Source organism: Curcuma longa, chromosome 7 (assembly GCF_044706935.1).
Source record: "Curcuma longa cultivar G26 ecotype Majalengka, Jawa Barat chromosome 7, ITB_CL_G26_1.1, whole genome shotgun sequence".
NCBI lineage: Eukaryota > Viridiplantae > Streptophyta > Magnoliopsida > Zingiberales > Zingiberaceae > Curcuma > Curcuma longa.
This window is the reverse complement of record NC_133867.1, coordinates 4,003,637-4,124,948: the sequence shown is the minus strand read 5'-3', so window position 1 is coordinate 4,124,948 and position 121,312 is coordinate 4,003,637. Positions and strand designations below refer to the sequence as shown.

General features: G+C 39.4%; 15 protein-coding genes and 2 pseudogenes across 28 annotated transcripts; 7 read left to right on the top strand and 10 right to left on the bottom strand.

Annotated features, from left to right (window-relative positions):
• Window positions 1-1,311: 1,311 nt before the first annotated feature.
• LOC141831841 (uncharacterized) lies at window positions 1,312-9,234 on the bottom strand. 2 transcript variants are annotated; one of them, XM_074719246.1, is made up of 12 exons: window positions 9,071-9,233; window positions 8,894-8,996; window positions 8,707-8,794; window positions 6,408-6,557; window positions 6,093-6,224; window positions 5,287-5,437; window positions 5,160-5,198; window positions 5,011-5,085; window positions 3,915-3,974; window positions 3,745-3,809; window positions 1,709-1,799; window positions 1,312-1,628 (listed from the first exon to the last, which is right to left on the bottom strand). In XM_074719246.1, the coding sequence occupies exons 1-12, from the start codon at window positions 9,164-9,166 to the stop codon at window positions 1,587-1,589; spliced, it is 1,092 nt and encodes a 363-aa protein (XP_074575347.1). In that variant the 5' UTR covers window positions 9,167-9,233; the 3' UTR covers window positions 1,312-1,586. The 2 variants fall into 2 exon arrangements, with proteins under 2 accessions (XP_074575347.1, XP_074575348.1); XM_074719247.1 differs by lacking the exons at window positions 1,312-1,628; window positions 1,709-1,799 and adding an exon at window positions 1,971-2,304 and having other exon boundaries at window positions 9,071-9,234.
• A 15,416-nt stretch (window positions 9,235-24,650) lies between these two features.
• LOC141831883 (heavy metal-associated isoprenylated plant protein 39-like) lies at window positions 24,651-25,660 on the top strand. Its single transcript, XM_074719298.1, is given in 4 exon segments — window positions 24,651-24,757; window positions 24,854-24,929; window positions 25,015-25,197; window positions 25,200-25,660. Coding segments are annotated over 4 exon segments (423 nt in total). The 5' UTR covers window positions 24,651-24,742; the 3' UTR covers window positions 25,349-25,660.
• Window positions 25,661-27,157: 1,497 nt separating this feature from the next.
• Window positions 27,158-30,781, top strand: LOC141831568 (glutamate decarboxylase 1-like). Of its 3 annotated transcripts, none has more exons than XM_074718950.1 (7): window positions 27,158-27,243; window positions 27,551-27,755; window positions 29,045-29,245; window positions 29,331-29,545; window positions 29,686-29,939; window positions 30,055-30,107; window positions 30,183-30,781. In XM_074718950.1, exons 1-7 carry the CDS (start codon window positions 27,158-27,160, stop codon window positions 30,651-30,653), a joined length of 1,485 nt encoding a protein of 494 aa, XP_074575051.1. In that variant the 3' UTR covers window positions 30,654-30,781. The 3 variants fall into 3 exon arrangements, with proteins under 3 accessions (XP_074575051.1, XP_074575052.1, XP_074575053.1); XM_074718951.1 differs by lacking the exon at window positions 27,158-27,243 and adding an exon at window positions 27,374-27,443; XM_074718952.1 differs by lacking the exon at window positions 27,158-27,243 and adding an exon at window positions 27,405-27,482.
• Window positions 30,782-35,701: 4,920 nt separating this feature from the next.
• LOC141831368 (uncharacterized) lies at window positions 35,702-36,565 on the bottom strand. The gene has a single exon (XM_074718725.1). The coding sequence runs from the start codon at window positions 36,563-36,565 to the stop codon at window positions 35,702-35,704; it is 864 nt and encodes a 287-aa protein (XP_074574826.1).
• Window positions 36,566-37,991: 1,426 nt separating this feature from the next.
• LOC141831837 (uncharacterized) lies at window positions 37,992-42,267 on the bottom strand. 2 transcript variants are annotated; one of them, XM_074719239.1, is made up of 2 exons: window positions 40,930-42,267; window positions 37,992-39,109 (listed from the first exon to the last, which is right to left on the bottom strand). In XM_074719239.1, the coding sequence occupies exon 1, from the start codon at window positions 41,982-41,984 to the stop codon at window positions 40,944-40,946; it is 1,041 nt and encodes a 346-aa protein (XP_074575340.1). In that variant the 5' UTR covers window positions 41,985-42,267; the 3' UTR covers window positions 37,992-39,109; window positions 40,930-40,943. The 2 variants fall into 2 exon arrangements, with proteins under 2 accessions (XP_074575340.1, XP_074575341.1); XM_074719240.1 differs by having other exon boundaries at window positions 37,992-39,051.
• Window positions 42,268-44,766: 2,499 nt separating this feature from the next.
• LOC141831628 (putative lipoxygenase 5) lies at window positions 44,767-48,352 on the bottom strand. Its single transcript, XM_074719022.1, has 9 exons — window positions 47,904-48,352; window positions 47,540-47,820; window positions 47,229-47,466; window positions 46,799-47,122; window positions 46,612-46,697; window positions 46,421-46,528; window positions 46,035-46,339; window positions 45,686-45,952; window positions 44,767-45,614 (listed from the first exon to the last, which is right to left on the bottom strand). The coding sequence occupies exons 1-9, from the start codon at window positions 48,274-48,276 to the stop codon at window positions 44,858-44,860; spliced, it is 2,739 nt and encodes a 912-aa protein (XP_074575123.1). The 5' UTR covers window positions 48,277-48,352; the 3' UTR covers window positions 44,767-44,857.
• A 7,092-nt stretch (window positions 48,353-55,444) lies between these two features.
• LOC141831935 (MOB kinase activator-like 1A) lies at window positions 55,445-56,862 on the top strand. 4 transcript variants are annotated; one of them, XM_074719366.1, is made up of 7 exons: window positions 55,445-55,551; window positions 55,647-55,695; window positions 55,828-55,936; window positions 55,999-56,092; window positions 56,173-56,306; window positions 56,388-56,551; window positions 56,631-56,862. In XM_074719366.1, exons 1-7 carry the CDS (start codon window positions 55,526-55,528, stop codon window positions 56,703-56,705), a joined length of 651 nt encoding a protein of 216 aa, XP_074575467.1. In that variant the 5' UTR covers window positions 55,445-55,525; the 3' UTR covers window positions 56,706-56,862. The 4 variants fall into 4 exon arrangements, with proteins under 4 accessions (XP_074575467.1, XP_074575465.1, XP_074575464.1 ...); XM_074719364.1 differs by having other exon boundaries at window positions 56,388-56,862; XM_074719363.1 differs by having other exon boundaries at window positions 55,647-55,936.
• Window positions 56,863-57,160: 298 nt separating this feature from the next.
• LOC141831750 (protein FIP1-like) lies at window positions 57,161-65,666 on the top strand. 2 transcript variants are annotated; one of them, XM_074719155.1, is made up of 14 exons: window positions 57,161-57,344; window positions 58,491-58,552; window positions 58,803-58,911; window positions 59,438-59,487; window positions 59,955-60,021; window positions 61,285-61,357; window positions 61,669-61,724; window positions 62,627-62,723; window positions 63,224-63,308; window positions 64,372-64,434; window positions 64,772-64,831; window positions 65,009-65,101; window positions 65,184-65,246; window positions 65,325-65,666. In XM_074719155.1, the coding sequence occupies exons 1-14, from the start codon at window positions 57,332-57,334 to the stop codon at window positions 65,409-65,411; spliced, it is 978 nt and encodes a 325-aa protein (XP_074575256.1). In that variant the 5' UTR covers window positions 57,161-57,331; the 3' UTR covers window positions 65,412-65,666. The 2 variants fall into 2 exon arrangements, with proteins under 2 accessions (XP_074575256.1, XP_074575255.1); XM_074719154.1 differs by having other exon boundaries at window positions 58,491-58,582; window positions 58,807-58,911.
• Window positions 65,667-66,493: 827 nt separating this feature from the next.
• Window positions 66,494-69,187, top strand: LOC141832275 (uncharacterized; annotated as a pseudogene).
• Window positions 69,188-70,321: 1,134 nt separating this feature from the next.
• LOC141831915 (putative GTP diphosphokinase RSH2, chloroplastic) lies at window positions 70,322-73,443 on the bottom strand. Its single transcript, XM_074719338.1, has 6 exons — window positions 72,704-73,443; window positions 72,437-72,622; window positions 71,529-71,989; window positions 71,298-71,456; window positions 70,873-71,230; window positions 70,322-70,792 (listed from the first exon to the last, which is right to left on the bottom strand). Exons 1-6 carry the CDS (start codon window positions 73,352-73,354, stop codon window positions 70,544-70,546), a joined length of 2,064 nt encoding a protein of 687 aa, XP_074575439.1. The 5' UTR covers window positions 73,355-73,443; the 3' UTR covers window positions 70,322-70,543.
• A 1,777-nt stretch (window positions 73,444-75,220) lies between these two features.
• Window positions 75,221-77,665, top strand: LOC141831483 (serine/threonine-protein kinase RIPK-like). 2 transcript variants are annotated; one of them, XM_074718842.1, is made up of 5 exons: window positions 75,221-75,647; window positions 75,741-75,876; window positions 75,956-76,092; window positions 76,854-76,977; window positions 77,050-77,665. In XM_074718842.1, the coding sequence occupies exons 1-5, from the start codon at window positions 75,276-75,278 to the stop codon at window positions 77,577-77,579; spliced, it is 1,299 nt and encodes a 432-aa protein (XP_074574943.1). In that variant the 5' UTR covers window positions 75,221-75,275; the 3' UTR covers window positions 77,580-77,665. The 2 variants fall into 2 exon arrangements, with proteins under 2 accessions (XP_074574943.1, XP_074574944.1); XM_074718843.1 differs by lacking the exon at window positions 75,221-75,647 and having other exon boundaries at window positions 75,723-75,876.
• Window positions 77,666-77,809: 144 nt separating this feature from the next.
• Window positions 77,810-82,099, bottom strand: LOC141832083 (chromatin remodeling protein EBS-like). Of its 2 annotated transcripts, XM_074719563.1 has the most exons (5): window positions 81,765-82,099; window positions 81,326-81,668; window positions 81,183-81,251; window positions 78,720-78,858; window positions 77,810-78,096 (listed from the first exon to the last, which is right to left on the bottom strand). In XM_074719563.1, the coding sequence occupies exons 1-5, from the start codon at window positions 81,835-81,837 to the stop codon at window positions 78,070-78,072; spliced, it is 651 nt and encodes a 216-aa protein (XP_074575664.1). In that variant the 5' UTR covers window positions 81,838-82,099; the 3' UTR covers window positions 77,810-78,069. The 2 variants fall into 2 exon arrangements, with proteins under 2 accessions (XP_074575664.1, XP_074575665.1); XM_074719564.1 differs by lacking the exons at window positions 77,810-78,096; window positions 78,720-78,858 and adding an exon at window positions 78,877-79,501.
• On the bottom strand, window positions 82,027-88,008 carry LOC141832479 (uncharacterized; annotated as a pseudogene).
• On the bottom strand, window positions 87,995-91,100 carry LOC141831959 (formin-like protein 8). Its single transcript, XM_074719404.1, is given in 3 exon segments — window positions 87,995-89,424; window positions 89,928-90,404; window positions 90,406-91,100. Coding segments are annotated over 3 exon segments (2,484 nt in total). The 5' UTR covers window positions 91,098-91,100; the 3' UTR covers window positions 87,995-88,109.
• Window positions 91,101-92,796: 1,696 nt separating this feature from the next.
• On the bottom strand, window positions 92,797-104,043 carry LOC141832220 (pyrophosphate--fructose 6-phosphate 1-phosphotransferase subunit beta-like). The gene is given in 17 exon segments (XM_074719710.1): window positions 92,797-93,147; window positions 93,257-93,325; window positions 93,393-93,437; window positions 94,394-94,478; window positions 95,083-95,194; window positions 95,486-95,601; window positions 95,710-95,880; window positions 96,010-96,141; window positions 96,715-96,803; window positions 101,963-102,028; window positions 102,473-102,576; window positions 102,672-102,778; window positions 102,859-102,912; window positions 103,306-103,427; window positions 103,530-103,599; window positions 103,601-103,692; window positions 103,803-104,043. Coding segments are annotated over 17 exon segments (1,698 nt in total). The 5' UTR covers window positions 103,990-104,043; the 3' UTR covers window positions 92,797-93,070.
• A 6,393-nt stretch (window positions 104,044-110,436) lies between these two features.
• LOC141831596 (endoglucanase 7-like) lies at window positions 110,437-112,727 on the top strand. Its single transcript, XM_074718989.1, has 6 exons — window positions 110,437-110,643; window positions 110,729-110,941; window positions 111,021-111,221; window positions 111,331-111,585; window positions 111,873-112,310; window positions 112,494-112,727. Exons 1-6 carry the CDS (start codon window positions 110,437-110,439, stop codon window positions 112,725-112,727), a joined length of 1,548 nt encoding a protein of 515 aa, XP_074575090.1.
• A 272-nt stretch (window positions 112,728-112,999) lies between these two features.
• Window positions 113,000-120,758, bottom strand: LOC141831595 (uncharacterized). 4 transcript variants are annotated; one of them, XM_074718987.1, is made up of 12 exons: window positions 120,568-120,758; window positions 120,283-120,345; window positions 118,663-118,804; window positions 118,282-118,578; window positions 118,022-118,175; window positions 116,976-117,947; window positions 116,631-116,869; window positions 116,488-116,561; window positions 114,088-114,196; window positions 113,388-113,416; window positions 113,202-113,305; window positions 113,000-113,127 (listed from the first exon to the last, which is right to left on the bottom strand). In XM_074718987.1, exons 2-11 carry the CDS (start codon window positions 120,333-120,335, stop codon window positions 113,224-113,226), a joined length of 2,151 nt encoding a protein of 716 aa, XP_074575088.1. In that variant the 5' UTR covers window positions 120,336-120,345; window positions 120,568-120,758; the 3' UTR covers window positions 113,000-113,127; window positions 113,202-113,223. The 4 variants fall into 4 exon arrangements, with proteins under 4 accessions (XP_074575088.1, XP_074575086.1, XP_074575089.1 ...); XM_074718985.1 differs by having other exon boundaries at window positions 113,000-113,305; XM_074718988.1 differs by having other exon boundaries at window positions 113,000-113,305; window positions 120,576-120,758.
• Window positions 120,759-121,312: the final 554 nt, after the last annotated feature.

Sequence of the window (121,312 nt, the reverse complement as noted above, 5' to 3'; positions counted from 1 at the left end):
TGCACAACCTCGTTACATTACGAATCCAGCCGAAAAGCAAGACGAAGATCAGCATCCCAGTTGATCCGAAACACAAGCCAGACCCTGCATCAGCCTAACAATCTCTGCTGTGTCATCGAGGTAGTACTTGGCCTTGCTTGGTGTTACGGTTAAGCCATCAATCAAGAATATATCATCTCAATCTACGTCGATTCCATCGGCAAAAACATTTGAGGAGAAAAAACTTAGTGAAGGGGTTAACGAGGCACCGGGATTCCTGACAGACTACTTCAACGCTCAAGTTAACAAAGAGAAATAAAAAAGCAGAAGTAATATATGAAGTTAAATGAAATTGAGAGAGACCATCATACCTCCAGGGAGCTTATATAGTCGCCGAAGAGAACATTCCTACTGTCATAAATGCAAATCGTTGTAGTGTCCGAAAGAGGTAAGTTCTGTAAATTGCTGACAAATGAGTTAGTAATATATCATCAAGGGGAACAATCTCTAATGATCTTTAACTACCTTACAGCTTAGCAGAACTGATTATTCTCATCTTTCGGCTGTAGGTACAAATGCGAGAAGATCTAGGGGACTAGACTTGAAAACCTAATAATCGATCTAGAGCTCGCACACTTTGTTGTCTTATAGTACGGAAGAGGATTGAGAAAGACCGAGACGGAGCTAAGTAGAGGGGTCGGGCTTGAGACCAAGATGGGACGACCAAGCTGATCGAGACCGAAAACGAGACTGAGAGATCGAGTCGATCGAGGTTGAGCACGAGATTGAGTGGCCGAGATGATCAAGCATGTGGCAGAGTGGTTGAGCTGATTGAGCATATGGGCGAGTGGATGAGTGACCGAGTCGTAGGGTCAAGTGGTCGAGTCGTATGACCAAGTGGCCGAAATGATCGAGCATATGGCCAAGTGGCCGAGCCGTATGGTCGAGTGTCTGGGAAAGGTAAGTGTGTAGTCACAGAGTTGAGCCGATCGAGGACTTTTTGGGGCCAAACCGAGTGAAACTGAGTTGGGCCAAATGTTATTATGATTGGACCAATCAAATGTGATTTGATCGTCGACGTATTGACTCGCCGATCGATTATTGACTCAATTTGCCACCTCATACTAATAAAGACCCGCCGTATCACTTGGTTTCCGACCAACTGTGTAGGCAAATACTTCTGCCGCCGGTGGCAATAAGGCACTAGGCACGGCCATAGCTGCTGCTTGCAAAAGCCATGGTAGAACCGAGAGCGTAAAATTAGAAACATAAACATTTTAAATTTTACATCATATTTCTATTCGACGATGTAAAATTATGATTCGTGGCAAGAAAAAACATTTCTATTTCTATTTCTATTTGATCAGTGAATCAGCTATCCATCGGAGAACTCGTCGAAGTTGACAAAATACAGTGGCCAACTATAGATTTTTGTCTAGGAGAAGAGCAAAACAGATTCCTGAGACTGCAGCTAATAACAATTGTGATATATATGAATTGTCCAATCGTAAATGCTGCTCAGAATTCCTTAATACAATATGATTCCATCCATTGCCGACTTTGTTGTCTAACAAATCCATGAACAATTGCCACGAAAAAGTTTACAATTACTCGTTCGACCTCCAGCCGTTTGTTCGAGTGAGCCGGATCTGCCAGGAGAACAAAGAAAAGATAATTGCACTGTTGGAAAGGCATTTTCATGCACAACGTAAGAACAACTTTTCATTACCTGAGCAAATGCATAGATTGCTCGAAGAATTCGAGCATAATCAGTGCCCAGCATTTGGATGGCAACGTCCGCCAGAAATGTCCCCCACATTCTGCAGAAGGAATCCAGTATTTCAATTATGTGTGATCAGGACAATAAAAACAGGAAGGGAGAAAATGTGCAAATACTCGAAGATGATGAAAGTGGCAGCATCTTTGATCCATAGTTCTCAGCTAGGGAAAATATTTACGAGAACTAAAAATAAAGCAATCAGAAAATCAATCTGCAAAAGGCAACTAGATTGAAAGAGATTTGGTTGCTCATGAACACAAATGTAACACTTTGCAAAGTGTTTGTGTTTGCCTAGTTCGCAATGATTGCAGCACCCAGCACAATCCAGGTTCTGCCACTTACTCTTTATCTCACCACAAGCTTTCAGTATTCTCTCAATTGCTCCACTCAGCCTGTTTCATCCTTCCATACTGCAGTGTTCCTTTGCGTTATCCTCATCTCTCTAGAATGAAGGAAAATAGTGTTCTTTTTGTCCACATCTCACTGCTGTTAGATCAAAAGTATCTACTATCTGGCCCTGAATCTCTCCATTTTTATGTTGCCAGCTATAGAATGGTACAGACAGTTGATGACAATGAGTTAATAGCTGCTTTAGTTTTCATGTTTTCGGTAATGTATGAAGAACATAAATCATGATAAATTTGGGTTGCAATTAACTACTACCAATGCATATAAAGATGGAACTTAATTTTGATATGCTGTTTGGTGCAATGAGATCAGATATTTAGCAGGCACCAAAAAACTGAGATAGAGGTATGTTCGCTAATATCTAGGAATCCAACCATATCTCTCTCTTTTAGTCATTCTTTTGTCTGGTTAATTTCCTCTCCCGCTCAAGATGGATAAGGGTGCAATATCGAACACTTTTCACCACATAACTGTCTGGATAATTGTCACAGACTGTTTCTCTATGTTATGGTAATCTCCTCATGCACCAAAAGAGCTTGAAAGTCTTGAATTCAAAGTTGACACAATTTACTTATTACATTCTGGTCGTACAGAAGTTATAGCACTGGCTATAGCATCAACCTCCAGACAAAGTTATATACAAGTAGCAACTTCTTCAAAATCACTTGGATACATAATGGCAAGCAAGGTAGAGAACAAAATACAAGAAAAATTCATTCTGAAACTTCTCCATATGTTTAAAAGTTCTGTGTCTAAGGAGAGGAAGAACCTGCAAATTTCACTTCATTGAGTTGGTCATGTAGATCATTCTAAAAGCATTAAGCTTTAAGTTAGGTCATATCTTTAGCCACTCAGATAGTTATGAACTGCATAGAGGCCATGTCAAATTGGTTGCAAGTCAAAGTGTCATTTCATCCTAAATAACGGCCTCAGCTATCAGCTCCAACCTAATGTAAATTTAGGAAAACATTGGTTCATAGAAACCATGTTCATGGCACCAAAAAAAAAAAAAAAAAAGACCATGCTCACAAGCTTAGTTCAATTCTTTATGTTGTACCATCTAGTACTTGAGGCTGCAACAAGAAACACACTTTTTTTTGGGATAATAACACTATCAAGCTAACTCAGAACTTTGCTGCAATCTAGACACAATAGGCATTGTGTTAATAAACTATATGAAGAAGCGTACAATAACAGTAACACATACATCTCAACAACTACATAGGCAGGATAGATAGGAGTTTTACCATTGACTATGTACCATGCACCCTACTGAAGCAATTGCTTTTATGATCTAAACCTACTGAGAGTAGTGAGTCACTTAATCCTAAAAATCCAATGCCTATGTTTGGAATCAATTTTTTTTTTTTAAACATAAACCTACTGAGCATGACACATGAAGAAAGTTTTAATTAAAATTATTACATTGAGAATGAGTTCATGTATTTAGTGTTTCTAAAGCTCAATGGAATGACACCTAGCAAACGTGATAGTTGCAAAATTAGGATGTCTCTGCAAAGAAAAGCATTGATCTTGAGTTTGTATTGCAAAAAATAAAAATAAAAATAAAAATTTACATTGGTCCTAGGAGCAACATTGCACTTCTAAGTCCAGCATATCTAGTTGCAGCACGAGCCAAACCCTGCCAAATAGGGGTAGAGCAACTCATTTTTTTATGGCTTCTAATTAACTAAAGGATCAATATATTCTAGCTTTCAAGTAGCCTGACAAGAAACTATGAGCTGACCTGTCTTGCAATTAGCTCAGCTGTTTTTGCCTCCAGCTTGATAGCTGCCAATTGTCCACCCTGACAATCTCAAAGAGAAAATATGTTTTGGAGGATAGAAGAATTAGCAATAATACAACTAAAAAGGTATATGTTAGTTATAATAAATCTGAAACTCATCTCCAATTTATATTTTCGGTAAAAATAAATAATAGTTCAAGACCCTCTTGTCATACATATTCCAGATCCAGACTTCTATATGCTAAGAGATACATGCACAAACTGTCAACCCATTTTTTGACGATTATGCATTTGAGATTCCGTGCTTCATCGGAAATGGTCAACTTCATACTAACAAATATGCTTTTGTTTTCCTTCATTCCTTGATAACAACAGGTTAAATGTTATTGATAGATTTCTATATTGTTTTGCCATCTTTAACATTAGCTTGTATAGCAGACTGGCATGGCCAACCTCTTTCTTTACTCAACATTTAATATTCTGACAAATAAATATACATGTGTGAATGTTTCAAAATTCTTCCACAACACTTTCCTACCACCTATACCTTTCACAGTGACCTTGGGTGCAAACAATGTATTTGTTTCAAGTGTCTTCCAGCTTGCCTTCTTCTCATGTATGAAACCATTTCTTCTCTCCCTGGTCATATGCACTCTCCTTTTTATGTGTCATTTTATAAACCAAAAATAATTTTCTCCATTCATGTAGAGCACAAAGGTACAGGTGTCCCTGTGAGAATCGCCCTTCTTTGCATTCATGCATAAGAAGAATTTTCTCCCCAGACTTGAATAAAATTTTGAGTTTGAATAGTTCAGGATTCAGCTGCCCTTGGACAAGAGAAAATGAACTCAATCTGCACAGATGAGGCTCATACTGAAACTGAACTATCTAATGACGTGATCTGCATTTGCACTCACTTGAAAAAAATGGAATCCACGACTGATGTACCACACTGACCAACATGTACCACCTTCCATGCAGTAATCCAATAGAAGAAATGCAAGCATAATGAAAATTTATCAATCATCAAATATTCAGTATGAAGTAATGACTAAAGAATATAAAGACAACTACAAGCTCCTGAGAAAGTGTGCACCTTCATAATTATTTCATGCTTTATCTCGTAGTTAGCAGCTTCCAATAGCAGCTTACCAGAAAATTTCCTAGCCAACTACGCCAAAATTGAAAAAAGAGACTCACAAATTGAGAGAGAAATGGAAATTATCATAAAGACTGAAAGCATACCAACTGAAATATCCTTGCCATAGTAAACATTCCACATCCCTAACAGAATATGAGAGATCCAACCATGTCAGGACATAACACAACATAAATCATGTAATAAAAAAGAAAGTTTTTGACAAAAATTAACCTTCACAAAAACATTCTGAAGCTCTTTTGCTCCACCTTTTAATGCTCCAAGAGCAAGAACCTTCCATTTACTTATTCCAACTTCAAGACTTCCATGATTACTTGGGAGTTTTCTGTCGAGTGATGGAAATGAAACAGGATCCATCTCTTCACTGAAATCGGCAAGAAAACCAACAGAAGGCCCATGTTACAACTAGCTTTTGCATATAACCACTATGCTGAACAGTAAGAAAGGCACTGTAAAATAGATACTTGCATATCACAATTCACAAGGAATTTAATTCCATATAGGATATGATAGACTTAAAACTAATTGTAACATATCCTGACATGAGTCAAGTCTTAACATTTAATATAAGAATATAAGAGAATTAAAATATGTTGAATGATAAAGATTAAGTTGACAACACAAATCTCTGTTAGTCACAAAAGTAACAAGCATTTAAAATGGGAATAGGCAAGATAACGGTGAAAATTTGTGGTAAAACAGCTTTATAAAATAGTTGAATTGGTCTTACTTTAATCCACCATAGGCATAATTGACATGAGGGTCAACTGCTTGAATCAACAACCACAGAATCACCTAACACAGTTTTCATACCTCAAGCACTCCGATCTAGGGTCAAAGTTTGGAGACATTTATCTGTAACATCTTAAGAGGCCCATGGCACTTTTAAGCCAAATAAGGCTCTTAGTATAATCTAGATATATGACATAAATGGTTTCATAGGAGTTGTTCATTTTACAAAAATAAGCATACAAATTTAAGATGTTATGAGAACTCCAAGAAGATATTATAAGAAGTACCTTGAGTATTCACTTAGTAAATGGAGAAAAATTTCTACTTCAAGGTCTTCTGTTGACAATTTACTTGAGCAACGAACTCCAAGTTTTCTTTTCACATTAAGCAAGATATTCTTGTAGGAAGGTCTCCAACCTCTTGCAAGATAGCAACACAAACAATAATGAATGAACAAAATTTCTATGTTGCAGACAGTAACAAATCCAGGCTTCTATGAATTAGACTAGATCGGATTAATCATAGAATATATACCCATACCATAAACTGTTTCAACATGCAAAATAACAGGAGTATGACATAGATTCTTACACATTTCTAACCTTAAAGTTGAGCGTGCATCTGCTGCAAGGTACAAGAACCGTGACTCTAGGTGCTCTATAAAATCTTCACGTTCTTCAATATATTCATCATCCATAGTAAAACTAAATTCTTGTTTTCTTGTTATAGATTTTAATAGGGGACTAAAGAAGCTGCAACAAATAAATCATGATGTCAGTCAAAGTATAATACCTGATCAGAGATAGATTAAACAAACTGTAACTAAAACATCTGAAACAGTACATATTGTAACCCTTCATACAATGCTAAGATGGATGCGTGGGGTTACTTGAAGAATAAAATTTAGAGAAAAAATAAAAATAAATACTATTATCTAGTATTTGGTAACAATTAAATGTAACTCCAATACATGATATAATGGACAGCATAAGATAAAAAAGAGAGAGACAATCAATATTACTTCTTCATTTCTTTGATTCCAAAGCTTGATGGAGCACCAAACCAAGGGGTTTTTCAGCCAATCGCCCTCAAATAGCTGCTGGTTAAACTAACCTCTGTTGGCCCTTAGGCTTCATTCTTGATTTTGTGGGTAGTTGATTGTTTATGTGTGTTTCTGGGGCTAGTCAGCTAGTGGGCTGGATTAGTGGGTAGCTTGTGAATGGTATTCGTTGATGAGATGATACTTTTTCCAAGGTTGAGCCTGAAGAGGTTACTTTTTTGAGCATCTTCCTTGTCATATTCTCTGTCTTCAACTATTTGAGGATCAAATGCAACATATACTCATTTTCCTACTTCGGTCACAGTTTAGTAAAGGTGAAGAGAGCAAGTCTGATCAATTGCCAAATCACTTAAGTCCTTTTTTCTCTCCCTCATGGAATTTGACCACCTACTATTTGGTTTGTCCACCTAGGATAGTCAGAGTGCTATTGATTTCAGTAGAAATTCCATATATCATTTGAGGACAATGCATATTGATATGAGGTACTACTAGACCAGACAAGTGATTAGAGAACAAAAGTTGATGAGAGCAGTGTTGATATGTTGATGAAGCCGCTCAAAGAGATATGGGATCTCATCAGGATGGCAAGGAGACGCTGATGGTATGACGACCCCTGTCTCCCTTAGCCGGACAGGCAGATTTGTAATGGCCATGCCCCCATGTCTTGGCACATGAGGGAGGTTGATGCTCAATCATGTGAAGTCCACATATTGTCATTTGAGCTTTTTGCGAGCAGTACAAACTTGCATATTGGGGTTGCTATTGGAGGTAGAAGACACACAAAAGACTAGGGTTTTTGTGTCGAGGATTTTTGACTGAAAATTTTTAAGAAGGTGAACAATAATTTAAAGGATTTTTCAGGGTTTTTGACATTGTTTTCTCCAACGAACGTACCAGAGTTCTCAGTGATTCAGTGGTCTGTGAGGAGATCACTGAGAGCATGTACAGTAGTCAGAGATTAGGAAGAATGGTCCTAAGATTTAGTTTCATGTCCAAAATTGAAGGCAATAAGTGGGGCACTAGATTGATGTATTCTTGTTTGATTCCAATCTTATAGCCTAGCTTGTATTTTACATCTTATGAAGAAAATCTATTTGTGTGTTCTCCTATTTTTACTAGTGGATTTTTTCTCTTTCTATGATTATCTGTCCTCTTCAAGGGATTTTTCCAAACATTTCTGCTTTTAGTTCTATTTTAGTGCTGTGATATTTTTGCCACTAACTGCACAGAGCATCATTAGTTCCATCAAGACTAGTAGAGGCATTCCACAATCGACAAAATCTGTATCAAGGGTCTCACAGGCTAGTTAGTGATTCTCTAAGCATAAAAATATATCTAAGAATACCAAAGTTCAGAGTGAATTAAATATATATTAAAAATCCAAGGCTTATTGAATTTAACTAGACATAGTATAATAAATGCCCTGTTTCTCAAATCTTCATAAGTATGTGCTAGCATTATGCTATTGATTACTAGTTTGGCAAAAGAAACAAGAAAGCAGGAACAGGGAAGGATGTACTTAGGACAACTCAATGAACAATCTCAATTTCAGACAGCAAATCAAGAAAGTAAAACACTAACTTGAGAAGCATTGCTATAGTTTAATTTAGATGTTTGCATTAAAATTAAAAAGCTGAAACAATACGTTAGATCAAATAGATCCTAATTCTTTCCTGTCAAGCTAAACACTAAACACATGGTTAGGATTTCAGACAAATTTGTAAATTTTCACACGTAAAATTTAGTGTAATAGGAAGTAAGATGACAAATTTCAAGCATTATGAATAAGCTCCAATTTACATTTAAAATCTAGCGGGAGAAAGAACTAGCAAGAACCTAACCTCGGACCAAATAGAATATGTTCCAGCTCAACTAGTTCAGCATCCGTAGCGAGTTCAAACACCAATCTCAGTTCCGGGTCAAACGTCTCTGCCAAATTCAAAAATGCAAAAGTCTAAGTTCCCGCAAGATCAATTGCACGCCGAAAAAGATAAAAACACAAAATATTTAGGAAAAAACGAAACCTACCTGCTCCTCGAGCGGGGGCCAAGGCGTTGGCAGGAGGCAGAAGGAGACGGACTCTTGGATCACGAGGGGGTGGAAAGAGACCAATTTTCCTGCTACTCCCGAGCTGGTGGTAATGATTTCATTCCCATAAGACCAAGAGTGGGGTGAAGATATGAAAGAGGAGATGAAACAACGAACCCAGAGAGAAGCAAGATCTCCTCTGTGAATCGAGGCCATCCTGGGTGCTGCAGTGAGAGAGGAGGAGCAGAGAAGTTGAGCGGCGACGGCCGCCATGGGTCTCCGGCGGCTTCGGCCCTTTTGCCTCAGCGAGGAAGCGACGAGGCAGCGAGCCAAGCGATGCGAGGGCGAGACGGGCCACAAACCCACCAGGCGATGTGGCCACGTGTCAGTGTGTTTTTTTTTCTTTTCATTTTTTAATCTGGATAATTTCCTAAAAGGTTCGTTATTTTTAATTTCATGAATATTAAAAGAATGATAATAATTTTTAAAATTTGAACATAAGATTATAATTAGTGATGAGATATTACAAAATTAAAAATACTTATTGTTCCGGTCAAATACCATTGATTGTCAAGTCACCAGTCAATGAATTATCTAACACGAATGATCTCTGGGTTGAGCCAAAGGATCGGACCTGAGTCCAACCTAAAGTGCGCTTAAAAGAAGAGGTTAGACTGGGGTCTCGGAGTCTCTACAGGCCACTCCGACACTTAAATTAGGGTTCCGGTGAGAATGGTGTAAAATGAGAGAGAGAAAACAAGTAATAGTAGCAAGGTTTCAGGGATTGAACCTCGAATATGATGATAAGCTGGTCCTTTTATAACCTGCACTGGGTTTCCCCCACACATGGTAGGGTGACACCCTCCTTCTTGCCCGCAGCCACTTGCTAAGGGAAGAAATTCCTTCTGATCCTCCTCCCATTTTGACTGTATATGTAGGAAAAGGATGCCTCAAGGGAACCAAGTCTGACACCTATGCATTTCCCTTGGCTCTATGCGTAGAAGAGGAGATATTGGAGGAGACCATGTCTAACAATCTGATACATTCTCTGTCCGGACGTGTAAAATAAAGGGTATCAGAGGGGATCAAATTTACAGTACCTACGAATACATTCTTCTTTGAGCAATTGTGTGTCATGCTAGCGCTCCAGGGGCCTAAGGTGAGGGCCCGCGATAAAATGGATCGAGGTAGAGTGACTGAGAACATATATTTGAGATGACCAAGAAGAGGCGGGCTGAGACAAAGTTTGCCGAGACAAGGTTGGTCGAACAAAGCTGGTCGAACGGAGTTGACGGAGATGAGGTCTGCCGAAATGAGGAGTTGACCAAGACGAGGTTGGCTGAGATAAGGTCGACTGAGAGGTTGACCAATACGGAAGATTGGGCCCATGCAACGCTCCTACTATGGTTTGAGCTTGAGGTGCATGTTATTCCAACATGATAGAGTTGGGATCATGTTGACTGATCTTACCACCTCAACCTATATTTTGACCACTATAGGACTCTTTACTTCTCTTCTAACGAGAGCCACATCATCTATATTCCCTGCATATTATAATTTATATCTCTTACCTTTATTAAATTTAATGTGATTTTTCAACTACAAATAATATTTTTAAAGTAATATTAAATTTATATTTTATACTACCATTCACCACTTCTAGATTCAGTAAACTCTTGAAATTAGACTAAATTCATTATTTGCATGAAAATTATCTATGCCCATTTTGTGGAGGAGGAGAAACCGAGAAGTCAACATTTCACAAAGTCAACTACCACTCAAACAATCTTCCTCAGTGTGAACGCACATGGTGGACTTATTTCTACAGAGCCGAGAAAAACTTTTATTTCGATCCCTGTAAATAATTGTTTTTATTTCAAAATTCCCCTTAGACATTTTGGAATCGTCAATTTACTATGCAAATCGGTCTTTGAAATTTGCCAACAAGTCGATGTAAATATCAGCTTGCGACCATTTTGTAAAATCAATTTATGCTCGTGAAGCTAAGAACATGATTATCGATCGAATAGGTTTGTAAAATTTGATCACGATATGGTTTTAAAATCAAGTTACGACCATTTTATCCACCATCATGCCAAATTTCAACAGGATAAGCTAAGCTAATTTTAATAGTAATAATAAAGAGACATTTTGACAAAAAAAATGAAAATTTGATAATTTTAAAACTCTAGAGGGGCATTTAAAAAAAAACCATTCGTGAAAGGGGCGTTTTTCTTTGCAAAATTTATAATTTTTTTATTTAATTTATCGTTAAAACCTTCGGTCTAATTTAATTAAATGGGAAAAATGGATATATATTTAAACTTTAGGTAAAGTATTTTAATAATAAAACGAAAAGCTTAAATATAATTTAATATTAATAAGAATTTAAAAGCATTTTAATAATCAGAGTCATTTTGAAAATCTCCAATATTTTAACAACGTTATTAATTTTTCTTTTTTTTTCCTCCAAATTTTCTCAATCCATCATACAACTTCTTCCCCATGGCAATGAGCTGATGCTGATAGATGGATAACCCTAACCCACAAGGAAGAAGAAAACGCCTACTTCATGTCTAAAAAAAAATATATTGATGTTTAAATAATAATATTTTCTATTATACCTCAAAAAAAAAAGCCACTAATAATCCAAACTATGGAACGCGTATTGCTTCCTAGAAATTATCCACAAACGCGCTATTTACCTACTTCTGGAAGATCACTGCCACTTTTAAATTGCCCATTAATCTTGAGCAAAATCTGAATCTCTGCAGAGGCACGAGAGAGAAATTCAAGACATGAGCAACAGAAGCAACAAGGTTCAAAGGCGGGGCCAGATCAAGAAGAGAGTGTTCAGAGACGCCATCTCCTTCCTCAGTCTGCTGCTGCAACTTATCAAAAACCTCTGGTACAGCAACAGCAGCAGCAGTAGCATGCAGCAGCAGTACCAGTGACCAGTACTGATGGATGATGGAGGATTAAAAAGATCATCTGGAGATTCATTGAAGGTGAACTTAAATGAGTGCTAGCTATACATGGCACTCAGTGTCTTCTTTTATTCTTTTGTTGGATACGGTTAGCTATCGTTTACTGTAAAACTGTACAATTATGTCAAGTTCTATATATTGATCTTAAGTGGTTTGCTCAAAGCTTTTTTTATGCATGGCTGTGATGTGAAAACTTGCAGGTAGCAGCTAGAGGTCCTTGTAAGAGTTTTAAGAGATCTAAGAGCTAGCTTTAAGGCCAAAAGAGAATCAGAAAAAAGACGATTTTAATTTCGATGTTTCAGTTTTCGATATTTCGAATTTAATAAGTTTCTCGATAAACTACACAGTTCAGCAAAAACGACGTGTGGGTCCATTTTTTTAAATTTTTTTTCAGAAAAATAAACATCTCCTTATATATAAACTACACAGTCAGGGAACTGATGTTTGAATTATAAAAAAAAAAATTCTTAAAGATATTTTTTAAAAAAACGAAAGTATATGTTAAGGTCTTCTCTCGAAAAAAAAAAAAAAAAACCCAACTGTTCTCTTGGTCATTGGACAAATTTTTTTAAGTTTTTTGAGGTATATATTCATTGAAATAAATCGAAGCATTAAAAAACTAGGATCGATTATGAACGAAGATACCTGACGTTGACCCTAACTGTCACTTCTATTTATTATATTGTTAAATTAATCAGTTTTTTTTTAAGGTTTTCTATTTCTTTTTCTTCTCCATGGAAAACTTTGATTGGACTTCATGCACTTAACACCATAAGAAAATCGGACTTCATAGATAAAAAAAAAAAAATCGATCTCCGAAAACGTCTGACTCTAGAGAATATTCGAGATGAAATATTCCGTCTCCCAAAATTAATTTTGAGATAGAAATATTCATCTTTAATTTTAAAAATAAATTAAAAAGTAATTTATATTTTTTAAATTTAATAAAATAAAATTAATTTTAATACATATTCTATCTCTAATCTCTAATTACATAACAAATATAATTTTAATCTATCTATAAATTCGTTTACAATTCTATAAATCCATATAATACGGTTATAATACGATAAGAAGAGGAAATACATAGCAGAGTCAAATCAACAGTCAAACTGGTGTAAATCAACAACTTTAGTACTTGCTATTTTAGCCTATGGTCGTAATACTTGGCTATCTCACGTCAAATACATACCTTTGCATATCCTACCTATCGACTTGGCATCTTCGATGAATGGGCATCTTCAGGTTGGCGTCTTCAGGTGGGCGAAGATAGGAAAGGCTAAGATAGCTAGTGCTAAGATAGACGAATATAGGCTAAGATCAGATTCTATATAGGGTACGTATATATATATGTTAATGTCAATGAAAACTGCGAATAATAATTAAACTGTAGGTGACTAATATAGCGTATGTCAACGAGATCTGCGTATAATAATACAATAGATGATAATATAGCATATGTAAGTCGACGAAATCTATGGATAATAATTAAACTATAGATGACCAATATAGCGTATGTCAACAAGATCTGTGTATAATAATACAACAGATGATAATATAGTGTATGTAAGTCGATGAAATTTACGGATAATAATTAAACTGTAGATGACCAATATACGTATGTAAAGTCGACGATGGCAGTAAATCGCAGAAGTTAAAATAGCGTATGTAAAATCAACGGTTGCAGAAATTTAAAATAGCGTATGTAATATCAACGGTGGCAGTAAATTGCAAAAGTTAAAATAGCGAATGCAAAGTCAAAGTTGGCACTTAGCCTCCTTATGTTGAGACTCAATGAAGGTCCAATAGTCAATCTCGATCTCATCAACTCGTTTGGAGATATTTTGGTCACTTCTTCATCAACTCGGCCACCCCAACTCCAGAGAACAGAGCCTCCTCGACTCCTTCATCGATTCAATCGTCCCGACTCCAGAGGACACAGCCTCTTCGACTCTTTCAACGATTCAACCACCTCGACTCCAGAGGACACAATCTCCTTGACTCCTTCGTCGACTCGGCCACCATATCACTCTAGAGGACAAAGCCTCCTCCACTCTTTTATCGACTCGGCTACAACGATTTCAAAGGACATAGTCTCCTCAACTTCTTCATCGACTCAATCATCACAACTCCAAAGGACACATCTTCTGTTGGGTTGCAAGGGTGCAAACATAGTCTCACATCTAAAACACATGAAAAAAATTATGGGTTAAAAAGGATGAAAGATATCTCCATTGGAATGAGGCTTTTGGATTGAGCCCAAGAACAAAATCATGAGGGCTTAGGTCCAAAGTAGATAATATCATGCCATTGTGGAGATATTTTGATTCCATCAGTTTTAACAATTGGTCTCAGAGTGAAGCCGCTCTTCACCAGACTAACCGCCAGAAGAGTTATGATCCAGATCTAACCATGTGGGTTGAACCTTAAACAAAGGAAGTGGGTGCTCCCGTGTCTGAATCAAGAAGACCAGACACCAGGCAGAAAGTCCTAGTTACAACTAGGCAGGAAGTCCTAGTAGGTCGGATGAACCGAGGGGCAGGAAGTCCTAGTAGGTCAGGTGGATCGAGGGTAGAAAGTCCTAGTTGCGACTATGAATGATCGAACACTTGACATACGGATGAAGTCTTGGCAAGTTAAAAGTGATCGAATATTATGTAATAACGAAGTCTCGATAGATCAAGGTTGATCGGATGTTGGATAACAAAAAATTCTAGTAGCTTGAGATCAATTGAATACTAGGCTAGATAAGAATTTAGCCTTAAAAAGACTAAAATAGATGTAGCAATTGATTGTCAAGAAGTAGTAATCGATTGGCAGGTACAGTAATCAACTACCAACTCAATTGGTTAATGTTTACTAATCGATTGTTAAGGTAAAATTGAGTAGTTAAACTGTAGGTTAACAGTAACAGTCGAATTCACAAAGCATTAATTGATTGTTGAAGTCAACTACAATCGATTGTTAGTGTTTACTAATCGATTGTTAAGGTAAAATTGAGTAGTTAAACTGTAGGTCAGAGTAACAGTCGAATTCACAAAGCATTAATTGATTGTTGAAGTCTAGCAATTGATTGCGATTTTCAACCCGAAAGTAACTCTATAAGAGGCAATCCAAAGCGACAAAGAAACTGATACAGAAAAATAGAGGAGAAAAGGAACGATTAAGGGAAAAACCAGCTTATGATTGATACCAAAAATAAGCCTATAAATAGGCTTTTACAATAGACCATCTCAACGTGAACAATTAAAATAAAAGACTCGGTTACCTAAAAACCCGGACAAACCAAAAAACAAGAATACAAATTATCTAAATCTTTAATACCCTCCCTTAAACTGAAGTCGACAGAAATCAATTTAAGAGAAAACAACAGCAACACGTGAATAAACTCCAAGTAGACCACGTAACCTCACAAATGTAGCTAACTTGAGAGGCTTGGTCTGTATATCTGCAACTTGATCTTCACTTCGGCAATAAACCAGTCTGATTGTTCCATCATTGCTGAGATCTCTTAAAAAATAATACTTCACATCGATATGTTTGCTTCTGCCGTGTAGCACAGGATTTTTAGAGAGTTTGATTGCTGAACTGTTATCACAAAAAATTGTAGTTGCTTCAACTTGTTTGAACTGAAGCTCTTCAAGAATTTTTCTCAACCAGATAGCTTGACAAGCACAAGCAGTTGCAGCAATAAATTCAGCTTCTGTAGTTGACAAGGAGACAATTGGTTGCTTCTTGGAAGACCATGATACAGCCCCTGTGCCCAACATAAATACATAGCCTGAAGTGCTCTTTCTATCATCTTGATCTCCTGCATAATCACTATCAGTAAACCCAAACAACTCTGATTTTTCACCCTTCTTGTAGAATAATCCAAAATCTTTAGTTCCTTGTAAGTAGCGAAGGATTCTCTTAGCAGCTAACAAATGTATTTCTGTTAGATTTTCCATGTATCTACTTATTAAACTCACAGGATACATTATTTCTGGCCTTGTTGCAGTTAAATACATCAAGCTGCCAACAATTTGCTTATAAATTGTACTGTCCACCTTCTTCCCTTCATGATCCTTGTTTAGCTTCAAGCCGAACTCAGTTGGAGTGCTTACAGGATTGCAATCCTTCATTTGAAACCTGTTCAAAATTTCTTGCACATACTTCTTTTGAGAAATAAAGATTCCATTAGTTGATTGCACTACTTCCATGCCAAGGAAGTAATGCATCATTCCAAGATCAGACATTTCAAATTCAACCATCATAGATTTCTTGAATTCCTGAAACAAGATATCATCAGTTCCAGTAAATATGAGATCGTCTACATATAAGCAGACAATGAGCAATTTTCCCTTATCTCCAACTTTAATAAAGAGTGTATGTTCATATGGACATTTGTGAAAGCCTTCTTTGAAGAAATATGACTCAATGCGACTATACCAAGCTCGTGGGGCTTGTTTTAATCCATAGAGAGCTTTCTTTAATTTATATACTTTATGCTCATTTCCGATCTTAATATAACCAAGAGGTTGTTCTACAAATACATATTTCTCCAAGTTTCCATGCAAGAATGTTGATTTGACATCTAGTTGGTAAATAGGCCACGAGTTCTGTGCCGCCAATGCAACCACCAATCTGATTGTGTCATGTCTTGCAACAGGAACAAAAACTTCTGTATAATCAATTCCATACTCTTGCTTATATCCCTTAGCTACTAGACGCGCCTTATACTTGTCAACTTCACTATTTTCTTTTATCTTTGTTTTGAAGACCCACTTTACACCAATGGTTTTGTGTCCTTTCGGAAGATCAATCAGCTCCCAAGTATCATTTCTTTCAATGGCTTCAATTTCATCATCCATCGCCTTACGCCATTTTGCATCTTTGACGGCACTTTCAAAGATTGTAGGATCACAATATGAAAATAAAGCAAAATGTGTAAGAGGATCATCACCTTGATCAATTTCAGTCACCTCATAATTAGACATCCATGATGGTCTTCTTCGAACACGTTGTGGCCTTTGCGATTCTACTTCCATTGAACTTTGATCTGTTATAGGAGTATTTTGAGAGACTTCCTCATGTTGCTTATCCTCCATAGGTTGTTGTACTTTCTCATCATCATCAAGATCTACTGGGATTTGTTACTTATCCTTCATAGATTGTTGTACTTTCTCATCATCATCAAGATCTGCTGGGATAATTCTTTTAACACCATTTTAATTCCATGGCCAATTGTCTTTTTCATCAAAAATAATATCACGACTTATAATGATTTTTTTAGTGCAATGATTATATAATCTATAAGCTTTTGATGTATTACTTATACCAAGAAAAATACATTTTTCACCTTTGTTGTCTAACTTCTTTATCCTTTCATCTGGAATATGAGCATAAGCAATACATCTGAAAATCCGAAAATGATCAACCATTGGTTTTCTTCCACTCCAAGCTTCCTCTGGTGTCATATTTTGAACAGATAATGTGGGACTTCTATTCAATATATGGATACTCCAATTAAGTGCTTCTGGCCAAAAATTTTTAGGAATACCACTTGTCGTCAGAAGGCTTCGCACCATATTCATAATAGCGCGGTTCTTCCTTTCACATATACCATTCTGTTGGGGTGTGTAAGCAGCTGTAAGTTGTCTTCTGATTCCATGATTCTCATAAAAATTTACAAATTCATGTGAGTTATATTCTCCACCACGATCTGTACGCAGAACTTTAATCGAATTGCTAATTTCTTTCTCGACAAGTACTTTATAATTTTTGAAAGCAGTAAAGGCTTTGATGTAACGCCCGCCCTTACGTGGGCCCTTGACGGACGCTACAGTTCTACTATTCATTTCATTACATTCATTCAACTATCATATACGAACAACTAAAACTAAACTTTGCAGCGGAAACATTAACACTAATTACAACAGAGTTCATATATGATAACAGAATAATAAAACTAAAACTAACCTAGGTTGCATGGCAATTCTAGATTACAAAGTTCTAAACATGATAATTAAATTACTAACATAATATTTAAGACATTTAACATGCATATATAAAATAAAGTGCATGGCCGAGGCTTGGTCAAGTCACCACCACACACATCTTCACCGCCCTGTCCTGCTGCCTCCCATTTGTTCAGTACCTGTTAACTGGATCTGCAATATAAGGAAGGTATCTATAAGCATAAAGCTTAGTAAGTTCCTTTCCTACTCACAAAATCCATCGTACATAAAACATAACCTTAAAGCATACAAGCATGTCAACATTTCCTAAACAGGCATAAATCAGTCATTTGACATTTACATCATATACATGAACATAGAAATCATTTTGCCTTTTTGAAAAATATTATCTTAATAGATAAACATAATCATCATCATCTTTGGGGATCCCTGGCTTGTACCCATTCATTTCTTTTGCGCGCATACATACCAAGTAGTACGAGGTAGCTAATCCCGACTACACGGTTACTAGGTCTTCTCAGATGTCCTTCAACCTAGGGGCAACTTTTGGAGCCCATCCCTTGGATCCCTTTCGGGTTCCGGTACAAGCCATTCATTTAAAGTAAAATACTTTTTATACTTTTCCTTTTTCCATCATAACATGAATGTTCCATAACATCTTTCTTTCATTCATAGTGAACATTCATGTCATACATTACATGAATTCGTCATAAGGTGATTCATAAATCATATGCTTAATCACATTTAAACCTTAATTTAGGTTTGGTTGCACTTTCTTCATAAGATTTAGCTTTATTAACCTTAAACTGACCAAACCAGAGGACCTATGTCCCTATCATCGATCAGAAGATCAATTGATAGTTTTAAATCGATCCAAGGGTCGATTCTGTTAAAATCTTTTCATCACAGTGGCCTCTGTAATCGATCAACCGATCGATTACAGGGGCCTAATCGATCAGAAGATCGATTTCCTCATTAACGCGTCCACAGTAGGCTTGGTAATCGATCAACCGATCGATTACAGCCTCGTAATCGATCAGCCGATCGATTACGGCCTCTTAATCGATCGGGTGATCGATTAAGAGTCGCGATTTCATTCCTCGTTAAAGCGTGTAATCGATCGGGCGATCGATTACACCCTCTGGTAATCGACCAACGAGTCGATTACCAGGGTTTCTGCTCTCGGTTTCTCGGTTTCTAAGTTCTGTTCAACCATTTATTTTCTCTAACCCTAGAACATGGTTATTTCTAACAACGAGTCATCATGAATACAGATCATTGGTAACTAGTGTTTACACTCTAAACATGCTTTAACCCTTTTAACGAAGAATCTATAAACCAAGCATAATTTATCTACAGCAGTAACATTTTTAAACGAAGAACAGCATGATTTGTCTACAGCAGTAACCTTTTAAACCGAAAAACATCTTAACATGGCATGATTTCCAGGAAAACTATCATCGTAACCATAAACATAGCATGATTTACCTATAGAAAACTATCAGCGTAACCATTATATTGCAGGCGAGGGGATACTTACCTAGTTCTCGAGTTCCTACGGTTTATACCAATCGACAAGGCCTCTCCTTTCTTCCTTCCTTGCAACGGGGACCTTCGGCACCTTCGGACAGGGAAGAGAACAGAATGCCTTCGGCGGCCAAAGAAGAAGAGAACAGAGACGAAGGAAAAGCTATTCTGGGCGAGGGGAAGGGTTTATAAAGAGAAAAGAGTCGGCAGTTACGAACCCATCTTCCCACGTCCTAGACCCACTACTGCCTCTCCGTTTGTTTCAAATGAAAATCCATAACCCTTTAGCTTTAACAAGCATTGCCCTCATTCCTTTAACAAGAATACACTACTATCTCATATGGTTAACTTGGCTTGCTACATATTGGAGGTCCAAGGGTCAATCCCTGGCACCTCCACATTTCTTTTCTTTTTCTCTTTTCTTTTTATAGCAAAGCCTTCATAATTTAACCCATTAAAGAAACATTTTAGGCCATTCCTTTTTGCCTAAATATTTATTCCTTCTTATCATAAATAATTCTATCATATACATAAATATCCAGAAATTATCGAAGGAAATTTCGGGTATTACAAGATATCTTTTGCAGTATCCTTGCAGAGAATGGTTTCCAAGATTGAGCGATCTATAGCTTGGAAGAGATAATTCTTTGCTTTAAGATCTTTCAATTGCTTTTCTGTTAGCGCAGCATCTTCTTTTGATTTTGCTGCTCCAGAAATCACGACCGTTCAATATTCTTTGGACCTTAAGAAATTTTCCATGAGCATGCTCCAATGGTCATAGTGACCATCAAAGCGTGGAATTGCAGGTTGCACAAAATTACTTTCGGATGCCATTGAAGGAGATAATTCTGATACCTGGCACCGGCGTTGCGATTCCTTGCGTCTACTTGCTGGCGATCGCCTCCGAGCTCTGATTCGCGATGCTGAAGGAAAAAAAACAACCCGGATGTTTCCGCAGGGGAGCAAGAATCTGCAGTGTTAGCACTCTCGTTCTGAGATGCCTGGTAGAACTGCACCCCGTCGCAGCAGGGGAGCAGTACGTCGGTGGTGAAAAAAAATGTTTTTGATTCCGCACAAGGGGATGCTGAAGAGATTGCTTCTCAGATCAGCAAATCAATTCTGTAATGTTAGCAATGCTTGTAGTTGGAACAAGAGGAAGTAGGTGTTGTGCCTCTTTGCCGACGCGTGATAGTTTGCTTCGATCCGATCGGTCTGCAGATCCTGCAGTGGCGGCAGCGGCAAATAGGAGTCGGACACCGAGTCGTGCGTGTTGATGGCGGAGACCTGCGACTGCTGGACGAGAGAAGCGGCGCCGCCTGGCCAAGGCAGAGCCAACCGCGAGGAGGTCTGGGGCAAACCCTAGTGCGATGGTCACCGGTGCTCGGTTGCGAGATGGAGAACTCGAGAAGGCTGTGTGGGAGGAGAAATCCGGGGCTGGTGCAGGAGCTGTCGAAGGATCTCGTAACTCTTTGATACCACTGATACAAAAAAACAGAGGAGAAAAGGAACGATTAAGGGAAAAATCAGCTTATGATTGATACCAAAAATAAGTCTATAAATAGGCTTTTACAATAGACCATCTCAACGTGAACAATTAAAATAAAAGACTCGGTTACCTAAAAACCCGGACAAACCAAAAAATAAGACAAATTATCTAAATCTTTAACAGAAACATTCAAAATAAATATTTATTTAAAATTGTTACTTTTATTTGTATTTATATTTTTGCTTTGTTTTTGTGTTGTTTCGTAAGAAATAAGTTGTAAGAGGTTTATCTGCATGCCTCCGGAAGATATATATCTGAGGATAAATATAGTGGTGATAAACCGTTAGAATTAGGTCTTGGAGTAGCCACCTTAAAAGGCGATGAATCAAATAAAATATTGGTATTATACAGTGGCGCCGATTTATATTGTGCTTGTATATTTCTGTTATTATGTAATTTATTTCTGCTATGTGTTAATCTTTTGTAAACAAGCAAACAATTAAAATGAAACGATCAAATTTATTCATCTTTCCCTAACTCGCACGGGTCTTAATAATTTTCTCAATCCATTATACTACTTCTTCCACCTAGCAATGAGCATGCTGATAGATGGATAAACCACAAGGAAGAAGTAAACGCCTTATTTTAGATTAAATGAGCTATCTTAAAGGTATTGATTTATAATAATACAGATTAAATTTAATTACTAAAATTTAAAAATCATGAGTAATATAAGATGCACCAAGCAAATGATTAACAATATATATATATATATATACCAATTTTCTCTGCTGCGCGACGGTTTCCTACGCCACCCGTACGTGACATCCCGACCCCCAGTCACTGTTCCCACCGCCGCGTCGCCGTCCGGCCACTGCCAGCCACCGGATCGGACCCGATCGACGGCCAACTCACCGGCGCACCGGCCGGCACCGGATTCCGACCGAATTGTAGTCGGAATCCGGCCGAATTCGGCCGGAAACCGTCGCCAGTGGCACGCGACCACTGTTGGTCAAATCACGGCCGATTTTCGACCAAATCGCGGCCGAAAACCGATCAAGAAAGGACCGCCGGCCGCCGGCCGAGGATATATATATATATATATATCCTTTTCAAACATTAAAAAGAAGGGGGGAAAATTCTATTATAGCTCATAAAAAGCCCTAATCGATTTATTCCATACTATGTAACGCGTATTGCTTCCAAGCAATATCCACAAACGCGCTATTTTACCTGCTTCTGGAGGGTCGCTGCCACTTTTAAATTGCCTATTAACCTTGAGCAAAACCAAACAACACGATCCACAATCTCTGCAGAGGCACAAGAGAGAAATTGAAGACATGAGCAACAGAAGCAACAAGGTTCAAAGGCGTGGCCAGATCAAGAAGAGAGTGTTCAGAGACGCCATCTCCTTCCTCAGTCTGCTTCTGCAACTTGTCAAAAACCTCTGGTACAGCAACAGCACAAGTAGCAGTAGCAGTACCAGCGACCAGTGATTCATTGAAGGTGAAAATTAAATGAGTGCTAGCAAACTATACATGCCACTCACTGTCTTCTTTGATTCTTTTGTTGGATACGGTTAGCTATCGTTTACTGTAAATCTGTACAATTATGTCAAGTTCTATATATTGATCTTAAGTGGTTTGCATAAAGCTTTTTTTTATGCATGGCTGTGATGTGAAGTTGCAGGTAGCAGCTAGAGGTCCTTGTAAGAGTTTTAAGAGATCTAAGAGCTAGCTTTAAGGCCAAAAGAGAATCAGGAAAAAAGAGGATTTTAATTTCGATGTTTCAGTTTTCGATATTTCGAATTTAATAAGTTTCTTGATAAACTACACAGTTCAGCAAAAACGACGTGTGGGTCCATTTCTTTTTATTTTTTTTTCTTCAGAAAAATAGACATCTCCATCAAACTTATATATAATCAAGAACAATTGGTCTATCGAAAAAACTGAATATTTATATTATATAAAAACAACAACTCTTACAGATGTTTTTGTTAAAAAAGGAAAGTATATGTTAAGATCTTCTCTCTCTCTCTGAGAAAAAAAAACTTAACTGTTCTAGTATTTTGAGCTATATATATATATATATATTCATTGAAATAAATGGAAGGATTAAAATAACTAGGATCGATTATGAGTTAAGATAGCTGACGTTGACCCTTCACTGACAGCTACGTTAGCAGGAGCTCGTCATCCAATATGTCACTTATAGTTTTCATTTCTCTAGTAGAAATTGGACTGAAACGTGAAAACTTTGATTTCCAAGCAATGCATTTTGTCAACTGACGAGGTCTAATTTAATTAATCAAACTTTAACTCTACGTTAAAGCTGTGTTCCTTGCTGCGTGTGTAGTAACTAATATTAATTCTTATTAATAATATTTAATTTATCAGAGCTTTCATGTGATGAGAATAGAATATATAAGCTAAGCTATTAATTAATAAAAGTATACATATATATACCTAAGTCCACTGCGTGTGGATCCTACTGTCTGATTAATTAATCCACTAAAAAGCATTAGGTAGCTAAATCTCAGTACGTATCTTCAGTGCCTGGCCTCTCTCTTTGTCTTTCGGACGACGAGGGCCACGCAGTATAAAATTGAGACACAATTAATACGAATCCAGCATATCCTTAGACGTGCACACAAAATATATTCTTTTTAGTTTTATATAACCCCTTCAACAATGGCATCTACATCACTGACTCATCGATCATAGATCGAATTGAACACACAATTAATACGAAATCAAAGACTCAATTGATAGGTAGGTAACAGCTAGCAAGACGTAGTATCTCACATGGACTTCAATTACAAACACTGTAACCGGCCTGCAGCCGATGGTTTAGTTCGTCGTTTGGCATGAAGCAGGCGAAGATGGCCTTGAGGGAGCCGATTAGGACCCTCGATCTCCTCGGACCGTTGCGGCGAGAAGGCGGCGGAGGAGCGATCGCTCCATCACCGCCTGTGCCGGCCATGGCAGAAGCAACCAGCTGCTGAGCATGATCTGCTAATTATACTTCCAAAATATGTACTGTTTCTGCAGCAATTTCATGAGCATTTCGAAGCATGTAAGGTTGAGGAAATTTCTTTTGCCATATAGAAGGTTTATTTACCTGGAACTTGTAAATAACTAGTCAAGCAACACTAGTTAATTATTCATCGATTTTTTCTTCATTTTTTTGTCTCAAAATTTAGTTTAAATAAAAATGTGTAGTCTTGTGGCAATTTGCTGGGCATGATTGAAGTAATGTACTCAGACAAACACCCCAGCTGTGGCCTCCCCCCCCGACTGATGACGTGGACGTTCCTAATTGGGTACAGCGGCATCCATCAGGGCCCCATTCATGAAACGACGACGTCACACAAAAGATCCCAGAACCGTCCATTTGGATTATTTTCGTTAGATTATTTTATCAATTTATTTTAAAATAGATCTAAATAGATTGATCTGTCTAGCTTAAAATAAAAATAAAAATTTTAATAACAGTGTAATTATGATTAGTAGTAATTAGACTAATATAAACATAGGCAAATTGATTACGTCTTCCACTAGCTGTTGCTCGGGCTCATTATTAGATTTACACTTTATGATACTTTATAACGTGCGATGCTAACGGTGTCCACCGGGGCCCGGTGAATCGACGGCCAGAGACAGATCATCGCCCGCAGGAGCCCGTCGGTCGACGGCTAGATTTGGTCTTCGCCACTAGATTAGTCCAACGCTTAACTCAGCCATCAGGCAGCTTCGTCGCTGCAAGGAAGTCAAGCAAAGCCGCCACAACTTGACAAAGACTTTGACTCCCTGTAGCTCTGAGGCTTCGATTATATAATCTAGGCAGAAGATCTAATGAGCTCATCGTCTTATTCTCATCCAAGTTCGATATGGCAGATTCAAAGGTAATTAAGCTCTTTAATTCTACACGCCTCGCTCCTAATCCTTTGTGTGTGTGTGTGTGTATGTGTTGTCTTAGATCTTCTCTTGATATCTTGCAGAAATTAGTGCTGAAGGTGGAGGTCCGTGATGAGAAGGATAAGAAGAAGGCCATGAAAGCAGTTTCCGGCCTTCCTGGTAAACAATAATTGATTTGTTGGCGATTCAGTACGCAGAGATCTAGCTAGCAAACAAAGCATATATATCTATATTTCAATTGCAGGGATAGATTCGATATCGATGGACATGAAAGACCACAAGTTGACTATCACGGGCACGATCGACCCAATCAAGGTGGTGGCCAAGTTGAGGAAGTCCTGGCACGCCGAGTTACTCTCGGTCGGGCCGGCGAAAGAGGAGAAGAAGAAGGAGGAACCCAAGAAGGAGGAAAAGAAGGAAGGCGAAAAGACAAGGACAAGGACAAGGAAAAGGAAAAGGAAAAGGAGAAGGAACAGATTGCCGAGATGATAAAGTTTTACCAGACTTACAACCCTCATATGACCCACTACTATGTGCAGAGTGCTGAGGAGAACCCCAATGCCTGTGTTGTCATGTGATTAGGTTAATTATCAGAGGAGTATTTGAGATGAGTTTCTATTAAAATATATCCTTAATCTTTGTTTATTTTTTGGAGTTTAATTACATGTAAGTTCTTCTTTATCTATAGGATTGAGATTTGCTGCTGGTATAGATAGAATTATGAAGTCGATGTGTTTGATCTATTAGGAAAAGAAGACAAGTCTGGAAGTGGTATTAGACAAATGGGCCTAGCATGGCTAGGCCCAAGCCCAATATAAGGCTAGCTAAGGTTGTGCAATCATTACACAGTGTTCTATTGTTTAATGAAACTGTTATTTTGATAGTGTTTATATATAGCGAGAAATGCTATGTTGCGCGTTGAGAAATCCGCGACCCATGCGTAACACCCGTGATCCACTGCCGCTGCCGCCGCCGCCGTCGCGCCGTCCGGCCATCGCCGGTCGCCGCCTCGGGCGCGATCAACGCACCGCTCGTCGACGCTCAGTCCAACGTCGAATTTCGGTCGGATAGTGGTCGAAATTCGATCGGAAACAGGGTCGATAGTGGCAGTGTCAGTGTCATTTTCGGCCAAATCGCGGTCAAACATTGACCAAATCGCAGTCGGAGACCGGCCGAGGAAGGACCGGCGTCTGACCGCGATTCAGCCGAAATCTTGCCCGATCGTCATCGATAGTGGCCACGCAGTGGAGGGCGACTGTTTCTAGCCAAATTCGTCAAATTTCGACCACTATCCGGTGTCGGTCGAAGCGCCGACGAGTGTCGTGTCGATCACGGTCTAGGTGGCGATCGGCGGTGGCTGGACATCGCGGTGAGGGTGATGGCAGCAACGGTGGGTCACGGGTGTCGTGCACCGGTCGCATATACTTCATCGCGCAGCGTAGCAATTATATATACATATATATATATATATATATATAGGAATTTGCTCTGCCGCGCGACAAACCCCTGCGCGCCCGTCCGCGACGCCGGTTTCTCCTCCGACGTTCGCCGCTTCTCCGCCACTGTTCACCGTCGTCCGGCCACCAACGGCCACCGGACCGGATGCGTTGGAAGGCCAACTCGCCGGCGCTCCGGCCGGGCCCGGATTCCAGCCGGATTGTGGCCGGAATCCGGCCGAAATCCGGCCAGAAACGCGACAGAGCGTCTGTTTTCCGGCCACAATCCGGCCGGAATATATAGTTGCGCTTCCATCCATTGTGGCCAACGGTATACGGCGACGAACGGCGACGATATACGGCGTATATATATATATATATATATATATATATATATATATATATATATATATATATATATATATATATATATATATATATATATATATATATATATATATAGCTTTTAAAGTTCCTATTTTTCTAATTTAAAAAATAATTAAATATTCAAATAATAAAAAACAATTAGACTCGACAAGTTTAGACTGGTAGGCGTTAATGATTGAGGTGCCCATTAAGTAAGGAATTAAATTAGTATACAAATTTGGATTTACAAAATCTTTCTAAAATTTATTTATATTTTACGAAATAAAATTCATATTTTTTTGAATTGTTTTTGAGAATTTACAGAATGCTATTTTAAATTTTGATTTTAAAAATTATTAATAACTTAAACGGATGACGTGATTTTAAAAAATAATAATATAAAATGGCAAGCAGATCCGACGCGATTCTGTCACGCGTCGGGCGTGCCACAACCGTCGCGGTGCAATTACCTCCCCGACGTCCACCTCCAGCCCTCGCCTCCCTTTAAAACGGCAGGGAAATGGACGATGAACCCGGCGGGCCCCCCAGGACCACGACGCAGTTACCGACACCGGTGAGAGTACGATGGCGGTGAGCACAGCCAAGTTGCAGACCGACGAGTCGCTTCACTCGACCTTCGCCTCGCGTTACGTCCGTGCGTCGCTTCCCAGGTACTCCAACGGCTTTCTGTCTCTCTCGTTTCTTCTCCTTTCTTTGGAATCTCCTTTTTTCCGATTTATTCGATCGCTCCCACGATCTGAGCTGGTAACCAAGCGGAGGCCATGGCGATCTCGGAGGTTGGGGCGGTTAAACTGGATGAGTCGATCCAGTGCACGTTCGCGTCGCGATGCGTTCGCCAGGATGTTTAACGGTGGGGTTCGGTGGCGCGGGGATCGCGGACTGAGATTTTGTAGTATTTCTTTCTTTTTTTTTTTTTTTTTTTTTTTGTTTTGATGATTTGTGTTGGTTTGGGCGCAGGTTTAGGATGCCGCCGCAGTCGATCCCGAAGGAGGCGGCTTATCAGATCATCAACGATGAGTTGATGCTGGACGGAAACCCGAGGCTGAACCTGGCGTCGTTTGTGACGACGTGGATGGAGCCGGAGTGCGACAAGCTGATCATGGACGCCGTGAATAAGAACTATGTCGACATGGATGAGTACCCAGTCACCACTGAGCTCCAGGTGTGTCATCTTCTGCTATTTTTGTTGTCTTAAAAGACTTTTGATGCTTTGCCTAGTTTTAAATCCTTGGCTAGTTATCACTTAATTGCAATTTGTTCAGCAGATATGAATTACTTAAGGTTGTTTTCCTCCCTGTTAAAAAGGCTCTTTCTTGTTTCTCAGAAAGAAAAGCGAGACTGTACTCACAAATTTTAAAATTGATTCTGTTAGAAACTTAATTTAAGAAAATACTATAACAATTAATAAATTTCTGAGTTCTAGATTATACTATGCCTATTTTATAAGTAGTCATAGATTAGTTTTATAATTGTATTACCTAATGTAGATCACATATGATATTATCTATTGTTAAATACAAAACTATAGTTTCTTGCGGAAAAATAATATATAGTTTTAATGAGAAAACAATATTATTATTCAACAGTCTTTGTAAAATTTATTTGTGTTTTAGTATAGCTCCTAGTAAATTCTTAAATCATCAGATTTAGAATAAACAATTATTTTGATTTTCATATCATCACTGAAATGCAATTTTTTTTTTAAAAAAAAAGTGACTTCAACAGGATCTTAAAATCATCAGTTTTGTTCTGTTACCAATGTTTGGGGACTACTTAACCATTACTACCTGCATACTATTACTTTGCCCTGTTACAAACTGGTTTTGACCTTCTTCCAAGACTCGTTATTAGTGAAGTTGTGACGACATGCCTCACAAAATTTAGGATGTTTTCTTTTACTCTTTTTGCAAAGATAACAGCTGACAAAATACTTTTAGTTGAGAGTTGAGGCATCTTTTTGTATGATATGTTGCTATAGAGTTGATGAGCTATCTTAGTGAATGGTACCTTTCATCTGATTATTGTATTCAAAAAAATATTTTGTTCTCTGACCAAAAAAAGAAAGAGGCGCATTTTGATCAGAAGTTCTTATGGCAAGTTTGTAGAACCAAATACTGTTGTGGTTCAATGTCGTTTGAGCACTATGTGAACCAAAATAAATGGTTTGATCATCTTTCTTCCTAGTTGGATTCTGTATGTGCCACAAATTTAAGTAAATAAAAGGTCACTATTAGTTCTTTTTTCTCTATGGATCTATATTTCAACCATAATCATTTGACTAGCTCAATAATAGCTTACTATCCAGTGCTAACAATATATTGCTTTCTGCAAGTGGTACAGTTAAGTGGGGTTTTATGTCATTAAGGATGCTGTTAGTGCTTGTATGTGGTGTGTAACACTGATCTGTTTAACTCTGATTCGGCAATTAATGGGTGTCTAAATCTCCTCCAGAACCGCTGTGTCAACATGATAGCCCATCTTTTTAATGCCCCGATTGGGGATGATGAAACAGCTATTGGAGTTGGGACAGTGGGTTCCTCAGAAGCTATCATGCTTGCAGGGCTTGCATTCAAGAGGAAGTGGCAGAACAAAAGGAAGGCTGAGGGGAAGCCTACAGACAAACCCAACATTGTTACTGGAGCAAATGTTCAGGTAACTTGATTAGCTCATTCTGAGTGTCCATAAACCATCTTCAAACCTCTATTGATGATTTAATTGATTTATATGCTATATCTAGGTTTGTTGGGAGAAATTTGCCAGGTACTTTGAAGTAGAGTTAAAAGAAGTGAAATTGAGAGAGGGTTATTATGTGATGGACCCTGCCAAGGCAGTGGAGATGGTTGATGAGAATACAATTTGTGTTGCTGCCATTTTGGGTTCAACTCTCACTGGAGAGTTTGAAGATGTTAAGACTCTTAACGATCTCCTAACAGTTAAAAACCAAGAAACTGGGTAAGTAAATTCAATTTCAATAATTGATATAGGATCCCAAGAAAACTATCACCTTGCTGTTCATATGGAATTCTTACTGTGGAAATGAATGAATGCTTACTTGATTATTTGCTGAGGACCAATTTATCCATCCTTCTCAGGTGGGATGTACCGATACATGTCGATGCTGCTAGTGGTGGATTCATAGCGCCTTTCCTCTACCCTGAGTTGGAATGGGATTTCCGGCTACCTCTGGTTAAGAGCATAAATGTCAGTGGCCACAAATATGGTTTGGTTTATGCGGGAGTAGGATGGGTTGTGTGGAGGAACAAGGAGGATTTGCCTGAAGAGCTTATCTTCCATATAAATTATCTTGGGGCTGACCAACCTACTTTCACTCTCAACTTCTCTAAAGGTACAACATCATAATAGATCAAGCCTAGTTCTTCCTTGTTTCCTTTTTCGCCAATTTGACAACTGAGATAGAGATGATGTAATCAAGACACAACTTTGTCATCTTGTTCTTGCAGGATCCAGTCAAATAATTGCCCAATACTACCAGTTAATCCGTTTGGGCTTTGAGGTATCTCTAATATGCTTTACTTCAATCATTTATGTTCCCATCAGTTGTTTGAGGTACTCAAACCTCCTTTGGCAGGGTTACAGGAACATCATGGAAAACTGCACAGAGAATATGAAGGTACTGAAGGCCGGGATCGAGGCGACAGGACGGTTCGATATCGTCTCCAAGGATGTCGGCGTGCCCCTCGTTGCCTTCTCGCTCAAGGACTCGAGCAAGTTCACAGTTTTCGACGTCTCAGAGAGCTTAAGGAGGTTTGGGTGGATTCTTCCGGCCTACACCATGCCGGCTGACGCTCAGCATGTTGCGGTCCTTCGCGTTGTGATCAGGGAGGACTTCAGCCGGAGCCTCGCTGAGCGCCTGGTGATCGACATCCAGAAGGTCTTGTTGGACTTGGACCACCGGTGGACTCGAACGTCGGCGATCGCCCACGTCCAGGTCCAGGAGAAACCTGAGCAACCGAAGCTCTTGAACATGAGCATCAGAGAGATTACTACGTATTGGAAGGCATTGGCGCAGCGTAACAAGAAAACCAGTGGAGTTTGTTAAGCGAGGCACGCAGTGGATGTGGATCTCCATTAGAGCTCCTGAAGTTGAATAATTGCCTCTTTTGGTAGGTTTTATGGTTCAAGAGTTTGTTTAAGCAACATAATTACTGTCATTCTATGCACTTGTTGACGTCCTTTCTTCCTAATTTGCTCTCATCCCTCTAATCCCCTCCCAAAGAAAGAAAAAGAAATGATATAAAAATTGGTTGAGCATAAAAAGTAAAAAAAAAAAATCTCTTAGGACTTTTAATATATATACTTTTTAATTATAATATATTTTAACACTCAATTAATTTTAATTAAAATTTTATCCATGAAAAAGAGAAAAATAATATATTTTAGCATTAATTAAATTTATTTTTAAGATTTAGAGTTTTAAATATCTATGTTTATTTTTGCAAAAGAAAGGAGTAGATAGAAATATTTTACATAAAATATAAATAGATAGTTAAAATAGAAGAGTGTCTTATTTATTTATTTTTTACAATATTATGATACTTTTCAAATTAAAAAAAAACATTTTATAAGATGATATGTTATATATGAATTTATATGAATTTGATGAAAGATTATAAAGATAAGAATATTAAAATAGATATGTGGATATATCAAAGATGAATATAATTTAAAAAATAAAAATATTAGAGAAAAAATTTAGATTGTATTTGTTAAGAGAAAATTTTATGAGATATATTTAAAATGGCATAAATAAATACATAAATACATAGATAATAAATATCTTAATTAGGTAGAATATATAAATATTTAAAATAATTAATAAATATTATATGATGATATATTAGAGAATACGTGGATAAAAGTATTTATATACTTTATCCATAAGTTATTGATTATTATTGTTTATTTAAAAAAATAATTTATATATTTTGACAATAATTTTTCTATATATTGAAAGTCGATTCTTCTTAGAGGTGTTTGGTGTTTCCCTTTGGGCTCCACATCTCCGTCTTCATTCCCTCCTCTCCTGCACCAACGTTGCCGGTGGCGGCCAGTCACCTAGTTCTACTCATCCGCGCAACCAGTTCACCGGCGCCTCATCTCCCAACTGGCATTCCAATCTCCGTATATGCTTCCGCTCGATCTCTTCTCCAGTCCTCCTTCCTAAAGGCGCCACCTTTCCCCCTCACGATCCGGCCCTTTTGCCCTAAAGATGGTGGCTTTGGCCTGGCCCCGAGTTCCTGCCTCATCTGCCGAGAGATGTGCCACCGTGAAACAGGAACCTTCCCTTTCAGCGGCGGCGGAGGTTCTCCTCGGTGAACATCTGGGCGGCGTCAATCCCTCGCGGCCGGGACGCGGGAGACGGGCGTGGTCGAGAGGCGGGGTAAAGGCGGGAGCTTTTTGGCAAAGCGCGTCGCGGCCGACGTCGATCGAGATGGAAGCCGTCGCGACGATGGAGGATCTCGACCGGATCCTTGCGACTTCGCAGGCGCTTTCTCAGATCGTCGCCATTGATTGGTTTAGTAGCTATCTCAATCTGAATAACCTAGTTCCTCTGTTCTTGATGCAAATCATCTTTTTTTTTGGGTGTTTTGCTACCATCCAAGGTACTTAAAATACCCTATTTTATTATTTTATATACAATAGATATGGTTTCTGGATTGAACAATTGCAGTATTTTCTAGCTACAGCAGTGTGATTCCATCAGCCAAGAGGAACCCTAGAAAATTGAGTTGAAACTTACACATCAAGTGATATTTAAAACTTCACAAGTTGCAACTTTTAATAATTTGGGCTACACCTGGGATTGAGGAAACCTTAATTTACATGATCCATTGAACATTATGTATCGAATAAAAAAGAAGATGGTCAATTCCAACTTGAATTTTGACATTTGCAGAGTTAAATTCTACTTCGTGGATGTTAGCAAAGTTCCTCAAGCACTGGTTAGGCGCGGAAACATCTCAGTGAGTAGATTTAAAACCTGTTTTTTAGTTCGTAACCGAAGCTTCATTCTCGCTGTAGACTTGATATAACTAAGTCAGTTTGTGCTTCTATGTGTCTACTTATGCAAGTGCCGTAGATAATAGGGCTCCCTCTAGGGTAAAGGTCAAGAGTCAAGCGAAGGTCAAGATTCGTGAACCCGACAAAATATGAACCCGAAAGAAACGATTCCACTAGATAGTTGTCACCTCCGGCTTGGACTCATAATTCGGACTCAACATGAGCTCAGTCCTGGACCTCACTTGGGCCTCCAAAGCCGTACTCAGTCTCGGTCGTCTCGGCCATCTCCGTCTCCGTTTCGAGCGTCTCAGTCTTGAGCCGTCTCGATCTCGGCCATCTCGTCTCGATCATCTCAATCTCGACTGTCTCAATTTCGGCTATCTCGGCTCCGAATCCTATCTCAGCCATCTTACCTCAGCTACTTTGTCTCGGTCACTTCAGCCTCGGACTCTGTCTCAGCCATCTTGGCTTCAGGAATCCTCTCAACTACTTTGTCTCGACCGTCTCGGTCTTGAGTCTCGGGAATCCTCGCGGTTACATCGGTCTCAGTCGATCTTGGTCTTGGCCATCTCATCTTGGCCATGCCACCTCAGTTGGTTCTCATCCTGTAAACCACTGTCTTATATGGACCTATTAAAGAGGGAATGTGAATATTCTCACAGACATACGGTGATCCAAGAATAACAGGAGGTTATGAAGTTGTCAGACTTGGTCCCCTCAGATATCTCTTTTTCTACACATAAGGTCAAAAGGAAACGATTATCGGATCTGGTCCCCTTGTAGGTTTCTATAATGCATCATCCCGTCCGACGGAGAGATGCCTTGAGCGGGCTATAAAAAATCTAATACGCAGCTTTATTTTAGGTTCAACTTTGAAAACTCATCTAGCATTATCTTCTTTTCTGTTTACATTCCATCTATTCCGAAGAATTTTAACTTGAGCGTCAAAGTGGCTTGTCGGGACTCACCGGCACCAGTCTAACATCTTCCTAAAGTGTATTTTAGGTTCTCATCATCTTTCTCGTCGAGCTCGTCTAGGAGGTCGCACACGCCAGATTATTCATTGACTTGTTGGCTTGACCATCCGTAGTATTTGATCAGAACATCTACATTGCTTCCACTGATGCTTCTCGCACTGATTGTCTTTAGAAAATGCCTATAATTCAGGTGAACATGCACATTTCTCATTCATTCGTAGCTCAGTTGTGTTTCCTTCTAATGTTCAGAATATGATTCTGATCATCGATAAGTTCTTCCAACTCGATTCCATAATTTCTCATTCACAAGTAATAGCTCAAACAAGCAGTTTATTGCACTGTTTGTATCTTAAACTAGTGGAAACGCTTACTCTGTGCAAAATGATACATTTTGTTTCATGATATGTGCATCACTAGCCGCTCATTCTTCTTCCCCGGATGGCAAATTTTCTGAGAATGGGGCGAAAAGCCCGCGAATGCTGGCCGATCGGATTCGCCTAAAGCCGAGGGATCTGACCGGCGAGGAGGAAAACATGCTGGATGATTTTGTGAGGATGAGATATACCAGGAACTGGACCAGAATGAACACTGCTGCCTGGTTATGGCATCAAGACTTGGCTCGATCAGAGGAGACATCCATGGCTTCTTCCATCGAAGTGGATGATTCGACAAGAATATATAGGTCTCGAAAGAGATCGATTGATGGATATCGTTGAGGATTAGGTGTTGACGCATTCCCTTTGGTTTTACTTTGAAGAAGGCACCAAAAAGAGTTGGATTAATATAATTCTACACGCTTTGGCAACCTTGTGCAAGGCTTACAAAAGTTTCCTTCTTGAAACATAAACAAATAAATAAATGATAAATTTTCAAAATGAAATTTAAATTTTGATAAAACTATATAAATATTCAGAATTATATATTGTTAGTTTTAAAAGATTAAAAATGAAAAATTGGAATCTTGTTGAGATGCACAAACTATGCTTCTCTCTACTTCTCCTTCTAATAGTTGTCTACATTTTTCATCAATTGTATGGATATTTCGTTTCGTAAATTATATAACAAGACGCCAATATATTCGCAACCTTGCTTCGATCGCTTTACTTATAAGTAGATTATAGCTTCCAACATCGACAACAATCTCTAAAATTTTCTTATATATGGATGATGCTACATATTCTTGTCATCCCATTAGAAGCCAAACTCCTATTGTACCATTATAATTTTCCATGCTTTAGTTTAATTATCTTATTAGATATAAAGCAATTACTAATGAATTAAATGCTTTGAGAGAAAAAAATTGTACATGGAACATTGTTGAGCTAGCTCTACAAAAAGGTTGGTATCGGCTATAAATCGATATCCAAAATCAAAACTAGTCGACTCTCCATCAATTATGTGAAAAATGTATTTCTCAATCATAAGTATATATGTGCAACAACTTATAGTTTCTCATTAATCTCTCGCCAAGCTTCTTCTCACCATTTAACTCTTTATAAACTCAAACAAGCTTTTCGCGACAACTTATTTGTTGATAATTAATATTAATTGGCTATCACATAAGATGACTTAGCAAGTATAGTGAAGAACTCAAGAAGCTAGTCCCTAAACAATATTCAAATGAAGAACATGAGAGATAAACATATGATTTTGTTTATAATAATCAGAATAAGATATAGTTTTAAAATATTATATTGTAGTAAAAAATACTGATTAACACATTAGTACTGTTAATTAAGTACTATATATATTCAGTTGATTATCATGCATAGATTAGATTAAACGAATTATATAAACTCATATATATCTTTATATAACTAAATTAGATTTGGGTGTTAGATTAGATTTTGTGTGATGAAAACATACGGGACCACTGTATCTGAACTTCTGCAGTTGTTAATTTAAGTGATAGATTTTTTTGATGTTTAAAAATAACTCTATTTTTTTAATTATTGAAGATTGTAATGTGAATTTTTTCTTAATTAATTATACTATGAGAATAATTTGTTAGCTAATAATTAATATATGTGAAGGAAAGGGAAATTGCAGATTAAGAAGTAATTAAGTCTATGTTATGATCCAATTCATGTTAATTAATTAATGAAATGACTTACAAATGCAAATCCAAACTCAAGCTGTTCTTGGAATTACTCAAATCGAAGTCGCTCGGCGAAGCTAAGGAAGAAGACGAGGAGGATGAAGAGCCGATACGGCCGCCGCCGCCTCCACGGCCAGCGCCGGCGATGGTGCCTCCTTCAGCGGCAGCGAAGAGAGGCTGCAGGGGCGGCTGCTGGGGGTAGTCGTGCAACGGGACTCTCCAAAGCCCCGGAAGTGGCGCCGTCGTCGCCGCCGTGCCGTAGAGGAGGCGAGAGCTGTCTGTCCACGGAGGAGACGGGTAGTGCGTGGTGGGCAGCGGCGGAGGTGGCGGCGAAGGCGGGTGGTGGAAGCGGGCGGCGCAGGGGTTGCCGCGGGCGGCCGGCGGGAAGTTGAGGTACGCCAGCTGGGAGCCGTAGCCGCTGGGGAAGAAGGCGGCCGAGGCGGCGGTGTGTTGGCGGAAATGGTGCGCGGCGGCGGCCGCCATGGCGGCCGAGTGGAGGTGCGCGCGCTTCGCGTGCTGTCGCTCGCGCTTGTGCGCGTTCTGGTGGCCGCCGAGCGCCTGCGACGTCGGGAACTTGCGGCAGCAGTAGTGGCACTCGAACCTGCGCGCGCTCTCCGCCCCTCCGCCGGCGTCCCCGGCAGACGACGGCGGCGCGGGCTGTTCCGCGCTGTCCTCCTGCGACGACGCCTCGTCGCCGGCCGGGAAGTCTATCCCGAACAGCCGCACGCCGGCTCCCCCCGGGCTCGACGAACCGTCATGCCCCGGGACCGCCGCCGCCGCCGCGCGGAGAAACGGAAGCTCCGAGAAGGCGTCGACGGTGCCCGCCTTCATGAAGTTGAGCGTCGTCGTCGGCTGTGAGCTTTCTCTGTCCGCCATGGAGATGGAAGAAGAGCTAGCAAGAACAAGAGCAGGAGCAGGAGCAGAGCAAGCACTGACTATTGCGCTCTTTATTTCTCTTCTCTCCTCGATCAAAGCCACTGAATGGAGCAAAAGTGTGCTTGTGGTGGGGCTCAAGCGAGCTTGCTAGGGCTGACAGCTGATGCTGCTCAACTAATTACTAAAGAAGCTTTTGGCAAACTCACTCTAACTCGACTCAAACACCTCGCAAGTACCACCTCATTACCTCCTGCTCCTTACTGTTGCATTGCAGTGTTCCCTAAAAACAGATTAAATTATGATTTTCATCGTGGATAGGCAGGCACACAATATCATTATCATTATCATTATTATTGTTTTTCTTACTTTGAAGAGGAGGAGGAGTTCCTAGAAGTATGAGGAGGTCTGGAGGCTCTTTATGGCTGTTAGCTTACTTTCCTTGGGCCAGTGCTGTAAGTGGTCCTCTGCAATTGCTTTGCTACCTCCATGATTGATCACGACGATGCGTACTCCGGAGCCAGTGAGTTTAATCTGGAGCTTTTCCTAGTTTTTACCATGAAATCGTATATGAACGTCGAATAGGATCTCTCTGCCACCCATATGCATGCTTTAAGCGTTTCCTCATTTCCCAAGGAAGGAAAATCACTGTCTTTAGATAAAGGATAGGTTGATGATAAATGAATAATGTTTTCTGACTATATTTAGAGAGACACAGATCGCAGAGAGTAACACGAGTGTTTGTGTATGTTTTATCAAATAGCTTCAGGTTCAAGCCTTAGGAAAGAATTTAATTCATTCATTGCAGGCATTCTGTCAGACCTCTCTCATTAGTTGCCCAACTAGATTTCCTATGGTGTAATAAAAGAGGGGGAAAGAAAGAATCCGGAGGCATTTGATTATATTGTTGTTGACTCTCATTACTTCTTCTCCAAATTTAGGTCGAGGATGGATTGGACGTCACATTCCTCTGCTGTTCTTGTTGTTCTTTCAGGCAAAAGTAACTCCTGGTTTGAAACAAATTAAGGAAGAGGAGGAAGTAGAAAAGAGATAGATACTGAGATTAGTGGACTGTGATGCTGCAAAACCACTGCGACGACAGAGTCGACACATCGCGATCTGATCCCATGATTTGGACCGATGCTACAGAGGCAAAGAGCCACAAGTTGCACTTGATCAGCGCCATGACAATTGGGAAAAAAACACGCATGTGTTTCCACCTCATGAAATGGAAAGGAGGAAAGGGCTCTTTGTCCTTGCAGGACTATTCTCTCGCTCCAGGGCCCATTTTTGGCCATGGCATTTTACAAGGAAAGCACAACTTCAACCAGAGGACCACCACCACCGCCACGCGTAAGATACTTATTCACTAAAGGAGAGTCTTGACGCAATGATAAAATTACTGATATGCGACTTAAAAGTCGTGAATTTGAGTCTTAAAAAATAACTTCTTACTTTCTCAGGATTTAGAAAAAGACACAGAAACATATGTGAAGACCATAAGGATCCATTAACACTAGCAGTTTGGTAGGTGAAGGTTAGGGATGTTCACATGAACCATAACTACTCGACTTAAATTGAATCCCCCACAGAAATATGGTCCCCTTGTTTTTCACTAGAGAGGGCACATCGAAAAGGAACCTCCATTGTGGTGTTGGCACGAAGGCTAGCTTTTGAGCGAAAGGGAAGAGAGAGCCAGGCCGAGTACTTCCAATAATACATTCTCCAACAAGCGAGCAAGCCTGGGCCAGAGCCACTGTGCAAAATCTTAGGAGAGGCATCCTTATCTTTCACTGATGAGTGGTGCCGAGGAGAAAGGGAAAGTCCATGGCCATGGTAGGCCATGCTGCCAATTGCCTGCTCAAAATTTACCCCTCGCCATTATTAAAAATGGTGGTCCTCAGCAGGAGCAAAGCCCTATGTTTGGCTCTTTAGAGGATTGTGTTCCTCAAACTTAGTTTTCGACTCTTTCGGCGTGGGGCCGAGGATGGATGACCAGTGATGGGGAAGAACTGCAGCTCCAAAAGCAATGGGACTGAGGGAATTAAGGGGTTCAAGTACCAAGTGTGGTGGTTCCCTTTGCTCTCTAATCTTGTTGACCTCTAACAGGATGGATGGTTCATTCAGTTAGCTTGACTCATCACCTTAGCCATATACTAGCAACCATGTCGATCATCTGCCCGCCCAACACCTGCATCCGCGACGACTACATATGGATGATGACCAGACTCGACCATGTTTACACTCGCACACAGCCATGAGAAGGATAAATCAAAGCTATTGGGGTTGGTTTAGAGTGCCAAATTTTCCAAGTAAACAAATCTCCTCCCCTCCCTCCTCCTTTCTCTCCTGTTGCAGCCCTTTGAATTACAGTGGGAAATGTTTTCAATTGCTTCTCCACAAGGAATGACTTTAATTCAAACCACTAGTAATGTTGGGATGTCATGTTAGTATCCATCTGCACTTGTCGAATTTATTTGATGGTTGATCTGTGAGACCGGACCGTGCACTTTGAATTAGTCGGATCACAAGAGCTGAGCTGAATACCTGGATTAATAAAAAGAAATTACAGAAGAAAGCTACATTTATCATCAGCTTGAAGTTAGTCAATTTCATTTCCATTACAAATAGTGAACACCACCACAAATATCATCGTCACTAGTATGTGGCATATCAGACTCATTCCCTGTTGAATCACTCCATGTGTAACTAGGTTAATTCTAATACCAAGTATCGAGAAAATTGATTGTTAATTTGGTCTAAGTGTTTTGAGAAGGGTTAATTTCCCTTTATATCTCTCTCGTAAACCTTTTGCAACCTGATTGTGAATGACTGAACCTAACAAAAACTCGAACAATTAAGCACCAAATGTAAGTCTAATCAGTATTTAAGTTTCTTAAGGTCTATCAGAATGCAATGCTCAATTAGTAAGTGAAAAGACCAAAAAAAATAACAGTATACAAAATGGTAGGAGAAGACCAGTAAAAGCTGATGCTTTATTATACTGATAATGCTCCCTATGTATCACCTTCAACATAATTAACATAATGATCTGCTTGTAAGTTTATGCCAATATAAATCAAAAGCATTGCTACAAATCTACACTGTAGCATTCTTGTAATCTCAACGAAACGTTGATGCACAATGAAAAACCAGACTGCTTGTATTTATGAGCAAACAGATATGTTGAAAGAACTTAAGAAATGAAACTGGATGCGCAGTGAAATTAACAATAGCACTATCCTTCACTGCAGAAAATAATTCATTATTTCTACAACAAAAGCTGATGCTTTATTATACTGATAATGCTTCCTATGTATCACCTTCAACATAATTAACATAATGATCTGCTTGTAAGTTTATGCCAATATAAATCAAAAGCATTGCTACAAATCTACACTATAGCATTCTTGTAATCTCAACGAAACGTTGATGCACGATGAACAACCAGATTGCTTGTATTTATGAGCAAACAGATATGTTGAAAGAACTTAAGAAATGAAACTGGATGCGCAGTGAGATTAACAATAGCACTATCCTTCACTGCAGAAAATAATTCATTTTTTCTACAACAAAAGCTGATGCTTTATTATACTGATAATGCTTCCTATGTATCACCTTCAACATAATTAATATAATGATCTGCTTGTAAGTTTATGCCAATATAAATCAAAAGCATTGCTACAAATCTACACTATAGCATTCTTGTAATCTCAACGAAACGTTGATGCACAATGAAAAACCAGATTGCTTGTATTTATGAGCAAACAGATATGTTGAAAGAACTTAAGAAATGAAACTGGATGCGCAGTGAGATTAACAATAGCCTTATCCTTCACTGCAGAAAATAATTCATTATTTCTACAACAGCTTAAAGAGAGATTTTGTTACCATCTGACAAGCAATTTCACACTTAGACCTTAAAAATGATCAATTTGCATTAGGTATAATAATTTACAGCAGATAACTAATCAACAAAAGCAGAGGTTTTCTAAGGTTAAATACAGGTAACTAACATAGTGTACTATATTTTGCAAAGAGTAGAGATGCATTATCAACCTGAAACAAGAAACACTAGCAGAGTTCAGTTCGACACATCTCAATCACAAAGCACTATTTATTCAATCCTACAAACATCCATGCACCCAAATTTCTTCATGATAACTAGCCAAAGAGAACCCATGGATCTTAATCCATTCGAGCAAAGCACAACTAGATGATTCCAACCAAGCTCTCTGCACAAATTGTGCGTATCTTTTTCTTCCTTTTTTTTTGTTTTTTTTTTCTCCCTTTGAGCATCAAAGAAAACTGAAGATACAAAAGAAAACAACTAAAACTAGAAGAAAAAAACAATTATTTGTATATACCTATCATCATGTGGTTAATCCTCCTGCTTCTTTGCAGATAGCCGCTTCAGGAACTCATACGTAGTGATCATGGTGGTCGCCGACATAGACATGGAAGCCCATCTTGGTCCTAATCCTCGATAACATGCGCTCCACCCTCCCTCTTTTATCAGGTTCCTTACCGTTTGCCCTATGGTGATCGGTCCTTCACCAGCTTCCATTACCTGTAGCCTTGTCTTAATCGTATCCAGAGGCATTGTCAACAGAGCAGCTGCTCCACCTGCCAATGCAGCGCTTAATCCCTGCACCACCACCACCGTCCTGGATTCAGGCTTGAAGGCACCGCTACTGCTACTTCCAAATTCTTGCTCCTCGACCCCTAGCCGTAGACGGCACAGGTAGTAACCGATTCCGCTCCAGATTAGCTTCTGAGACACAGAGTAGGACGCCCACCAAACAGCATTTGAAGGTGCATAGGTTAATATGGACATGCCGAAACCCCTGTAAAGTCCCCGAATCCCCTCGCCAGCTACGATCTTTCGGAAGGCGTCAATCCCGCCGAGGTACTTAGACGTAGACAAATGGCGGCCTTGCACCATCAGCCGCTGGCTGACGACGTCAATCGGGGTCCAGACCACCTGCGCCGCAACGGCAGCACTCAGGCCGGCCGCCGCGCTGGCCACGGCGGAAGCAGTAGGCTCGGAGACGCCGAGGCGGACTGTGACGGTACCGACGGCGCTCTTGGTGATCTCGAGCGCGCCCATGTAAAGGGTGCGGGCGGGAACGGTTCCAGCGAGGGAGGTACAGAAGCCGCGGTAGAAGCTGGCGGCGCCTTCGCGGCGGAGGATGTCGACAGCGGCGGAGCAAGCGGAAGGCGGCGCGGGGTGGCAGACCTGGAGACGGGTCTTGAGGACGACTGCCGGGTAGAGCGCGGCAGAGACGGCGGAGAAGAGCGCGGCGCCGAGGACGAAGAACCGCGACTTGTCCAGCATATGCCAATCAATCTCGGCCGGAAGGTGGAGCTCCGCCAGCCCGGCCTCTTCTTTTTCACCAACCTCACTCTCCGCCGCCGTCATCTCCGCCTCACCGGGCGGTGCCGGCTCGAGCTCGTGCCCAGAACCTATAGCTACGGCCTTTCCTCCATGTCGTCGATCAGAGAAGGAAAAGGAACGGCGGAGCCCGACCCGATCCAAAGCTTGTCCGGATCGGAGCTTATAGAATTAGGGTTTGAAGGAGGGCAAGAGCGGTGCAGGAGAGGAGTGGTAGCAGACCGCGGTGGGAGTGGCGGCGGGTACGAGTGAGCGCTTCACGGCTGTCGATGGAAACCGATCAGCCGTCGGATCGCTTCCTTTTTCTCTCTCTTCAGATCAGAGAGCGTAGAACGAGGAGACAGCAATTGTATTTGGATAAGGTTATTTTGTATTTTTGTGCGAAAAAAACAGAAAGAAGAAGACTTGGGACAATATTTAAAGTGGCCCTTCATTTTATGAAAATATCAAAGGGATATTTTTCTGTCTTTAAAAAATATATAATATAGCACCGAGTATTAAACGGTTATGAAATGATCATAAAAAAATAGGGACCTAAAGTAAAAATTGATACGTATGAAACAAATTGGCTACAGCCAATTAAAGCTACTCGTGTTAAGGCTTGGTACGTGACCTATGCAAAGTGCTCCCTTCCTTCCCTTCGTACGGTCCACTATATTCCTCACCAAGTCACCATTGTCATATAATTGACATTTACATTATGAGATTTTTTTAGGTATTTGATTTAAAACTATAATTTATGGTAATCTATCAAAACACATTTAATTTCTTTTAATATTTAAAAAGCATACCATATTTTTAAAAAGAATTTAAAAGACACATTTATTTTTTCAATGCAAACTGGGGATCAATAACTCCTCTCACTTTCACGTCAATGAATTGTACAACAGAAATTTAAAACAAATCAATGCATCACAATATGAACAGAATTAGTTTACTTGATTCATAACCTCTCAAAAGATTGTTACGTATAAGGTCTAATCCTAATGAATTATCACTACTAAATTTTATTCTTTTCGAATGCTTTTTGAAGATGGAGAAACATTTTACAATTCTATATTTATAAAACAATACACAAAGAAATAAAGATGCAAATATAAATAAAAGTAAAATAACTTTATAAATGAAAACTTTATTTTGGATGATTTCTTGTTAATTTGGATAGCCTCTTGATGGTAGAGAGTAACACTTCATCTCTAAATCTTCAAAAACTAACGCCTTCAATCTTCCTCAAAATCCTCTTTTATAAGGTTGTTGTTGAGCTGCAATAGATTGATTATCACCATCAATCAATTGTTCTGTCAAATTTAACTGTTGTACTTGCAAAACAACTCTTATCAATTGAGTTTGACCACCATCAATCAATTGTTAAACCTCATTAATTGACTGATGGATAATGAGTTGAGTTTTAGTCGAGTCAATCGATCGATTTTCAAACTTTCTAATCGTTCCTACAGTATCATTAGTTGATTGTTGAAACTCATCAATCAGCAGCACTACAACAGAAACCCTAACCCTAAAAATATTATTCACAATGTTGAAATCTTGTCTTGCTTGATATCTAGTTGACTTCGATCAACTAAGATTTCCTACTGAGATTTTATGTAACCTAACATCCAATCTTGCCAATACCAAACATTCAGTCTTCTTTAATTTGTTTGGACTTCTCATCTCATACATAACAGCCAGTGAATCATAATCTATTATAACTTCTCTTATTGTTAAGTATTGGTTCTCCATGATTTACTTGAATTTCATTATTTTTAATTTTCTATTGGACTTTCAACCGTCAAATATCCTATCAATCATAACCCATTTGAGCTTCTCTATCGTCTAAGTATTCAGTTAACCTTTACCTGCATAACTCTTCACTTCTGGTCAACAAGCATATATTTATCTATTTTCAAATATCCAATCAACCTTAATCTACTTAATATCTCAATCAATCAATTAGCATATTAATCAAATATCAAAATTCAATTCGAACTTGATCAACCTTGACTAGGGGTCAATATTGCACCAATATCGTAGATCATCGAACACTTTTGGTCAAAAGTACTTAATGATTCAATATGACCTATATTCATGTTAAACTAACATTGGCCTACTCCTAGGGTTCTCCTAAATCTATCCAATTTTTTCCCCATTTTTATATATTTTTTTAAAGTCATCAAATACTTTTGACAAAAGTGTTAAAAATATTTGACAAACCTAAATATTTGGATTTGTGTCAAATCCATACTCCTGGTTCCCTCAAGTCTATCCATACTCCTTTTTTTTTAATTCTATTTAATTTTGAGCCCTATAAAGTTGTCAAACACTTTTCATCAAAAGTGATTAATAGCTCTATAGGCCTTCAAATCATTCATGTCAATCGAACATTGTTCCCCTAAGTTTCTTCATGTTTATTTTCTTGGGGATATCAAATACGTTTAATCAAAGATACTTGATAATGACTAATTAATTGGAATCACATTCAATTAATTAGCATACTTCCCATCAATTGATTAGACCTTGAGTATGACCTAACCCTAAATCGTCCACTCCCACTAACATAACACAATTATGTGTTTTAAAGCCAATCCCTCAAGTTAAGTCAATTCATTAATATTTTAAGTAGATTTTTTTAAATTAAAATGAGTTATTTTGTATTATCAAATAATTAATTTCACTCTTCTGGGTAATAATTTTACTCTCTAGAATCATTTTTTAAAATCTTTTTAATGTAGTAAAAAACAAAAGGCTTCTATAATTTTATAATTATAGAGACTTCCAATTAAGCAAATTGATACACGTTAAATATCTACTTATTCACATGAAATTCAAGTAATTTTCTTAAAAATCCTTTTTATACAATTTTTACTCATGATTAAAAAAAATTATAATAAATGGAGATGAGTTCAGATGCTGACGCTGTTGGGCACGCCTCGGCACGTGATCCCGGGTCCTGAACTCGGCGCCATTAACTCGTAAGGCAGCACGCCGGCGCCGCAACGATTTCGCCTCGCCGGATCGGCGTTGCGCTGCGCGATCTCCGCCTCCGCCCTCCTCACCTCCGCCGCGAACTCGTGGAAAGCCTCGACCATGTCCCCGTCGGCCGTCCATGTGTACGGGTCGGGGCGTTCCCCGAGGTACTCCTCGTCCGCCGAGTGCGTCGACAGCGTGTCGATCACCGTCATGAACGTCGTCGCCTGCGTCAGAGTCGGGAGCGACGCGAGGAAGTAACGCGCGGGGTCGCTCCGGAAGTACTCGTACTCCGGGTCCCCCTTGGCAGGCACCAGGCGGCGCATTAAGGGAGGCCGATTGGGGATGTACCCGCCCAGCGGGTACTGCCCGAAGTTGAGGGCGGCGTGCTGAGCGGAGCAGAGCCAGATAAGGGTGGTGAGGAAGGAGCTCAGCTCTCCGGTACTCGCCAACTGCGGCCACCAGGGCGCGTCGCGCTTGTCGGCATGCCCGACGCCGACGGCCTCCGCGTACCAGCTCTGAAGCTCCCAGTCGGACTGTACCGACTCCGCGTCCATGTAGTACGCTGCCACGTACTTCTCCACCCACCTCTCGATCGCCGACCATAGGAGAAGCCCGTCGGCGGCGTACGGGTAGTCCTCGATCACCAGCCTCAGCCCGTGCGGCCGCGTATCGTCCTCCACCGCCATGCCCCTGTTTCATGAAAAGTTCTATTACGGTAAATTCGTGCTCTCGTCTGAAACTTTCGATTAATGAATCCTCACCGTCGAAGGAGATCGGCGGGGAGGCCTTCGTGGTCGATGCGCCAGTGGTCGCGGTAGGCGGCGGCGCTAATCTCCATGCCAACAGGGCCAGGGGTGAAGCCCGATTCGATGACGCCGCCGGCGTTGATGAGGATTTGGCGAGCGAGGGAGTTGACGTGCAACGTGTACCTCATGTGGGGCTTCAGCAACTTGAACACCGGGTGCATCGCGCTCAGTTGCCGGTGCGCCGCCACGATGAACGGCTCCATGCACGCGTGCGTCTTCAACCTGCACCGCCAATCTCAATAAATTAATCCCCCAATTCTTTAATATTTTCGCATCTTTGTTCTCATTCGAATCGTATAATTACCAATGGTTCACGAGCTGGTGGACGCCGGCGTCGTTGGAGCAGACGTGGGCCTTGGCCAGCTGCCAGAGCCAGTTGCTGGTGGCGTCGGTGGGCGGCGTGAGGACGCGGTTGGCCCGTGGATCGCCGGGCCGCACCGGCGGCAGGCTGAGCTCGATGGCGATGGGCTTGAGCGTCCCCAGCTTGGTGAGGAAGAAGAGGGTGCGCGTGCCGTAAGCTTTCCGCCCGTCTTGCGCATTGATCCGGTCAAGGAAAGGGAGGTACGCGTCGTGAAAATCCAGCAGAAAAAGCTTCTCCTCCTCCAGTGCCTGTTGATTGCAGCAAATCGTCACGAATCAAAATTTCTCAACTCAAATCGACATTTTTCGTTCCCGAATTCCAAGTTTTACCTGTTGGACGGACATGCCTTCGAGGTGGCTGATGATGTGTTCTTCTTCAATGGCGGATTCTTGGGGCCCGTACACGGCAGGATCTAGTTCGCTCACGGGAGGAAACGCCTACGAGGATGAAGATTTCTTTAAGATGAGAAAAAAACACACACAAAATATTCCTCCTCCGTCAATGGCGTCGATGGGATTACCCGAAGCTTTTGTATGTTGACTGGGTTGATCCCTGCAAGTGTTTGACGAGCGAACTCATCATCCCGAAGCCACGCGAACTTGTCCTCTGATGGATGCGTGTCGAAGGGAGAGCAGTAAATCCAAGGTCAAAACACTGGTGGAGAAACTGACGTGATCGTTTACCGGAAATCGAAAAGTATGGCTTACTGGTGATAATGTTGGGGGTGTCGTATCGGAGGAGACCGTCGCTGGACTCCTCGATCTTGCTCACCAGAGGGAGCTTGTGGAACAGCTGGTCCTGCAGGCTCTTCTTCAGTCTGAGCCCCTCCTTGAAGAGGTTGTCCACTTCATGGAACGCCTTGAACTCGTTGCTCTCCGGGCAGAATCCGGCGAGGAGCAGCGGAACCAAGTTGTGGAGCACCGCCTTCCGCGCTCCCGCCACCAACATCTCCTCCTTCCCTTCCTCGAATCGGTCGTCGCGCGGCACGTACGTCGGCAGCGGATCCTCCACCCTGCTCTCTGTTTCTGGATCTGCAAACCGAATTGAGCTTTTGTCAATCAATGCAATCGCTTTCGGCCGACTCAGAATTCAACTGCTAACAACTCTTGGTGCGTCGTCGATATTGACATTTATGACCTGAGATTGATGGAGGTCGCCCCGTCCTCAATCTTCTCGGGTACGGCCGCTTCTCGCCTCCAAGCGTGGTTCTCGCGAGCTCGATTCCCTTGTCGGGGTTGCCCAAGTCGTTGTAGGTGTCGTAGTCGAACACTCGGTCGGTCAGCTTCCTCTCCCCTTTCCCGTCTCCGCGCAGCTCCTTGAGCTCCTGCTGCCGCAGCTCGCGCAACCCGACAGGCGTCTCCGACGGCAAATACGGCTGCGAGATCGAGTAAGATGTCAGCATCTGTGATTAATTTGCGCAAAGTTTGCAACTTTATAAGATTCGAGACCTTGTTGCTGAAGAAGACGCGCTTGGTGGGGTGGATCCGTGTGGGTTGGACCCAGGAGTTGCAGGGGAAGTGGACGGGGCCGCAGGCGAAGCCCTCGACCACGATGCTCTCCAGGAAGAACTCGCCGTGGTGACGGTTGAGCACCGTGATCGCGCCGGCCACGCCGAAGTCGGAGTCGACGGCGAACTCCGCCGTGTAGACCGCCCTCTCCGCCTTCGCCGCCTTCTTCTCGAACCAGCCCCGGAGCTCCGCCCGGCTGCTCGCCTTCGGCTTCCCCGTTTCTAGCGTAAAAACAAAACAAAACAAATGATTTTTAGAGATAATTCGCAGAAAAATAAGACCAAACGAATCGCGATGAACTCACTGAGATCAATCTTCGTGCTGATGAGCTCCAAGACGACATTTTTACCCATCTTGTCCAAGAAAGCATCAAACTGGTTCGTGACCATCTCCTTAAGATCCTCCTTCTTCTTCCTCCTCACCGTCACCGCTGCACGGACCTTAAACCTCACCGGTTTCTCCTCCGCCTCCGCACTCACCGTCCTCTCTCGCAGAACCATCGTCGCCACCACTGGAGGCCTCACAGCTCCCCTAGCCCGGCAAATCCTCCGCCTCTCGACCTGGGAAAACCGGAGCCTGCCCTGTTCGCCAGCGGCTCGCAACAGGGGCGAGCTCGGAGATAGCAGAAGAGTCCTCTGGAACAATGAAGCCCCCAAATTCTCCATGGAAAGCGCCATTTTCAAAGCTTTATCCTCTTCGAAATCGCGACTTTCCGAGAGGAAAACAATAATTGGACACGGAATTTGAAAGAGCAGAGGATTTGCTTCTTTACTCCTTTACTGAACGGTCGATCAACTTATAGGGAACCGTAGGGGCGAGATCGTCATTACAGATCTCACGAGAAAGTTCGCGCCCTTCACACGCTTTTTGCGCGCGTAAAAAAAGAAATAAATACTTAAAACGGACTTCTCCAGCAAAATGACAATTTGTCCCTGAATCCATTCTTTATAATAACACATTAAACAAGGACTTTATCGAAAAAACCCAAACCATAGGCAATTAGGCATTCAAATCCCAATTGAACCGGCTCTGATTTCTGGCTATTTCCGGTTCGATTGGCATTAAGGATAACCAAACCAAATGTTGTTGGAAATGATCGAGCGAAAAGTAGTAATGGATGACGTACATCAGATCCTTCCCCATTAGTCGATTGATCAAACCAATCAAAATAACGAAACATTGGAGTCGCGAAAAAAGGTGCATTGATGCAAACAATTAGTGGAGACATGGCATATGATGCCACCTTTTCAGCGTGCGCATGGTTCACTCGTGTAATTAAATTTAAATTTTAGATTTAAATCGATAGATTCGCAAGATCTTTTATTGGTGGAAAAAAATCGAAGAATCGACTTTTGGAAAGATTTCGACGACTCCACGTGGAAAGGGCAATTACGGAAGGAAGTTTGGATGACGTGGACCGTTGCAGTGGCTCCTAGTCGTTAATTTGGACGGAGATCCGCGTTGACCGGAATGCCCCATCACTCACTCGTGGAGTATCCGAATATCATTTTAATAGAGAAAATTGCAAATTCAACCCCCAAGTGTTCGATATTTTAGTTAAAGGGAATTTGATTAAAAAAAAGTATCGTGAAGCTATAATTTGAGCGTTTTTTATGAAAAATGGCACCCAATTTTTATTCTTTGAAATTAATTAAAGTCCACATATGTTTGGAGTTTTGAAAATGATAAGCTTTTTTTAACTGGTGATTCAGTAGTCCAGCGTTCTTAGATCAATCGCTCGTATGATAATTTAGCTAATAACGATTAGATGACCGACCTATCTTGGACTAACAATATCTAAAATAAAATGGCACCACCGTCCTTCACTCTTTTCCTCCCACCGTCCTCGCCCAAGTTCAAACCGTTGGTGACTTGCACCACCTATCAAATCGAGAATATCGAATATTATACCTTTTTTTAAAAAATTAATTAAATAAATCTTTTTTATTTTTTATTTTTAATATGTTAAAAAACGCCACTCGTGTTTCCATCATTGCATGCAACAGATCCAATAAAGGGCAACGTGGAACACAAATTGAACACACAATTCACAGTGTGACCAAGAACATGACGATTAGTGATTATGATTTAGAAGTTTTAATGATGGAAAGTGAGTCTGATAATTAAACATTTAGTTGAAGGTCGATTAATGGGACACCTTCTCTGGGTATATTTCAATGCTTGGACCTTGTAGTTGATTTTGAAAGGGAATCAATGGAGCACAATGAGCCAACGAGGTGCTCCCTTCCTCACCCTACCAACCGACCTATTCATCATACGACTTCTTCGGTTTTTATGATACTATTAATTGTTTACTCGGGAGGAATAGGAGATGTTTGATTTGATTGTATCTGAGAAGGAATTGTTCGTGTTTCTGCATGTTTTGTAGTTTTCTTTTTCACTGATGCGGTGGAGAGGATAGGAGTCATGTGGTAGAACTTGATCAACACAGGGGACCGTGTGGCGTGATCTAGAACTTGGTTAATATAGACTCCACGTGATGTGTCAATAGTCTCTAATAATCGATCGAGCCAATCCAACTTGTAGACTTCCAATTTCTCGATTTACCGACCTCTCGACCTTTTGACATGCAAAGAGATACAACGATCACCAACACAAAGGGACACGATGGTTATCAATATGAAGGAACACGGTGGTTAATTACAAGGGTACCCTTTAAAGAGGTGTGTCCCTTTTCTCTCCCGAACAAGGTAAAGGGAGAGGATTCTCTAAGAGGGTATGATATAATCTCATCTACTATCATATATTTTTTACTTCATTCTTTACTTTATTTCGTGTTTTTATTATATTTTTTTAGGGTTCCATGGTGATTTAAGCATATGAGAGACTTTATTGGAGGTAACTCCCGATGAACCCTTTAACTCATATTATTTTCTACAAGATCGACTACACCATATCACAAGAAGAAAATAAGGAGAAGGTTTCGGCGTCATTATTCTTTGATTCGAAGTAAATTCTATCGCCACGTTATCGTGGTGGTGAGATTGTTGGCTGGAACATTAACCATCTCTTATTTTTTTACAAAAAATAATCTAGAGGGGGGGGGGGGGGGGGGCGAAGATAAAATTTTTAGAGTTTGACTTTTGGTTTTGACTTTAGAGAGTATATGTATTATTCAACATTTTACCAACCCTAATCTGTGAATTCACATAAATAATTGACAAATTTTCTTGACAATCTATGAACTTTCTGACGATCGAGAATCGCCTATATCAGTAGTTGAAATGAATCGAGCATTTCAAATCTTAGATATTCTTCAATTCGGGGTTTGACTTTTACCTTGTTAAAGTAAACCAGATATAAAAAGTCAAACGCAAGAGCTGGAGGCATTGAAATCTCTACCAAGGCGGTTGACATTTTCCATGTCAACGGGCAACTAAATGAAAATGGCCTCCTACAAAACGAAAAGTAATTAGTTAATAATAATAATAATAATTCATATATTTTTAATGAGTCATTAATTAATCTCAATAATCACAATCGGAGCATTTAATGAATCGGCTAGTTCACTACTGTTGGGGAGACAAGAATATGATCATAAGCCTAGCCTATAGCCTAGCCTACGGATTGAAGTATATAGATTTCGCCTACCTCTTGTACAACTCATGACCTCGCTATAATTACGATGATGCATTAATTCATGTTGGAGAAAGTAAACACGTTCGATAAATAAATACCACAATTTTTTCAGATCCAAATATATATATATATATTTTATTTATATATATATATATATATATATATATTAATTTGCATTTTGAATTTTATAATGTGAACTAATTAAAAGACATATGCATACTGATCAGGCCAGGCCACTTCATTTGACGAAGCAGAGTGCAACACGATGTGCATGCATGATGACAAAGAACAAGTGGAACTCGTGGAGTAATTCTAAGTCTGACCACAATGAAATCCACAGTGTGTGTGTTAGATCTGATGATCTGTATTTATAGATCACAAAACATGTGAGTATCTTGAATTATTGTGATGCATGCATTTTTACTGGTCGATAATCCCTTATTTTCTGGTACTGATGAATACTGGAATGCATGAAGGAGAAACATGCACCTCAGATCTGTCAGTCTCAGTGGAGATCCAATTAATGTATTATGGTGCGTTTCATTGAGACAAATTAAAGGCCTCATGAGAGTTGGTAGGTTAAAGGTAGCTGTTAAAACACAAGGGCTAAGTCCTTAATTATTAAACAGGATGAAATTACATTCAAAATTTTGTTTATTAATCAAATATATATCTATCTGACTACTCATCTTCACTGTAATCGTCGTTGGTGCTGCATATAATTGATCGCATGATAGCTAAAGGAGAGAGATGGAGGAAAAAGACTGACTGCCTCCCTCGTTGCGAGTGTCAAAGAAAAGTCACCTACCTTTGGCCGGTTGACGAAGTGGCATGCATCGAGAGATCTAAAAGTCAACATTGAGCGGGAAAACGACTTGGATCACGCGTTGACCAAAGATCTCATGCAATGCATGGGGGGAGAGGGATGTTGAAAAACATGGAATTTTCTACCTACCTCTTTCACTTTTTCTCTTTCTCTCTCTCATTAACCTTTTGAAAAAGTGAAATATATATGCTTTGAAGGAGCCGAAAGTGTTTACTCTAGATACTCGTCGACTATCACACCTTGTTGTGTTTTTGACAGTCAGGGCATCCGTACTTAGACGCACTTATCACATATTTATTATATTAATATATATATATTTTTTCATTAATATTCATTATTGATGAGTCACTGTCTATTTATTTATCTTTGTTTTAATTTTATATTAAATAAATAAATATATTTTCAAGTTTATTTTGTAATTCTATAATATTATTATTTTTAAATATATTTATTACTTAAAATTATTTCATCTTCAATGTCAATTATTTAAAAATAAAATTTATTATAAATTTAAAATGAAGGAATACAACATTAAAAACCATCAACATATAAATTAAATAACAATATATAATATATATATATTTTAAATTTTGCTTACTAACTACATTTAAAAAATTGAATGATATGTATTCATGAATATTATAACACTCACCCACATTGATTGTAATAACATTTGGATTTTATAACACTCATATATTAACATTAATGTGGGTGCTCTTAGATATAGCAAGATAGGAACTTTGAGTTTTAGCTTAAACTTCTTTATCTACTATAAAGCAAGTATTCGGTAGCCTGTTCATGTATGTATTTATACGAGGCAAAAGTAAGATTTCATGTTCAATTCGAAGGAGCAAGAGAGGCACAATGGTATGAATCGTATGTACGATATATGCATCACTTCGTATACACTTCTTGTACATTGTCATCCTATCTAACTTTGGTGGCTAGCTGCCTAACTCTCAAAAATTATTCATTTGGCTTTTAATTTTCAGTTATATCAACTTGTCGATGTCTATTATTATATATAGTCGAATTCGAAGCTTGAATTATCGGTATCTAACAATTAAGACATCATAGAATTTTATATCCATTGCACCTATCTTGCTATGAAGGTTGGTCTTAGTCTTGTCGAGTTGCACTTGTGTGCCCCACTTAGAATGATACCTTAGGGGAAGATTTTTTTTTTTTTTTTGAGAATGATCCTACCTAAGGTTTTCAATTCTTCAAACTAATTAATTTTGGAGATGATCGATCATATTTTATGAAAAATTTTCATTAGCATTACTATAATACTGCTTTGACAGACTGATCTTCTTATTTCTTTCTATCACTATAAAATTATGTGGATCTCGAATCGAATACTTAATCACTCAATCTAACTTACTTTTATAATGAGTGGGGGTCACATGCTTCCAATCATGACCTAAACAAGTTAGTCCAACTTAAGATGGGTGCATGGGGGGACTTGTGATGATTTGTCATACATCGTACTAATGTTGATGAACCATTTTTAAAAGTGATTAGACACGTTCTCTGTTTGCTTTACGAATTTTGTATGATTGATTGGCTACATATAGATTAGTATTATCTTCGTAAGGGTAGTGCATAGGTAAAAGAGTACTAAAGTTCGAATATTAAATAGAATAATTAATATTTTAATCTAAAATAGATAATATCATAATATATAGATATTCTTATTCTATATCGTCTTCGGATAAGTCACCGGACACCTGACTTATATGTTAACAAAGCCACGCAAGACTCACGACCGACTTTGAGGAGAAAGACATCAGGGATCTGATGTGCTGCTGATCATCAAATTGCAAGGAGAAGGAAGAGGATGAGAACAGGCCGGGGGTACCCTAGCTAGCTCAGCCGCTTTGATGCTCAAGTTAGACAGTTGTCTAGATATGGTGAGGAAAGACTAGGAAGGGAGGTCATATTCACGCGTACCTGCATTGCATCGGTGTCCAGAGGAGCTATTATATAAAGTTGCTATGGAAGGAGATGTCCCATCTGTGATAAAGGAGATGTCACATCAGTGGAGATGTTTTATCAGAGGTAAAAAAATATTCCATCGTTGCTGTTATAATGAAGGGGTCTTATCGTCCATGCCTGATACGACATCGGACCCTATCGTCATAAATTATACTGTCTCTATGGACAGATATTATACCATAGCACGTGCTCTTCTAGCGACGATCTGACAAGCTGAATGAGAAAGTGATGGGAGCAGAGTCAGTCGAGCACTAAGTGGGGCACTGGGCGGGTGGAGCTTAGGCGACAAAGAGAGTCTAGGCTAAGGCTACCCGAAATTCGGAGCCAAGATGGGATCTGAGATGGAGTTCGGGGCCAAGTGGGTTGTTTGATCGGGAGGTCCGGACTCGGAGTTTTGGTGCTAAACCTGAGTGGAACTTAATCGAGAAGTTGGATGTTGCATCTTAAGTTGCACTGGTTGTCGAGTCGGACAAGAAATCAAATCAGAGATCGACTACTTTGCTAAGGTAGGGAGCATGAGTGTAGAACTCGGACGTGAAGCTAGGGTGTGGGACTAAGTTAGTCAATTATAGAATCGAGTCTTATGTCCGACGTATCATTTCCAATCGGATCAAGTCCTGATTTTCTTGACCTAACCAACCCATAACTTTAGGTTTCAGGATGTCGAAACAACAACTGACGGTTGATGCTTTAGAATCTTCTAAGCTCCTCCGGAGACGTTACGCTACCGCCCTGAAGTCACGTGACACGTTCAATGTGGCTTATAACAGGTCAGTACCAGACCTGAACCCCACAAAAATGGGCCAGAATTACAGAGGATTCTGGACCGGTGTGGGCCCGGTCCAATTTCGGTCCATAGGATAGAGCACGGCAAAGATCCATTTGTGTACGTTATATTTATCCAAATTCGCCAGAGAATGCCAGCTCAGCACACGGCGATGCCAGCTACCAAATTCCCAACTCCAGCTCGTGGATGCCTCCCATCCAACCGGAAGAGTCCAGGTCAGCTCACAAAGATACGCCGAGATTTACAAATATTACGACAAAAAGTTAATAAAAAAATAAAATATAATAAAAATTACATCTCTACTGATTAATTAATTATCAAGTCTTAATTTGTCTTCTATAATTTGTGAAATATTTCGTATATTTTTTAATGTATATATATATTTAAAAAAAATTTTTTGGGGAATCATTCAAACTGTTTCTTAATTCAGGGGGCCAAAATAAATAGTAAAAAAGTAATATTTAATAACTCAGTTAATAATCAGGTTTGCCAAGGCGCAGGCGTCCTCGCTGGCTTCAGATGAGATTTGACCAAGTTTACCAGGTGTCAGCTTGTCGCCAGCCTGTCATCTCGCTATTTATTAGGCAACCCCCTCAAAAATGAGAAATTTATTTAAAAAAAACCCTAACGGATTCCTCCCGCTGCAACAGACAGAGCAGAGCATCCTCTCTTCTTCCTCGAACTGGCTTACGAGATCGATTGAATTACGCACAAAATGGCTCCTTTCGGCATCGCCCACAGGTTCTTCTCCTCTCCAATTCATCCATCTTCTCTTCTTCTTCTTTTGAAGCAATTTCGATTGTATTTTGATTGTTTTATGATCTAAACGAGAGTAGAAACCAGAAGACGTTTCGCCCCAAAAAGAATGGCACCTCAAGCAACAAGGTCAGAAACTCTTCGCAATCCTCTTCTGCTTCTTCTTCCCATCCAAAGTTCTTGGCTTCTTCGCAATCAGAGTTCTGCGAAGACAAACAGATTGCTCGCATCTTTTATCATCCTTCCTTGCTGTTTCAACAGGGTGCTCGGCTTAAAAGGCACATCGATGCTACTCTGGGCAGTGGCAACTTGAGAGAGGCTGTGAGATTGCCGCCTGGAGTGGATTTGAACGAATGGCTCGCTGTCAACAGTGAGTTCTGAATCTCAGATTATTCATATAAAAAACTTCAGTAACTCTCATTCTTCTCTCAGCTGATGATTTCTTCAACCAAGTGAATGTATTATATGGCACTCTAGATGAGTTCTGCACTCCAACTAGCTGCCCAGTGATGTCTGCTGGGCCAAAGTATTCTTCTTCACATTCACAAACAATATAATAAGTTTCAGTCTTTTTCTGTTATTCTGAACATTCACTGTTCTTCACAGCTACGAGTATAGATGGGCTGATGGAGTTCAAATCAAAAGGCCAATTGAGGTTTCGGCCCCAAAATATGTGGATTATTTGATGGATTGGGTCGAAGCTCATTTGAATGACGAAGACATATTCCCCAAGAAACTTGGTACTCTAGTGCTCCTCAGAAGTCAGTTTTCACTTTGTATTCACTGATTCTGAATCCTAGCCCTTCTTCTGGCTTCCTCAGGAGCGCCGTTCCCTCCGAACTTTCGACAAGTCGTCGCGACGATCTTGAAGCGCCTCTTTCGCATTTATGCACACATATATCACTCTCATTTTCAGAAGATTGTTAGTCTCAAGGAGGAGGCTCATCTGAACACTTGCTTCAAGCACTTCACACTGTTCACCAGTGTAAGCAAACCAATGTCAGAGCTGCACTGGATCAAGCTGGACTTGATGATGAAATCTCTTTTCGCATTGTTGTTTGCAGGAATTCCATCTTATCGAGGAGCGAGAGCTTGCGCCGCTCCGCGATCTAATCGATTCGATCCTCCAGGCCTACTGAGGACCCAAGGCACCTGCCAAAAGCTTCTCATTATTTCTTGATAGTCTTGAGGTAGGCGATTTTGCATAGCCACATTGCCAGAGAGTTGTAAGGCAAGTTTGGCAAAGAGTAAAATTTGATCTGTGTTTGGAAAACTGTCTGAATGCTATGAAACAGTTGTTCTGAATGCTATGAAACAGTTGTTCTTGGAAAATGGAATTATAGGAGGTAAAAATAATAATAATAATAACGTAAGAAAATTAATATTACTCTTCTCCAAATAGCACTTCTTGTAACTATATAATTTAAATTTATAATTATTTTTAAGTATTTTTTTAATAAACAAATTCTTCTCTGAAAGACTCGAACCGCAACGTGGCGTCGTGGCCTCGTGGGCCGTTAGCGGTAGACCGTACACTCTTCGATTGGGTAAATAAACCCGGTCGAGCCCCTAATTATTCGATCGGTAGCGACGATCGATCTCCGCTTCTCGATCGCTGCTTCGCGGAAGAATGAGAGCTGCGGATTCCGAGCGCCGATCGCAGCGTTTAGAGAGGGGAGTGGGTGAAGACTGAAGAGGACTCGATTGGCGGTGGCGATGGCCCACGAGAGACCCTCCGCCTCCCCGGCCGCGGCCCTCTCTGCAGATGGAAACGACCTGTAAGTCCTCGCCGATCTCCAATTCTGTCCCGGCTATGTAATTGATTTTAGTGCAAGGTTTATAGAGTTGTCTCCCTTTGTCCCTGGATCCATTTAGGTAGAGAGGATTTCCCCTAACAATGTTTATAGCAAAAGTTGGTGATAGTTGCGTAGCGATTTCTCGTGAAGAGCTAATGTGTTGGGGGAGAGTGTTTTTCTGAACAATTTCTTTGAGATATAAATGTTTAAGTTGTTCATATAGTTAAGACGAATAAGAAGAATCTTCTCTTTCGTGCAGGCTTGGGGCGTAGCTATGTAATTCTATCATGAGGGTGATGTGAATATACCAAAAAAATCTCTACAAAAGGATACATCTTCATTTTACCAAAGGATCTCTATTTTTAAATTTAAAAGTTAATAAATCTACCTAACTAAACATCAGGGAAAAGAACAATACATTCTAGTAACTTCTAAGAAAATGATATATCTTACCATTTTTATAATTTCTATTGCTGTTTTTAAAGAAAGGTAAGAAATTATCACTATTTATTATTATTATTTTTTTAAAAAGTGTCTTTTCTCACAAATAAAAAAAGTTTTACACTGTAAAAGAAGTTTTTTTAATAATAAATTGCAGATGTCTTGATGTAGCTACCTAACAAATTTTAATACAAGTCATGTGTAGAAATACACATAGGGTAGCATGTTTCAACGGTCTAATTTGTTTATGTTGTATATAGGTGAGATTTGAGAATCAAATACACATTTTAAACACAAAAGAAACAACTTGGAGGATACATAATTTACCCCATTGTTCTGGCTTGGTTTTCCTTTTTCCAACAATAAGTTTTTGGAGCAACAACAAACCAAAAACCAGAAGGCACCTTATACATGGTGATTCTAATTGATCTGGACGGTAGAGGTACTGAGCCCAATGCCTCCATTCTCGGTGCTTTGTGATGCTAATACAAATTAAATTCATGAGTCGTGAGCCAATATTTCTTCATGAATGGCATTGCATAACTTGATCCTTATAGGTTTCTTAGATTTTTAGTGCTTGTAGATAGTGGGTCATTTCTGAGCATTGTTTCTATTTTGATTTTGGACTCTACTTTTAATCTTGTATCTGTCAAAGTTTTTATATTTTTTATTCTAAATATGTTATAGGTTTCTTGACATCCTACATGAAGCTCCATTATCTGGTCATCGAGAGCATCGAAGCATCTTTGGTAGTGCTTTATATTGTGTCTTGTTGGCAAGTATACTTTATCCTTTTTACAAGATTATTCTATTTAATGAGCCTATTTTGAAACAATATTCCAATGAGGGAGCTGTATCTTTCATAATCTGTTATCTCCTTTACAATAAACTATAGTGCTTCAGTGTTTCTTGTTTATGCTTGCACTATTTTGTACCCTTTTATCATTTTTATCTTCTTTCATACCAATTAGATATTCAGCGTTCATCTCATTGTTTTAGGCAGGGTTTGCTGTTGTAGCTGCAGCAACTCCATGGATATTTCTTGTAGTGCCAAAATCAATTCCAACACTGCTTTGTAGTTGCAATGTTCTACTTCTGATCCTTACAGGTTTAGTATTTAATTTCTTTGATCCTCTTATCTTTTTTATCTCCTTTCTGGTTGCTTAAATATTCCCTGTTTATTTTGTATTTTTTATTACCTTTTAATTCTGTCCTTTTATGAGTTTTGTGCACAATTTTGGCATGCTTTACTTATTCCGTTGTTAGAGTCAACCTTCCTCTAGTTACACATGATCCTCTTATTTCCCCCTTTTTTTTTGGCATACTTTACTTATTTTTCCCCCTTTCTAGTTTCTACATGCACGTGGTGCACAATCTTAATTTCACCATCCTCCATGCATCTTATAGACATAAGGACTGTTATTCATCTCTGTGGTAGTGTGTTGACAACTTTTGCATTACTCTACAATTTTTTGTTTGTTGGATTTGATCTTCTGTTTAATTTCTTTTTCCAGATTTTTCGACCTTGCTATTTATTTTTCCTGGTTGTCTTTTAAGTTCTTCATTGTTTAAATTTTCTTTCTGATAGTTTTTTTTAACACCCATCTTAACCATGTGATTTTGACATGCTACAGGTATGTTTCAGCAATATTGGGTTTACCAGGTTAGAAAAGTGCGTTTGCAGGTACTTTGATGTACTCTCAATCTGAATTTTCCCTTCTCTCTTAAATAATTTGAAGTATCATTTTAAGAGATCCATGAGCATCATATAGATAAACAAGTTATTTGTATACAAAATATTTTAGATAGTACCCTATATGGGTACAAAGATAAGGTTGTCAAAATAATTGGTTTTGCCAAAAAAAGGTCATTTTGTACCCTAGTTGGACTATCTAAAGAATATGCAAGTCTAATCTGCTGAAATGCCACCTGTGTGAAGCAAACGTTTGGTGACAAATTATCTGATACACTGTTCATATCAACTTTGTTAATTCCTCTTATCTACTTGTTAAATATTTGTAAATCCCTGCTGTAGTGATCTGAATGAAGGTAATTCATAAAAGAGCTTCTAGTAAACTATAATTTTTATTCTTGTGCCCTAACAAGTCACTGTGTAAGAAGCATCTAATAGTGGTTTATACATGTATTCAGGGTTATTATTCTTTCAGCCAAAGATTGAAGCATATTGCTCGATTTCCTTTTGCTACCATTACCTATGGTATGCCATACCATTAATTCACCATCTTTTTTTGAATGATCTATGCCAATATAGTTTCCTCTAAGGGGATGTAATAGTGACCTAAATAAATGAATATCTTCAGAACTTTCCTGTGATCGCTGGAAGAGATGTTGCTTGCCATGTAGCCATTGGGAGAGAATGCGATTACTTAAGTTACAAAATTCTGAATTCTAGAATGAGAATTCCTTTTTTAATTTCCCTTGACCTTATATACAAAAGTATTTCCCTTGTTTCCACTAAGGGGGCGTTTGGTTGGGGGTTATCGTTGATAACCTTGGTTATCTGTCCAAGGTTATCAACAATAATCTTGTTTGGTTCAAGTTATCAACGATTCCCAAGTAATGCAGCATCACCGTTACATCAGCAAAACGTCCCCAAATGGGTTATAACTCCAAAATGTGATTACCTTGGCAGCCTAAGATTTTTTATGATTCCGGATGTTAACGGAATTTTTTTCCATGATTATCTTTCGATTTTAAAATTGAGTTAATTGAAATGTACAGTGAAACCTAATTGAAACTGAATTAATTAATTCAATAAATTTTAATTTAAATATTTATAAATTTAATAAATTATATTTATTAATTTAACAATAAATTAATGAATTATATTTATTAATTTAATGAATTATTTTGTTAAAATAATTATTTTAATGAACTATTTTATTAAAATATATATAAATTTATTTTAAATTTTAAAAAAATAAATAAATTTTGTTTATTTATTTTATATATTATTAATTATATTTATTATTTAACAATAAATTAACAAATTATTTTATTAAAATAATTATTTTATTAAATTATTTTATTAATATATATATAAATTTATTTTAAATTTTAAAAAATTATAAATAAATTATATTTATTTATTTTATATATTATTAATTTATTATCATCATTAATATTAATATTATTAATTTAATTTAATTTATTCTAAAAATAAATTGAATCAAGGGTAATATAGTAAATGTTAAATTGATTGTGTTTTATTCCCTTTAAATAAATAAGTTGAACCAAACAACATTAGGTTATATTTTATACCTCATAACCTTGGTTATGTGATTACCTAATAATTTAAACCAAACACACCCTAAAAGTTAAAATTATCTATTTGGTTTATATACTTTTTCTACTGAATGACTTAGTTAAAGCAGGGAAACAATCTAAGTGAGCATGCTGTTTTTCCTTGTGGAGTTTGGCAAGCCACTTGGTAACTGATCTCTTGCTTTTGGTGGTGTAGGAAGTGCACTGATGCTACTTGTCTTGGTTTGGCAACCATATATCAAGATATTATCTGTTACAGCATTGCTTAGGTATGTCACTTGATGTCCTCTGCAACTTGTATCCAATTTGTTTGGTTACATTATGTGTTCACACTCAGGTTTCTAATAGATCTGTATATAGTACAATTACAAACCCAGTTAATACGTGAATATAAATGCACAAAAATGCATATATAATCACAGAGACTCAAACATTTATTAGCATGATGTGTATCATCTTCATTTATTTCCAATCTAGTGACTGTTTCTGTGTTTCTCTAATATAAATTCATAGTTCTTGCAACAAACTTGAACTTCTCATTGCTAATTGCTTGAATCCTTTTACTCTGTGATATTTGCAGGATAGTCATGCTTGTCGAAGTCATCTGTGCTGGATGCTTTATGAGTGTATATGTTGGTGAGTGAATTTATTATAATCTGTTTTTATCTTACAAATGTTGATGTATTTTAATTTTTAGATGGTTTGGCACATGTTTTGTTCACAGATTTGAAGTATATGCTCAAGTAGAATAAAAGTGACTACCCACCGGGGTACAACTCATTAATAATCTTCCTTTTTTTGTCAACTTATGTGCTTAGATATACAATTTTGCTAGTCATGGTTAAGGTTGATCATTATACTTGATGGTTCTGCTTCCTACACAGGAGAAATCTTTTTGAGTAAAAAGTCCTAAGCTACACAGTAGTGCAAACCCAACCTATAGCTATAAGTTCCTGAGTTTTGATAAGGAACTTACTATGCTGAGCATTAAACTGGAATTGCCTTGACCTGATGAACCAGTTGGTTTCAAATACTCTTTTGGTGCATGTTCTTCAGTATTATTATGTTTTAACCACAACGGCTATTGTGTTGTAGTACATGGAAATAGTAAAAAAATGAGTTTCTATAAGTTTAACAAACTACACGACTAACATTTACAAGATTGATTTTTGTCCATTCTTGTTCTAGGTGTTTCCATTGAGGAACCAAACAAGAAATATCAAATTACCACTTCGATATCTTGGGATGCAGAACCTAGCTAGTCATGTTCCAGAATTATTTAGAACCTACCCATCAAGATATTTTCCATCTATTCTAGATATACTTGTAACCTATGCTAACCTCTAGTCATGGCCACAAATTTTTGCTGTTATGATTCTATTTAGATTGGAAGAGGAGCATGATTACATTTGCCACATGTCCTTCATAGTTTTCATTCAGCTTTTTTTGGTTTATATGCCAGAGGATCGAGAGTATCACTCAATAATAAAATTCTTTATGCTAGTATGCTTTTACACAAAATATCTTGGTTTTTGCAGGCTATATTCATCAATACAATTCTTTGGATAGCCAACCTGATATATTGAAGTCTCTTTACTCTGCATTACAACCATCAAGTTCATTGGAGGATATGAGGTTGAATTTATCTTCCTTGTTGATCTCAGCTGTTTAGATCTTTGAAGGAAACTATTTTGAGCTACTAACATTATTTAGATTATGCAGGCGGACAAAAGCACAAGGAAAAATGTTGGATCATAATTGAATTATTTAATGAGTGCATATTTGATATTCTATTTCACATCTTACTTCAAGATTAGGAAATAAAGATGATATGCATTGTCTCAGTTTCTTTTTTAATTCTATTTTTAATATTTCTGGAGTTTTATTTGCTTAAAGCATTCATTTTTAACAAAAGAACATGTGCAGTTTTCTAGCAGCGTAAGATTAACAAAACTTTAGTATATTGAATATGTGCTCCTGAATATATTTCTTCTTGCACTTGCTCATTTAATAATTTTTCTTCATAACTTTGCTTTAGCTATAATTTTGTATCCACCAGTGCTTGTTCCAAGCATTTCTTTCATGGTGTTGTTTGACATGTCTGTCTCAGTATCAATGCATTTTGGTCTTAATAGATATTATGATGGTGGCCGTCTTTCAGACCAACAAATGGCTTTACTGCAGTACCAACGGGAAAATCTTCATTATTTGAACGAAGAGGTATCTATCAAGTTAGCAAATGAACTATAATTTGATTATGTGTAGTTTAAATTCCTCCTGTGATTGGCTTTTTAATTTGTATAGACTGCCTGGTACACATTAATATTTGTAACTTTATGAGTTGAGAGGAATTTTATCATATTTCTAGCCAATTTTTTTGGAAATTGTGGTTCCCGTCAATGAGTTTTAGACATTTGGTTATAGTTCATTTACATATGTATGTTTTTAAAGGTTTATATCTAGGGTCGAAGTCGTGTTCTATGCTGGGATTCTAATCCTCAACTAGAGCAAGATTTTCTGATGGTGCCAATGGTGTATAGAGGTGGTGCCAATTGTTATTGATCAGTAGGAGGAAAAGGAGGGAAGAAGAAATGAAGAATGAGAACTGAGTTTTTTTTTTTTTTGTGTGTATCCTGGAGGAGCTTCCACTGGTGGATTGCAAGCTGATGGAGATCAATGGATTGTGAGTGAACGGCTGCTCGGCTGCTCTCAGATAAACCCTACCTTGTAGATGACCATACACTCATGAACTGATGACCTCCATCTTCTTCATTAGAACTTGGCAATGCTGTTCGCACCTCCTCCAGCTATTGTTCCACGAGACGTCCTCCAGTTGTTTGCTTAGTGGAATCCCCTGCAAAAAGAATATGTGCGACTCTGTAGTTTTGATTCATTCTGTGTTGTTAGGCGGGACAAACAATAAGTTTCATCTGCCTCACGCATTCCAAACTCCAAACTTTATATTACTATCTACTATCATTTTATACATGCTTAATTGCTCTTTCATTTTGCTAGTCATCATTGTAACATAAGGTAGAAGTAACTTGTAGATAATTTATTGATTTACTAGATGTCCTAGTGTTGAAACTGCATGTTTGTTTTATCGAGAAATTAGCTAAACACATTTTTGTCAGCCAAGATCAATTTATCATCTATTTGTCCATTTTAAGATGCATGGAAATAATGCATGGGAGATGGAGAAGGGCAGACCAATGCATGTAACTCAGTTTCATGTTGATTTACTTTGTACATCTTTTCAAGGTTCAAATTTGTTTCTTTGCAGGTTCTCCGTTTACAAGAATGCTTAAGCAAATATCAAGGATCTGATGATGGAAATACTCCACAGGTTAGTTAAAAATCTGCTTGATTTTCCATTTAGATTAAGTAATCCCTTTGTGACAAGATTTAGGTTGGAATACATAACTGGTGATAAACCTTTTATGTATGTCATCCTCTAGTTCCCTTTCAACTTGCAAGTCAATTCCTAGGGTCAACTTGTAGGTTAGGTCAATTCTCTTCTGAAGCATGACAGACCAGATAATGCTAACAGTATTTTTTTACCTTTTCCTTTTTTGCTTTTCTCTAGGTTTCATTTTGCGCTTGTAAATATATATAGTGATAAATATTTCTGCCTCCAACATATAATTACCTTCTTAGTTTGCTTTGTCCCTGCATCTGCTCAGGTTGATCTTGCTCATTTGTTGGCATCTCGGAATCAAGAACTTCGAGCACTGACTGCCGAGGTACGACAAGCTGTCGCTTTCTGCTCATATTAGAACACCTGCAGTATTTAATAAGCATGTTTTGCTACTCAGTTAGATATCTAAAAGTAAACCAGTCGTTTACTTCTTAAATGATAAAGCATTCTTAGATGGAGGCCTACTGTTGTATGATTAAATCATCTTGTATGAGCCATGCAGATGAATCAAGTGCAGTCTGAACTTCGCCTGGATCGTAGTTTAATTGCTGAGAGAGATGCCGAAATCCAGCACATGCGAGTAACAAACGACCAGGTTCACAAGCTAAACATGCATCTTTTCTAATCGGAAAATATTAGAAAAAGATACATTTTTGCTTACAACAAGCTTACTGCAGTATATCGAAGAGAACGAAAGACTAAGAGCTATTCTAGGAGAATGGAGTACACGAGCAGCTAAGGTCGCTCTACTAAAACCATAGTGTCTACTTTGCATCAACACCATTTTAGTAGAACTGCAACTAATGTATCTGGCACAGATCGAGAGAGCACTTGAAGCCGAGCACTTGTCGAATGTGGAACTCTTAAAGAGCATCACGAAGCTTAGAAGCAAACCAACTAGATAGGCACCCACTCTGGTGTGACTCAAACTCCTTCGACCTTCATTGTGCACATGTATGGAAGGCACTTCTGGAGATATACATGTGCCAATCAAAACTGATGAGTTCTCAGACGGAGCTCATTGCTAGCAATGAAGTGGTCGAATTTTTACGCCCATAGTAGATCCTAGTCGAGTTCTTGTAGATAACAACGAAGATGCAATGGCTATACTGAGAGTTCTTGTAGATTACCGGTGATGTAGCCTCCCTTTTAATTCTTTATCGAGGGTTCGAACTTCGTCTTATTGATTATTTATATATAGGTTTGCTATGTTGCGCAACAAACTTGTGCGCGACCCGTGCACGACTTCCTGATCCATCGCCGTTGCTGCCGCCCTCGCTGCGCCGTCCGGCCATCGTCGGTCGCCGTCTCGGCTGTGATCGACGCGTCATTCGTCGGCGCTTCGGTCGGTGTCGGATTTCGGCCGGATAGTGGTCGGAATCTGGCGTAATTTGTTTGAAAAACACCACCCCCTACTGTGCCCTATTGTCGACGGCGATCGAGTCGGATTTTGGTCGAATCACGATCGGAGACCGATCGAGGAAGGACTCGATCGGTCTTCGACCGCGATTTGATCGGAAACGACGCGTGCGCACTACCAACCTTGTTTTGCTGAATTCCGTCGGATTTCGATCATTATCCGGTCGGAATCCGACGTCGGATGGAGCGCCGGCGAGTACACGCGATCGTGCCCGAGGCGGCGGTCGGACGGCCGGCGACGACGGCGGCAGTGGCCGGCAGCGGTAGTGAATCGCAAGTGTCACGTACGAATTATGAATTCCGCGTCGCGCAGATAGTATTCCTCTATTTATATAGCGCGGTGACGGCGGCAGCGTATACAATTATGAATGTCATGCTATAATTTCATACTACCATTTTACGGTAGTATTCCTCTATTTATATATACTTAAAATTGGCCGGTATAGTCTTCTTCTTAGGTGCACTTTGCGCATCGTCATTGTTTCATTTAACCCCCTCCTCGGGTTCACGTTACCGTGAACCCACCCAAGTTTCGCATTCTTCCGTTTACCCGCCTCCTCTTCCGTCACCGTCTCCAGCCCAAATCCACCCCTGGCTCTCTCGGATGTGCCGCCGGCGTGCCCTCCACGGCCATGGTGAGCATCGCCCGTTTCCATGACCGCTTTTGATGCTCTCCCACGCTCCGCTCCACCATTTCGTGAGCTACTGCCGCAGACGCACCCTCCTCCTGCTCGCCTGCCCCACCCACGCTCCGCTCTACCATCTTCCGACGCGCCCCCACTCACGCAGTTGCCGCCGCCCACGTCTCCCCTCTTCGGCCTGTCATGTCCCCCTCCATCGTCTTCACGTCCCTACGTCGCCTCCCGGATGCCAGATCTGCCCTTGTCTTCTTCTACCTTAGCCGATCCGACCTCGGCGTCGTCCACCTTCCCCAAACTTTTACATTCCTGATCTCCTGCCTCTGCCGGTCCGGCCTCCATGAGGACGCTGTGAAGTTGTTCGAAGAAATGGCGAGGGACGGTCACACTGTGGATGGTTCCTTCGTGGAGTTTCTAGCTAATTCCTGTTTCGAAGCTGGTAAATTGGACCTTGCCACTGGCTTCCTTGCTGCGGTTTCCGAGTACGGATGCCGTTTCCAATCCTACACTTTTAACAAGCTCTTAACTTCTCTAGTTCGGAGAGACCCGGTTGGTGATGCCGTTGTTTTTCTAAGACAGCATTTAGGTTGTCAGTTTCTAGCTGTCGATACATGTAGCTTCAATATAATCATAAAGGGTCTTTGTAGAATTGGCGACTTGGATACTGCATTAGAGTTTTTCAATCAGATGCAGAGCTTTTGCTGCGTGCCAGATATAGTTGCTTATAACATTCTTATTGATGGACTCTGTAAAGCTGATCAGGTTGATAGCGGGCACAAGATTTTGCAGAAAATTCAATTGGATAGTGCATGTGTGCCGAACGTGGTCACATACACATCTATCATTTCTGGTTATTGCAAAATTGGCAAGATGGAAGAGGCATATGAAGTTTTTGATGCTATGATTGGTGCTGGAGTTAAACCCAGCAGGGTTACATTCAATGTCCTTATCAATGGGTATGGTAAGATGGGGAACATGCCATTGGCTATTTCTTTGTATGAGAGAATGTTAATTTGCGGTTGTCCTCCTGATGTTGTTACTTTTACTTCATTGATCGATGGGTATTGCAGAAGTGGACAGCTTGATGATGCAATGAAGATCTGGGATGAGATGAATCAAAAGGAACTAAAGCCCAACGGATACACCTTTGCTGTTGTTATACATTGTTTGTGCCGGAAGAACAAAGTCGGTGATGCGAGGAATCATCTGAAGGTACTGAACGGGAGGAGAGATGTTGTTCCACAAGCCTTCATTTACAACCCTGTCATTGATGGGCTTTGTAAGTCTGGCAGTGTGATGAGGCCAATTCAGTTCTACTAGAAATGGAGGAAAGGAGGTGCACTCCAGACAAATATACTTATACTATACTGATCATTGGACACTGCATGAAGGGGAGAATGTTTGAAGCTGTAGAAATTTTACAGAAAATGGTCAATTCAGGATGTACTCCAGATAGAGTAACGGTTGATTTGTTCGTATCATGTCTTTTGAAGTCTGGGATTCCCCATGAAATCAACAAGATAAAATCTTTCGTCTCTAGAAGGAGTTCAAATTTTGAGATACCAGACCTTCAGGACATTCATTTACCCATTGGTAAATGCTTGGATATTTCAGTAGTTATTTAAGTGATAAGGGTATCTTCCACACAGAGATATTGAATTGTGATGAGGATGATCATCACAGAGCAGGGCCCTTTAAAGGCCACAATAGAGAAATCCAGCCTATTGAATCGAAAGTTAAACCATTCATTGTGGTATCCCTATAACCACAAACTTTGCCACTGTTTTCTCAAAGAAATGAAGATTTTTGATAGAGGTGCAGGCAGGCAGCACGGCGTCACTGCCTGCCACTTTTTGTGCTTCTTTAGAAGCATTATGCAGCACATAATTTCATGTTGAAGTTATTGCTGTGATCCATGAATACAATTGAGTTTATATCAAATGGTTGATTTGAAGCGCAGTGAAGATATTAACAAGATTAGAGAATACTAAACAAGATCTATTCAACATTTATAAGGCCTCACATTGTTTCTTCCTATACTAGTTGCAATTGTTAAAATTAAGTGTTTAGGTGAAGTTTCGCTACTTATGCTGCCTATGTTTAGAAATTTGGCTGCTGGCATTTTCATTGCAAAGAAGATATGCACTTTTCTTCTTATAAGAAACTTTTTGAGGCTGTATTTTCTTTCCCATATGTGTTTGAGGGCATCCCCTTGTGATATTATGCAAAGGAGTATTTGCAGCATCACAATTATCATTTGCTAAGAATTTTATGAACTGAGTTGTTCATCTATTCTTTTTGATAGAATTGGATTTTACTAATTTGCACTATCAGGTAACATGTTAAGGTACATCTAATGGACTGAGCTGTTAATTTTTTTTTTATGAACTTTCTATAGATAGCTGTTCATATGCACATAACTATGCAGTACAGTTTCATGTGCACAATGCAAAGTATGTGTGATATCCTGCTCGGTATAGCTAAGATACAAATGTTTCTGTTATAATCTGGATAAACAACACTTAATTCACATAATAATAGATGCAATATTAACTTCACTGAGCATCTAGTTCTAAAATAAATTATGTTGGCTACTCTTCTCAGTTGGGAAACATTTCCCTTATTGTAACATCCGTAAGACATATTTAGATTATTTTTTGTAAAGTTTTCATCTGTCTATTTTATTATATTGCTATGTAGTTTATACATCTGTCTATTTCATTATATTGATATGTAGTTTATATATATTTTTATTGCATAGTACTGAAACCATTTGAAACATAATCCACTTTACCAAAAAACTTGTAACCAAAATTTACTTTCATGTAGTAGATTAGAGGAATTCTCATTTGGAAAACTGAATTATATTATTTGAATCACAACAAAGTTTCACTTCAGACATTTAAAACCTCAATAGTTTGAAACCTCAATAGTTTGAATCTTTTCTACTTCAATTAAGCTGTTTGTTTCCATTTGAACTCCCTATTTTTTTTGGTATTCTAAGGCTGCCAATTCCTATTTTTTATTGAGAACAGATAAGACTATAGAAATAGGTGTATGAACCTTAGGGATCAAATCATGGGCTTGGTCAACCTTTTTCTCATTATTAATGGCTAACTAGTCTGTTATCGGCTGGGATTAACAATGTTTCCTGAACTTCTATTTTCCCTCCTTGTTACCTGATGTCTACCTGAAGAATTATTTGGTGATAACTTGCAAAAGACTTACTAGATTAGTTTTTACGAAAAGGTCTTTACTAGATTCTAGTAAAATAGCTTTGTATAAAGTTGGATAAAGGGATATGATTCATATAACTAACCCTAAATAGTTGGAACAAACACAGCTGCCCCTGTTGGTAATGAACTTGCAAAGTCTTGCTAGACTGGTTACCTTAGTTTCAGAAATTATGGGTGTTATTATGGAAGTGCTTAATCTAGCTTTGGAGATGTTTCGTCTTTCTAGTTTTTCCTGATTTTGTGGTTTTAGAGACTGATTGTTGTTCAAATGTTGGGTTTCAGGGGAACTAAATGTCTGGAACTGAGCTTCATGAATGCATTGTAAGTGCCTTTTGATCTCAACATTGGTTTTTAATGCCTGAGTTTGCCTGGATTTTGATAGCAGCTGTGCTCTTTCTTATAACTCCTGTTCTTCCTATAATCCTTACTTCTCCTGTACCAATAATGAATGCAGCATTGGACAAGTTGTTCGAATCCTTCACAGATTTGAACATTGCGTCGCAGATGACAAGGCGATCGGAAGAAGCAAAACACATCAGGAACAAACAATTTGCACACTTGTCGACCAGAACAAATGGCAGACTTGCAAGTTGCAATCAGTGATACAATGAGATTCCTTACACCATTTCCAATAATCATATGAAGGACTATAAATACTAGCAATCTGTCTTTACGGCCACAAGTTAAGAACTCGCATGGCAAGTTGAAGTTGTAAATCCTTGGCTTGGACAATCATTAGGTTCCTCAACCATGGGTGCTGGAGAGCGCAAGTCCTCGTTCATACATGCGTTGGATTTCTTCCCTATATTCAGTCAATGACTCGTCGGAAAGTTCTGGGGTCAACTCCACCACGTCCCCCATCTTTAGCTTCTGGCTTGGGTCGGTCACCGGCTTGTGGTTCAGTCTCGGCCTTAATTCCAAATTCACAGGGAAGCTACAAGGGGCCATCAAGTCCGATACAACAGTATCTGCTGGAAACTCTTGAACAGACATCTGCAACCATGGACGGTAACTATCTGATATCTTTAACTATCAGCAAGCATCAATTCGGGACACAGGGAAAGGAAGCACACCTTATCATTTTCCAGTATTATGGCATAAATGGGTCCGTTGTGGGGGCCACACTGCTGCGAATAGGCGCAAGGGCAGTCGTCGAAATGAGAAGGGAATTGGCATGTTGGCTTGCTTAAATTTGTGTCCCCAAGTGATCCAATCTCTTCCTTCTTCAGCGTTTCGCACTGCCAACTGAGAACCCATCTCGCCCATTCTACCATTTGAAGCACAAATGATGGGTGACTGCAGTTGCCCTCCTTGTATCTCCAATGGGCTGCAATCCCATATTCTGCCTGCAAGTGCATCTCCTTCGTTCGAATCTGAACTTCCAGAGGAAGCATCCCTTCAGCCATGACGACTGTGTGCAAGGATTGATACCTGCAGGTAAGGATCCACCATTTCAATAACAATCTTATTAAGTACACTATATTCATTAATGGCTCACCCATTAAATTTAGGACAGGCTATGTAGTCCTTGAATCTCCCAGTAACTTCATGCCATAGTCTACGAACAATGCTTAGAGCCTTGTAGCAATGCTCCTTGTTCTCAACAATTAGACGTAAGCCATTGATGTCATGGATTTGATCCATGCTTAACTTTTTCCTACAAATAAGCTTTACCATAGTTAGATTTTCGCATCAATAACATTTTTCTAACATGCTAGCGAGTTCTTACTTGACCATCTTGGAGTAAACGCTATACAAGCTCTTATGCCTTCCACACAGAACATGGTAAGTAACACCTTCATCAGTCAGAGCTTTCCCTAATTCCTGGGACGCAGACGCAACCAGTGCTTCATCAGAGGATCTCATAAGCTGCAAAGACAAATCTCTGTGCTTCTCCGGATGAAGGTGTCTGAAACTCAAATTCTCTAACTGTTCCTTCCAAGTCGAGATTCCCAACCTACTGGCCAAGGGAGCAAAGATCTCCAGAGTCTCCTTTGCAAACCTCTGTTGTTTAACGGCAGGTAACGCTTCCAAAGTGATCATGTTATGAAGCCTATCTGCTAGCTTTATGAGAACTGCCCTGGTATCTGCCATTGCCAGAAACATCGTGTGCAAACGATCAGCTTCAATAGCTTTGCTAGCAGTATTGCTATCGCGAGCGAGCTTGCTCAGGTGGCTCAGCCTAGAAACCTGTAAAATGGAAGAAATTATTTCTTCCAGAACTCTCATTTATCATTGTAATTATTTAACCAACACTACAACAGCAGCAAATGTAACTTGTGCACTTGTCCTACCACATTTATACGATACACTAAATGGTAATAAGATGTTCTTCAGTATTGAATCAACTAAATAGGTTGCAATGTTAAGCTGAACCTTATGTGTGACAAAAAAGCAGCATTAGCATAACAAAAATACTATGTATTCTACCAAAAACCACCAACCATAACATCTCTAAGCATATAAGGTAAGATAAGCATCATGAAGATATAGAATGAAAGCTATACAGGGAAAATTTTCTTACAAGATTAGTCCAGTACAATTTCTACTCAGAGAAGAACAGTTAGACAAAATAAGAAGCAGAATTGATAAACTTCATGGTCTCTACTACTGACAGGCATATAAAAAATAGCATACCCCATCAACCAGATCTGCTATCCCAGCTCCAAAAGTAAGAAAAATATGATCATAATCCATAAAGGAATCATCCAGGGTATCATGTAAAAGCCCTGCAGCAACTACTGTAGTATTAGCTCCAATCTTCGCCAGTAGAACTGCTGTCTCAACACAGTGCTGCAGGTAAGGATCTCCACTCGCTCTCATCTATCAAAAAGGGCATAATCTGGTCAATTGATGGCCTATTTCAACTAGGACGCTAATCAAAGGTGCAAAATTTACATTCACCTGACCCCTGTGAGCTCTCTCGGCTTCATAAAAGGCCTTGATGATGATCTCCTCGCAGAAGATTTTGTGCCTTGACTGAGCACCGGCAAGCAATTCCATGGCGTATGGGTCGTAGTTCGGCGAATCGATCGCACTATCCTCCAAACCGAACGGCAACTCTTCGACATCGACTGCGTTTCCACTCGAGGATGTGAAGTCGGGAGAAGCATAATCCAGGCAGGAACTGACCGCGTTCCGAATAAAAAGCCTATCTTTCCCGGTTCTCCGATCGCCTCCCATCCACTCCCGAGGCGTCCTCACGAAAGGCGGGCTCCTGGACGATCCGCTCCCGCTGCACGACGCCGGGCCGCGGAACACAGTCACGGGGCTAGGCTCTCGGCACTTGAACGGCGACGGCGAGTAGGTATACGAGCTTCCGAGCTCGTCGGACCTATCATGCCGGAAGGAACCGAGATCGGCGGCGGAGGCCGAAAAGATGCGGGACAGGCCGCCGACGATCGGTTTCTGGGAGCCCGCGACAGCGGCGGCGGAGGACGACGAGGGAGCGACGGAGCCACCGCGGGGGTTCAGATCGAAGTCGGCGGAGGCGGCGATCTGGCAGGAGTTGTGAGCGGCGGAGCAGACGGTGAGGGCGATCGCCGGGACGGACATGGCGAACGAAGATCAATCCTTTCCGAGGCGAGAAGAGAAGCGATAGAGATTGGGAAATTTGATGCTCCGATTTCTAACTCCGCCAAGAGAAGCGAGAAGAATCATCTGGTGCGGTGGGCCCACCATATTTTTCTATTTATGGAATATGGATAAAGCAGCACCACAAAAAAATAATATTTATAATTCATAGAATAATCTGGTAGCATTTTTTTCTTCTTTTTAATGTTAATTTTAAAATCTATTCGATATTTTATTTACTTTAAATAAATATATAATTTTTCAACTGTTTGTGGTTGAGTTCGGATCGCGTCACTCTTGGTGTCAAAAATGGATCCGATCCAATTTAAAAAATATCAAATTTAAATTGAGGATTTTCGAATTTAGATTAGGAGTTTTGGGATGGATGTTGTTTGGATTGGATTAACTTTTTTTTAAAGTTAAATTAAATTTTATTTTGAAATTTAGGATATTTTATGTAGGTAGAATGTTAGTAGGAGAATGATGAAATATCAAGATAAAATTAAAGAATTATTTAAGAAAATTAAATTGATCAGATTATTTGGATTGATTGAATTATACATATTAGAGTTTAGGATTTTCAAATAAAAGGTATTCAATTATGACGTGGTTGAGGATCCAACCAAAATTAAAAAATAATAATAAATTTAAAAAATTAAAAATTTTAAATTTGAATGGTAGATAGCCTACCAACTCATTACTTTTCCATTTTAATTTTAAGTTTTGATATTTTTTTCTTAACTTGCGCACCAATTTAAGCCCGCAACGGATCGCAATATACGTGAAGTGAATCCATTACAATTTGATAAAATTTCAACTCTTCTAAAAAAAAAAAAAATCTGTCATCCCAGCAGTCCTACGACCATCTGTGAAGAGGAAGCTGCATTTGGCTATAACGGAAGAGGGTATTATCTCGGTTTCATCGAGATTCAAATGCTTATCTTCTTCTACAACTTCGCTCCGTCATAATCAACTGCTGAGGTCAAGTCGATATATAATTTAATAGAGTGAATTAATCGGATGCATTACAAAGTGCTGAGGTCAAGTCGATACAATAAACCAACCAAACCCCTTTTAAATCCACAGTATCCGCTTTCCACTCCATTTCTTCTCACCAACTTGATGGCCACGCTATTCCTACTCCACGGAAATGTTAAAGAAATGACGCAGCATTTTCATAATTAATTTATAAGTTGAATCTGTGCATGCAATTAATTAATGAATATTATTTATTTAGATTTGCTAAATGCTGTCCGTTGGTCTATCTAATTACCAACCAAAGCCAGACTGTTACGGTACTGTGCCGCCACACGCAGTCGACAAGATGATTGAATAAGCTCGTTTCTGGAAGATTAAGCCACCTAAACCTGTGACCTTTAATCAAGAAACACATAGTCCCCGGGATAATGATGCAACGGTAGGATATTCGGATTATGATCTAAGGATCCACGGTTCGATCCCCAGTTATGACGTATTTGTAAGAATTTTCTTCTAAATGGGGAACACAATCAAAGGATGCTGGGCATCCGGATTGACCGTTGTATGTGCTTCCCGATTTACCCTGGTAGTCGGTAGGAAATTTTCATGAGACCGGACCGACCACTTAAAAATTGAGTCCATGAGACTGACTAAGATTTATCATTTTTTTTTAATCAACAAACACACAAAGCAAAACCAGGGAAGGTTCCGAGCTGGTAGAATGACACGATCTGATCTGAAGACTTAAATCTCATATTTTAACCACTGTTTTTTTTTATTTTCATAGGGAAGATCTTCATTTTTGTGGCTTAAAATTGTTCAGAAAAGGGCGTTTATGTCATTTTATCCTCTTACCAGTTTCGTATAAACCAAACCTCTGTTCCTCCTCCTCCGCCAGTGTCGTAGTAGTGTTCCGATCGCCATCATGTCAGACGATCGGTGGAAGTCTCTGCTGACGAGTTGCTGCGGCGGCGGCGGCGGCTCGGCGCGCCGGGGGAAGATCCGGAGCGGGAGGGATTCGTGGGAGGAGAGCATCAGCAGCAGCACTAGCGGCGGCGGCTTCTCGGCGGAGGACCTGTCGTTGACCCTCGCCGGCTCGAACCTGCACGCGTTCAGCATCGCGGAGCTGAGGGCCGCGACGAGGAGCTTCTCGGCGTCGAACTTGCTCGGATCCGGCGGGTTCGGGCCGGTCTACAGGGGGTTCGTGGACGGCAACATCCGCCGGGGGCTGCGCCCGCAGGAGGTCGCCGTCAAGTCGCTCGACTTGGACGGCCTGCAGGGCCATCGGGAGTGGCTGGTGAGCTAATTTTTTTTATTTTATTTATTAATTATTTATTAAAAAATGAAGAAAACATCAAACCAAAACCGAATTATGGTAAACAAATTGCAGGCCGAGGTGATGATTCTGGGGCAGTTCAGACATCCGCATCTTGTTAAACTGATCGGCTATTGCTGCGAAGATGATCACCGGATGCTGGTCTACGAGTACATGCCACGTGGAAGCTTAGAAAACCATCTTTTTAAAGGTATTTTTACTATTCTATTATATATATATTAATTAATTAATTAATTATTGTCGTTGTTAATTGTATTGGCCAATGGCAGGGCTGCTTGCTTCGTTGACATGGGAAAGAAGGTTGAAGATAGCAGTGGGGGCCGCCAAGGGCCTTGCCTTCCTTCATGATGCGGAGAAACCAGTCATCTACAGAGATATCAAAGCATCAAACATTTTAATTGACTCGGTATATATATATACACGGGTTTGCTATGCTGCGTGATAAACTCGTGCGTGACCTGTGCGCGACTCTTTGACCCATCGCCGCTGCTGTTGCCTTTGCCGCGTTGTCCGGCCACCGCCTCGGCCGCGATCGACGCGCCACTCGCCGGCACTTCGGTTGACGTCGGATTCCGACTAGATAGTGGTTGGAATCCGATATAATTTATCGAGAAAACGCTGTCCCCCCACTGTGCGCCACTGTCGACGGTGATCGGACCGGATTCCGACCGAATCGCGATAGGAGACCGGCCGAGGAAGGACCGACGTCGACAGTGGCGCGCGTCGTTTCCAACCAAATCGCGGCCGGAGACGCTGGTCCTTCCTCGGCCGATGTCCTACCGCGATTCGGCCGGAATCCGGTCCGATCACTGTCGATAGTAGTGCGCGTCGTTTCCGACCAAATCGCGATCGGATTCCGGCCGCGATTTGGTCGGAAATGACGCGCGCGCACTGCAGATCCTGTTTTGCCAAATTTCACTGGATTCCGACCACTATCCGGCCAGAATCCGACGCCGGACGGAGCGTCGGCAAGTGGCGCATTGATTGCGCCCGAGGCGGCGGCCGGCGGTGGCCGGACGGCACGGCGACGGCAGCGGCAATAGATCATGGGTGTCACGCACGGATCACAAATTTCCCATCGCGCAGCATAACATTCCTCTATATATATTATTTCTATCTGTTTTATCGATATTTACTGCCAACTGATGTGTACGGTTTGACGGCCAGGATTACACGGCGAAGCTGTCGGATTTCGGGCTGGCGAAGGACGGTCCGCAAGGAGATGAGTCTCACGTGAGCACGCGCGTGATGGGCACGCACGGCTACGCCGCACCCGAGTACGTGTTGACCGGTAAGATTGTGGGTCGTCGTCATCATTTGTCCCTTAACAGAGACAAATTAATCGCTAAACTCTCCGGTTCAGGCCACCTCACTGCTAAGAGCGACGTGTACAGCTTCGGCGTCGTGCTGCTGGAGCTGCTGGCGGGGCGACGCTGCGTGGACCAGAACCGGCCGAATCGACAGATGAATCTGGTGGATTGGGCCAAACCGTACCTCACCAGGCCCGACAAGCTAGGCCGGGTTATGGATCCGAGCCTCGACGGAGTCTACTCCAGCAAAGGGGCCCAGAAGGCCGCGGCGATAGCTTACAAGTGCCTCGACAGTAAGCCCAAATTCAGGCCCAACATGAGGGATGTGGTGGAGACGCTGGAGCCGCTCTTGAGTCTAAATGATTTGCTCGTGGGTCCCTTTGTCTATGTGGCACCGATAGATGACGAGAAAGAGATCGAGATGGACGATAAGCAGATTTGTGACCGCGACCGAAGACACAGGAAACAGTTTCCAAACTCGATGATTCATTCCGATACCTTGATGCATAGAGATGGGAATACTCTGTACCGCCTCTCACCGTTGTGTCGGTCGTTGCGGCAAATCCAGGAACGCGGAGCTTGATTCGATCGATCGGATGACCGTTCAAAATCTGTACAGATTATAAATGAGAGACACATTTGATACTGTGTGAGATTTTCAAACCTTAATTCATGTGAGGTTGTAAAGGAATCCTGGAAATTTTTTGATATATGTTTTCATGTGTAACTGTTTGAAAGTCATACTTGAAATTCAACATTAGTATCCAGTATAAAGAACCTGTCAGAGACTGTTAAACAAACCAAACAGGTAAATCATAATTATTCAAACGTGGTTCATATGGTTCTGCTTCACATGACTTGATTAAATTAAGCATTGTCGAACATGAAGAGGGCGATAACACCCAGATCTGATTTTTTTTTTTCATTGCATATCTTACCAGCTTACACATTCACAAGTTCATAATATTGTAATGGTTTCCTTTCGAATAGTCTATTCTCTGACTGTACAATCTCAAGCTACCAACAAGATGGGTGGACTGCTCCCTCGAAAGCTGAATCAACAGCAATGGCAATTACCTCTTCCTCCTTTTAGGTTCAGCCTGCAGCAATTTAACAAAATATATGCATATATATATGTGTGTTACCTATAATTACCATCAGAGGTTTAAAAGATATCAACTGTTGACAAAGACCTGTTTGATCGAATCTAAATAACTTGGGGTATGACAATGTTGCTTTTTATGCTCAATATTACCAGTTTCATTTGATTGAAATTGCTTTGTGACTGACTAAGTTATAGCAACTGCTGTGAAATTAAAAAGGGCAATCCGCATCAAAATCTTTTGACTTTGCTAGTTATAAAACAAGAGCAAGTTTGGAACTTTCATGAAATGGTAAGAACATTTGCAGGATAATATCAATGAAATAGAGCTTAGAAAAGGTCTATTTCAACATATAAAATACGAGAGGGATAATCATGGATGATCAAGACTCAAGACACTGTAACAATTAGTACCATAAGCATTAAGACTAGTGCTAGAGTTCTTAACTCCTTCAAAATATTAGTGTTTCCATGGTAATCAGTATACAACGATGAACGAAAAACCTCTATGTATGGTTACACGTATCAAAACAAAAAAACATGACTTAATTGATTTACGAATTAAGAGTAGATAAATACTTTTTTTTTATAAAGGGAGACCAAATAAACACTACCAATCACCTTGGGTTCAGAGACCGGTGAAGCTGGGAATCCATTTGCAGATCTTTTTGCATCATTTTCAGAGTCACAGTCAGCGCATAGAAAGTGTTCCAACTTTTTTGCTTGTTCAATTGCCATGCCCATGCAAGGTGGATGGAACCTATTTGAATAAATTATTTATTTACCACAAGACATAGTGCAGGAAGACAGAGAACTAAGTAGAGAATAACCCCTGGTCACTAATACAAGTAGTTAATCCCAAGAACAGATGGTGAAATAGATACAATGACTAATAGGACTTCATCACATGCAAAAACATAGCAAAGGATGAAGCCATTACTCCAGATCACATTATGTGGAACCACATCATGGAATAAGGTAAACTTAAATCTCCTGAAGGTATAAAATTCATTTAGATAGTAATCTCCCTTTCAAATCAGTCAGCTTTGCTGAATTGCTGCTCATGTACGAACAAAAAAAATCATCCACTTTTGGCCACAGTTTTATCAATAAACAAACCAAAAGCTTTGTATTAATCATTCACTTCCAAACACAAACTTATATTTATCAATTTTCAGATTACAATTATCACAAACATAAATGAACTCTTGTGGTGATAGGAGGTTCATAGCCAAACTGACTCTGCATTAATAAACTTATAAATGTTTGCCCAAACAGGACACATTGACAGAATGTATATGAGAAGTATGAATAAATGATACAAAGAAAATATTTTGCATAAAATGAAAGAAAGACCCTAGATAACAAAGGCCTGTGAAATGATAAAAGCTCCAGCAATATTCCTGCATTAACAGTGTCCAAGAATTTGAACCTTGGCAAGTAAATTATACAGTAACTGAAGATAACAAATAAAGCAATTAGATTTTAACATATGCAGTGGGAAAAAACTCAGGCTCTCGAGGGGAATAACCTTGCATGAGTTGATGGCTAAAAGACAGATCAATTGATAGGTAGGTATTCACGTGAGAAATGATACAATGATCATACCAAAGTACTATATAATTTCCATATCTGTAGCCAACAACAACACATTCTAGCTCTCAACCAACCATTTTAGTATTATACTAAAGTTTCTATATTATTGTTTAGAGCCTTTGAGACACAGGATGTAAGTTTCATATAGTCTATGAAGAAATTCACTATAGTAAAGAATACCAAAAGTACGGAGGTGAAGCATCATATTTCTCCAACATATTGACTGATTACCATCTGACATCATTCTAGACCTCTAGTATTAGTCTTGTTGATTGATATGCTCTACCAACTGACATCATTCTAGACTTCTAGTAGTAGCACAACTCTGCTATCTACTCACCTACTTCAATTTTTTAGAGCAATTGCCCTGACAAGGCCCTATTATACAAAATGCCTAAATATAACAATTACTTTTAAAAAGCATTGAGCAAGGCCGCCAATTCACCTTTTTCTCCAACATTTTTTTCAGTGTGCTTATCTGGTGTGAATGAAGCTAAAGTGAAAAAGGAAGTTATTGACAGGACTTCATTTGTCCAATGTTTACTCAGATGAAATCAGGAAGGGAAGACAAATAAGGAATTGATGATCCACACTTCCGTCTAGCAGAATGGGAAGAAATCAAAGTTTGGCTTGCTATCTGATCAACGTTTGCCTACAAATCAACAATTAGTCAACAGTTTAGTTGGCAAGAACTGCAGACCAATCATATCCTCATACTCAAGGACAACAACCACGAGTTCCAATTACTTGCTAATCAATCGTACTTTTGTTTTGCATATGCATGCACACACGTCTACCTGAGTTTCTTCTTTTTTCCATTGCAAACTTACCTCCAAGTAACAGCAATGAAGAAGAAATATTGCAATTTCTAATTAGAAAGGAAGCTTATGGTGATGCTTTTACTAGGATTAGCATCAGATGAGTGATAAGGTGCAGCAGAAGCAGAAACTTAAACAAGGTCCACGAATTAAAGCTTTCCTTTTCCTTTACATCAATACTTTCTCAAATATTTTTGCATCTGATATATTTCATAAATTTTCATTTCGTTTCTCAAACTTTCTATCAGTCATGCATGTGGTAAAAATGGAAATTCATGTTTTGGTTAATTAACTGTACTTCTTTTACTGCCTCTTTAATGTTTTTTTTAAAAAGTTTTCAGGCTTTGTCTAGATGTTTTGCGGAAACCATCTATGAATCATCATGGGGAACAAGAACCAGAGATTTTGTTTTTCTATTTTTATTATTTTATAAAGAGCAGTCATATGTGAGCAATTTGCAGAATCAGGGGCTATGCTGGAACGATTGCCTGATTGTTACCCTATCAAACTATCACTTCTTTGAAGAATGCTTGCACAGCCAAACCTAGTCTCAATCCAACGAAACATAGGAGCATCTTTCAAGTGATTGCTCCACTTCCAAATCTGAGCTTCCATCGATTAGCTAAACATCCAAGTTAGGCAAAGAAAGAGAGTAGCTGAAATCACTTACCAATCCTTGCATCCGTCACACTGGACCATCAGATCATCCGGGTTGTAAGGCATCTCACACTTGCAGTACCTGACATGAACAATACAAACTCGGCAGATAAAAGTACAAACACAAGAAAGCCACCCAAAGAAGGCAAAGCTTACACGGCTACGCGATCAGGCGTGAAGGCCCCAGTGGCCGCCTTATACTCGAAGCGGCAGAAGTAATCCTCAGCGCCCACATTCTCCAACTTGGTGTAGTTTTTGAAGGTGTGGACGACACACTTGCCCTCGATGGTGTGCGCACTCTGCACGTCGTAGTGGTCGGAGAGGAACAGCTCCTTAGCGCCATGGAACTGCCGGCGCCCCCCCATGGACTCCTCAGGTCGGTAGTACCACCGAACCTTCACCCTCACGTTATTACGGTGGTCAGCCTCGATCTTCTCCACCCGCGCCACGTACGGCGGCTTGTCCGACTCCGATGGCCGCATCAACACGCAGTCGCCGACTGCAGTACAACCCCCATGCCTCCAGAACAAATTAGCAGCTAGAGAGAGAGAGAGATCTCAAAAGCACACCGATTGCACGGAAATCAAGGATGTACCTTCAACGACCTTGTCGGTGCCCCTGATGGTGTAGGAATCGAGGTCCTTCTTGCCGGGTTTGGTCTTGGCCATCAGCTGAAAGGCGAGCGGAACCGAGCGAGTGAGAGTCGCCAATGAGTATCTTCTCGGATCGGAGCTAATCGCTTGCGCTGGCGATGGAGGCGAGAGCGCGGATCAAAGAGGAAGGTGGAAGGACGCTGGAGGTCAAATGGAAACCCTAGAGAGAGAGAGAGAGAGAGAGAGAGAGAGAGAGAGAGGGAGCTAATTACTAACGGGGTTATTAGGCGGCATCGTCCACACGTCGCTACCACAAATTTTCCTTATTAGTCTAAGTTCATGCCATTTTAAACGGAGGGAGTCGCCCTTAACAAGTTCCAAACAAAGGTAGAAGAAAGCCTTTAAATAGGAGAAAGCTAGCGCTAAATCTTTAGTCTTTCCCTGTTTCTCCATAAAATATATATTTTCATTTTCAGCAGCATCAATTCTTAGAAATAATTTTGCCAATTCTTCTTTTAGATTTTAGGAACAGTTTAGATTATTGAAAGTCGATTGAAATACATAAGCATTTTTTATACACTTGAAGTGGCAATTGAGATACAGATCGAAATGTATACGATCTGCAGTTCAACATCTTCACCCAGTAAAATTCACTATTCACTTCAAAGTCTGGATACAACCATGTTGTTGTTGTTAATGAGCCACAAGCACACCAGCTAGGTAATCGTGTCTGGTTGTTCTCAAATATGTTAAGCATGTAAGCATCGCGAATCTGCCGAATGGAGATCGATAGAGATCAAGTGATATCTAGAGGAGCCAAGAAATTTGATCATCATGGATAAACTTTGTACTTACAGTGAATTCAGTGACTTGTATGGAGTTGGCAAGTGGGCCAAATATTCCAGCCTCCTACATTTCTAGAACAAAAGCAACACAAGTTGTAGATTTCCCATCACTATAAACCCAGTCGTCTTGTTAGGGCATGGTAAGCAACTGATCAAAGGTCATTCCACGTCTTTCAGTCTCGATGATAATCTCATGCAAGTCCAATCCCTGAGAAGCAAAACCAGGTTAGCCACCTGAAGGAGATTAATATTTCTGTTTCTATTTTAATAGTACAAGGTTCAATCGAATTAAAATATTCTTTAAAAGGATAGTCCGATGCACGAAGAGTCTATTATACACAGCCTTTGCAAGAGGTTGTTTCCGAGAATCGAATCTGTGATCTCTAGGTCACACGACAACAACTTTATCATTACGCTAAAGAAAAATCAATGAACAGTAAATAAGATGGTATTAGACATGTCGACCAAGGGTTTATAACATTCGTGAAGACAGAAACTTACAACTACGGCAGATATAGCATTTCAATTTCAGCCAATTTTTTTAATCAGTTTCCAAAACTATGGCAAGATTACTAAAACTTCACAACAAAGTCGTTTGAGTGGTGGAGAGCTACAAAGTCATCTCGAAAATAAGCAACTGACCACAGTAGTTAAGATTAAAACTGAAGCTAGACTACAATGGAGACACTTCTTGATTTCATGCTTAACCAAATGTTTGTTTTATGGTCATCATCTGAAAAAAACAACCCAGCAAATTAGTATAATTTTTCACTTATTAAGTCAATGAACTCCACGTGAATCACTAATATAAGCAAAAACTTTATCATACCACTACCATTTCATCCTAGATCGACATAGGGAACAACATTTGCTGTGTAACCATATGAGCATTTTAAAAAAAAAAAAAGAAGCAAAAGATAGTTGTTTGAACTATTTACCCACCCAAACATATTCATGGCACTTGGTGTGCAACCCTAGTGAGCATTTTTTATATTTTTAAAAAGCAAAGGACTACTAACCCACCCAAACATATTAACTTGGAGTTTAGTACATGATTTTCTTTCCTTGGGAAGTTACTTGTGGTCAAGAGCAAAGTATTTCCATTCCTAATGTTGTATTAAGTATTATCTTAAAAAGATTTATCTTAAAGTAAACTTAATGAATTTGGACTCACATAATTGCCATGGGATTTGGAAAACAAAACCAAGATTGTGCTAACTCTTCTTCTACAAGACTTGGAAATTCCATGTATGATAGCAAGACAAATACTCTTCATAAAGCTAAACATAAAATTGTACAAACAATATATTTAGTTCCAGAATCTTCTCCACCATGTTGAGATACCTTCAAATTTCCATATTGCCTGAAGTCCTATTATCACATCCCTTGATCAAGTCCATGCATGAATATTATTCAGATCCTGAGGGAATCCACAGCAGCTGTCAAGCATGTCAGCCCTACCTAGAAACCTTGCATGATTCATTAATTCATACGGGATTCCTATGTTTGCATTCGTACACTTGCGAAGTGTGTAAAGTAGACTAGATTGTTGGAAGCCCAGAAGTAGATCGACTTAGCTAGGAGTATAAGTTTATTTTTTTTTAATTATAAACACCAGCAAAAGTCAAACACGAATTCCAGCTTCAATATCATGTTAAGTTATATATTTTATATCATTAACAGTTCTCAAGGTAAATGATTACCTGAGTAACAGCAGAAGCAAGAAGGAATCACAATTTGAATAATATCTGAGATTTTGCATATAACTCCTTAATTTAACCAAATTGCATATAAAATCATTTTAATAAGAGCAAACAGGCAAAAATAGTTTACTATATATACTTGCATATTTGCATAGGCAAGAAAACTTAGAGGCAAATATTTCCATTTTGACTTCTTACTCAAGATAGTTACTACCTAGCTGGCGTTCCTCAGAAAACAAAGATCTAAACTTAAAACTAGAAATATTTCACTGATCTGGTTCAAATACCTCAGTTCCAAGTCGTTTGCTGAGGGTTTCATTCCACATATTAGCAGCATAGGCAGGTTGCAACCTAGCCCACATGGACATAACAGATATTACCTGGAAAACAGACCATTGAAGAAAATATTTAGATGACAAAAGAAGACCCTAAATAACACATATTTGCATTAAAAAAAAATGAATAAGCTAAATACAAGATATAGTCTGTACAGGGTGGTATGCATGGTACATAACAGCCCTGGTGATTAGATTATTGGTAGTCAGACCAAGTTATACTTGTCCATCAACTCAATAGGCAACATTGTTTTAGTTTCCCTCTTTTTTTCTTTTTGTCTTTCCCACTCCTCTCTCTCTCTCTATTTCCTCTCAAGCTCTCTGGCTCCCCTTTACAAATAAGCTCCTTTTTTCTGTCCTAACACAAACCACACATATCAACTGTTGTTAAGTCAATCAGTAGCTTTCCAGTAACCAATCTGTCTTGAGCATGGACCATTACTTGAAACCATGGCTCACATTGGAGAATCTTGAAGGATTAATAGTAAACCCACAATTACTTTTGAACAAGTGAGAGTGGTAACCACCAATTCTTTAGTAACTCCAGATGGAGGTAGATGAGAGTAAGAAGCTTAACTCCTTAACCCACATCTGATTTTGTCTCATAATACCACGACAATTCTAAACTATTGTAGGGTTCTACATCCCTTCACTAAATTTCCAGCACAAGTCCTAAGCGTCAAAGGTGAGAATAGTTCTCAAACATTATCTAGAAATGTATCATATATGATTTATGTTGCAGTAGAAAAACCATAAGAGCATTTGATCCTAGCATCAAATATCTGTCCAAGAAGCAAAGGTAATGGAGAAGGGGAGACAAAGCTACAACAATAAAGAAAAGTTAATCTGAGTCAATTAAGTGTTTGTATTTAGCAAACCAATAGAATCAAAATTCCAAAAGAACTACACCTATCTCAACGTTCAAACTCTTACATATCCAACCCAATAAATGTAGTAGGCCAAGTACTTTAAAAAATAGAATCAAAATTGATTGGAACAACAAAATTGATTAATGAGATTGGAACTGTCCATCAAAGTGATTTTTTTTTCAGAAAGAAATAAAAAATCATGTAAAATAAAAAGGAAAAATATGAATCAAGATTTCACAAAATAAAATCTGAATAACGAAAAGATTCACTGTAATGTTTGCTATTTCTTTAGTATATGAATATTCAACAGAAAAGATTGCGTTACAGTAAGGGAAAATATAGAAGCTAACATATATATTCTAAACTGTAAAGAAAAATAGGTGCAAATTTAACATGTATCTAGAAATCTAATAACAACATTCAACAACCAACAGCCAAGCCTTTATCCTACTAAGTGGGATCGGCTATGTATTTAAAATCTAATCTAATAAACAAAAAAAATGAAAGAAGTGTGAAGAATTAATAGATAACAGTAGCAATAACAAAAGTATCCAAATTTGTAATTTGCTAAATTTTATTACATTCATACCAAATTAGCATCAAGGGGAGGCGGATAATTATCAGATATGGTATCAATCCAGCTAAATATCATGTTGTGATAACCGTAGGGTTTTCCATACATGCTACGAGCATAAGCCCATGCTGCTGTTTCATTGAATTTTGCATGCAAGTCTGGATGCAAAGGAAGAAGTGCTATTTGAGGGTTAGAATCATCCTTCAGTGCCAAGTCCCACCACTCATCCCATGGAATCACCACAATAATCTCCTCTCCCTGTCAGGACACCCTAGTCAGTTAGAAACCTGGAGATAATGCGCATTTAACTCATCATTCGCTAGAGAAAAGATCATAAATATTAAAATAGCATAATACAAGTTGAAGACATTTAATGGACGTTCAAATAACAATAAAGCACAAAAGTAATGATTCTAAACTTAAAGTTGGATTTTTATAATCTCTCAAGTACCTTCTCATTCTCATGTCCAGATTCTCCAACCCATAGATTGCCCATGTTATCCTTTAAGCAAACTGCTGTATGCCCAGCAAATGCACCAGTTTTTTCTAACATTTCAAAACCACCCCAGCGACCACGTATCTTTGATACTGCTAGGAAATCACCCGAATGAATATCCTCTACTCTAACTGTAGCCTGATGTGGTCGAGCCTGATGCTTCTCCAAGAATGCTAAATTAGCATTCTGACCCCAGCCAGTGTTGGAAAAGAGAGATAAAACATCAACCAAAGACAGCAAAGTCCCCAGCATTCCCGAGGGCATGAGAAATACAGATATGCCATGTTGTTTAACCTGAAATTATAAGATATTAATTATAACTACACTCAGGAAAGAAGAAAAGTCATCAAAATTTACATATTCCATTTCCGCTGGCTCTTCCCATGACTTTATCACTAGTGTGTGTTCTCGAGCTGAGAAATAATAATCCCAGGTTATCCTGTATGGTGTCGCAAATACATAGAGATCCATACATGTCCAGCTATGTGCCGCATCAGTCTGCAAGAGAAAAGAAGAATCAACATCAACTAGAACCATTACTCCAAATGATGATCATCAAAGTAACCTGAACTAGACAAGACAAGAAAGAAAAATAACTGAGGTGTGCTACATTGCAAAGTTGTTAGAGGATTAATATACATGTTTGCAGTGCAACTTCATTCAATTTGAATACAATCAATAGTTTGTACCATTAGCACATAAAGAAAGCAGGAAAAAAAAGCTTTAGGCAACTGATAATGCTTAAAAATCAACTCAACTAGATCCTAAGGTTATTCAAGGAAAGCCAAAACAAGCAGGAGAACATATCAATGTAATAATCTCTCGCGCAAAGACATAAAATGAAACTAACCAGTAAAAAAAGAAATGGAATTTGCCTTGATATGGAGGATCGCGCTACCGTTTGCGCTTTCACGGTCACCGTCTTCATAATGCTCGATGAATTCAAGTAGTGCAGGCGCCCTTCCAGCCGACGGCCGCGGCATCGGGGACGACGGATCCGACATAGGAAGGTAGGAGGTCGACGGCCCTGTGCAGGTTAGTCATGACTGGCCAGGAGATCTGGCGGGGGAGGATCGGGAGTACGTCGTTGACGCGGAAGGGAACCTTGAAGGCGACCGCAGGCGAGCAGCCCAACCCGAAAGCTAACGCCAACCCTAGCCATAGGAGCGGCCAAAGCGGCGACGGAAGGTTCCGTTTCCGATTCGGAATCTTCTTCGTCTCCTCCTCCTCCTCCGGCGTGGTGCTCCATTTCGGTACGGCCGCAGAAATTTTCAACGCTTCGATCGCGACAAAAATTGCAGACCGTCCGATCAGTAAACGAATTAACGAGGCTGCTCGGCTGCCGTTTGTTTGACGATGAATTTAGATTTGATAAATCAAAAAAATTATGAGAAATGAATAAAGAATCAGTTGAAAAGCTGCATAAATTTACTGCAAAAATAAAAGAAATTAAAATAAAATATACAAATGTGCAAAAATAAAATAAAATAGACAAATGAGAGTGAGAGAATCCTCTTCTTCCCCGTCACGGCGCGTCCTCGTCGTCGCCGCTCGAATCCGACATGACGTTTCGCGACAAGAAGTTCGGCGGCAAGTGGGGAAACCGCGCCACCGGTTTCCTGTCTCTCGCCGACGGCCTGCTCGCCGACGCTTCTGTGAGCGGCTTGTTCTTCTTCTGCAGGTTCCGCGCGATGTCGACGCAGGCCTTGTCCACCATGTTCAGGAAGTCCCTCACGGTGACGAACAGCCGCAACGGGTGGGCTCCGTTCGTCCTGGAGGTTCCAGGGTGGTAGTATTCCGTGACGCCCCTCACCAGCTCCATCACCCGCCCCTGCTCTTCTCTGGTCGCTCGCAGCTCCTCCTCCGCCGTCCCGACGAACGTCTGCATCTCCCTCGTGAACCCGTCGCCGCCGCATGAGTCCAGGAACTGCTTGATCTCAGCCAAACGGGCGCCTAGCGAGGCGCAGGTCCCGGCGAGGGAGTCGGGGTCGACGCCGGCGGCCTTCTTGACGCTGGCGAATTCGTCGCTGATCCCCCCAACGACGGGCAGGCCCAACTTGATGTACTCTTTCTCCCTCTCCTCCCTCGTGCCGGCGCCTCCTCGGCTGGTCGTGCGATCCAGGGTGGTCGGGCCGTGGCTATTGTTGCGGTTCACCACTAGGCGCTTGCCCTCTGACCGGACGACCTCCTCCACTACGAAGTGCAGCAGCGTCGTGCTCCCGTCGGTGCTCTTCACGTCGGAGAGCTTGCAGAGGGCGGAGAGGTTGAAGGCCTGGGCATTGCCGCGGGCCGTGCCGGCGTTCATGAGATTGCCGGCCTTGAGGACAGCTTCCAGTAGCTTGAGCAAAAGGCCGCGCATCTTGAGCTCCTTGCACGCCGCCTCCATCGTCTGGAGAGACTGTCGAAGCTGCGCCACCTCGTGCTCGTAGTTGGCCCGGAAGAGCATGGCATCAAAACGGGCGAAGGGGGAGGGCACGGCGCGGAAGATGTGGAATAGGAAGGACTCCGCCTCGGCTAGCTTGGCGGGGTTTCCGTCGTAGCTTCGGATCGAGGCCTCCTCCTCCTCGGTGGGCGCAACCTTGGCGAGGCGCTCGAGGACATCGGCGGGTAGGCCGCGGCCCTCGACGAGGGCTTCGAGGATTTCGCTGCGGCCCAAGGAGAGGGAGCGGAGGACGATGGCGATGTTCTGCGACCTGCGCTGGTCGAGCAGGGAGATCGTGGCGGTCGGCATGCTGGGGCCGGCATTGCCCGAAGCAGCGCCAGCTCTACCGCCGGCGGCGGAGGATTTCCTGTTAGTGGCTATCGTGCCAAACAGGACTTCCAATATGTCCTCGTCGAATCTGAAACAGAGTGAAAAATCTCAGTTAATTCCACAGTTACAAACACACCAGTGCAATGCTGTTGGTAATTAAGGAAAAGAAATCAGAACGCTTTGAGATTTAATCGTTGACTACGATGAACATGCGTTGACTTAGTCGAGCATATTGATTTGACTTCTTCAATTCAAACAAAATGCAATCTTTCAATCACCACAACCAGCCACGTTCACCTACCTGTTCACTAACACCAGGTCTTAGGAACTAGTTCTACAGCGCCCCACATTTGTGGTGCACAAAATTGATTCGTCTACTGAAAATAAGGTAAAGTGATAGTTGTCAGAAGAAGCAATTCATGGAATTGGTCGTGGTTAGGTGGGCTGTTGTACCTAAAGTCTAAGTATCGTAGTCAAGGATTCAAGGTTTTATTGGCCAATTTCAATTGAGGTTTTATTGGCTAATGTGGAATTGATGGCATTTCAGCAAACAGGTGAGATTCATCGTTCAGTGTGGTGTTTATAGTTTACCTGGATGAGCCGTTTGTGATCTTGTCCCAAACCATCGAGTGCTGGGCGTTCTCCGTGTTCACCTTGTCCCAGTGAAGCGGCTTCAGCTTCTTCGTCGAGCCATCCTCTGGGACAGCGGCGGCCGATGACGCTGGCGGTGGCCTCGCGGATGGGCCGCTGGCCGTACGGGCGCCGCCTGTTGGTGGTGCCGGCGGAGGTAAAGAAGGTCGTGATGGAGCTGCGGGCGGGGTTTTCCCCTGAGGAGGAGGAGGAGGTGGTGGAGGAGGCCTTGGCGGAATTGATTTCGCCACCGGTGGGGGAGGAGGTGGTGCAGGGACCGCGTTCGATTTCGTCGTCGTCGTCGGTGGTGAGAGAGGAAGTGACGGAGGCCGCGCTGGCGATGATACCGAGGACCCCGAATTCAATCTTCTCGGCGTTCGACGTACTGATGCCTGGTGGGAAACAGCCGCATGCTTCGCGCTCCGAGCGGATGTGGCGGGCGGCGGCGGCGGCCGAATACGAGAAATAAGACGGCGCGCTCCGCACCGAAGAAATGGACTGCGACGAACTTATGCTGCCAGCGGGAAGCAACGCCCTTTCTTGTATCCTCCGCCGGTTTGCCGGGGGCGATAGCGATCCATCATCATCAGCACCACCACCACCACCACCAGGTCCTCCACCACCACCACCACCATCGCCTTCTCCAACCCAGACGGAGGCATCCAACTGGTTATGGCAGAAGGGACACCTCTCCTCCCTGAACTCGCGCCGGAAGACGGCGTCCAGCCCATTCTCGTCAGCATCGAGGCTCGACGCGGGCTGAAGCTTGGGCCTCGAACTAGCGCGTTCGGGGAGGGCGACATCGGCGACTCTGACCCGGAGGCGCCGGGCGAGGAATAAAAAGGCCGAAAAGAGAAGAGCGCAAAGGGCGATGCTGCCAGCGACGGAGACGGCGACGGCGACCCTCACTTTGGATCTGCAGGATCGGGGAGGTGCAGAATTCGAAGCCGGGGCCAGCGCCGGCTCTGGCGAAGGAGGAAGGAGAGGAGAAGGCGGGATTTGGGAGGAGGGTGCGGGGAGGGAGGGGAACTGGACTTGGATGTTCCTCTGCGACTGGGCGGCGGAGAGCGCGGCGGAGGTGAGGAAGAGGAGGAGGGAGAAGAGGAGGGAAGGGATGAGTTTCGCAGCCATGGACAAAAAAAAAAAGGAAGGAAAGAATCAGAGGGACGACGAGAAAGGGAGGTACTTAAATGGGAAATCGTTGACAAGTCGACAACGCGGTTTGAAAGGCGGCGTCAACGGCAGTAAAGCGAGCGAGAAGAAGATGATGGTCAAAATTAAAATGGCGTTTTTTTTAATCACCGTTAAAATAATGCCCTGGATTAAAAAATTTATATATATTCTAAAAATTTTCCAATTCTAAAATTATTCCTTTTCTTAAAATTGCTAATCTACCTACCTATATTGATGTTATAAAATATCATATGATATGTTTTTTATCGATAAATATAAATATATTAAATTGAATAATTAAAATTATAAGGCCTTCATATTTACTCCCCCTATCTCTAACGTTATCATACTAAAGCTATCCATCAAATTTCATAAAGAGTATGCATTCAATGTTCATATTTAGATATTTGAATATAATGCAAATAAAATTCTAAAAATTATTATTTTAATCTTATAAACAACCTCTCCAACGGTGTATGATGATGACCTTCCAAGATAGTGAAGTTTCGAAGCCTCCAAACTTCTTTGTGCATCTATTTATAAGCACTTTTGAATTTAGTTATACTCCTTATGATTTACAATTATGACATGATATATGTCCATATTCTACTCTTGTACAACAAATTATATTTCAGCAAAAGGTAGAATCCGTCAGTACTCCAACGGTTTCACATTGTCAGCTTCACTACTATCTATCTGTAAGTAGTGGATTCAATCATTTGTAAAAGATCGTTCCTTCGTACCCTTGGTACCCAGCCAAAGTGTGAAGAAGTATTTCAGAGGTGCTCTACATTTTCAAGTTGTCTTATAAAATAGTTGCACTAGGCCTCTTGCCCGGAGGAATGTATAAAGCTTGCATTTATATCACGTACAAATTCAAACTCTAAGTAGAGTGGCATCATATAATTTTTTAAAACTTTCATACGATTAAAAATAATATGTAATAGTTTTAACCAAAATTACTATAATATTTAGATCATTCAAGCAGCTAAATTCACTTATTGGAAAAGTAGGGATAAAAGGGTAACATGGAAGGCAAAGTTGGGCTGTGAATCAATCACCTTCGTGGTTAATCAGTTTAAAAAATTAAATATCTAAATGATAAAAACAAAAACAAAAACAAAAGGATGCCTTTAAAGCCATAAAATACAATTTAAAAAGTTCAAGTTGTCTACAAAGTCATTTACTTAATAGCTCTTTGTAAAATAAACTAATAAAAAGAACATATTTTCGGTAGATTTTACATAATTCATTCCGTTAGAAAAAAGTGGACTGTTTAGTGAGAAACCTAAGAAGTACTCTTGTTCGTTAGAAATCCTCTAAACAAGATCAACAGAGACCAACTTTTTTCTAACAGAATATGCAATTTGTATTCGATAAACGAACCGAGGAGGAAAGAACGTCTATCTTCAAAATTAACAAGACGAAATCTAAATACCTAAATTATAAAAAAAAAAAAATTTAGCGTACAACTTGGGACAAGGTCTACGTGAGAAATAAGGTTGGTCGAAGCATGCAAAGTCCATGAGAAAACCTTCATGATTTGACAATAATTAAGCCGTTTGACCCAATTAGGCTGGCCAAATTATGCAGGAAAAGGACAACTGGTCTTGTCTTCCACGCAAGCCACACGTCAACGGTATAGATTAGAGGGTGGTTTCCACAAAGATTCCCAAGTATCATAAACATCAAATTTAATGCTGAGACATCGCATCTGCTGACTGAGGATATTTTAAACACAAACTTTTTATTTATTCGCCTTCTGGCTCTGGGACAAGGGGGAAATGCAAGAGAAAATACCAAGTTTGTGGTTGACTTGAGGGTGTGATCTTAAAGTCAGTTTCAGACAGACTAGGGGGAAATGCAAGAGAAAATACCAAGTTTGTGGTTGACTGAAGGTGTGATCTTAAAGTCAGTTTCAGACTCATCGTCTAAGCCTGGGCTCCAAGTTCCAAAAGCAGGGTGTGGTTGACATCGTTTGATCCCGGACCAATAAATTGAATGGGGCCTGCAAAGTTGAATTAACAAAAACGATATTTAGCAGGAGGAAAAATAATGGAACCAACAAACAGAATAGGAATAGGAATAGGAATAGGAATAAATTTGAGGGATCAGACCAGGGCTAATGTATCTGTTCTTGATAGCCCACTCATCTCGCAGGGCTGCAAACTTGCCAAAAGGGGCACCTGAATAATAATTATTAGGATCAGAAACTAAACCACATAAATGCTACAAAAGAAGAAAGAGATTTACCATCGAGTTCGACCATGGCCTTCTTGATCACTGGCTTGAACTTACCTGGAGGCAATTCATATCTTAAAAGAAACAAATACGAAATAAAAGTTTAAGCTGGAAATACATTAGCAATCTTTCAGTTTCACATGACAAGTCAAAGCTGGGCAACCATACAGGTTTGTACATGGTTGAAGTTAAAGATGGGAAGAAATTGTAGCTTTATAACTTGAATCGATAGTTATTCTATATTGAAAGAAACTGCATAATCTAGCTACAGCAGCTGTTCTATTCCTTTGTTTATTAGTAACAGATCAGGGTCACTATATATATTCAAGCAAATGGGCGTTCGAACTAAGGTGATTGACAAATAACAACTGCCAATTTATTAGTGATTTAAACTGTATGTCGATCAACTGAAAATTTGCCCACATGTCAAGGACTTAGCTTTTCCAACCAAAAGAATGCAGTGAAAGCTATCACAAGGACACCTTGCGCTTCTTATTTATCCAGAAAGGGAACAACACTTCCAATAAGAATTTTGTTGCCATAAACTATAAATTATTGACTACCCAAGTACTGGTTGATGTGGATTCTCCAAGCAAAATGAAAGTATAAGGAATTATGGATGGAATCATTGAAAGATATCTTGAAGATGCCCAAAATGATGATGGAATGAATGAAAAACTGAATGCAGCATTTTCAACCATATAAGCAGTAATGATCATATAGTTCAGACAATCGTCGAGTCTAAATATGTCACGGTGAAGTTTCACCCAGCAAGGTTTAGGTTTCTATCGCAAGTAATAAAAACAAGAACAAATCCAGAGCAACGAAAAGAAATGAATCGTGCAACAGTTGTGTATATGTTTTGCTCCTGATCTCAAGCTGTTCATTTATGGGGGAAAATAAAAACAGTGCCTAGCAAACCAAAAAACTCACAAGGCCTAGCAAATTGAAGTAGAGGAGAAAAATCATGCAGATATTTTGAATGGCAAGAAAGATAAGCAAAGATGGCATACCATGTCTTCTCTCTACGTCCATCAATGAAGTCAATGCAGTTCCACCAACGGTCCATTCATCAACAGGATCACTTAAGTTACCAACCTGGAAGTGTCGAGCCAAAAAAAAAGAAGAGAGAATTAGTTGCTAAAACCTAGAAAAACATTTTATACTATTTCTGGGTAAACTTTAATGAAAACATTGTTTGACAAGATAGACTGGGCTAATTATTCTCAAACTAACGCAAGTGTCAGCCCAACTATTATTCAAGCAGGACTTTTACATAGTAATATTGTGCCATGACATCACTCAATCTGGTAGGACAACTGTGACAAGCAAACTATGTTTGGCCCTAGTAACACAAACAATCACAAATCATGAAATAATGGAACATATCAAATGAAGTCGATAGAAAATAAAAAGTAACAAACCATTGATTCACCATTTTTTCTTATTGAACTAGAATTACAAAAATGATTTTTACCAATGATTTCTCGTAGATAGTTTACCAAATCAACAAGTGGTCTAAGAATCATAGCATGCATGACTGATACAAATCGTAAACTGATACATATGACACACAAATTGATGTGGCATGCATGAGCAAATGTAGTGATAACCATACAGACAAATTTGATGCATAAAATGTAGCAATTACTAGCAGTACAATATCAATTCTTCATAACAGTAGGTGATTAAGATAACAAACTGAGGAAATGAGCCCTGTCTTTCCAGAATGTAACAGGGCTCCTGCAGCATAACCCAATGCATAGCAATAGTTGGCATCAAAATTTGTCGGCAAGCCACATCTTCCCTCGTATCTGCAAATGTAGAACTCCTAACTGAAACAATAGAGTATAAAGGAAAACCAAAACACCCTAGTAAAGTTGGCACAAAATAAAATTAAGAACTCTAAAATGTGTGAATGAGGGGTTAAAAAACCAAAAGGAAGCCTATGCTAGAGTACTCCATAATGAAATCAAAATAAAAAAATCTTAAACTCTAGAGAGAATCTAATGTATTTCTGGATGTAAATATCGCCAAGGATTCTACAATGATGCCTACACTGGAAAGCCAGTGCAGACCAATTGAAGTAATATGGCTATTCTTACCCAAAAAAGTGAGACTGTCCTTTAAAATTTCTAGCATATTTACCCTCCAATTTTCTTTTCTGCAACTCAGTTTCAACCATGGAGATAAGCATTTTCTCAGTTTCAATTTTGGCAACCTGTACAAGAACATAAATAAGTCATAAACAAAATGACTAGCCAGCCATTTCAAAAGTACCAATAACACAGGAACCTGCATGGCATGATCATTAAATAGTTAGCATCACCTGTACATTTCCATGCGGATCTCTTTCCAACAAGAGTTGCTCTTGGATTTGCTGAGGCAGAAATTCAAAGAGAACTTTTGATTGTTGTTGAAGTTTATTTTTCCACAACCCCTCAGCATCAACTACATCATGAGCTAGGATTTCATTTAGTTCAGCAATAAGTTGTTGAACCTGGAAGGAAAACAGGAATATCAATACAACTGTTTATATCTGGACCACAAATGAATACCAACACATTCCTTGTTTACTGATTTATACCAAACATGCACAAAGTCAGGAAAAATAAAGAATAATTCATGCCTCAGGAATAAAATCAATCAATCCTTCAGGAATAAGTATGACACCATAATTGTAGCCAAGTTCTGCACGCTTGCAGATAATGTCAGTAATGTAGTCTGTAACATTCTTAAGTGTTTGTTTCTTAGCAGCCACCTGTAAACAAAAAGGATAGTGAAGCCAGAGGAAATAATGAATAATTGATATTGTGATGAAGCAAAATACACCATGCATCAAAAGTAGTGTGACAATAATTACAAGTTACAACAATGTCATTCAATTCAATTCCTCTATGAAGCCTTTTTCTGTTGATCAAGCCTACATTTTGCTCAAGTTTCTCAACCCACACACAGTTCAAATGAAAGCATACATAATGTACGTCATACAGATATCCATTCCCATGTTCAAAGACAAAATGTATAAATTTAGGCAAGTTTAATTTAATTCAACAGCAATAACTGTCCTCAAGATAAAATTAAAAATCACTGCACAAAAAACCCTACTGGTTAATTTCAACTTAAATTCTAAAGAAGCAATACAAGAACCAGTTTACTCAATCCAAATGCAAACAGCCTTTATGCATCTTTGATCATGGAGAACATCATTAAATAACAAACAAGTTCATGAACCAGATGATGGCTTGCAGCAAGACAATGAATACTCAGAAAGATACATTAGGATTATCAAATAGATCCTTCAACAAAGCATTTAATTTAACAAGACAATCACCTCTTCACCAATGATGGCAATGTTAGGATGTGTTTGCAAAGCACATTCCAATGTTATATGAGAAGCAGCACGACCCATCAACCTCACAACTGTAGAAGCAGAAGCCATAACAAGTGCAAAAAAATATATAACATAAATAAATAGATACGGAGTATTCATAATAGCTATTTAAATTGGTGGATGATACTCTATAATAATCTGCGATTGTCAGGGATACACTAGTTAGGTTAAACCCATAAGGAAGTAGATTGGATTTGGTGTCGGGATCTTATAAATAAGGCGCTCGGGAAGTGGAGTTGGAGTCGTACAATGTTTGGAAAATCAGGAGGCACTCAGGAAGTAGAGTTATAAGGCGCTTGGAGTTATAAGGAGCTTGAAAAATTGGGTTCGGGGCACTATAGTATTCGGTTGCTATAGTTCTCGGAGCATTATAGTGCTCGATTGCTACAGTGTTCGGGACACTACAGTATTTGAGATGCTACAGTGCTCGCTTGGAGGGTTCCCATTCGGTTGCTATAGTTCTCGGAAGTGGACCGCGTAGATACATCCTGTTGACATAGAACGAGCTTATACATACCATACATATTTTGCTTACCAAAAAAATATGCTCATAATGGCTACAAAAAATGAGATGAATGTTGTAGCTACCGGATCATATGGGATCCCGAATGTGTACAATAATAAAAGAGGTGTGACCCGCTTGGAGAGCATGGTCCACTCCATGCATTCATCAAGCCGAGCACTCCATGCATTCAGTAAAGTGCAATGGTGTCAAACACCATTTCACTTGGTAGGACTCACTCCCTCATGTAGTGGTGTCGAGTACCCACTTCTTCATGCGGTGATGCCAAGCACCATTACCAAGGTGGGACCCGCTTAATCCAAACAAATGACAACATTGCTGAGCACTCCATGCATTCATTAAAGGTGGGACCCATTTAATCCAAAGGAATGACAACATTACCGAGCATTCCATGCATTCCAAAGTGGGACCCGCCTTGAAAGCATCATAGCCCACTTCATGCATTCATCAAGGTGGGACCCATGTTGAGAAAACGTTGAGCACCATGGCGTTCACCTAGGTAAGTCATCGTCGTCCACGAGCATTCGAACACTCATCGCCTAAGTGCTCGACAGCCTGCGTATTCGGAAGCTGAGGAGCTCGAGAGCCCTAACTCAAGTACGCTTAGGAGTTAGAGACTTTAAGAGCTCAAACTCGAGCACGACAATGATACAAATGCGTCCTTTGATAAAAGGCAAGAAAAAAACAACAATGATACAGATGGAGATGCGGTGGGATAGTTTTTACCGCTCTTCTCATAATTGTTAGATAATAATGTCAACATCAAGAGGTACGTTATCCTATGTTATTCTATGTGATCTTGCTTATTTGTTATTCTCTCCTCTACGGTTTGACTTAAGCGTCGGAGGGGTTTTGTCATGGTCTGCCTCGGCCCCCATCTAACCTTCTTCTTGTGAGCACAAGATATCAAAGTCCTAGAAGTCCTCGACTGCAGGAATCCAAATTCAAATTGATCTTTAGATCAATGGCCAACAAGTGTCTAAAAGGGTGGGGCAGCTCAACCAAATAGAAGGAATTGAGAACAACCGGTTCAGGATGTGAAGGTATGATGAGTACTGTTTCAATTTACTTTTTTAGTCACCAAAGAAGATAAAGAAGGTTATCGGTAAATAGCTTCCTTTTTCAGTCATCAAAAAAGGTAAAGAAGTAACAGTGCATACTGTTTCAATAAATATTTTGATAAAAGATTAATTTATATCGATACCGACGTTGCATTGGTACTAGTCACAACAAAAAATCTTTCGCATCCTACACTTGATTAGAAAAAATCTTTTGCACATTGCACTTGATCTGTCGTATGCAGCACAAGGGACGATAGGATATCTTGCCGTTACTGCATATTACAAGAAGTTAGTGTTGTCTAAGAAACAAATCAAAAGTCGTTCCTGAAGAAACAAAAATGTAAAGTGCAATTTAATATGCACGGAGTTGCCGCCAATCTTCCAATCTCTATGTAATTAATTATATAGCATTGTCTCAGTACATGTTTACCTTTATGCATGACCTTATACTATTAAATCACACCGCACGATAAATAAATAATTTTTTTTAATTATAAAAAAATAAATTTTACAATGTTCGGGACACTATAGTTCTCGATTGCTACAGTTCTAGGAGTGTTATAGTGCTCGATTGCTACAGTGTTTGGTACACTACAGTGCCCTACTAGATGCTCGGGAGCGTAACCCATATGGGTTCGGGAGTAGACCACGTAGATGCATCCTGTTGACATAACACGAGCTTATACATACCATACATATTTTTCTTACTGAAAAAACATGCTCATGATAGTTGCAGAAAATGAGATAAATGTTGTTGCTACCGGATCATATGGGATCCCAAATGTGTACAGTAATAAAAGAGGTGTGACCCGCTTGGAGAGCATGATGGTCCACTCCATGCATTCATCAAGCCGAGCACTCCATGCATTCAGTAAAGTGCAATGGTGTTGAGCACCATTTCACTTGGTAGGACTCACTCCCTCATGCAATGTTGTCGAGCACCTACTTCTTCATGGTGATGATGCCGAGCAGTAGCACCATTGCCAAAGGTAGGGCCTACTTAATCCAAAGGAATGATAATATTGCTGAACACTCCATGCATTCATCAAAGGTGACCCCGCTTAATCCAAAGGACTGAAAACATTGTTGAGCACTCCATGTATTCATCAAAGGTGGGACCCGTTTAATCCAAAGGAATGACAACATTGCCGAGCACTCCATGCACTCTACTTTGAGAGCATCATAGCCCACTTCATGCATTCATCAAGGTGGGACCCACGTTGAGAAAACCAGCAACATTGTTGTGCACCATGGCGTTCACCCAGGTAAGTCGTCCTCATCCACAAGCATCCGAACGCTCATCGCTTGAGTGCTCAACAGCCTACGTATTCGGGAGTTGAGGGCTCGAGAGCCCGAACTCAAGTACGCTCAGTAGTCAAAAACTTTAAGAGCTCAAACTCGAGCACGACAATGATATAAGTTCGTCCTTTGAGAAAAGGCAAGAGAAGAACAACAATGATACACGTGCGGTAGGATAGTTTTTACCGCTCTTCTCATAATTGTTAGGTAATAATGTCAACATCGAGAGATACATTATCCTACGTTATTCTATGCAATCTTGCTTATTTGTTATTCTCTCCTCTAAGGTTTGGATTGAGGGTCGGAGGGGTTTTCGTCAAGGTCCGCCTCGACCCCCGTTTGATCTTCTTCTTGTGAGCACAAGATATCAAAGTCCCGAAAGTCATCGGCTATAGACATCCGAATTTTGATCAACCTTTAGATCGATAATCAACAAGTGTCTAAAAGGGTGGGGCAGTTCGACCAAACTGGAATAAAAGGAGTTGGGTGTAGCCGGTTCAGGATGTGAAAGTATGATGTCTATTGTACCAAAGTGGATATGAATGTAAGATATTTGTGGTGTTGAGGGAAAGATGAAGAGATATGATATATGTGATGTCGAGGACAAAATGAGGAGGTATAATATCTATTGAGTCGAGGGGAGGATGTGGAGATATGATGTCTATGGTGTCGAGAGAAAAATGAGGATGTATGATATTTGTAGTGTCGAGGACAAGATTAGAAGGTGTGATATCTATTGAGTCGAGGTAAGGATGTCGAAGTATTCAAAAGCTCAATCTAGAGTCGGAACCTTCCGAGTCCTTGACTTGGTTGCGCAAGTATAAACTCAAACTGGGTCGGTAGCCTAAGCTCAAACTACGTTGGCAATCTAAGTCTGAATGGCATCGACAACCTTCTAAGTTCTTAACTCGGTTACGCATTTATAAACTCGAATTAAGTCGACAGCCTAAGCTCGAACTATGTCAGCAACCTTCAAAGGGGTAATTAATGAATGTGTGGTCATTCGGAATCGATAATCAGACTCAATTTACAATGCACCGTCTGACTCGTGCGAAGGGTGACTAATGAAACTTTGTAATAATCTACGATTGTCAGAAATAGACCGATTGAGTTAAGCCCATAAGTAAAGGAGATTGGATTTGGTGTTGGGGTCTTATAAGGCGCTCCGGAAGTGGAGTCAGAGTTATACAATGTTTGGGAAATCAAGTTCGGATTAGACGCTCGGGAAGCGGAGTCGGAATCATAAGGTGTTCAGGAATTGGGGTTTGAATCCGAAGGTACTCGGGTTAAACAGAATCATGAAGTGTTCGGGAAACATAGACCCAGAGAGTGTTTGGGAGGCAGGTGCATAGCTGAATAATAAGAGAAGAGTATGTTTGGTTTGATTCCGGAGGCAATAAAAGTTATTAATAATGGTTATTATGGGTGAAAATTTCGGGTGATTATTGATAAACAGAAGGTAATAATGGTGATCGACGACCGTTATAGAAAAGGAAATTAAATGACATAAAAACTGTCGTTACATGGTAAAAGCTATAAAATAAGGGTGATAATCAGAAGACATGAGAGGCTCATTTTCTCACGCATTTTTTGCTACATTTTCTACATTCTTCTATTACCATTATATTATTCTTTGCTCTTGTCATCTGACTTAAACATCGGAGGACCCTCATCGAAACCAGACCGGCACCCTCTAACTTTGTGTTGACTTTGGACAAGAAAATCCTCTTATTTTGATACGACAAACAAAAAGAGCATCTAAGGAGTACTCGGCTAGGAGCTTCTGGATTTTTGTCGTATCACTGGAGATTTAGGAAAGATTCATACATTCTTTGTTAACACTATTGAGAAGCATTGTGGGACATAATATGACAAGGACAATGTCATATGATCGAAATAGCCAAGAAGTATGGAGCACAGAGAACTACAAATTGATGGTTCTCATGTGTAATGGGACTATAGCGTAGTTCCCAATCCACTCCACAAGACAATTTCAAACAAGACTGGATAATACATCCTTAACATTAGCAAAAAAAAATGGTAATAAATTTCAACAGTTTCATGATGCAACTGATGTAACTGTTTTGGGAAAGAAATTCATCCACATGAAGGGCCTAGGTTTGCACAAGAAGGAAATTTAACCACATCTGTTAAATGATCTTAGGTAGTTTTGGAAAACTATTCTTTAGCAGCCAACCAATCTATTATACAATTGAAGCAATAGAGCAAGCTCCTATGATAACCAATCAAGAACTTTAAGCCAAATACTGAAGTATCTATTTCAGAGTAGCAGCTTTGAACTTACAATGGTAATATTTGCCAGTTGAACGTGCATCTATCATTACATTTCCAATCATTTCAGAGTAGATCTGCAAAGCAAGAATGATCTCAGGGAAAAAATTTAATGAAAATCATACAGTGCTGCAAATTAGCATATATATATATATATATATATATATATATATATATAAACAGAACGGATTAACTGATGACAGTTTTCATCTGAAAGTATTTCCCAACTTTGAAGGCACAAGTTATATGATCACAACTAATAAACATTGTAAAGGGATACATATTGAGAAGCACATACCCACTAGACCTCTTGCAATGATATGAATTATAAAGGTCTAAAGTCATAAATTTGTCAAAGTTTTTCTACAAAAGATTTTTTAACAAGTCAACTGTTCTATATGATCCAAATATTTAAACCTGCATACTTGATAGGCTATATGAATAATTTTGCATGTTGTATCACTCAGCCTTTGTGACCATCAAATGCTGACTATAGCAAACAACCAAAACACAAAAAAACCCTTGCATGCAGTATCAAATCCAAAACTTGTAGGAACTTCCTTGCATTTAAGATCTCCATCAATCGTTTTGGGGCATCCAATGACCTGAGTTTTCATTTTCTTTTGCCTAATCAAATGTGAAATTCAAGAATATATTTGATCATAATCATCAACATCAAAATGAGTATAATATTGGTTTAATGAATTGTCTCAAAGTTCAACCTAAAATTTTCAGCAAGCAGGCATGCATTAGTATTGGAGTCATCACCACCAATAACAACAAGTCCATCCAAATCAAGTTCTGTCACAGTATCTTCAGCTTGCTTGAACTGATGAACACGGAGATGAATGGACATAATTAAGAAAAGTACTGATTTTAGATAAACTAGAAAATGATGAGAGAAAATGCCTGCTCTGGAGTTTCAATCTTGTCCCTTCCACTGCAGATCATGTCAAATCCACCCTATTCAGAAGAAACCACAAGATATGACCACAGACTTCTCCAAGAATTTGCGAATGTAATAATTGATTATTTAAATTTAACGCTTAACTTCATTGCATAGAAGGATAAGGAGGCAGGTAGTCCAAATTCAAAGTTCTTACTTAGCCAAAAAAAAAATGCAATTAACGGTCATTTCTTGATAGGATCCCGTTAAAAGACCACCAATCACATCATTTAGATACTATTATGAAATTAATCATAAGTAAATTTTAACTCTATCATCTGGGAACTATTTTTAGAATTTGATCCACCAAATCCTGTATACCTCCGTCATGGAAAAACTAGTATAATAGCCACAGGAATCCAGGACAATTTTCAGTATTTTTTACTAAATAGTGATGGAAGAATAGATACCTGGTTTCTGTAAGGATAGACAAAATCATGAGTCAGCTCCACGTACTTGCGCTTCATAATACCTGCCGGTCCCCCCTTAAATCCATACAGGATGCTGCCTTTCGTCCTATCCTGTAAGTAATCTAACAGAAGGGGAGAAAAATCATAGTAACAGATCATTTGGATACCAGGAAACAAAAGGAGAAGGATGAGAAGCATGAGTTCTAGATCTAATAGTGTCTTACCGAATATCCCAGATATCACATTGTGTCCACCTGGAGCCTGGCCACCAGACAACACAACCCCAATCTTCAGGCTCGCGGGCAAAGTCTGAAGGACCCGAGCCGGCCGGCACTAGCTTTGCCGACGGCTGACCAAATAAATTAGGAAATAGCTTCGCGATCTCGTCTATCAGATACAAGCAACAACGAGACATAAGCTAAAAACAGAACCGATAAAAATCCAAGTAAACCTCAAGTGCAGTGCTCAGGGAGACAAGATGTATCAAAGAGAATGACCTGGGTTTCCGGCGGCAGAGCTACGCGGGCCATCGAGGAGCTCGAAAGGGGCCTTGAAGACGGAGGGGAGAGGAAGGGAATGGTTGAGTCGGCTGGTCTGCACCTCACTGTACACGGAGGCGAGACGACCAGGGTAGGGTCCCTTGGCGGCGGCGCCGTTGGGCGGGAGGGAGCTCGCAGTCGCCATGGGAGATGGCTCCGGCCGACGGCTTTGGCCTTCCGAGCGTCTCGGGGAATTTCGAATTCGCACCGCACGCAATGAGTCGAATCGGTGGGTTTAAATAAAAGAATATACTTTAATACGAGTTTTTTTAAAAAAATAAAAATAAAGAGATAAAGTATAAATTTTTTCTCTATTTTTTAAAATAAATTGATCCACGTATTTTTTTTTTTTTGGTTCCTTCTCGTCATCCGTTTTAAAGGAGGACTTATTTCTTCCACTTAATTTTTAAAATTATTAATATTTAGTCACTATCTTATCTTGAAAGGGGAATGTGATTAGTCACCCTTCTCTTTCGATCTTACTTCGAGTTCGAGCAACCGCTTTCGATCGTGCATTCCACGTAAAGCAATCGCTGATTTAGAATTTAAACATCACTATTTTTCCTCTTTTGATATCATTTTTTTTATTAAAATCCATATGTTTTGTTTTAGATAACGACTTAGTGGATGAGTATCAATGAAATGAAATACTTTAAATTTTAATTATATATTTTTAAAATAATATTTTAAATTGCTAGCGCTAAATTGCTTTCCTGCAAATTAAAGCAAAAGTGACCATTAACCTACTATACAAATGAATTAAAAATAATAAATTAACTTTAAAATATATTTTTAAATTTTTATTTTAAAAATTTATTACTCTCCATTTATAAAAATTATTGAATTTAAATCGATAAACATATATGTCAAATATTAAATAAAAAACTTTAATAAAAATCATATTGTAATTTGAAAACAAAAAATATTAGAATTTATTTGTAGTTGCATCCAAGAGTTGCAATTGTAACTACGTCTTCACTAACTAAAGGAATATTAAATATGAAAAATATGCAAAAAAAAATGATATGATATTATAGCATGAGTCATGACTTAGAGAATAAGCAAAAAAAAAATACATCAAATAAAATCATTATCATGCCACTTTGATATAAAAATAATAATAGTAAAGATGAAAGATATTTCTATATATATATCATTGTTATAATGCTTCATTGCAAACAAATTAAAATAACTGAAAATAAAAAATAGATCTGCATTACTATCGAAACATTAAGTTACGTATAAAAATTAATTTAACGACAAGCCTCTACCTATCATTTCCTTGGGTGTCAGAAAATGTTGTTGGAATTGGGTTGGGCCACCCGAATTTTTCAGCCCAATAAATTTATACCTAGAATGAGTGAAAGAGAGGCTTAGTAGTATTCGATTAAAAATTAAACTGATCCGAATTGAATAAATAAAAATTATATTTTTTTGAATAAATTGAACTGACTAAACTTTACTATTAAAATCAACTAAACTAAATCGATATAAAATCGATTTTATAAATGACTATTTGATGTTAGTTCGATTTATTAATTATGCGGTTGCCCGGCAGTGTAGAAGTCGATAATTTATAATATATCAGCTAATAACTGAATTCAAAATTTTAAATCAAAATTAAATAGAAATAATTGCTATTTAAAATAATAATTGAATTTTCAAATTAACTGTAATCGAATTTTCTAATTCTTTTGATAGATTATTTCGATTTAATTGAGAATTTGTCACTCCCACGAGCACGGGTTGTAACAATTGTGTTGTCAAGCCCAGCATGACTTGTGCCATAAGTTTATTTTGTTGAGATTACAATTAAAATTTCACATATATATTAAAAAATTATATATTTATTAGATAAAAAGATATTTCTATTTATATGAAATTTTTTAGTAAAATTTAAAAATAAAATCATAAAAATTTAGCGTAAATTGAATAATACATGAGTGGCGCATCAATCGCGCCCGAAGCGGCGGCTGGCAGTGGCCGGACAGGGCAGCGGCAGTGGCAGCAGCAGCGATTGCGGTGGATCGGAAGTGTAACGCATTACGGGTCGCGCTCTTAACCATTTTAAAATTTATTTTAAAATTTTAATGTCCCTATTTTATCCCTCTATTTCTATTCTGTGCTTTTTTTGTTGCTCCCCTTCCTTTTCCCATCCTTTCTCATATGTACTACACCTGACACTGACAGCTAATCTCCTTTACCTACTTTAGCAAAAAATGGCATTCAAGCTCTTGACTTTAACACTCAATAATTAATCATACATGCCTTTTGCCTTTCTTCTCTTTACAATCACACAAATTCTCTTCTTACATTCTGAATATTCGGTTTTGCAATATTCTCCAGTTTAATTTTGATATTAAAGGGCTCTAATTAATTAGAACGATAATTAATTAAGTTTGGGAAAACAAGTTTAGCAAGATATATAGTAAAATATGATTAAATCCCTCTGCTGGAACTGATATATATATATAGTTGTTGAGGTGTTTTATGTGCGATCTAACTTGGTAGCTCACTAGTACGCCTCTTAATTAATTATGTCTCCTGAGATTAAGAAACCCAACTACTTCTCTTAATTAATTGTTAAATATGGATTTTCCCATTAAATTAATGGCAATTTTTAATTTGATAATTTCCATCTATTTTTAACATTTAGAGTTTGATTAGAAACCTAATTAATTGCGCACCTCGATCGATCGACTAAAATAGCCCAAAAATAGTTGCTAATTTATTTAGATTATCCCTTCATTTATTTAGGTGAACGAATTATGATTGACATTTAAATGAAACACTTACATTGTAACTTATATAAGTTCGGCGAAATCGAGGTAATGTTCTTTTTCATTGTGGTCAACTATAATTTTTCGATTTACCTCTTTCACAGCCTATCATGGAGTCGCCTATGTGAGATAGATTTTACCTTTTTATTGAAATTGTATAAGTTCGTCAAAATGAAATATTTAGTTCATTTTGTAGAAGTCTGTCTCAATCAATTCCATATTAATTAGTTAGTTGACTAATGACTTTAATTCGATTAAATAGTACTAATTTGTATTGAAAAGAGAGAGGGGTGATCTTAAAATATTTTAAACTTGTTCATGCGTGATGACACGTTCACTCGCATATATTTTGTCATATGTTATAATAATTAGAGAGGAGTGTCACAATTCAATTAGAATCGTACTACTTCATTCAATAAATATGGCAAAGGTGCATTATGAGAAATTCAAATATAATTATAGTGTAAATTTTATATTAATTACCTGAGGAAAAATTTAATTTTTAAATTAATTTATTTTTGTTTTTATTTTTAATATGAAATTGAGTTGAAATTTGATGGCATAGGGACAAACAATATAATTGAGAAGTTGTATTCGTTCACTACCACTATTTCAACTGCACCCTTCGCACTTACAAATCACGTACTAAATATTAATTGGATGATAATAAATTTGTTAATCATGGTTTAAGAACAGAGAAAATGTCTTTTATTTTTACTCTCTCCTATAATTATTTTCATCTAGTACTTTAATGTTGTCTTCACAATTTAAGTTTTGATACTTCTCATTCATAAATAAATAAATATATATATATATAATAAATTATTAACTTTCATATTATACAATTTAATTATTAAGTTAGTTATTTTTTATATAATCTAGATCCAACTAATTCTAGGAGTTAAACGGTTTGAATAAATTCATGAATTTTTTCCTTTAACCTCAGTCGGCAATGCAACGAAAGGGAAAGAAAAGGGGAGATAGAAAAATTTACTGGCACAAAAAGTAGATTACGCTAGAGATATTGGAAAGAAAAGATCGGGTTAGAGTTCAAGCGAGAGAGAAAACTAGGGTTCGGGTGATTTTAGGGAAAACTAGCTAGCGACTAAACCTATTTTGATTACTAATTTTAGCGATTGAACCAAGGTTCGGTTGCTATTTTTAGCGATCTGCAGAATTAACAACTAAATTCTGATTTGATCGCTATTTTTAGCGATCGTATTCTGTTTTGGTCACTACTTTTAGTGATCAAATTCTGGTTCAATTGCTATATTTGGATGCGGATGGGATTAGAGTAAATAAATTTGGATGCGGATTAAAAATAATATTAAACCATATTTCGATCGCTAATTTAGTACCGAACTATAATTTGATCGCTCTTTAGTGATTTTGAACTCTTTATATATGATTCTATCCTATTTAACGCTATTAACGATATTTAAGCAAATTGTTTGATATTTAAGCATATCAAAGAATCCTTATTTTAAGATATGGGACTAAAGTAGTGAAATTTGTTTTTTTCATCTCACTTTCACTCCAAATAAGTTTAGAATGAATTAAGTGGATGAATATGTGGGTCTACTATTTATCGATTCTCTCAAATCACTCAAGCTTTTATCTTCTGTAAAATGTGAAATTCATCACCTCAGCGGTCTCACATAGTCAACTTTACAACCACCTGTGAGGAGGTAAATCAAGAAGCTGCAGTTAACTATGACGGAGGAAAGTATTGTCTCGGTTTTATCGAGATTTGAACCCTTGTCCTCTTCTGCAACTCTGTTCTGTCGTAACCAATTTAACTATGCCCCGGAGCATTCAAGCTTTTATATGAATGTAGTTGAGGGTGATGTAGTTTCGACGAGATGAATGCTCGAACATGAACGACTTGGATTAATCAGCCAATATGAAGTTATAACATTTATAATGACCAAAATGAGACCTTGTGCAGAAGTGTTGCTTAACCATTAATAGGTATAATCATTGTTTGCTGCTTTAATGTTGTTTACCTAAACACGGTGTCACAGAAAGGTTAATTAGTTCCACATCGAGTAAGTTCTTATTCACAATGAAGCTTTATTGCTTTGCTCATGTTTTCTAATTCATTTCTATCCTTTGCACATGTTAATTAATTAAGAATTATGAATTCGATAACATCTAAGTTTTAAGACAAAAATAGAACATTTGATTAATTTTAAATTTGACCTCTACACTAAAAAAAATGATAAATCTTAGTTAATCTCATTCACTATTTTTGGAGTGACCGGCCCCCATTAACTATTTTTGAGGTGATCGGTCCGATTCCATCTCGCTAATTTTCCCTTTCAACTAGTTAATAAATTGACCAATTTAAATTTAAAATTCAAGAAGTTTTTCACTGGCCATCAGGATAAATTGGGAAGTGTACGCAGTAGGAGATTGACTAGACTTCGGGAGTTTGAAATTAATTATAGTGACTTTGTTGAGTTCAGTGAAGTTTTGATCAAGTCAGTTGAAGGTTTGGTCAAAAAAATTGATAAAGTTGGGTTTGAGTACGATAGAGCAAAGGATGCATCAGTTGCGAAAAAGACATCAGATAAAATATAGAAATGTTATGCTGATTACAAACACTTAGAGTTATGCAACCACCTAAAATCATATAGTTACTCTGATTGATGACACCAAATAAAGACAAGTGGTGCAATTGTTGTCAAGAGGGATTTCTTCCTTAATTCAGCACCTCGTCTTCTTCGTCTCCATGTAAGGTAACAATTTCAGTAACAGAAGATATGCACAACTTACTTTGAAACTCTTCGTCTTCTTCTATTGTTCTCTATTATTTTCTCCAACTTTAGCTTGAGTGTAGAAGGGAGCACTCCAATATGCGTTTTAACTACTCATCTCTTTCAGCAAGACAGATAGAAATCGATTTGACACAAATCCAATCCATTAAAAGCCGATTCTATTGAAAAGACGTTCTGAGCAACTAATTTAGGATGATCCGATGGGAATTGATTCATCCCCAGATCTCATACCAAATCAATATATATGAATAAATTAATTTGATTTTCGGGAATAATTGAGTTGGTTATGACGAAGCAGAATTGCTGAAGTCGACAAGGATACGAATCTTGGCGAAGTCGTGAGATAATACCTTCCTCCATCATGGTCAGTTACAGCTTTTCGATTTACCTCTTTATAGATGGTTGTGGACCCAACCGTGTAAAAGGACTGTTGGATGACGAATTCTTTTTTACCTTTTACTGAAATGAATAAATTAATTTTGATAAAATACCAGGTTAATCTTTTTAATAAGTAAAAAAATGATAAATTATAAAAGTATGATGGGCATTCTCTGTTGGCCGACTTGTGTTCGACAAAATGCCCGAACCAGGCGAGCGTGCGCCGACAAGTTTGTTGAAGCCATCGACTCCGGCGGAGCCAAAGCCCATGCATGTTGCTGCCTGGCAGTGGACGCGCCGCCTTCCATGTCCCTCCCCTCCCCTTCCCTTCCCTCCTGCAGTCCCCCTTCCAATCCACGTCTCCTAATTAAATACCTCTCCACATTTTTAGTTCATCCCATGTACATAATCTTTATTGTATCGAACCAAACTCCTCCTCTCTTCTTCCTACCTTCCCGAGCCAAGGCCTCCTCTGAAGCTATTGAGTGCGTCAATGTCCGAGACACAGATATGCTTGGATTAGGTAGGACCTTGTCCATCTTGTAGCAGCTAAACATTGACCTACAGACAAATCATTCCCACAAATTGAGAAGAAGGAGAAGCAGAAGGAGGAGGTGCGATTGACTCAGAGTCTCATGCATTCTCGGAGAAGAAATGGAAGCCGATAGGTTTATGGCCATCGTTTGGGTTGTTCTCTCCGCTGTAGTTAGTGTTGCTTCTGGCGCAAAGGAATTCGATTACAAGGATGCTCTGTCCAAGTCTCTGCTTTACTTCGAGGCGCAGCGCTCCGGCCGGCTTCCCTACACCCAGCACGTCGCCTGGCGCGGCCACTCCGGCCTCACCGACGGCCTTCAACAGGGAGTGCGTGTTTTTTGTAGCAATTTGTTTGGTGTGAGAATTAAGTGATTGATCGAGTAGTACTGGATCCTTGTATATGATGATGCAGGTGGATTTGGTTGGGGGATACTACGACGCCGGCGACCACGTCAAGTTCGGCCTTCCCATGGCCTTCACCGTCACAATGCTGTCGTGGAGCGTGATCGAGTACGGAGAGGAGATCGCGGCCGCCGGCGAGTATTGGCATGCTCTGGAGGCCATCAAGTGGGGCACCGATTACTTCATCAAGGCTCACACCCACCCCTTCGTCCTCTGGGCCGAGGCTCGTCGTCTTGCTCCCCACAATCTTTGATCGGTTTGGTGATGGGATCGTAAGGGATTTTTTTTGTTAAATGTTTCAGGTGGGCGACGGCGACACCGATCACTACTGCTGGCAGCGGCCGGAGGACATGACGACGTCGCGGCAAGCGTACAAGATCGACAAAGAGAATCCCGGGTCGGACGTCGCCGGCGAGACTGCGGCGGCCATGGCCGCCGCCTCCGTTGTGTTCCGGAAGTCCAATCCCAAGTACGCCCGCCTCCTCCTCCATCATGCTCAACAGGTGACCCGATTAACCATCGAATCAGCAGCCAAACTCCCTTTCTTTCCCCTGTTTCCGACTCGCCGATCATTTCCGGAAATCAACCTCAAACGCGCGATCCTTTTCCCAGCTGTTTGAGTTCGCGGACAGGCACCGGGGCAAGTACGACGGCAGCATCAGGGAGGCGAAGAGCTACTACCCGTCGTGGAGCGGCTACGAGGACGAGCTGCTCTGGGCGGCGCTGTGGCTGCACAGAGCGACGGCGCGGGCGGAGTACCTGCAGTACGTGGTGGAGAACGGCGGCGCGTTGGGGGGCACGGGGTGGGCGGTGACGGAGTTCAGCTGGGACGTCAAGTTCGCCGGCGTCCAAATCCTGGCGTCCCAGGTCCGTTCATTTTCTACAGCAGCTAATTACCGTCCGATGAAAAATAATGATTTTGACAGCTCAACTCTCCGCCACGTGGCACATGAATCGTCAGCTGTCCACGTCAACATACTAATTAAAAACACCTACTTCCCTATTCACACAACCCTCTTTGTCCCCGAAAAAATAAATTTGTACTTTAAATTTATTTAATAAATGAATCAGAAAAATTATTTGTTTTCGGAATTATATTATTTATTTTTTTATTGCTAAAGAAATATTTTATCTTTTAATTTGAGATGCGGCAGCTGCTGCGTGGTGAGAGAACCCTAACGGAGGCTCAGACGGCGGAGCTGGAGCGGTACAGGTCGAAGGCGGAGCACTACGTGTGCGCTTGCCTCGGGAGGAACACCGGCGCCGACAACGTGCGGCGCTCCCCCGGCGGCATGCTCTACGTGCGCCAGTGGAACAACATGCAGTACGTCACCGGCGCCGCCTTCCTCCTCGCCGTCTACTCCGGCCAGCAGGAGGCGGCGGGCGGGCGACTCCGCTGCCCGGGCGGCGACGCCGGGGCGGAGGAGGTTATGGGCCTGGCTAGGTCGCAGGCCGAGTACATTCTGGGCTCGAACCCGATGCGGACCAGCTATTTAGTGGGCTTTGGGCCCAAATACCCGGTGCGGGTCCACCACCGTGGGGCCTCCATTGTGGCCTTGAAGAGGAGCAAGGACTTCATTGGGTGTATACAGGTGGAAAAAATAAACTCTTTAAAGAAAGAAAAAAAAGATAATAATAAATATTAAATAATATTCAGATTAGTTCATGTAACCCTTATATGTTAGGTTAGGGATGTATCTAACTTTTTTTTTTGGTTAATTGTATTTCAAATTGAGTTGAATTGTGTTTAACATTATTATCGACTTTACTTATAGGGGTATTATGATTGGTATGGGCGACGAGGAGCAAACCCGAATGTGTTGACCGGTGCTATCGTTGGCGGTCCAGATGATCGAGATTGGTTTAGAGATGATCGAGAAAACTACATGCAAACGGAGGCATGCACATATAACACTGCACCATTAGTAGGGCTATTCGCTAAGCTACACCACCAATCGATGACATTGCCATCGACTTCTCACAAAATATCCGAAATCCAAGTGGAATAGGAGGGATAGATAGAGAAAGTTGATCGATTTGAATTCTTTATAAGATGAAGGCTGGTAGAAATGGAGTTATCATAGAACATTGATCGTTTTTTTGTATCGATGTATAGGCTTGTTGAATTGTGAGTCCTATACTAAAGAAAAAAAAAAAGAAAAATATAATGAAGAATTGAGCATCTTGTTGCTTGAGTATCGTAGGATATCCCTCTTCTTGGCTCAAGAAACTATTCGAACTCGTATATCTATGATAGTTACGATAGTATTGTCAACTTGTCGATATAACTTAGAAGATATGTCCAACAGAGTCAATTTACTCTTCTTCTACGCTAATGTTCCTAACACAGCCTATAGTTAGATCTTCTATCCAGTTAGTGTACCTACAGCCCCTCTCCCTCTCCCAACCCTAAAAGAAAAGGGAAAGAGAGATCAGTATCCAAATTCTCCAAGAGAAAAAGAAACAAGAATCAAGGAATTTACACTTGTTATACAATCCAAAGTGCTATGATGTGGAAGTTATCGGCGAAGTTATCGGCCTCCTCGTGCGCCTTCTTCGTAGTTTCTCCGGTGTTTGCGAGCCAGATCTGGCATTAAAATATGACTCTTTTAGTCAGTTTGCTTAATGTAATTGACTTGTGTGATGAAAGTAGCACATTGTGTACTCACTTAGGTATTGGTCTATCACTTTCTTGAAGCTGCATAGAATTAAACATGTTTAGCATTGCATCATGCTTAATAGATACAAATTTGAGAATCAAATTCCATAATATATTTAGATTGACAGAAAAATACAAAAAGCAACATGCAAACATTATGGACAGTGGTGGCTTATTAGTTCCTCTTCCTCTGGTTCAATAAGTAGATGTTTGATTGTCTGAACTAGATTGAAATAAAATCAGAATACAGAATAGAAATCAGTTAAATTGAAATGAACTTTCAAACTCCTATAATAGTAGGACAAGAAGGACATTTGTGAGCAAAATTTTCAACTTTATCAACCTAGTTTCTGTTAAAATAATTAGATACTCCAGTGTTTGCTAGAGCAGACTTGCATTCTATTTTAAATCTGGAAACTCATCCCATATGATCGATGCTTGCGGAGGAGCACATACATTCAACCTCATCAGTAGATTAATATTATTAGTTGGATGAACATTGTTAGGGAATTATGGATAAATGTCTAAGGGTCAAGTGTGTAATATTTCCTATTCATCAATATTATATATAAAGGTAGAGAAGGCTATCTTAGGATTCTTGAGAAGGAGAAATCCTAATTTTCTCTCCACATGCTAATAAAGTGTGACTCCACCCTCGAGTAATCTTGATCATCCACGAATTTATGAGAACAGTATTTCAAGAAACTTACAGGGCTTTGATTTATTTCTTTCTTCCTTCCGCGGTCAGACTTGGAAAGTCTCCAAGGGTAGATGACATGAGAGAAGCGATGGATAAGCACCAAGATGTGATTGTAGATGCTAACAAAGAGAAAGATGAAATAATAATAATGTTGTAATCTATAAGAGCAAAACAATAGCTACAAACTTGGAAATGGAAGCAATCTCTGAACGAAAATTTAAAAGGTAGACAGAAGTGTTATCATGGCTAACCAAAATAAGCCTATAGAATTATAGATAACACTAAAAAAAAGAATAATCTTTCTGATAATTTCTTTCCCAGATATATAAATATTAATATTTGTTATAAGGAAAAAAAAATATTGGTCACCAAGAAAATAATATTGTTCCAAGGATGAATGATGCTTCCATATTATACGTCAGCAAGGTCAAGTAGTTAAGTTATGTTTTTCATATTAGCATTATATCATCAAACTGTGTAACCATTATCATCGTCAAGTCATGTCTTCCTAATTATTTATGGTTGATGACAAAAATCTTATTCCTCCCTTAACCTGTATACAAATCAATATCCAAGGTAACATTCAAGTTAATTAAAGATCTTTTTAAATCTTTCTTAACCCCTAATAGATTCAACTCTTTTGAACATGTCCAGATTTTATTTCTCTCATCTTATCAGTTATTGAAAATACAACTAATTGCTTTTGAATATATAATATTTTTTATTGTATCGTGTTTAGTAACTCCACAGATCCATCTTACCTTTTTTATTTCAACTACATTAGCTTTTCTAAGTGTTGTTTCCAACAACCCAACAATAATCCATGAAGTATGATAGATGGCACCACAATACTAAATTTTTTTTTAACCCATGGAGGACTAAACGATCAGATAAATCTTTAGAAGCCTCCTTTTTTCAAGCATTCAACTTTTTTTTCTGATTGATGACGTCTCCATCGATATCCCTTGTTAAATAATATAGATCCCAGATCCCTAAAACTCAATATCCCCTTCATTATTAGTGCAGAAGAATACGACAACAACATAGTAAGTATAATATCTCCTACAAAGAAAATATAGAATTTGGAATTTAGTTATCGTGTTTGTTATATCATGCTAAATTAAGCCAAGCAATTACTCGTCATTCCTAATCCCAAGCTACCACATAGTAAGAATAAAGACTACAAGAACTAGCATCCATTTAAAAAAAAGTGTGAAAAATCCTTTCCAAGAAAGATTCTATTAGCAAATTCTTTCCATGCCCATTACACAAGAATCCAGCTAATACTCACACAAGACCGAGATGTGTGATACGGAATACACACTGCAACAATTTTAAAAACCTTGAGAGTTTCTTATGAATCATTCATCTCTGGGATAAGCTCATTCCAGCGCAATTCAGTACATTACAAGCCCAAATTTGATCTTTGAATTGGGTTTAATAAAAAAAGTATGGAAATTGACAAACAAAACTAGTTTGTGAACAACCTCATTCTGCCGTCATGAACAAACAATGAAAGCTTGCTGGGAGCAACAGAGTTGATTTAACTTGTACACTGACTCATTAGCTAAAACTCTATACATTAGAAGCTCTTAAATAATTCTAGGATTGTGCATAGACTCATTTGCAGTTTTAAATAAGCTCATTAATAACTAGTGTGTGCTGAAAAATAGTAATATATTATAATTTAGTAGTGTTTTTTTTTGGACACACTAAGAATATTGACTGTAAGTCCAATTTGAGCACAAGCTTTGGTTGTTTTGTTACAGAAAGTGACCAGGTCTGAATGGAAATCGATCTTAAATTTTGTAGATGAACAAAATTAGAGATTTGAGGATAAAAAGTTATACATTCAATGAACCTGAGTTAACCAAACAATCAAGTTTAGACTGATGAGCGATAATGATTGAAAGTAAATGGACCACATCATGTTAAGGTACATCATAGTGAAGGTGGGATTTGATCCCAAACCTTATGCTCTCAGGAAAGGCCCTTGACAATTGAGGGAGTTGGTACGCTCAATCGAGTACTTACCTATGTTAATTTGCAGTGTTATAATTCTGTAAATTGTTAAGTGATAAGATATAATTAACTCAAGAGGCATCAATCTTATAAGGATAATAATATAAGAGCTCCATTGTTAAAATATCTGCAGTAGGACTCAATTAGATCCACGTTAAAGACCCAAAATAGTTTGACTCACATCTTGTTAAATGAGAGAATCATTTAATTGTGAGATGATACAAAGATAATCCATCTAAACCACATTTAAGGGATTTATTGCTAGAAAAATTTAAACAATTAGGAAGCATGGTGTTGAATGACAAGAAAAGAACCATATATCTGAATCAATTGAGCTATTTTCTGCCATTTGATTTATTTAATAAAAAAAGTGTAATAGATAACATACCTTAACCTATGCCTATTGCAAGCTGTGAAAAAAGCAACAAAACCATAACAAATGCTTCGAATTGCACGGAATACCTGAGAAGAACAAGAACATAACTTAGGAACCAAAAGAATGCACACTTGTGTATCACTGAACAACATTACCTTGGAAAATAAATCATTCCAAAGTGACCGCCAAATTGTAACTTCATAAGCAACTGCTGTTGTTTCAGGTGGAGATGCAATCTGAAACAAAGCCCCAATAGCTGACCAGGTTCCTTGCAGTAGATAATAGACATTGATGAAAAACATTCCAAGGAAACTAGCCAATGCAGCAATCAAACGAACAGGAGCACTGACAATCTCCAAAAGAAGCCAGACAACTGGGTATATTACATATGCCACTGTAATTAGAAAAAGATAGTAGAAGTAAAAAGGTGAGACATTGAGGAAAGTTGAATGCATGACAAGCCAAACATAGAAAGAAGCTACAACTAGCTGATATCCCACCTACACTCCATAAAGTTGAAAAGGCAAACCAGAAAGGCCAAATGATAATTTCAAATATACTCGAAACCACGTTGCATGAAGATGATAATGCATTCCAAATAACCCAGATGAGGCTCTCCAAAGTAGAAAAGCATGCATTCCATATAGGAAAAATCAATTCAAAAAGTTCCATGATAGGACCAGCAATTGGCTTCGTCAACACAGAAAACAATGACTTTGTAGCACGTGCAACCATTAGGAACCACATCAAAGCTTTCTCAAAGTTATGAAGAAAAAGCATAGTTCCCAGGTATCTGATTCTTGAAACCATTTCCCATGATTCTATCCAGTTAAAGAAGGGACCAAATAAGCTTGCAGCAGTTGCCTTCAGTATAGGAACATTCTTATAAAGGTCATAGAATCCTATGAGGACAGTGATGATGGATATCAAAATGTAAAAAGCCCTAGCTAAAGGGCACATCCATGGACGATATATTTGACAAAAGACTGGGTAGGATTGAAGAAAAATGACCCAAGAAGGAAGTCCATACTCCAATAATGTAAGTAGCCTCAGGTCAGACATAATTATTTCCTTGAGCTTAAATGGGAGATCATGATCATCAAATCTGAATAAAAGGAGTACATCCTTGTACGTGGTAGCCTCATAAACCAAACACCCATCATCACTTTCACTACCACTCAAAGAAGGTGAGGATACTGAATTTGATGGGGATCTAACAACTTCACTGTATGCTTCCTCAGAAAGTCCATCCACATCAATGAACATGCTTGATTTTATTATCTTTCTTCGTTTGTAAGGGCCAGAAGCTGGTGGTGTGAAAGGTGAATCTAAATCTTCCATTCTTCTAGGAGAACATGAAGAATCAGAATGCATGCAAAAATGTTTTTCCACGTGAGACTCAACAGCAGTGAACAGCTTTTCACTAGCCTCACTAGAGGATGAAATATCTTCCTGAGCATCGTAAAACACATCTGCAAAAGATGATAATGTGTTATCCAGAAAAAGGAATTTCTTAGATGTGTATAAAAGCTCAAGTGTGTTTTACCTTTGCTGGAGATACTTTCCAGATAATCTTGCAGGAGATAGCGCTCATCACATATACCTGTAAACCATAGATAAATGCAGCTAGAAGCCTGCTCAATACTATCAAATTCCCACCTTTTCATCAATTTAACTTCCAATGCTAAGGATGTATCAGTCTACATAGGCAGTCAAACAATTGGGGAAAAATCTAAATTAGAACAGATAGAGAAAACAATTGGCACTATACAATCCTACAAATGAAACTGAGACGTAAGAAGATACCTGCAGTTCATTGATGTAGTTGATGCCACGCACATACTTCCATTCTACTTCAAAAATAATGCATCCATACAATGGACAATGCAAATCATTACTCAAAAGGAAAGTGTCTTTCAATTTCTTGACATGGTGCAAATTTTTCTTATAATTGCGAGCAGCATCAATCAAGGAGAACCAATTACGTAATCTGTTTCTCCTGAAGGAAACAGATCTAGAGCTTTTGGTAAATCTTAAAATCTTCCCAATATCACTTCCTGTAACTCTAGTGGATCTTGTGTTTGCAAAAGGAGATAGCCTAGACTGAACATTGTAAAATGTAACCAGAAAATACAATTGGAACTCTCATCCTTATACAGTATGAATTTAAACTCTTTTCACCTTTACCTTGGTAACCATTAACTGCCACAAGTGAGTAGCTCGTGAGTCTTGGTGGATCACCCATGGACGATTATCGACAAGGATATAGAATTTCTCACTTCTTATCGCCAAAAAAAGAGTTAAATGAGATAGATAGGACTGAAGATCCCTGCAAAAGAAACCCAGGGACAGAGTTTGTTTGATAAGACAACTTCTATAACAGAAGTTAGATGCACAGTATGCAGAAATAGGTGACAAAACTGTCATAATGCTAGCTTGAATTTAGATTTCAGATCCACACTCTAAGAAAAAGTAAATGGAAAATTAATAGACAGATGCAAAACTAAAAGTTCATCAGTATAGTGTATCACTAAAATAAATTAGTCGGTGACACTGTAGTTGGTTTTATTGCATTGATGTGGATATGTTAAATTATTTCTCCTAGAGACAAGAAAATTGAATAAAAACATTAACACAAAGGTAACAAATTCACATATATCATCAGGCTCTCAGCCTTCATTTCTTATAAAACAAAGATCACAGATACAAAATAGTGATGATGAAGAGCAGCTGAACATAACAAAACTATAGATAAACATATGGTGCAATGTCATCCACAATTAAGCTTAATCCTAAGATTGCATAGGAAGAACACCAGAAGCATAGAAGCAACATCCAACCAACAAAAACAATTAGCTGTATAGACACAACTGTGACAAAGAATAGGCTTTATAAGTGAGGAGAATAAAGGACTGATATATCTTACTTATATTCCTACAGCACTCAAGAGGCTGATGTGATCGCTATGATGGGTTTTTATCACCATCAACCAATTGGGAAAGCTAGAAATATATTCACCAGCCTAAGTTGACTATTGTAAGATCGACAGAAAACCCGTTGGAGGATCAACACAAATTCCATGATTAAAGGGATTGTAATTGGTCGTTGCTTTAAGAAGTTGTTAGTTACTTATTGTTGAAGTTATGCATTAGTTATTGTATTTTCACATAATTATGAGACTGCCTTTAGTATAGCGATTCTCTCTATTTCTTATTGTCAAAAATTATTTTTTACCTATTGTATTTGCCCATAATTATGAGATTTGCCTTTGGTTTAGGAATTCTCTCGATTTCTTATCGTCATGTTTCAAAACAATGTCTTATGCTTATTCCTTTCAGAATGATGAATTACATCACTAATTAATTTTCAAGATTTTTCCTTGTTAGAAGAACTACCAAACTTTCTCTTTTCAACCAAAAGAAAGCTGCCCAAACTGTGACGCTAGAGCAAGATTTAGCCAAGGATCTAACCAACTGAAGTTTAATATTACGGTGAGCAGCCAAAATAAATCTGAAACATGCCTCCTATTTGTAGCAATGCCTTTCACACTATATCTTCCACTAGACGTCAGAACAAAGAATATAAGATGAATTCAATTTCAGAAGGGATCTCCTTGTTGCAGATGCAAAAACTATTGATTTCTTTTCTCACGATTTCATAATGGAGAACGGTCACAGAATTCAAGTGGAACGGGAAGAGATCGCAACAAAAACCCACTCTTAATCACACGGAAACGAAAACGTCGGGATAGCACAACAGAATAAACAAAACAAAAAAAAATATCAGACAGAACTGGTTCTAACTTACCCGATCTGCAAGCTCGTTAGCGGGAAAAATCTACGATCCTCCCATTTCCCCATCGCAGTTCCTCTGCAAGATGATCTTTTTCATAAAAAAAAAAAACTGCTCCAAAACCAAAATTCATCCACCCAAAACAAACAATCAGGAAAATAAGTACCACAAAACCTCCAATCGACTCAAAACATCTCCATTGCTTGTAATCGCAGTTCCTCTGCAAGATCTTTTTTCAAAAAAAACTGCTCCAAAACCAAAATTCATCCACCCAAAACAAACAATCAGAAAAATAAGTACCACAAAACCTCCAATCGACTCAAAACATCTCCATTGCTTGTAGTCTCCGGTTCCGCCATGCTTCATTACAGCCGTTAACTTCCCGTTATCCGAAGGAACTGGTAATGCAAGAGACAAGCATGGAGAATGGAGATCGAGATGTGAAAAAGGAAGCGGGGAGAAACAGATCGAGAGGAAGAGTTGCCTTGGTCGGGCGAGTCACCAGGCTTTGTCGCTTTGCTTGCAAGAGAGGGTGCGATCCAGATGCCTCTCGACCACGCCACATCTTCTCACCACGCGCACGCCACCTCACGGTGACGCCGTTATTGATATCCACTTGTTTGGCTCCGCTTTAGGATATGGTCCTCCGCCGACGACTGACGCGGTGACGCCAGTCCAAAATTGAATTAAAATTGAATTTTAAGATTTAAGTTATAGAGTAAAAAAAAAATGATAATCCTAGTAAATCGGAAAATACTGTATATCTGATTCCAAAAATTTTCCACCGACTACCAGAGTACTAATTCAGATGCCCAGCATCCTTTGATTGTTTCTCCATTTGGAGGAAAATTCGGAAAATACGCTGTAGATGTCCAGGATCGATTGCCGGTTCTCTGGGTTACAAATCGGATGTCTTACCGTTGCACCATTGTCCCGGGGACTAAAATTGAATTTTAAGATTTAAGTTATAAGTAGTTGATTGTTAATTATTATAATAGTATTATTATTTTATATTAATTTTATTTATTAAAAAATAATAATTTAA

Bases quoted from the DNA above. Each gene is read 5' to 3' on its own strand.
- LOC141831483 (XM_074718842.1), top strand. From the start codon at position 75,276: ATGTCAGACGATCGGTGGAAGTCTCTGCTGACGAGTTGCTGCGGCGGC. The intron at 76,093-76,853 runs GTATATATATAT...TTTGACGGCCAG, and splicing joins CAAACATTTTAATTGACTCG to GATTACACGGCGAAGCTGTC. The intron at 76,978-77,049 runs GTAAGATTGTGG...TCTCCGGTTCAG, and splicing joins ACCCGAGTACGTGTTGACCG to GCCACCTCACTGCTAAGAGC.
- LOC141831750 (XM_074719154.1), top strand. From the start codon at position 57,283: ATGGCCCACGAGAGACCCTCCGCCTCCCCGGCCGCGGCCCTCTCTGCA. The intron at 64,832-65,008 runs GTACGACAAGCT...TGAGCCATGCAG, and splicing joins TTCGAGCACTGACTGCCGAG to ATGAATCAAGTGCAGTCTGA. The intron at 65,102-65,183 runs GTTCACAAGCTA...AGCTTACTGCAG, and splicing joins TGCGAGTAACAAACGACCAG to TATATCGAAGAGAACGAAAG.
- LOC141832083 (XM_074719563.1), bottom strand. From the start codon at position 81,837: ATGGCCAAGACCAAACCCGGCAAGAAGGACCTCGATTCCTACACCATC. The intron at 81,669-81,764 runs GTACATCCTTGA...GTTGTACTGCAG, and splicing joins CACCGACAAGGTCGTTGAAG to TCGGCGACTGCGTGTTGATG. The intron at 81,252-81,325 runs GTAAGCTTTGCC...TGTTCATGTCAG, and splicing joins ACGCCTGATCGCGTAGCCGT to GTACTGCAAGTGTGAGATGC.
- LOC141831568 (XM_074718950.1), top strand. From the start codon at position 27,158: ATGGCGGTGAGCACAGCCAAGTTGCAGACCGACGAGTCGCTTCACTCG. The intron at 27,756-29,044 runs GTGTGTCATCTT...AATCTCCTCCAG, and splicing joins CAGTCACCACTGAGCTCCAG to AACCGCTGTGTCAACATGAT. The intron at 29,546-29,685 runs GTAAGTAAATTC...CATCCTTCTCAG, and splicing joins GTTAAAAACCAAGAAACTGG to GTGGGATGTACCGATACATG.
- LOC141831841 (XM_074719246.1), bottom strand. From the start codon at position 9,166: ATGGCGGCCGTCGCCGCTCAACTTCTCTGCTCCTCCTCTCTCACTGCA. The intron at 6,558-8,706 runs GTTAGGTTCTTG...TATTTGTTGCAG, and splicing joins CATATTCTATTTGGTCCGAG to CTTCTTTAGTCCCCTATTAA. The intron at 1,629-1,708 runs GTAATGAAAAGT...TTCTCCTGGCAG, and splicing joins CAATCTATGCATTTGCTCAG to ATCCGGCTCACTCGAACAAA.
- LOC141831915 (XM_074719338.1), bottom strand. From the start codon at position 73,354: ATGTCCGTCCCGGCGATCGCCCTCACCGTCTGCTCCGCCGCTCACAAC. The intron at 72,623-72,703 runs GTGAATGTAAAT...CCTTTTTGATAG, and splicing joins AGAGAGCTCACAGGGGTCAG to ATGAGAGCGAGTGGAGATCC. The intron at 70,793-70,872 runs GTGTGCTTCCTT...CCATGGTTGCAG, and splicing joins TAATACTGGAAAATGATAAG to ATGTCTGTTCAAGAGTTTCC.
- LOC141831596 (XM_074718989.1), top strand. From the start codon at position 110,437: ATGGAAGCCGATAGGTTTATGGCCATCGTTTGGGTTGTTCTCTCCGCT. The intron at 111,586-111,872 runs GTCCGTTCATTT...GAGATGCGGCAG, and splicing joins TCCAAATCCTGGCGTCCCAG to CTGCTGCGTGGTGAGAGAAC. The intron at 112,311-112,493 runs GTGGAAAAAATA...CTTTACTTATAG, and splicing joins ACTTCATTGGGTGTATACAG to GGGTATTATGATTGGTATGG.
- LOC141831628 (XM_074719022.1), bottom strand. From the start codon at position 48,276: ATGGCGCTTTCCATGGAGAATTTGGGGGCTTCATTGTTCCAGAGGACT. The intron at 47,821-47,903 runs GTGAGTTCATCG...TTTTTACGCTAG, and splicing joins CAGCACGAAGATTGATCTCA to AAACGGGGAAGCCGAAGGCG. The intron at 45,953-46,034 runs GTAATTATACGA...TTGGCGGTGCAG, and splicing joins CACCAGCTCGTGAACCATTG to GTTGAAGACGCACGCGTGCA.
- LOC141831368 (XM_074718725.1), bottom strand. From the start codon at position 36,565: ATGGCGGACAGAGAAAGCTCACAGCCGACGACGACGCTCAACTTCATG.
- LOC141831837 (XM_074719239.1), bottom strand. From the start codon at position 41,984: ATGACGGCGGCGGAGAGTGAGGTTGGTGAAAAAGAAGAGGCCGGGCTG.
- LOC141831935 (XM_074719362.1), top strand. From the start codon at position 55,526: ATGGCTCCTTTCGGCATCGCCCACAG. The intron at 55,937-56,019 runs GTGAGTTCTGAA...TCTTCAACCAAG, and splicing joins CGAATGGCTCGCTGTCAACA to TGAATGTATTATATGGCACT. The intron at 56,093-56,172 runs GTATTCTTCTTC...TGTTCTTCACAG, and splicing joins GTGATGTCTGCTGGGCCAAA to CTACGAGTATAGATGGGCTG.
- LOC141831595 (XM_074718985.1), bottom strand. From the start codon at position 120,335: ATGGGGAAATGGGAGGATCGTAGATTTTTCCCGCTAACGAGCTTGCAG. The intron at 116,870-116,975 runs GTGGGATATCAG...TTCTAATTACAG, and splicing joins TTCAACTTTATGGAGTGTAG to TGGCATATGTAATATACCCA. The intron at 113,306-113,387 runs GTGAGTACACAA...TTTTAATGCCAG, and splicing joins AGTGATAGACCAATACCTAA to ATCTGGCTCGCAAACACCGG.